Here is a 142,624-nt window from a genome sequence, read left to right on the forward strand (position 1 = left end):
TCTGAGGAGTTCATTGTACGTAACCTCAGGGTTAAATGAGAGCAGGGCTGATATAATGGGATAATTAAAAAGCCCCTAGAGGCCGTGGCAGTGAGTGTGTTGTGTGATGGTGTTTACACATTAGACGTCACACTAGACACCAACGCTTCCTCTGATTGCAGAATGTTAAATGCTCTGTAAGTAATGCCCCAGAGCGCCGTTGCTCAGTCCCTTTAGAGTTCAGTTTGGGCAAACTGAGGCATAGCAGGGGAGGGGCTTCATAGGTGCTGAACGGTAAAGTGTCAGGTGAGGAGCTCAGAGTTGAGTCGTTGATCAGATACACAGGCACGCACGCACTCACGCACACACACACACACACACACACACACACACACACACACACACACACACACACACACACACACACACACACACACACACACACACACACACACACACACACACACACACACACACACACACACACACACACACACACACACACCTTACCGATCTGGCATTGACATCAGCTCCAGCATGGAGCATCATATCCACCACCTCCTGTCGACCCTGCTTGGCCGCCCAGTGAAGAGCCGTCTGTAAACACAAATGTTAATTTTCATTCCTCCTCCTCATCATCATTTGAAGGTGCGATGAAGAGCTTCTTCAGTAGAAGATGAAAGTTTCCAGTGAAGGTATTCTGTGTCACGTGATCTCCTGAGGAGTTTGTCGTGCTGTAATGGTGAAACTGGGATCTTCTACAGGCTAATGACATCATCAGTGCTGGATAGAAATGTGTTTGCTTCTTTAGCATTAGCTTTAGCTCGGTGTTAACAGCAGTGATGATTTATCATGACCCTCCATCTCGTCAATGTGAGATGAGGAGATGATTAAGGAATTTTTGCATAAGGCGTTGCATTAAACGGTCAAGATTCTATCAGTGAATCTATTGATCCTTCCTGTATTTCTTTTTCGCATCTCAGAGGAGAAAAAAACCTTCTGCTTGTCATCGTTCAAACATCTGAGAAGTGATCTTCAGATGGAGGACAGAGCTGCCTCATCCTACATTGGATGTCATCATCAGGAGGGCATCTGTTTTACTCCTATCTGTTTAATTTTATGAATCTGGATTGTTTCACTGTGTGAACCTGGACTGAGTGTAGAGGAACACAAAACATTCATTGACATTAGATACTGTCTTCTGTCAGATTTAAATAATTGATGAAGTTAAGCTGATTGGTTGCATTACAAGAGCAAACAAACACGGATGAGGAGCAGCCTTCCTCGTTCTCTTTCTCAATCATGACTGACTGCTTCTATGCTATCACATGGAGTTGTTGATGGGACAAAGGACTGGGAGATGGAGGAGGCAGCAGTTCCACCAGGGACCACACACCTGTCCCTCAGGTAGACAGGCACTGCTAACAGGCATCGCTAACACAAGGACCAACAAAATTCTGTGGTAAAAACCACTATGAAGACGACTACAGAGTGAAACTTGAACTCACAAACTTCATGTGTCCAATGGAAGGAAGAAAGATGAAAAAACAGAAGAAAAAAACCAGACATTAATCGTTCTGTTAAACAAATGTTGAAAACAAAGTATAGCATGTTTTATATATGGCAGATTTTTTGGTATTATCTTTAAAATCACATCAATAAATATGTTTAATTGAGGAAATCTATATGATATTAAACAAGACATGCTGCAGTTGGAGGTGAAACCTCATGACACAGTAGAGACAAGTTTTATGTTTGCAATGCAATAAGCAGGAAGGGAAAAAACAGCAGTTATAGACGTTTTCTTTCTTAGCGCCATCTATATTTCTATAACTAACTTCTGATCAAGATGACATGTTTTCATTGTCTACCTAACTTGACGTATTCCATTGTGACTTATTAACTAGTAGCATTGACTATGGTCACACAGGGCACAAACTTTATGTAGTGAGAGGTAAACAGATGGCCCCTTTAACACGAACGCCGGCGTGAAATCTGTTTTCTCACATAAACTGACAGAAATTTTGTTTTAGCATGACGAGTGTTTCCAGTGAATAAGGTGAATAATAACAGTTTAAACATGAGGATAATTGCTTCGATTCTTTAACAACCGCTGAACAAACGGCTCAGAGCTTCGTTTAGAGGCAGAAACCTCGGCTTCCATCATAGACTCAAAGCTGTCGTCTCCTCACAGGAGCGTCGACGGTGACCCGGCACAAACCGGAGACCGCTGTCCAACAGTCCGCCTCAATGTGGCGGGCATCTGTTGGCCCTTCCCTGGTCGTGCGGCGACTGAATGAGCACCGCTGCTCTTCTGAAAGCAGCAGGAAAAAGCACATCAAAAAGGCATAAATTTCACTCCTTCCGTTTTGATCAAGTGAAGCATGAAAAGGAGTGTAATACTCTCAAGTGGTGCAAGGGTTACACTATTGATGTTGTTATTTCTGCATGGGGAGGTCCATGCAGCTAATGGGAGGGGGGGGGGGTGCTCACAGCAGCGAGGCAGCATGCTAGGCGAGGCCATATGGAGGGCTCCTTTTGGAAAAGCTCTTGAATAGGAAGCTTAGAGCCTCATAATGCTGTGTGAAATTCTACTTCTGACACCGGCAGGGAGTTTTCAAAGCCAGTCTGCAACAGTTCGACCATATGTGCCCGTTTGAAACGGCGTCTCTTTCACTGGGTGTAGAATCACGCTTTGATTCAGCAATGAATCTGAAGAACATATGCTGCGACTCGAGGACACGGATCCCAGAGCTCCTGTGAGAGAATAAAGAAAATCAAAGATGGATCTGCAAACACTGACAGACTCCTTACTGGGTGAGCTGCCTAAATTAGGAGAATCATACTTCATTCCCTGTTGACTAATTTGCAGTTCTTCACCACAAAGCTGTGAAATCAGGTCTTCAAGAAAGATAAGAGTAAAAGGAGGAAGAGGAGACAGCGACTGAAACGCTGAAGTGAATGAAAGATCTCCAGGCTGATAGCGTGATGATCAGTCCCTCCCATCTGGTGCCGCGCCGGGCAGCTTCCCTCCAGGTCCACTGTTTGCTCAAATATTAATTACCATGTAATTACAATATCATTACACATGCCATTGTCTGAGCTGCTGGGCTGCTGAAATCACACCAGACCCTAATGAGCATGAATTCTACATCCTTCTGCAGCGTCCAGCCACTAATCAGGAGACACCGGGCCCCCAGGCACCGACATGGAAATGCCCCCAAAAGGCCTCTGCACAGGAACGAAGCACCTAACAGACACACAACAACCACTAAGGATGTCAAACAACTGCAAAGGGGTTGCTATTGTCTGTTTGCGGTTGTGTTGTGTCAGTCTGTGGTTGTTTAATGTTTCTTTGTAGTTTTGTGTCTGGTTGTTTCAATGTCCGACATTGGTTACTGTTTCCTTGTAGAGGTTGTTTCGTGTCTGTTTGTGGTTGTTTATGTTTCCGTGTGGCTGTTTCCTGTTTTGTTTTGTTTTTTTGTAGCTTTGTGTCATTTGTGGTTGTTTACTGCTTCCCTGTTTTGTGCATGTTTTTGGTTGTTTACCATTTCTATATGATTGTTTACTGTTTGTAGTCGTGGTTAGGTTTTTGTAGTTTTTGTGTCTGGTTTATTTTTACTGTTTTTATGTGGTTGTCAATTGTTTGCTTGTTGTCATGTGGGTTTTTTTCTAGTTTTGTGTTGTTTGTGGTTGTTTACTGTTTCCTTGTGGCTGTTTACAGTCTGTTAGTAGTTTAGTGTTTGTTTCTGGTTGTTTTAGTATGATATTGTTTGTTTCCTTCAAGTGGTACTTTTGTGTTTACTTTTTTTGTGAATGTTTTTTTGTTTGTAGTTGTGTGTTTGTTTACTTGTTTATAGTTGTGAGTTTCTTTCCAGTAGTGGGTCTGTTTGTGGTTGTTTACGGCTTCTTTCTGCTTGTTTTACTCTGTGCAGTCTTTGCCTGACTGGCCAACCAGCAGAGGAACCAGAGGGCCCCCGGTGAAGGGGCCCCGTGTCTGACTGGTCCCTCCATTCAGTGATCCATCGGTGCTGCTAATATTAACCTGACAGCAGAAGCCTGCAGAGTAGGGATGATAAAAATACCCCGTAGTGAGGAGGAGCTGTTTGTGTATGTAGGACAGTGTTTAGCATCATGTCAGGTGTTTGGCTGCACAGAGCTGTCAGCCTGTTTGAAGACAGGACTACACGCCTCGCAAAGCAAAACTGCCTTTTTGTTGGGCTGGCACACAAACATGCCAGGAAATTGGACGTCCATGTGAATCCATTTACATGAAGTGCATTTTGTATTAACATCCCCACCCCACCACCACCTCGCTTCAAAGAGACTGCAGACATCCGACTCCTTCAAACTGTACGAAGACAGCGAGGCAGAGGTGAGGAAGCTGCTGTCTGTGATATCAATGCTAAGCTAATTGAGGCAGAAGTAAGTGAGCTGTTGAGTCCTGGTTGTTTGCCTGTGTTTAGATGATTAGTGTTAACGCATCGAGAGGAAAAGACAACTTACCCCCTTTGTGTTTGGCGCGTTTACATCATACCGGGTCGTCGGGAGATGGGAGAGAGTTGGAAACAGAAAAACAAAAATGAATTTTAAAACTTCATATCAGCTCCTTTCAGAGCAGCAGAAGAATCAGGTCACAATAACCTGACAGTGTGATTTTGTTATTCCTTTCAAAATGACTCACAAATACAAGGTTCTTTGGGGACTATTTTCAGTGGCGGATGAATCCACATTTGTGGCAGCAGGTTCAGAATGTGTATTTATGGTAATGAAGAAACATGTGACCCAGCAGTAGGCCTCACAGGCATGTTTTTATTAGTTTTAAACAATAAAAGAGTCTAACTGTTAAGAGTTAAGATGATGAAAGTTTTACCTTCACCGGCTCTAAAAATACACCAACTAAAGCTCAAAGTGTCCTGAATTAAACCACACAACAGCTTAGTTTTGCAACTGAACCCATTGATTGATAGGAAGTGATCTACTGAACAATTAATTCTTTTATCTGACTGTATAGAAGCCCAATAAATTATCACAATAACATGACCGAATCCTGCTCCTGCCTGTATCTGCAAGTATCAGGTGAAATCGTACTGCAGGCACAGGGGACTGCTGCAGGCAAAGGGGACTACTGCACTCAGTACCTTTACTTTAAGTACTTTTAGGTACTTCTACCTCATGCAGTGCTGAAGTAAAGGAAGGTTTGGAGGACGTCCTGATGGTTTTACCACTTATCTGATCATCATCTTCACCTGCTGTCTGATTGTTCTTATCCAAACTGATAGGATCATTACAAACCCCCCCCCCCCAATTAATTTCAATAAGCAGATTACTGCCTAGTTTACGGCTCACAGAGAGTTTTGTTTAATTAAGCCATTTTTCTACCTAATGCGTCCAAGCAGTTTCACTGATGATGCATTCACTGACCCACCGCTGTGGACAGATGTAACACAGACTTGTGCCGACTGGAGGTTTTCACCCGGACTGTGTGAGACATTAAATGCAACTATGAACAACAACATTTAAAGGTTCCATATAATGCTTTTTCTAATTTATGTCATTCATGCCAAATATTTTTTGATGCAGGGAGCGTTTGTTTTCCAGATTCTAGGAGTTGGTCTGGTTAGGGAGGACCAATAAGTGAAGACCTAAAAAAAAATTTATTATAGGACCTATTATGACTTTCATATTGGGTCCTATTATGAAAATTATAACTGTTTTGTAGAATAAATTATAACTGGTTTATAGAATAAATAGCAGAATAAACAGAATAGGAAAAAAAAAAGACTAACAAACATCAGCTCAGTGTTTACAGACTGTCCAACCCTCTGAGATGATTTTGTCATTCATGTTCCTGGGCCTCATAGGTACTAGGTTCCAGCTTCATTATAGTAAAATACAGCCAGCATAAATAAATGTTTACTCTGAAAATATTTTTAAGGTTGAAAAATAAATTCATAAATAAAAAAATAAAAATGATGAACAGACTGACTGGGATGGATGGATGGATGGATGGATGGATGGATGGATGCATCATGTTAAACTTACGGTGATGAAATCCTGTCATTTGAAAAACAAGAAAAGAACAGATATTTACAACTTTTATTTGCTGTTGTGTACCTCTCATCATGACATCATTTTAAGAGATACTAGGTGACAGCATGTAGCCTCCCTCTGATCATGTGACTGAGTCACCTATATGTATATATAGTAGTAGATAGTTCTATAGGTCTTATATATAAATTACACTACATAAATACTGTGTAAGTGTTTAACTACCTTCTTCACCACCAGGCTGGACTCCTGAGAAAGCAGCTGACGCTGAGCGCCTACGTTTCCCAGAGCCGAACTCCTCCACCAGTCCTTCTCCAGAGGGTCCAGCTGCACCCTGTGGAATAGAGACTGGGGGTAGGGATGGTAGTGGTGGTGGGGGAGGAGGGGAGTTCTGGATGTTAAAAAGCAGCTGATTGGCCAATGTCTTAGTAAATGTTATCAGCAGCTTAAACAGGTCCCCTGTCTCTGTCTCTCTCTCAGGACGTTCACAATATCATCAAACATGAATGAATGGAGCTCTACGGAGCTGAAGCCCAGAATTAAATGATGTGGGTTGAATCAATCTGTCAGTAGAGGAGTTTTTTTTCTGCTTCAGCTGTTGTGAAATACTTCACTTGGTTATTTAAGTAATAGCATTGTTTGTTCACTCTATTAAAACAGGGTTATAGTACTCATATGAACCAGGTCTACAGGAACAACTTCTGAATGAACTAGATCTACAGGAACCTGATCTGCAGGAACCAGGTCCGCATGAACCAGATCTACAGGAACCAGATCTACGTCAGGCTGTCAGAGATGATGATCCTCATGATCATTTAAAGATTGATGAGGATTCATGTGAACCATCTGTAGACTCTGATAGACCGACCAGTCAGCAGTCATTAGATAGCAGTTTAAGGACTGAATCACCATCCTTGTAAGAAAAATGAAAAAAGGATTGTTATGTTTTCTTTTTACTTCTCATGTATAATCAATATTATATTTACAGGAACTGTAAACAGGACTACATTTAGACCTTTTTGTCTTCAAGTAATTAATTTAGCCATTAAATTCCACTCATTCCACTCACAAATTTCCCCACTGTGGGACAAATAAAGCTTATCTTATCTTATCATTGAGGACTCGTTTATGAGCGTACTAGAGGAGAACTGTAGTTCTGTGAACCGGCTGCATGCAGAACTGCTGCAGGACTATAGTATTATAAATAAAGTATTCTGATTCTGATTGAATCCGACACACTGAATCTACATTTGGAGCCTTTGAGACGACATACTATGAAAATAGATTTTCCTTTCATGTATGTGCTAATATTTTTCCAACATTTACTGGTGTCCTTGTTGTCCTCCAGGAGTGACGGGGGCCTTTGTGCTGCAGGGCGGAGTCCCCAGGCCATTAGTGGTGTTTATTGGCTGGCAGGGTGCTGTGAAGCACCAGCAGGCCTTTAATCAGAGGCCTGCCAGGCCGTCCTCACTGTTTACCTGATACCTCCGTGATAATTATGGAGCCAGTAGCCCTCACAGAGGGGGGCCGTCCTTCAGACTGACAAGAGCCACAGAGCTGAGAGGACGCCAAACACGCTCCAGAGGGGCGGCGGCGTGTGGCCGCTTCACGCGGCGTCAAATTGTCATCAGAGGTTACACTGAAGACGACACTTAGAATGTTTTATATCGGCTGTTGTGTCTGTTCAACTCCTTTATTACTTCAGAGAAATACAGTAACTATAGAGGCTTAAAATTATAAGGTTAAATTTAGATGGGTAAATGTAGACAATTAAAGAGAACAGGTTAAATATAGTAGGTTCAATATCGAAGAATAAAAATATTAGGTTAACTATAGAATCCACACAGCCATGGGGAAAACATACAAACGCCACAGAGTAAGGAGCTGAACCTTATTGCTGTGACAGGGCTACCCACTATGCTAAAGTGCTAACCTATAATTTTTTAACTCTTATCAAATGTATTTTCTATTCTGTTCATATTTTTCCCCTTTGATGATCAGGAGAAGAATATTTGTAACATGACACGTATGTACGTGCATGCAAACAGAACAAGGGTGGAATAATGGCTGATTCTGAAAAATGTTACAGTCACTGGTTTCAGCTTGTTCTCTGGTTTCTGGAGCTCATAGTCTGACTATTTCCTGTAGAACTCAAATAATTAATCTATTGCGCTTCATCCGATTATTCAATAATCAATGTTAAAAGAACCATGTGACATTTCAGCTTCAGTCTGAACCCGGATTCTCCTGTTGGTTCGAGTCAGAGGCTTCACAACCAATGATACACCAGCGCTATGTCCTATCTTGACAGTGGTGATTATAGGTATGTGGGACACACACACACACACACACACACACACACACACACACACACACACACACACACACACACACACACACACACACACACACACACACACACACACACACACACACACACACACACACACACACTGGCGCTGAAAGGAACTCACCATGACAGAGGAAGCTGTGACACTGGTTCTGTCATCATCCTCACTCTGCAACAGAAAAAAACCCCAATCAACAATAAGAACAAACACAAATACATCTGTCTTATTAGTCTGGCTGCCATCATGGAAATCTGGCAACTTCAGTAAATAAATGTAAAAGTCCTGAATGGTAGCTCTTTAATTAATAATCAATTTACTGAAGTTTGGTGAGATCATATTTTAGAGGTAAAGACGACGTGAAACTAAACTCTGGTTCCTCCTCAACACACGGTTACGACCTTCCGTCACAGTTAAGCTGTTTACAACAAACAAACAAACAAGCAGACAAACAAACAAACAAACAAACAAGCAAACAAACAAACAAACAAACAAGCACAGGAGGATACATCCCAAGTTAACAAGATTAAACAAAAACATAGCGTCTTTACTGCAGTATGAGAATCTGACATTTATACCCAGTACATAGAATATTAATAATTTTTGGTTTCATTATTAGTACAATAAACATATATATTAAAAACTACATTGAGAGAACTTAAATGTACATATAAATAGAATATAAACAGAACTTAATATAAACATAAATATATAAAATATAAATATATAAAATAACAGACTATAAATAAAGAATTTAAGTGGATATGAGTAAAAAAAATAGTGAACAAACAGCAAATAAACATAAAAGAACATACAGTATTCTTAGTCTGTTCTGCTTTGTCATCAAACTTCTATTTAATAATCCAATTAATGCATTTTTGTCTTTACTGTAAATATTCATGTCATTGTATGCTGTGATACTTTTTGAGACTCCTTATCTGCTCAGCATTCTGGTTTCTGATATATAATTTTCTTTTGATATTCAGGTTTATTTTGAAATACTGAAGATTTTCCTTAAAATTTTGCAATGCTTTTCAGTAACGATTTTGACTTGCTGATATTTCCTGCTTCTCTGCCTCGGCAGCTCAGCCTCTGATCTAGGTATCTTAATAAAATCAGATCAGCTGGAATCGATGTTTCCTTCTGATCAGAAGGTTTGGGAACAGGAGATGCATTAATTATCATCTCAGGGATTATTTAGGCCAGAAATGGATTTGTTGTGTAATTGTGTGCAGAGCAAGTAATTATATAAGATCCTGCAGACTGAGAGTGAACCTCCCCAAAGGAGCAGTAAAGGAGAAAATCTAACGAATCCATTAAATCACTAAAAAGTCAGTTATGACTCTCAAAGGCTCAGTAAAACACACTTCAGAGAGGACGATTCACTTTCATCCATCCGATGTCTTTCTTTAGCAGTGGACTGGAGGTCCTTTCTCAACTTGTTAATGAGCTCCATTCAATTACCTGATTTCTTCCTTCATTTCTTGCACATGAATAAATTGTCTCATGTTTTCTTTTGAGCTATTGTCTCTGATTCCAGCATTTTGAAATCTCTGTTAGCATCTTGTTATTTGTAACAAGCTGACATGCAGAAAAGTGAACATGTGATGCGTTTAGAGAAGAAATCTAAAACAGGTGTTAATATTCATCTTCTGGAGTCCCATCACCTCCGATCCCTCAGGTTATTCTCCCCTTTCTGACATCGGAGGTCCACATTTTTTACTTTGCGGCTTAATGCTATAAAATCCCAAATTTTACTCCTGTATCAAAATTGCAATGGGTAAATGAATGTTTATTTACTTATTTGAAAGAAAAAAATTGATTCAGAATGATATGATGTATGTTAAAATGGTCACCGATTTTTATTTAGTCTTATAGTCCTGAGTCAAATGGTTGCTTCAGTTTTAATTATAGTCACATGATCCTTTTTTAGTGTAGTCTGTGCATTTAATTCTTTTTGCATTAAAGATTACTGTATTTTATTCAGCCCTCATTAACATTTCAGTAAAAATGTAGTGAAACCAAAACCAATGTTTTGTGTCATTTCAGAAGAAGTGTGGTCTCCTCATTGAAGATAATAAATTATCTTCCTTGTGTCATTAAAGCTAGCCTTCACAACAAAGAATTACTCAGATTTAGAGTTTTAGGAGTGGCACAAGGCTCCGTCTGAGGACCCGTGTTCACTGTAAATTATTTCCGATTTGTGTGAGGGTGTGGAGATCTCTGTGTATGCAGATGACACCATCTTCTACACTAATGGGAAACATGCTGATCAATTTGCTGATTAACTGTCAAAAGTACCTCAGTGCTCTGTCTCACCTAAGAAAATTGTGACCAGGTATTTTGTTCCTTCCTGCGTTAAAGAAATGAACAAAACCCCCCACAAATATTCGTATGAAGACTATCTCAGTACACAAAAAAATCCACAGAAATGTAGTGGAAACGCCGAACAGTACACGCCACACCAGCAGACTGCGATATAATTTGATCCCATACAGCCATGGTAGCCAATCAGAAGTTGGAGTATGACATCATTACTGGCCTGTTGTATGTTGAGAAAGTTTTGATACCTTTGGTTTGGAGTGGTGCCTGGAGGAAGGGGAAAACTCACAAAAATATCAATTGGGAGTCACTGCAGTCCCGATGCTCGCTGTTTTGTCGGAGCAGTACCACTCTGGACGCAACAATGGGATTTCTCAATGCAAAGACAGCATCACCAGGGACACCATCATCACATCTCAATCCCTCAGAATCAATAAAGTCCAGTACTGTCTTATCAAAGTTTAAGGTGGCACAGACCTTATTGGTTTAGTATTTTTCAGTGCGTAACAGTCGTGTGTCAGAACATAGCATTTGGTTGGTAGAGGTCACCAGTGTTGAACCAAATGTTATGATGCAGAAATTTTGGTGACACACTTAAAAGCTGCAAGAATTAAGTACAGGATGTCTTTGTTGGAGATATTATATTTATTGTTGTTTCTTGTTTTCCAGATTCAAATTTGTGCATTTTACCGCAAACCTATAACATCTTAATCTGCTATAACCAGTAACTACAGCTGTTTTTGTACAACAGTGTCGATACTTGCATTAAACACGCTTCTCACTCTTAATGTGTTTGTTCCTATTTAAGCCGGACGTTGATGTGTAAACATTTAGAGATCCCGGTAAGTAAACTTAAAAGCATTCCTATTTTACCCACGTCTGCCTTTGTGCGGAATGCCTCATAAATAGACAGTATGTAAACAAGAATCATGGGTAATCATGAGTAAAACGCCACTCGATACAGGCCTGTTTCCACTGGCGTCTGCCCGGCACAGCAGGACCGACGTCCTGGTGCTATGATGGACGTTTGCTGCAGAGAGATGAGCGCTGCTGTGTTTGTGAGGAGGGAACATGAATCCCAGGAGAGAGGAAGACGAGGAGGAGGCTCTTCATCTCGTCTCATTAGTAATCTAACACACTGGTGTTCCTCTAAATGACTACAGTTTGCTGTGGAGGTGAAATACAGGTAAGAAAACACAGAAATGATAAAGGCAGTATTCAATGTTTGAAATGATAATATTTGGACAACTTATTAAAACCGGATCTATTATTGATCACTTTCATAGGTTGTCTCTAAATGTTCCAGCAGGTTTATTTACATTGAGAAACGAGTGAAAGTCTTTAGGTTTTCAATGCAGAGGTTATATTTTCATTGTGTTTGTTTGTGAGCAAGGTGACAGAAAAATGTTCAGCATCTATACAAATGTGCCGAAGATTAGCAGTGTAAATGTTTAACATGCTTTGGATCAGGAACGATGCACTAATTCACAAAATCACCTACAAAACCATCTCTAAAAAAACAAATTTGGACCTGCCCCTCTTTGGGTCCATGTTGCTTAGCATAAAAACGTGATTAAAAGTGGCCCTCAGTGTGAAGACTTAACCGGGGAGCTGAAAAAATACAAAAACGTCTCTATATATCATGGAAGAGGTCGTCGCCCACAGCGGGACATTTAAACCAATGCAATCTGGAACCCTCCACTCAGAGCGACCTCACCGTCTCCCCCTCGCCCTCACCCTCACCCCTCCATCCTGCAGCCTTTCACAGCTCCATAAGGAGGCAACAACATAATAAAATCAACTCATTCTGCGATGAGGGGGCGTGAATGGGCTCCCGTTTACGCCGGAACAAAGCGTCTGTCCGTTAGCATAATAAAAGCCTTTCCCAGACACTTCCACTCCTCCGTCTATTCATCCTGTCAAAACATGGCCGCCCTTCTCTCTCTCACCCGGCCCTCCTCCCCCACAGATCCTCTGACAGCTACAGAGGCGGGAGTATCTCCTCCCGCCTCTCATCACCATTTAGGAGAGGCCCTTTTGTTTGCCAATTGCTCGTCCTAATTGGTGGCGTTTACAATCCGCTCCGTCAGACGGTGAAATCCTGCAGTGGGCGATCAGTTAGAAGAGATGGGTGAAAAGAGAGAGGGGTGAGGGTTGGAGGGGGAGTTTAAAAGGCCCATCGAGGAAAGAGGAGACGCAGGATTAAAAAGAGGAGAAGACGGTGAATGACGGCAACTTTGTCTGTTGACATTTTCATTCCGGTTAAATTAACCTTTTAGAGCTCAAATGTCTGCAGTTGTTGATTTTCTCTTTGTCACTTTTTCTTCATGATAAAAGACAGAATTAATAGAAATCCTTGTAATTTTTCATTCTGCCCCCCCCCCCCCCAAAAAGAAAAACATGTCATGTTAACTTTATCAGCAGCCTCCGAAGTTCCTTCATCAAATAAATGAAGCTGTTTTCATCAGGATCATTAGAAGAGTTCAGAAAAAGGATGATTAAAGTAAAAAGATGACGATCCCCGAGGGTTTGTTCATGCACAGCTAGAATCTAAACCGCTGAAGGAAAACGGTTGTGTTCATGAGCCTGATGAATGTAGTCTACATTTAGACGATGTGGTCCTGTTCACACCCGCTTCTAATCTCCAATCAATCAAGCCAAAACCTGACAAATGGCAATCCGAATGTGCCGCTCAATCAGTCACACTCAATGGATTCACAAAAGTGGCTGGACTCTAAAGGACTAAAACATTCCAAGATCAGTAGAATAGGATCATGGTGGTGCTTCAGCAAGTCTACCTCAGAGGAACGTCAAGAACCTGAAAAGAACCTGGAAAAGAAATAGAACCGGAGCCTGACATTCAGATGTCCGACTGAAAAAATGGTGCTCTGAAACACTTTTCCATACGTTTGTGTTTCCATCGTCCTGAAGCTTCAACAGGTAAACCTGAGGTTCACCTGGGGTTTCCCACCTTGATTCCCACCTTAGGACGCACTCCACCACTCCGGGTTTAGGGAATTCCTTGTTTCTCATCAGGAAAATTGAGACTGATGATGACATGCTACGTCGACCAATGGCGACGGTTTATTTTTATGATACTCATTAGTATGTTAAGTGTAGAACTCTGTGAAGAACTCATGATAAGTGTTTAAAAGTGTACATTAGAATAAATAACTCTTATAAAACCTTTAGAGGCTAAGCTACCCTTGAAGCCACTGAGGTTTCCACCGCTCTTGAGTAGTTGACGCGTTGACGCGCTTCCTCAATCACCATTCGACATGCAAACCTTTTGCATGAATGTTCTGTTTCATTTCCATTTAACTTGTCCTATAGTTTACTACATAACATCTCAATGTTTGGCATTTCACAGTCACAATGCGCTATCAATGGTCAAAAAACTATTTAAGCTTCCAGGCGGAAAGACCTCATCCGGCCAACAATTGGCCTTTATTTATACCTTGTGACCAATTATCCACAGGAGACCCAAAGCATCATTTGTTTCCTACAAAACCTGTTAGTAATGCATCTCTTTTGGTACACGGCATAAATAACGCTGAACACACATAATTACAGGATGTTGTATCAGTTAAGTGTCTTCAGTTAATTGAGAGTCATTTACATAGAAAACACCTCCAGCCATAAATGATTTATTATGATGATGAGGCAGGAACCCAGAGGGCAGGACTTCCCCTTTAATTGCACTCCTCTAATCAAACAGCCTCGCGTCTCGACTCGCCGAATCCGTCTGAAAATTTAATGTTCCTAAAGCGTCCAGTGAGACGAAGAGAAACATATTAAAGACTGATGGAGTCCGCTTCACTGACGCATGACGAAGTTTCATTACTGAACACTCCTTCGTCCCACCGCCCCTGAAGGTGGAGCTCAGCTTTAGTTATAGGATTAGGAATTTCTTAAGAGGATATTATATCACACACCTGATGGATCTGTGTGTGTGTGTGTGAGTGATTTATATTCACAGCATTGATGTTGTTTCACTGCTGAACATGGTTGTTTTCTCTTAAGTCTCCTGATGAGTTTATGAGTTTTCTTAACTTGAGCTCATCATCATCATCATCATCATCATCATCATCATCATCATCATCATCATCATCATCACCATCATCACCATCATCATCATCATCATATTTCACTGAACTCAAGGTTTTAGGTTAGCAGGTGAAAAGGAAGGAGAAATAGTTACTGCAGATTTGTACTTTGGTAAAATATGACAGATCAGTCAAGCAGACTGCTGGCTGGTGGTTGGTTTGTTGGTCAGTCATTCTGCTGGTTTTTTTGTATGCTGGCTGGATAAACTGAATATGAGGATAAACTGAATATGATGAACTGTTGCTAAGGGGTTGGTGCTGAGTTTTGTATGTGGTAAATCCATTTAATGTTGGTGCAGATCCGGACAACGATTCAGTTCCAGGAATTTAAAGAAGGCATCTCGAGAAAATCTACCAAAGGAAATAAAAATTAAAAGGGATCTTATGGTCTAATGTGTGGTTAAATAAAAATCCAGATCTAATGTGAATATTCTGAACAGGATATATTCTCAGGAATATGTTTGCTTTTTCAAATTTTCCCAAATGACACAAAAATGACTGGACTAACTTTAGTCGTGAGGAGGGATATTAAATTCATAGATAAATTCATAGATTATAGATTACAAAAACAAAAAATTTTCAAACTTCCAGAGGAAGTGAGGATGATTTAATGGCTGTCTCTATCCTCTCGTATTTTTTTCATGAAACACCAAACACCAGAAACGTATTTTTAAAACATATTTTTCAGTTTGTAGAAAAACTTGTCAAAAAGATTCTGTGTGACTGAAATGTGAGAAAATTTATATTAATTTTGAAATCATTGAGGTAAAAAAAAAAATCATTATTAAATTTTGATTTACTTGATTCAAGTATGTTTTCATTTATACTTCATGGTATATTATTTTAATATATTTAATGGTGACTTCACCGTTGCTGCATTCATCTCATTATGGTTTCCATCCATTGATTCTTTGGACCAACCTGAATGAGAGGTGAATAATGTTTGATTTTCAAACTTTTGGACATTCTTTAGATCGAAGCTTTCCATAGGTGTTTGGCCACACCTCCTCTTCATGTAATGAAATCTTGAGCACATTAACATATTAATTGACATTTTCCAATCGTCATGTTTTGCTGATGGATGCATTGAAACCACGCTTTCAGTCGGAGCAGAGATTTAATGAGGGCGGAGGACGATAACGCTTTGAGTCTTCGTCTCGGGCTTTTTGAACAGAAAGCTCTTATCTCACCCAGGGAACCCCGGTTTATGTAATCTGCCCTCTCATTCACGGCCGCCGCTGTGTGATTGTTTGAGAAATGAAAAAGTCATTTTGGAGCGAGCAGCGCTCTGAAAGGGCCGCCTGTTCGACAGCACGGCCCCCGTTGTCGAAGCTTTGTGGGGGTTGCCGGAGGTCAAGGGAATTATGATTACGCCGCAGCCTTGGTGCTCGTTCTCCGGGCTCCATGTTCCCCTCAGTGACCCCTCCATGAAGAAAGCCTATCTGGCTGATGAGGGAACTGGATAGCTGTGCAGGAACACGAATGTGTTGTTAAGAGGGGAGTATCGCTTCAGGAGGTTCATCTCGACAAGATGGAGGTCAGACCCTCGCAGATTCTTGACGGCGCGTCTCAGAATCAGCATGAATGTAGTTTCTCACCTAAGATTGTGTCACACAGTTGAGCAGCAGGCTGAATGAACGACACGGGCGAGAAACAAGAACGCCCAACATCCAAGGCTACCAACAGAACCTGCTTCACAAGCCGGTGGTTCTGTTATGTGACATCACTAACCCCAGGGTTAAACATAAATCAGACTGTTGCCACTGCTAACTTTAGCTCAGCGTGTTTCTACATCTGTTTAGTGATCACTGCCTGAGAGGTTTTATTTGGTTGGAACATGGCGAAGAGATGACATGTGATACATGTTTGTTGATTTTTTAAATAATAAAAGCCTTCCTGATTATATTAATAATGTGCTGGATCTAAAATAATTCCAGTAATCATGATGGGACAGTAACATACAGCGGTGTGTCATCAGCATAAAAGAATGACAATGATTGCTATGAAAGTGTTATTTCTTATAAAAAACCTTCTTAAATGGATGAGACAGAAAGAAGAAGGTGAAGATGAAGATGTGATCTGTCCACTCACCATCCTGTAGGTGGTCGGGTCGCTGGATATCGATAAAGAGTCGCTCCTCAGAGACAGGAGGTCGGAGCAGGTCGCATCTCCTCCTCCATCACTGATGGAGCTCAGACTGGGATCCGTGGGGCTCAGTGGGATCCCCAGAACCGCTGGTTTCTGTGGTTCTACTGGTTCTGGAAACTGGAAAACACACAAGGGAAAAGTGGAAAACCATGCCTTGATAATGTGTGAAAGCATCTCAGACATCTCCAGACTTAACCTTACATCAGGAGACTCACTGTTACCTGGAGATGAACAAACATCCCACCAGGAGCAGTGATAATCCAACAACACAAACAACACAAACCACCAGAATCGCTTCCAATCCTCACTCCTGTCCCTCAAACAGATCCGAGGTGCTGCTGGATTAGCATATGAGAGAGTGTTTACAGCTCAACAAAATGTCCGTCCGCCTCCCTGAAAGCGGCGTTCGTCTTCATGTGAGCTGTGCTGGTGGCTGCCTCGGCCTGTTGACTACAATTAGGCCCGGTTGGCAGCAAACATCAGCAGAAGCAGTTTAACATCTCAGAGCTGTGATTGTCCTTTAACTGTTTAGGACTGGAGTCCCAGGAGAGCTAATTACGTCTCTGAGCTGCTATTGTCCTATAACAACCACAATGTTACCGGCCCAGACACACACACACACACACACACACACACACACACACACACACACACATACAGACACACTGGAACAGGTCTGATGAAACATGTCACACCCATCATTTTGATTTCAGCTAATTGTTCAAAGTGCTACATCAGTTTTACTGTAAATAATAATGACACTACTTAGCATTTCAAAAAAGGTTCCTGCTCGGCTTTAGATTCAGATGTTGTCGTCACACCCAGGCCGCAGGTTCAAGCTGCTCTCATAACGACGGCAATGTTGGGGGTTTCAGTGATGTCAGAGGTTTGGGTTCGGTGAGTGATGCAGTGAAGGGCAACTAATATTGATGATTAGAAACACTTTAATATTAAAGTTTTTGTAGCTTTAAATAAATAACTTGAAATAAATATTTGAATTCTATTTGTTGTTTTCATGTGTATCTTTAATTTTAGTGTGGATTTTTTTTCAAAGTAAACAATACGTCAATGTCAATAAACAACTATTTGCGAATGTTGACTGATGATATGAACGTTTGTGTTGACTCTGTCTCCTGATTGGTCCACATTTTTTTGACAATGATGTCACCTTGTTAGAATATTTTCTGTATTTTTCTCTTCATTTCCTGTTTTTGTTTAAATGTATCGAAGAATAAAATTCATCGATGCTGAGTTAAACAATAAAAATATAATCTGTCTGTTTCTATTGTAGAACGGTGAAAAGTAGCTGAATGTAAGCAGCAGCGTCCGTCATGTTAATTACACGTAACAGCTATTAATCGGGTTAGCTTTACACGCTATACAAGTGTACATGTTTGTCTTTATGTAAGGATTCATGTAAACAAAGAGTCGGCTGTCTTACTGCTGTTTGCAATTTAATCAGCGACCTCATCACTGCCATGAGGGACCGGCAACATGAGGATGATGATAAAACATCCTCGTTTGATGCACGTTTAATGAGCAGGTTCATGATCCCTGCCGGATGCACAGCGAGGCCCTGAGCAGGAAATGATGCGTTTGGGATCCTGCTGACGTGTGTTGGGGTCTGACTGTCAGAACGAGAACAGACCCCAGCTCAGCATGACAGCAGGGCTCTAATTGGTGCAGCTGACTGTCATCGTGAGCATCATCAAAGTGTCCCATCGCCACGACGATGAGAACATACGTTAAACACGCTGAAGGAAGACAAGATGACAACAGTACTACACAACTAGGATTTAGCTAACTGTACAGCAGGCTAAGACTAAAAGCTGAAACAAATATGAAAATAATGAATTCCTCATTAAAGTTTAATGATTATATGAATTTAACAAGTGATGTTAACCGAGACAGCACTCATTAGTTCTATCTAAAAATGTGTGCTTTTATTGCAGTCAGACAGTGGATTGCATTGGACCACACATATTTGCAGCGACAGCCAATCACCTGCCAGATTCTCCTTTTTGTCGGCATGAGGGGCAGCAGATGATGGAGGGTTAACCCCGATAAGGTGCTGAAGGAACCCGCCTCACCCTCTCCTCCCCGCTTCCATGCAGCGGTGAGCGTGTCCTCCAGTGAACACTCGGCCTGTAAATTGTTTATCAGACGCTAACGCAGGAGCCTAATCCTATTTGCATTCATATTAGTTCCCCTATCAGCGTCTGAGGGAAGGACGCATTCCAATTCTTCTGAGGGGTAAATAACTTTATGCATGATATCAGTATCTCCATAACTCACATCAGTAAAGTCAATTTGGTTTAAGTGCTCCTCCGCCGCGTGCCGCAGAGGGTCTGAGGAAACCTATTTTGCGGGGGTTCGGATCATTGAGCGTGAGCACAGGAGGGCGAGAAATGGGATCTACCAGAGAAAGTCAGGTTTAAACCCTCGGAGGAGGATTTCAAGACAGGGATGGGCCTCAGCCGAGTCTCTGAAGACCCGAAGAAGAACCCGATGATGAAGACCTGCAGAAGAACCATGAGGATGATTTTACTGCTTTTACTGTTTTATTTCTGCATTTTCTTCTAACTGGCTGCCACAACATCCTGTCAAAACGCTTGTTTCTGATTGGTTCATCCAACAAGCAACGTGATTGCTCATCATCCAACCAGAAATGCTTAATTTAGGATAGAGGCCTTAGCTGACTTTTGATTGGTTGCTAAAAAATCTGACTGCTCTCTACCAGCAATAGCTTTACGGTCTAGTTAGGCATGAAAACATGTCACTAATATAAATGAATCAGAGAAAAGCAGCAATATTATTGATTATCATCAATCAATAATCAGCAGCTTTACTAATTTTTACCAATTTTTTTGATAATTTGTGTTAATCCTGTTTACTCACAAGTAATATAGAGTCACTTCTAATTCAAATAATCCATGATTGTCATTACGTGTAAAAAATAATGACATGAGCTGTAGTCATTTATTAGAAAATGTGGCATTAAAGCAAAAACTGACTGTAAAAGAAGCAAAAGCAGGATGTGTGTGATGAAAGCAGGCGAGATGATTTCTCCTCATCATTCAAAAACATAATGTATATGAATATTTAAAATAGTTCACGCCGAACAAGAGTATTATTGAAAGCACTGGACGTCTTAAATCCATGATGTGACGCATGGAAACGAGGCCTGAATGCATAATTACAGCAATAATCCACAAGCCCTGAGTAAAGTATGAAAATAAGAGAAATGGGGAGGTTTTGAACAAACAGGAAGAAGATTGATGAAGAAAAGCTGTCAGGACGGCAGCGTTTTAAACCTGATCAGAGGAATCGTTTAAACAAAGAACAAACGCAGCAAATATGGAGAAGAAAGTTCCACCTGAACACAAAAGCTTTGAGGAAGACAAGACATTTGGCACCGCCGGCGTTAAAGTGGAGCGGTTGAAGTCCATGAATATAGATGAGATGCTCATGTGCAAATTATTTCCCATCAGGCTTTTCTTTCTGTGCACTCACCTCCTCTGCCTGTGTGATTAGCAGGGCTGGGACTCTTCCAGCTGACTCCACAACCTCATCTGGGACAATACAAAACAGCTTCTGGTCCTGGTCCTGGTCCTGGTCCAGGTCGAGGCCAGGGTGTCTGTGATGCCCGGTTTGGTCCTGATGCTGAGGCCAGACTGAACAGAGAATCAGACAACAGGTGATTTAATTGAAATAAAGATAGTCTCTGAAGGTGAAGCCACTGATACAAATCCCAATAAAAATTAAGGAATCCCTTGGCCCTTTGGGCCCCCCCAGAAACAAATCCATCAGTTTTTTTATTATCAGCAAAAATGTTGAACAATGTTCAATGCATGAAGAAACAGGGAATAAGATCAGCTGCATTGCAGGTATGTAATTAAATTCCCATCTGGTGGAGGAGGAAGGAAGGAAGGAAGGAAGGAGACAAGACAAAAAATAGGGCAAATTCTGGCATCATGAAATTCACAACTAAAAATCCAAGAACATCCAAAGAAGGACATTAAAATCAGATCTGCTGTAAGACAGGAATCTGTCTCATACCCTAAACACACTGGGGATAGAGATAGATGGGACACACAAAGGTGAAACCAGTATATAGTCAACAAGGTGGGAAGGAAACAGAAACAGGAACAGGAAACAGGTTAAACTCAGTTAAAAAATAAAACAGGAAATAAACAAAACCCAAATTCAGGATGCCTCACAATGTACCTGTCCCGCCATTTTGATAATATTGTTGAGAATGAAAAAGTTTGTTATCAATGAAAAATGATTTCTGGATCCATGCTTTTATCCTGACCATTATTTTTGCAAAAATCTGTCCACTTGATTTTGAACAAACTGTATCACTCATCAATGCGAGACAAGCTTACTCAGTTAGCTAAGTGTGATAGCTCTTGTAAGCCATCTAAATAAATAAGCTTTCATACCAAAGACAATGCTGTTTATCTTTACTACCTTTCCATCAAGAGCTTTACCCTCACATCCTGTCCTATGATCCACAACATTTGATCCTCACTTCTGTTTCGGCTCCACTCACCTTCGGAAACGTCAGATCCCTCATCTGAAAGAGTCTGCTCTAGTCTTTTCCCTTCCAGTGGATCCAGGTATGCTTCTGGAGAAAATTTTTGTTTAACTTCCTCTAGAGTGCAGTCTTTATCCTGAACATGAGCTTGGTCAGGACTAAAGGAAAAACTTAGTTGCCCTTGCTTTTGGTTGAGGCCCTCTAGACCCAAATGGCCCTGGAGTTCTCTGTCCAGGTTCAGGTCTCTGGAGGAGTCCTGTACTGCTTCAGTTTCAGAGTGTTGATGGTCATCGTTAGGAGAAAACACCAGGAAGTCTTCCTCCATCATCAGGGTTCAGTTCTGGAGACAAATAAAATATTTTGATCCACATTCTCAGACAAACACAATAAAGACTTAACATGACAGCATTTTTTTAACAAACAATTCAGCTGTGAATTAGGAAGTTAGGACAGAAATATGTGAATATCTATTAAATACATTGCTGACATGTTAGTTCGATGTTAACTCCCGTCAGGATTGTTCATCTGTCTTCTTATTTGGCCTAACTTAACATGCTAGCAAATTTAAATAAATTGTTAATATGATAAACATAATATGTTAAAAGTTTATATTATTATTATGTTGAAATTAGGCTTCACAACTTTTACAGGATGTTAGTATTGCTATTGTTCATCTAAATCTTCTGATTTAATTTATTTGGCTGAACTTATGTGAGCAAACCTATTAAAACAAAATTTTACATATGACAAACAAGACACCTGTTGAAAATCACCTTGTTAGCATGATGAAGTCAGCCTTTAATTCACAGCCCATTACTGTAGTTTATCAGTCTCCTGAAATGTCTTGTGGTCATAGTTGGTTACTTGGCTTTTCTAAAAATGCTAGCAAGCTAAAATAAATGACTAAATTTAATGAAAATATTTTAGGGTCTTAGTACAGTATTTCCATTGAGTGGAGGCCAGTAAATATTCCACTGTAACACCGTAAGCAGGTGAATCCTGATGTAAAGGCGTGTCTAAATTCACAGCCAGTGCTTAGCAGAGGAGTCCCATGGGTGGTAATTATGTCTGAGCACGGATAACAAAGAGTGCATTACATACTTAGATAATGACTATTAAAAGAATGTTTTCCAATTAATTAAACACACTGTCTTTAAGTAACCTCTGGACAGTAGCCTCCGGGCTAAACTAATCTACTAGCTACTGGGGAAACAAGCGACACTCCTTTCATGTGAGAATCTTCACAGAGGAGTCAGGACCATGGAGGATAGCGGCTGCAGCTGCCTGAATATTCAACTTTGTAAATGCAAATTGTTAACACAACTTCGTGATGTGATAAATAGGCTGTTCGGCGTCGTTTCCTGGTCGGGCCTTCTGGGGTCTCGACTTGGCGATGATGAAAGCCATCTGAGCTTTTTCAAGCTGTTTCTCCTTACTTCAGGAGGCGGGAGGAGAAGCCTCTGGAGAATCATTACCAGTGGAGGAGAATAGGAGGTGCACTCACCTCGCCTGCCATGGAGCACTTTAATGAAACATGCTTTAAAAAGCGTGAAAATGCCATCACTAATCTGCTCGACCCATCTGCAGAGGAGCGACTTAGAGCCGCATCACTCGCATCATTTCACCGTCAGTGCAGCGATGCTCATGATGCGCTTAGTGGCTCCTGAGGAGAACGTTCTGACATTACTCAGGCTTCATTACTCCACTCGATCAGCACCCCGGCCACACAGTCAGGAAAATAAGAAGCATCTTAATTACATGTTTACAGAATAAACTGTTTATCTACTTTACTCAACCAGTCTTTACACTGGTTTCTCAAGTGTGCATAAAGGCTAAAAGAATTTCTGCACCAGTGCAGTGTGCAAAGAAAATATGATATTCCTGCTTTCATTTGTGTGTTTGTTAACTTCTGTCTTAAGATGGAAGGACCTCTACTGTATTCCACAATGGACAAATCATCAACGTTGGCTTTAGAGAAAGCTGTTCACATTTCAGAATCATACCAACTCTCCCAGGGAGAATATCTTCTTCTTTTCCTTTCGGCTTTTCCCTTCAGGGGTCGCCACAGCGAATCAATTGCCTCCATCTAACCCTGTCTTCTGCATCCTCCTCTCTCACACCAACTACCTTCATGTCCTCTTTCACTACATCCATAAACCTCCTCTTTGGTCTTCCTCTAGGCCTCCTGCCTGGCAGTTCAAAACTCAGTATCCTTCTACCAATATATTCACTATCTCTCCTCTGGACATGTCCAAACCATCTCAGTCTGGCCTCTCTGACTTTATCTCCAAACCCTCTAACATGTGCTGTCCCTCTAATGTACTCATTCCTGATCCTATCCTTCCTGGTCACTCCCAGAGAGAACCTCAGCATCCCCATCTCTGCTGCCTCCAGCTCTGTCTCCTGTCTTTTCTTCAGTGACACTGTCTCTAGACCAAACAACATCGCTGGTCTCACCACAGTTTTGTACACCTTTCCTTTCATTTTAGCTGGAACTCTTCTATCACACATCACAACTGACACTTATCTCCACCCGTTCTTCACCTCTTTTCCACACTCTCCATTGCTCTGGACTGTTGACCCTAAGTACTTAAAATCCTCCACCTTCTTGATCTCTTCTCCCTGTAACCTCACTCTTCCACTTGGGTCCCTCTCATTCACACACATGTACTCTGTCTTACTGCGGCTAACCTTCATTCCTCTCCTTTCCAGGACAAACCTCCACCTCTCTATCTTCTCCTCCACCTGTTCCCTGGTATCACTGCAGATCAGAATGTCATCTGCAAACATCATAGTCCATGGAGATTCCTGTCTAACCTTGTCTGTCAGCCTGTCCATCACCATAGCGAACAAGAAGGGGCTCAGAGCTGATCCCTGATGCAGTCCCACCTCCACCTTGAACTCCTCTGTCACACCTACAGCACACCTCACCACTGTCTTACATTCCTCATACATGTCCTGCACCACTCTAACATACTTCTCTGGCGCTCCAGACTTCCTCATACAATACCACAGTTCCTCTCTGGACACCCTGTCGTAAGCTTTCTCCAGATCTACAAAAAAACAATGCAGCTCCCTCTGGCCTTCTCTGTACTTCTCTATCAACATCCTCAAAGCAAATACTGCATCTGTAGTACTCTTTTTTGGCATGAAACCGTACTGCTGCTCACAAATGTTCACTTCTGCCCTTAGTCTAGCTTCCACTACTCTTTCCGAAAGATTAGTGGAAGCTCTAACATGAAGCTAGACTAAGGGCAGAAGTGAGCAGAGTGGCATCCCTCTTAGCCAATGGGATGCCAGGAAGATACGTAATAGGTAATAGCCAATGGCAGAGCAGCTGTAAGAATGTTGCGTTAAGGAACCTGTGGGAGAGTCGAAATTTCTTTGTCAAACTTCATTATAGATTTGTCACTGAATATCCTGAAAACATTTTGATGTGATTTCATGGAGAGGTGAGAACAGGATTTATGTTAAGTTTTTTCAGTCTCTTTGACATCAATTTTCAATAAACGCTAATAATATTAGCCCACATTACCAATAATGACACACAACATCCTGGTGATGTGATAGAGCAGAGGCAAAGTTTGAGCAGCATCATACTTTATACTTACTTTTCTTTGGGCTCCAAAATGCATTATGGGTACTACAGTCTGAAAACCTCGGAGCATGTTAGTTTTGTAGAGATTTATTCTCTAGTTTGCAGAAACCAAAAGTGAGACTCGCTGGTCAGGCGCGTCGGACCAATTAAGCAACGGCAGTCAGCTCCAGCCTGAGGGTCTACAGCTCCTACCTGGAAACCAGGAGGTCCCACCTGTTCATCCAGGACACAGCAACGCCATCATCCAACAATAGGAGACAGATTTATGTTTGCTTTCATTCATACAGGGTGACTACACTTCTCCTGCTAGAAGGCAAGTCCTCCTTCAACCACAATGCTCCTCTAATTATAGGAGCTGCAAATCAGATTAGACTGCGGCTGTGTGAGCAGAGCTTAAACCCTGACCTCACCTTAACTCTGACGTAATAATGTCCTGCAGGTTTGTTTAGCCTGTAGGAGGTGCTACAAGTATCTTCAGTAATTTTACATTATTAAAATGTAAAAATACCTGAGCCCATACTTTAAAGAAAGTTGTGGATCTGCATCAACCTCTATGTCTCTGCCTGATCTTCAATATCCTGCTTTTTGTTTGGTGGAATGTCAAATAGAAAAATGTGAATGTGACAAAGTCTTATTAATCAATATTCATATTGCAGCCATCTTCCTCTGATTTCAAGCCTGCTATCAGACCAAACACTGACTTTAGCATTTCAACTGCTGCTTAGTAAACACTTACTGTATGCATATGTTCAACTGGACAAGGAGAAATAAAATATTGACATACATTCATTTAGCTGTAAAACACATAGGAATTAATGAAAGTGTTTATACAAATCTTTCTGTTAAATCCTCTAGAGCCCGTCTAAAAGCTTTTTACCTGTAAAAAATTTTTTAGATTACAAACAGTCAGGCTTTTTACTGATTGACTCAGATCTGCAGGCACATAGTGACAGCGTTACCTAACCAAACCCAACCCAACCCAACCCAATCCAACCTAACCCAACTCTAACTAACCTAACCTAACCTAACCTAACCTAACCTAACCTAACCTAACCTAACCTAACATAACATAACATAACATAACGTAACCACAGTTTATCATCTTCACCGATGTTACATTATAAAGTGATGTGTTAAATAAATGAGTCAGCTGCTACTAAACCCACATTTATATTTAGTGTAGTTTAGTTTTTTTAATAACTGACTGTTGGGATATATTTTGGTTTTGAGAGTTTGGCAGGGATACATGAATGTCATCCCTCCAATGAGATCCACACCCATGGACCAAACAGACCAGCCATTTCCACTGGTGTCACCAGTAATACGGATGGATTCAGGTCAGAGGGCTTTTGGCTCCTAACCAAACCAAAACCTAACCTAAAGTCAATTATTTCCTGGAATGGACATTGAAAATAGAAGCACTCTGACCTGAATGCAGCTTTAATTAATTTATCAATTAAACCTGTGCTTACCTGCTTTCAGGACAATCTGGCTTCTGTACCAAAGCTATGATGCTTCCATGACATTTAGCATGCATGACTCACATGCATTATGTTTTCTCAATTTTCAGCGAACATTGTTTTTATGAGAGAAGTCATGACGGACAGTTTATCGTCTCCAGACCTTCATGAGGATCAGCTTCCCACCATTCATTGCCAGTTCGTTTGTATTGATTGTCAGTATCAGCAGGGTGGCTCTCGTAACTCAACCCATGACTTTTGACAACTTTGTTCTCTCCATGTTACCAGTTCCGGTCTCCTGCCTGTTGTCTGATCACCTTCCAGCCCACCTGCCTGCCTTGACTACCTACCTCCTACCGACTCACCTGCTCAGCCTGGTCATCTGATCCACCATCTCACCACATTCTCTTGTTAAATAAATGTCTTTTTCCCTTACCTGACATGCTTCGCATTTGGGTCCTAAAATAAACCTTGACATTATAAGTACATAATATCATGTTTTTTGAATGTTGAATTTGACTTATTGATCTGGTATTACTCTCATTGGATGATTGTATACCAGTGTGATTGTGAGCATTAGGTAATGATGGTGGTTCATTAAGACAGCATCTCTAATGACTAAACGAGTCATTCAAGCTAAAAGAGTGTCGAAACAATCTTAAGATCTGTTTCACTGTGTGAACCTGGACTGACAGAATATTCATTAACATTAGACCCTATTTCCTCTCAGATCTAAATCATTAATGAAGATACGCTGCTGTGCCTTGTGGGTAAATGTTCGAGGGTAGGATGCTGCAGGTGATGTCACCAATATTTTCCTCATTCATGAAGTGATTATTTAATTACACCTGCATCCCATCAGCTGTTAATATTAATGATGTTTATTCTGGAGTCTTTGTTTCCAAAACTATGACTAAATTAATCTCTCTCTCTCTCTCTCTCTCTCTCTCTCTCTCTCCCCCCTTCCCCTCACCTCCCCCTCCCTCCCCCTTTCTGTCCCACCCCTCTCTCCATTCTGTTGGAGTCCTCAGTTCTCATCAGTTCATCAGCGGAGGTGAAAACTTACAACTCAGCATCACAAACTAAACCCACCAGCCTCCGGCGATGCTCCTGGATGCTCCTCCGTCTCCAAACCTCCTCCCTCTCCACCTCCTTTTTTTCTTCTTCTCTTCTCTCTGCTGTCCTGGGGAGACGCGCACTTCTCGCTCTCCGATGTGAGTTGGTCCGTGCGTAATCCCAACTCGCCGTCATGGCTTACCAGCCTCAGGGTTTCCTCTTCCAGCCGTCCGTGTCTCTGGCCCTGGCCTCCTGTCCGTCCTTCAGCTCCGGGGTCATCCTGGGACCGAGGACGGACGAACTCGGTCGCTCCTCTTCGGGCTCAGCCTTCGCTCCGTACTCGGGATCAACGAGTTCTCACCTCCCGTACGGCGGGGAGCCCCGCACCGCCGCCACCCTCAGCTCGTTTATGGTGAGTGTCCGCCCGGGGGTTCAGGTTCAGGTTCTGGTTCTGGTTCTGGTTCTGGGGAGATCCACAAAGGGAACTCTGGTGCACAATGTAGCTGCAGTTCAGGAGGAAGCTGTGCGCAATTTCTCTTTTCTTGTTTGAAATTAAGGTCAAGTTTAAGTACAGATAGTACTTAAATTAGAATGTGAATTATTCAATGTGAAAAAACGGGATTATTAGAAGCTGGAAAAAAGTACCTTTTTTCTTTTTCAAACTAAAAACATTTCAATTTTTGTTATCCTGAAATAGATTTCTTTGTTTTATATGGGGCATATTTAAATTTGTATTTAATCGTATTTATTTGATCAAAAAGCTGAAATGAGTGAAATGAAACCTTTAAATGTCTGCAAATTTAAATAAAAAAATTTCATTATTGCATGAAAATAAAATGAATGTTTTAAGTTGTTTTTTTTTGATAATACGATTGACTTGAAGTTTTTTATTCTTTTGATTCAAACGGTCTCAATGTGGATTCCATCACCACAAATAAATTAAATTGTTCTCGTGCGTGTGAATGACATCTTTAGTTAACCTTCTTCAGATTAAGAATCTCCTGACCAGAGGTTCTGCCAACAAAATGACTTAAAGCTGCCGTCATTAACACACCGAGCGTGTGTGTGTGAGAACACACACACACACACTCAATGTGTGTGATGAACACAAAGCAGCGTCAAAGATTACTGGCGGATAATAAAGACATCATTTCCTGTTTCAGAGTTCTGGTTATGACCCTTCTTCGGGCATCTCCGGGTCCTTAGACTACCACCCATTTGGCGCCCTGGGGCCCTACCCTTACGGAGACCCCACCTTCAGGAAGAACGCCACAAGGGACGCAACGGCAACGCTGAAGGCCTGGCTGAACGAGCACCGGAAGAACCCTTACCCCACCAAGGGGGAAAAGATCATGCTGGCCATCATCACCAAGATGACCTTGACTCAGGTGTCCACCTGGTTCGCCAATGCACGGCGGCGGCTGAAGAAGGAGAACAAGATGACCTGGACCCCCAGGAACAGGAGCGAAGATGAGGAGGAGGAGGACAACATCGACCTGGAGCGGGAAGATGAAGAGCCGATGAAGCCTGACAACATGGATCCAGAGGCGAAGAGCGAAGCCGGTCAGTTTGATCTGTTCAGCCTGATGAGTAGCGATCATATAAAACATATGATGATATTTACTATCACTTCAGTCATTTTATGAACAAACAAATATTTTTGTTTTCTGACAGGTTCTTTAATTGTTTTTTTTTTTATTCTATCTGTTCTTATTGTTTAATTTTTATTGCTTTTTCAAGAAACTTTTTATTTTATTTTATTTAGCCATCAGGGTTTTGTTTTTAACTCTCAGCTTTTAAAACCATAATTATTTGTATTGTAGATTTTCTAACATTTTTTAATAACAAAATTAAGTTATTGATCAAATTTAGTAAATTGTTTGGATGTTTGAAGTAATGACATGTGACCAAAATATTTTGATCCAAAACTACTTCAGTTAATTCTATAAGGAATCGATAAAAATATAAAAATATTATCAAAAATCAAAATAGTCACTGATGTATTGATCTACAAATTGAATGTCTCATAATGATTTACATCAGATTGTATACATTTTTTGTTTGTATATAGGAGATGCCCAATTTAATAACAAAATGAACATTAAAAGTACTGCATTAAGAAAATAATCTGCTAATTATTATACAATTTCCTCCGGGATTAATAAAGTATCTATCTATCTATCTAATTGATTGGTATTGAAATTGATCATTTGACACAGCAGTGTGTTGGTTTGTGTGTGTGTGCGTGTGTGTGTGTGTATGTTGTGTGTGTGTGTTACACCTCTTCCTCCTGTTGACCTCCCTCCTCTTCCTCCTCCAGCGGCCTGTCGTCCGTCGTCGGTCGGAGACTCCTGTGCACTGATGTTCAGAGACGACAGCAGCAGCAGCAGCGACACCGATCGAGGCTCCACTGATCCGGACTTTAAAGACTCTGGGGACCCAATGCCGCCCCACTCGGGCCCCCCCTCTACGGGGTCCCAAACCCAGAATGCAGCCTTGGGAGTGGTAAGAGCGTCAGAGGTGGATCACAGGTCGGGACCCCCATCTAAAGACCACAGCACTGACTCCTGCAACACCTTACAGGGGCCGATCCCGGCCCCCAAACCCAAACTGTGGTCCCTAGCAGAGATCGCCACATCTGCGGATAAAAGTAAAGGATCTAATGACTCTTCATTGACCGGGGGGTCGGTACAGCAGCAGGCCACACCACGGTTCAACCCCACCCTGCCCCGACACCTCTATTACACCTCCCCCTTTATCCCCGGATACTCCAGCTACGGCCCCCTGGGGCCCCTCCATGGCAGCTCACAGTTAAACGGATTACACCAGACCATGCTGCAGCGAGCCGAAGCCGTTGCCAGAGACTGCAAACTACGCAGCCACGAACTGAAGAAAGGCGTGACAAATGCGTAGACGTTTAAGACCCGCTCCGCCAGCCGCTGGGATGTGGACCCCGGACCCCGCAGACGCCTCGGACTTTATTTACAAGCACAAATGTGACATTTTAGATGCCATTTTTCTATGTTGATGAGATGTAAACCTTTGTAGTGCATTTCTGCACAGACCATGAAGTATCATTAAAAGATAGTTTTATTAATATGGAACTGACCAACTCAAGTTTTTCCTTTAGTTATACTTAAAAATATAAGCAACAGCTTTACAGATTATTTTATGGAGGCTTTAAGTTTTAAAGGCTTAAGCTGTTTTTGACTCAGTCAGATTCACAGTTCAGATTTGTGGAATGTCATTTGTAGCACCAGATGAATAATCTAATAACAGAAACAAAAGATTTGTGACACAACAGAATTCAGCCCAAATTTAGTGACTTGTCTTACATCGTCTTTGGACTTTCACATGGTTGAAAATGAAGAGGTGGCAAACAGAGCACATACTGTATATAGTTATAGTTATAATTAGCTTAGCATCAGCTCACTCAGCTAAATAGATAAAGCAAACAGGACTGAACAGATGATCGTGTTCTTGGGTCGCGTCAGCAAGTTGCAAAGTCCTTCCTGTCCAGAGGCCAGACCGGGTCAGAACAGATCTCTACCTGTTAACTGTCAATAGCCAGATGCGCACACACACACACACACACACACACACACACACACACACACACACACACACACACACACACACACACACACACACACACACACACACACACACACACACACACACACACATACGATGATGGGACTCCTCATTCAGGAGTATTTTGGCTGTCATAACCTTCAGCTGGAGGAAGACAAACGACTCCTCCAGGAGGAGGTGAAGATGCTGCAGGAGGTGGATCAGCCCAAACTCCTCCTTTTGAGTCATGGGAGGGTGAAATGTCAACACAAGTCTGATTTCGTTCATTTTTACTAGCATTAGCCGCTACACATTCATCCTCCGGGTGCTTCTATACTTTCTTAGCAACATGCTGTTTAGCAGCTGAAGAGATCTCTACTGTATGTGAAACCTAGTGATAAAAGCAGAAGAATATGAGCGATGTCCTGTTTACTGGAAATACTATTCGATCACCCTCAACACAGACGGGTGGGGTTTCAGACACAGAACTTATTTGACAGTCAGACTTCAGCATCATCAGGAGTTGCTGTGAACGGGGACAAAATCACAACACCAACCAACCGGTGGTCCCAAACATCAGCTTGGAACCCAGTTCCTCAGTGAGGTCAGCATCAGTTCCCTCTGCTGAATCTCCACATCTGTCACCGCAGATGTTTGATATTTTTGGTAGACCCACCCTACAGGAGGTTTGGATTGAATGTTTATTGATGATCAATAATCAGATCAGGCCTCACAAATCTGTTTTACTGTTTGGGTCATCTGCATGACGACGTTTGAATCACAGGTTTAGATAGATTAGATTTCTTTATATATTTGGTTCTGATCACATAGCGGCCGATCAGGTCCACCATCACAGGATGAGAGTCCATGTTCCATGAAGAGAGAGGATTCTGAGGCATCTTCATCATCAGCATCATCATCATCTGGTGTCAATGATAACAGCATGGTTCATTATACTTCTGTGGAATTTATTTACTTTTTAAAGATTTTTGTCTTTACATTAAGAGTCAAAGTTTTCATTTGAGGTCAAATCCAAAAAGTAGTGGATTTTGTTTATAGTCGCCTCAAAGATAGTTTAATGATGATGAGATGTCCGTAAAACCAAAACATTTTTTTAATCAGAATTATTCCTTTTTGTAGCTGGAACTGCATGAACCTCAATGGAAGGAAAGAACATGCGAAATGTTGCCGTCGATCTGAATAATAGAATTAGTCTTTCTTATCCAATGAACAATTATGCTAATTATGGAAACTTACTGAAGGGAAATCCACCAATCTCTGTGGAGAGGTGGGGACAGGTTGAACAGATGTGTGAGGTTGTTTGGTCGTGTTGGAGTTCTCTGAGTGACGGAGCCAAAAACCACCAAAGTGACTTTCTACTCTGTTTGGTAGAAGCCCATCATGTCACTCACACACACACACACACACACACACGCACACACACACACACACACACACACACACACACAAACACACACACACACACACAAACACAGAGCCTGCTTCCCTGCTTCCAGCTGCGTGTTAACACCGAGCTAAATGCTGTCAGACGACACGGAGCGTGTCGGCGAGTCAGCGAGCGGCCCAGCCGTGAGCCTCGAACCCCCCACCACTGGCAGATGTCGCATTGTGATGCCACTCAGGCCTCCTGCCACGCCGCTCCTCTGCCCTTTCCTGCTCCTCCACCCCACCGACAGCTCCAACAGCTGGGCTCAAAATACACCAGCTTCCCCAGCGACAGCAATGCTGCAGCTACTGGGACCGAACCAGTCTGTTATATGTTTTTTAAAAAAGAAAGAAAGGAACACACTTTGTCCCTCTTGGGGAAATTATCTTTTCACTCTTACGGTTCGACCCTCTTTCTGCTGGAGAGAACACATCACAAACAAAAAGGGAAAAATGATGTCTGGAGGAGGTTTTTATTATGTTTGACTGGAAATAACCCATCACTCAATGTGACAACCAAGACTTAAAGAGTCTCTGGATTGTAAACAGCTCTAAAGGATGTGTGTTCTCCACTAAGGTGACTTGAACGTGGATACATTGTGGGAGCAGGAGGTGTGAAGGAAGGAGGTGCTGTGTCTCCTCCTGCAGGCAGGAGCAGGCTGACAGATGGTGCCATTTGCTGGCAGTTGTTCCTCCAGTGACCCTTACTGCTGAATATCACGCAGCAGGAAGCTGTTCCATGTGCTTTATTCTGGTGTGCTGTTAAATAAATAATATATCATGGATAAATAAAGTTATATATGTATATTTATATTTATATACATATAAACTTGAGGTCGTTTTAATTCCTCCATTGGTGACCTAAACTTCATGCTTTAGTACTGATCACATCCACATGGCCTCAGTCAGGTTATAGTGCCACCTGCTGGCAGCAGGAAGTAATCAGCTTTACCGTCTCTTCCTCTGTCCTCCGGGAGACTGAACCAAAAATTGGTCATTTAAAATTTCAAAGTTCCCATTTGGTACAATTTTTTTAGACTGTCTCGTTCCAGACCCGAAGATGCTGCTTCTCTATATTAATGTTTAACACCTCTTGAGAGAAAAAAAACAACTGAAAACAAACAAACAAATAAACAAGCAGTGCTAGTCATCATCGATCCCACCTGCAGAGACACTACTTATGCTTAAGTACTCATTGTTAAATTCTCTTCTCTGAGCGCTTTGCCCTTATAAGTTTTATTCCTCATAAAACATACCTGAATAAATTAATGTAAGACAAATTAGTACTAATAACTAATTTTTCCTTTGTCTCTATGTGACTCCGCGGTACACTGGCGTTGTGCCTGGAGTGTCCCCAGCCTCACGCCCTGAGACTGCCGGGTTAGGCACCAGCTCCCCCCGCGACCTGCGTTAGCGGATTAAGCGGGTTAGAAAATGACTGACTGACTAGTTTTTCCCCTAGCCCTGTCTCTGGGTTGATTGATAAGTGTGGTGATCAATCACCAGTGCCCAATGTTCCACACCTTTCTCTGCTGTCCTGACCAGCCTGGGCTTTAAGCTGCACCACGACTGTCAACCAACACCAGATCATTCCTCCTCTTCCTGGCAGTCTGGTTCATGCTCTATGCTGGATTTTCCTGCCTGGAGACCTAAGTCTGCTCTAGACTGTGATTGTGTCTGATGATTTTTGGATACCTCGGTTGTCTGCCACCCCTGTTTGTGTGTTGTCTCTGCTCACCCATGCACCAAGCTCCGTCTGCTTTGTGACTGCTGGATTTTTGCCTCAACCTTGAATGTACATCTGCTGAGCTCAAGTCTGTTTGGCCTTGTGTTTGGAACCCATTTGATTGACTTTTTGAATTTTAATTAAACAAGCTGACTATCATTATACCCCTGGGTCAATTTTTTCCAGCCTCACCAGCCCCAACACCAGGGTTGTTTGTTATACAGGTATTTTATTGTTAGTATTAATAATATGGTAAGTTGATTGGGTTTTTCTGAAATCTCTCTAATAGAGTAAAACGTTTTCTTTAAAACTTCATAAAATCATTACTATGTCGGCTATTGGGAATATATGGTTGAACTGAGTTCTCCGTGTTAACCTCGCCAGTGTTGAAGAGAATCCTTGGATTTTTCTTCAATTGTTCTCTATTTAGCTATGTGCTAAATAGGGGTGCTCACACTTTTTCAGCATGCATGTTACTTATAAAATGACAAAGTCAAAATGATCTACCTACTACAAAAATACAAAAATATTTATTTACAACTATATTGACAATTCTTTTCTGTACAAAGTATGTTGATGTACCTTAGCAGCATGAGCCTATACTGTATTGCACAATACAACACAATTAACTAGGCTTTTGTCTTTTCCTGAGTTTCCTCTGATGGAATCAGCCAGGGATGCATAGTCCAGACAGCAGCTGCTGACAGCCAACCTAAAACACACCTCCAGATGATCATCCGTGGTGGATGAACTGTCTGGCCACTGAAGATGGACGGGTCCTCAGTAGGGATCTACACAACAGTCAGCAGTCTCTCCGCGTGTGACGGATTGCGAGATTACCCGGGAAAAAACCACTGGAAGATTGAACCACAAAGTCCCTGAGGCATGGCCTCTCTATCTGAAAAGAAGAATGTCACAGTTTAGTCAGACTGAAAAATGTGTTTTGGTCAGGGCATTTCTATAATATTTAACTCCTTACAATTTGGTGCTTGAAAGCCTCAGTCCATTGAATCATCTACTAACCTTCATGCATGTCTTTGAAACACTTGTTTTTCTCCTTCTCCCAAAGCAGAGCCCTCCACGTCTCTAGATGAGCTTCGGTCAGGTAGAAGTCCATGAAATGGAGCTGGTGCTTCAAATTTTCGATCTCTTCACAAAGCCTGTCCACTTCTTTTTGTAAGACCTTCTCCCTCTGTGTCCACTCAGTGACCTAAAATGAAAATGTAGAAGATGAGATTGTTTTTACATATTATCTTCACCAAGAAAGACAAGACAAACACAAACAGACTCGCAAGTGTTATGAGGGCAGCATCGACTCATTTCATGCCAATTATCAAATATTAGGACAACATAGGACATTTCTCCAAACTCAAATAGCTATAATTGTAAAGAACTTTTTGAGTTGACATCTTGACACTCAGGAAGATTTGTTTTTCTGTCAAGATGCAAAAAATGTTTAAACAAGGCTTGTTTGAGTGAACCTTTTCATTCTTCCTCACCAGGGTCTTCACAGCATTACCTCGTCTGAGATTTCATCTGATGTGTCAGGTTGGTCGAACTCTTCCTTTATGTTCTCACTGACAAACCGCACCTTCTTACCAGGAGAACATGCAGCTCTGGAATGGTGGAGGAGATCATTTCATTATTGTTAAACATGCATTCTTTATCACATAGTTACAGCAATCTGTAGAAGTAGTTTTCACACAGTTCATTCCAACAACAGTTTTTTACTGACGCATTTCTGTTTCTGAGTTTGAAGACTAAAACATCTCTGGACAAAGAACAAGTTGTTGAGTCTGGCCAAGTGTTTTGTGGACCATTCTTTTTAAAGCTGCTTTCATCAAATCTGGTAGCCAAAAACAAATGAGGAGCTCTAGGCTTCACTGAAGCAAAAACCATGTCAACTGATCAGAAAAATATTCCGCTTTAAAGATGACTAAACAATAAACCCTAAAGTTTTAAATATCTATTTATAGTGCTGAAATAATATATTTTAAAAGACATTATTTCAAATGCAGGAATCTTAAGTATGTTACTGTGAATGACTTCCATTTATTTGTGGGATTATAATTGGGTGTTTTCTAAAAATCTAAGAACGTGTTCATGTGACGTGACGATGGCTCTCTTACCTGTTTTGATCATGTTTCAGGATGCCTTTCCTTTGGACCGCTGTGGTCAAATCACCTTGTGGGTGAGCTTCACGAAGCATCCTGTGGTTCTCCAAGTCACCACAAGGTTCATCTCCCCCACTACCACCAGCAGTTGGTTGCTTCTCGTGACTGAAGAAATTTAATACTGTATTCATTTTTTTATTAACATATCTTCTGTCCCTGAAATGGAATGGAATTGATGACAGGTTAGTGTGAGTCACGGGGGGAACAGGAGTCTATACATGACTGGGGGTGTAAGGCAGGGGACACTCCAGGCGCGATGCCAGCGCACAGCGGAGCTACATATAGACAAACAAACACGCACTTGCAGGCTCTCTTACCTATTTTGAACATGTTTGAGGATGCCTTTCCCTTTGACAACTGTCTTCAGATCATCACGTGGATCAGCTTCATGAAGCATCCTGTGGTTGTTGGGTTGGATCTCCAAGTCACCACAAGGTTCAGCCCCCCCACCAGGAGCAGCAATTGGTTGCTTCCCACAACAAAAGAAGTTTAATACTGTATTCATGGTTTTATTAATGTATTCTCTGAATGCATTAGATGGCATATTTGCAGAAAAAGTATTTATCTTTAATCTGGACAGCAACTGCGTGCATGAGAGGGCATGTGCTTTGAAATGACAGATGATCCATGAGCAGGTATATATCCAGACAAGATCAAAGCCAACCCTTTCATCTTGCTGATGCTGGTCACGTGGTGCAGCCACGTTCATCGATCGTTGGGGAAAGTTACTCATTTCAGTTAACTGAAACAATAAAATAGACCAAGAGACTCCCCCTAAATTTTTTGTTGTGTTATTTTATCGTATTTTCTTTATTTTATTATTTTTTCCTGTTTTCTCTGCCTAATTGCGTTAGATTTTGTGTGATTGCAGTGATTTTCTATCGTTATATTGATTTTAATGATTCAAATTATGTCAAATTTTCCCGTGCACAGCCTATCCTGACCACTAGGCGGCAGCCTAACATCTGCTTTGAAATGAAGTCCGTTTTCATCAGCGGCATGAAATGAGTCCCATACATTTTGTTGACAGCAGCCCTATGAACGTTATCTGGAAAATCGGCTTCAACTTGCAAAGACAGTAGATAGGTTCAATTTATCAAAAATTGAATTGTAACAGTGTGTAAAGTAAAACTATTTGCTAATCTTGACACACATGAATTCAGGCAAGGTTTTTGTTTAAAAATACAGCATGGAACTGCTCAGTGCAAACCTTGGTCAATTTTTACCAAATCCTAAAACGTAATTACTTCTCCAAATGTGTAATCCAGTCTCCCAGAAGAAGATTATGATTCAGGTCCAGATCCTTGTGTGGATACAGTTAGACTGCTATTGGTAGTGTGTAAAAAATGATTTTAAATAATAGTATAATGATACTTGAACTCATCTTCTGGACAAACGAATATTGATTAAGACTGGAACTAACATTTAACCAACTTATGTTCTTGATGATGTATTTAGAATAATGCTTGCAGCAAACAAAATGACAAAAGCAGTCTGAGTTTGTTCATGTTTTCATGTTCATCACATGTAGATGTAGTACTCATCACAGTCGATTGATTTAGCAGTTTGGTTTGGTACTTACGTATGCTGAAGCATGACATGCAAGCACTTATCCTGTGGAGGCTGACTGGGGGGGTACACCCTGGACAAGTCCTCATTTCATCACAGGGCTACACATGGAAAGACAAACAACCATTCACACTCACATTGACGCCTATGGTTAATGTAGAGCATTCCCTTCTACTGCATGTTGGTGGTGGGAAGAACCAGGAGAACCCAGACAGAACCCAAGCAGAAATGGGAATAACATGCAAACTCCACACAGAAAGGTCCTCCGTTTTTTAGTGTCATTAATCATATTTGAACAGCCAGAACTACTCCCTTGAGCTTGAATTTGACTCCAGCTGTCAGTGGGTGAAGGACTTTGGTTTTGGTGAAATTTGTTAATATAAAATAAGGGGAGGTGTGAGGCAACAAACTTTCAAAATAAAACAGGAAATGGCAACCTGAATAGAGGTGCATGAATCTAGACACCCACCATTCCACTTTCCAAACATGCAGTGAAAATATCAAACAGTTTTCTTCTACAAAATCAAAGACAACCAAGATAATAAAAATTCACTAGTTTGTCAAGAGAGATCTGGGCAGTTGGGTCTGTTATCAATCATTAACAAAAGTTCCAACAACTTCAGAAGAGATGGGGACTAATAGTCTTCTAATTTGCGGGAGAACAGCAGAAATTATGTTTTAGCACATTCCATTTAACAAGAACATTTGAGTTTGATGCAAAGAGACGAGATCGAGCCGTCCAAGCGAACAGACCTCAGTCTGAGCAGTGACCTGTGGCTGTACAGTCAGAGAACAGCAGGGAGCTGCAGACAGTTCAGTTCATTAAGGAGCCCCCTTCTGCTGTTTTGTCTTTTTGTCCTGTTTTGTGCCCCATGAACTTTGGAAAGCACAACAGTGGCGTTCAATGCCCATATAACAATTGAAGGATCAGTTGTACAATTAGATTTTTATTCTAAATGACAGGACCACTGATTTTAGGAGCTGGGAGGTCCTTTTATTTTTAGTTTGGTTGTAACCGTCATTTGGAAGCGTTGTTGTTTGCTGCTTGGCTTTTAAAAACATGTAGAAAACATGAGCACATCACTTTTAGCCTCATTCCATTCCAAGATTTTTTTTCTTGTTTTAAAGGTTTTAAATGTCTATCACCTATTTATTTTTGTGAGCTGTTACACATTCATTCAACAGTTGCAACCTGTTGTTTTCTTTCTGTGTGGTGAAGCACTTTGGCTGTTTTTAAATTCCCTAAATAAATAAATTTGACCTTGAAATGAACCTTGGAAAATGATGTATCACCCTCAAACAGTGAAAAAAAAATCTGCTGACACTTTCATTTGATGAAGATCGGTGGTTCATTGTGAAATTGGAATCTTTATTGACCTCAAAAAAGCTTTTGACACGATGACCATGAAATTCTAATGGAGAATTTGGAACGATTTGGGCTAAGGGTACAGCACTGGATTAGATGAAGAGCTTCTTACATAAGGGATCACAATATTTCACATTGGGAGGGAAGACATCAAATAGATAAGACAACGTACGTGGGGTAACGCAGGGGTCTTGGGTCATAAATTGTTTATATTGTACATTAATTACATATGTAAGGTTTCAAAGGTCCTAAAAATGATACTTTTCACTGACAACACCACTGTTTTATGCACAGGAGATAATACACATCGATTAGCCCAGACTATTAATGAGGAATTGTACAAGCTGGTTCAACATGAATAAATTATTGCTGAATATGAGTTAAAACAAAATACATGTTATTTGAGAAAAGAAGCAGCAAACAAAGCATACATATCACGGCGAGCAAAGGTAAACATACAACAGGTTAAGGAATATGAAGTGCTAGGGGTGATCATTGATGAGATGTTAACCTGTAAGACGACTATAATAGACTAGCCAGAAGTGTGTCCATAATATGGAAAGCCCAGAAACTGCTAAATCAGAAGGTTCTTTATTTAATTTATTGTTTATTAGTCCTGCCCTATCTGAACTACTGCACTGAGGTGTGGGGAAACACATATAAAAGTGGTTTACAGCTGCTATTCGCAATACAGAAAAGAGCCATAAGAATTCTTCACAATGACTATTATAGTGCACCACAAATCAATTCAATATTCAATACATTCAAATGACTTAAGATACAAGACCTCATAGGCTACAGGACTGTTCAAATCATGTATAATGCAGCCAACAACTGCTTGAGAGGAAACAACGTTTTTACAGAAAAAAGGTAAAAACAACATTAAAAACATCTTCTATTTCTTTTACTGGTGTCAAACTATGGAACAATCTGAACAAGGACCTTAGGAGTCTAGGAACCCTATCTGCCGTTTAAAATATGTATAATAAATAGACATTGCACAGTTACAAAACAATGTCACAATGGAAATGTTGGTTAACTCTTAACATGGTTATTATCTAATAATCATAACAATGTTGTCCAGAGACTGTAAGAACACTGGTTAGGTCAACTCCTTGTTTTGACCATCTATAACAAAACTTGCTGTTCCTACAAAAAATCCCAAAGACACCATGCTCTGGGTCACATGGAGCTACTAGAGGTCACGAAACAACTTATGTTCACTACAGGAACTGAAAAAGACACGTGAAAACACATACGTCTATTGGGACTGAATGGACAGTTTGAAACAACAGTGTGCCACAATGACTGTCAAATGTTCTTGTATTTATTGTATGAATTGGTTGACAGCCTTGATGGCATAAAATCTGGTGTCAGGTGAAGATATACCTTGATGAAACACGATGACAGACTTAATCAGAAGTTAAAACTCCTGCCGTGTCAGTCAAACATGAGTCTAAGATTTTGTGCTTTATTGACTAAAATCTGATTTTTTGTAAATTCAGGTTGGCTATTGTCGAACGCTGGCTATTCATTGCAAAGCGGGTATGTCGCTTTTACATTAGAACCATCAGGTAATAAATTCTCTTTAACCTTTTGTCTTCTTTGTATTCTCATCATGGTGACTAAGCTGAAACTGTTAGCCATTTATGCCACAGCTAACCATTAATCCTTCATGGACACAACATATTCATCTTGAACATCAAGAAACAATATCCTCTTCCAGTTCACAACCATATTGAACATAATGAGGTAATGGTTGATGGATACAGTATGTACCAGCTGGAGAGTGGGTTGGCCATGTGACAGAAGAAGATTTAGGAGTAAAACTGTTTTTTCTTCTTGTTTTGCGCAACACCAGATCAAGTTTTTCAGGTCGTAATTTTCAATTACATGTAAACTACTTGATAATTGCTATGAAACTGGGTGAAGGGTGGTTCTGTGCCATAAAGTAGGGTGATAATATTGATAACCAAGATCCAGGTCAAATGTTTGTATGGAACACTTTGTACCAAAGCGCTTTACAATTAATTTATTAAACGTAATAAACGTAGAATGAAAAAATGCACCAACACACATCCACATATACAGTACATACAGTATTTACACACACATTTAGAATCATGGTGAACTAACATGTTACCTTTAGGGGCAATAACAAAATGAGGAAAGGAGATGTCTTGTTGGAGGTTCGAGGCCTCTGGATGCTGCTTAGTCGGTAATGATTTTTTTGAAGTCATCAGAAGACGAATGCATCCCTTCGATGCCCTCCCAAGAATTAATCTGTAAATAAAAAGCACTCCATTCCATTGGTGAGTTTGGAATCCTTCCGGATATGTGTTATGTACATTAAGTACTTATGAAACTTATCTGATTTGAAAGCACATCTAAACAGAATCCGAATCATGCTGGAGCCAATCCCAGCTGGTTACAGACGAGAGGCGGGGTACACCCTGGACAAGTTGCCAGTTCATGGCAGGGCCGCACAGAAAAAGTCACATTTGTTCTGTGGGCAATTTGGAGTGACCAATTCACTGAAACTGCTTGTTTTTGAAGGGGACAAAACTGTTTATCTTGGTTTATATATTTAAATCTGGGGAAGTTAATTTGCTTGAACAGATGAGAGGCTTGTCTCTCAATCTCATTTCCGAAAAAACAACAAAAATTGAAATTGATCAAAAACGTTAAACATCAGGAAATCACAACAACTGCCTGTTATATAAAATGATTATGATAGATGTATTGCTTTCAATTTTTATGTCTGGAGGTAGTGAAATAGTTCTCTCCCCTTGACATTGTTGGCTAAATCATTGCAAAAAATAAACTGCTGGCTAAACATTGCATGCAGTTTATTGCTAGTTTAGCATTGCAACACGGTTCTAACTGGCTAATGATTGCAAAAAGGAAATTGCTGTTCCACAGTGTCAGCAGCGATGTTGCTATCAATAGGGTAACTCTGATGTACTTCACTTCTGGAAGCATGTTTAGCTGCTCCTGCGTGTTTCCTTCTAATCTTTTATCATTCCTTTACAACAACCAGAGAAATGAGCTCAATTATTTGCTGCTCATATCGTCTGGCCTCACAGGGGGGATTTATGGTGTAATTCAATTTTTTTTAATCTAATCTCTGTTTATCTTCATGTGTTGTCTGTCTAATTTCAAAAGGGGAGAGCTAGACCAGCCTCGGATGGCAACTTTGCATTGCTTGTTAAACCTTATAGCACTCTGTATATGTTATAAAGACTGTTACTTATGATCTTTTAGGTACATCATTCTTTAATTTTTTTATCTTATCATTAATTATGGCAGGCTAAAGCTTGTCTTCTGTGTTTAGCATGGTAAACAAGGTTGGAGACTCTATTTTTACTTGTAGGTATGAGCTTGCATCCATAAACAGTTTCAACTAAAAAATAATGTGGGTCAGACATCAGATGTCACCTAAAATTGAAAATCTCTTTTCTGTCTCTTTGAATATGATCTTTCTGTATCTATGCACTTCCCCATCACTGAGCAGTCTCAGTCTTTGGGGGATCGTCAGCCGCCACCAGGGATTTTCTTTCATCGTACTGCTGGTCAGATGGTTCAGATGCCATCGGGGTCTAAGAGCTAATGACCTTCTGACAGACTTATCACATATCATTTAATGCATGTTCCTCATTCCATTCACTGAACAGGTCTTCTAAAATTTTTTTTTTTTAAAGAAAAAAAAAAAGAAAAAAAGAAACAGCTTCACTTTTATGAGTTGATATGTCTGTCATTTGAATTATAATTTATTTTGACCAATCAAATTTGAGTCAAGAAAAGCTGAAGCTCCTCCCTCGCCATCCTGACCTCCGTAGAGACAAGATTGTGACCTTCTAACAATAGATTTGAACCTTTTTTGGACCCTGACAGGGGGAGGAAGTGGTGAATGAGACGCTAAAAGGAATCCAGTTGCAAGAAGAAAGTGAAAAAGACTTCAAGTCAATTACAATCAGTCAGGAAATAAACACCAAAGCCTTTTACTGTGAATATTATGCAAACAGCTGAATGTAACAGGTCTTTTTTAGTTAGTTGTACAAGTCCATGAATGAATATAATCATATAGGCACATTTGTTCCCCACACACAGACACACAGACAGACACAGACACAGACACACACACACACACACACACACACACACACACACACACACACACACACACACACACACACACACACACACACACACACACACACACACACACACACACATGCTTTTGGGGCAGAAAGGCCCTCGGAGAACGTGTGTCAAAAGGTTATGCAACCAGCCCACTACACTGAGAAAGCACAGACCTCTAGTGTACTGTGGAGTGTGTGTGTGTGTGTGCGTGTGTGTGTGTGTGTGTGTGTGTGTGTGTGTGCGTGTGTGTGTGTGTGTGTGCGTGTGTGTGTGTGTGTGCGCATGTGTGCTTGTGTGCGTGTGTGCGTGTGTGCGTGTGCGTGTGGGTGGTGCTGAATGGAATTGGATAAAGAGGAAGGGGTCTTCACAGAGGGGCAGTTCAGAGAGGAAAAACTCACGGCAGTCGGTGAAACCTTTTCAGTTTGTCAGATCTCCGCCTTCCATGAATGTTTTGTAGTGAAACAGGAGAAGACATCGCTTCTTGAAACTTTCAGTATGAAAGGTGGGTGCTGTCAATTATTGATCATGATATGATTTTTTTTTGACACATGATAAGTGAGGTTACTGCTCAGAGACATACTGAACATTTTTATTTAAATCCTTATTGGATTGTTTACTGGCTGTTCATTGCGGATTAATGTTAATCAAGAATTCCTGTATGGGAAAGAAAAAGAGAAAAAACCCAGTGTATATCTGCATATTTACAAAAAGGTTAAATTTAGCTGTAATCAGAAAGCACCCCTGAATGATCAGAGCTGCTTGTATGAAATGCAATTCACAGCTAAGAAATAATTTATATAACATTAGTTTAAGGTAATAATACAAAATTAGTGATTCTGTGCTTCCTCGTGAGGATTTAGTAAAGGTAAAGATGATACATTACTCATCCCATAATGACTGGATTGAAAAGAAGTGAAATGAACAATAAACTATGAACAATTTGAACAGGGGGAAAATGGAAAAAGAAAATTTCAGTATAAGATACATATTAATTAAAAGAATGAAGATGCTTAGCAGTTGAATTTATGCATTTGTGTAAAGGGAACATTAATACACATGATTGATTAGAATTAACTTTCATCTGAGTTTAGTGAGAGTTTGATTTGATTGTTGTTTGATTATGGAAACATCAGAACTAGACATTATTATTATTATTATTATTATTATTATTATTATTATTATTATTATTATTATTATTATTATTATTATTATTATTATTATTATTATTATTATTATTATTATTATTATTATTATTATTATTATTATTATTAATACCAATAATAATAATAATAATAATAATAATAATAATGATATTGTGGTTGTCCACGTATTTGTTCCTGCATAAAGTAGAGTGAAATTATGAGTGGACTGTGGACTCCATTAATCTAAATTGGGATGACAGTAGCTGAGGACTGTAAACATGTAAAACCTAAAGAATGCAGGCCGACATTCTTTAGGTTTTACATGTTTATACACTTGAACATGAAGTGTTCAAGTGTATCCCTCATCAGAGGATCCTCTGACCTCCCCAAATCCCTCAGACTCCACAGAGCATTTCGCAAAATTTTGCTTCACTGTTTTCATTTTAAACTTATTTGTTTCGGCCTCACAAACCACCAATGCAGCTCCACAGGAGGCAGCCTGTATGAAGAGCACAATAAAGTTAAAAAACAAACTGGTGAACAGAACTGACAATTCTCTTCCTAAAGAGCCAAATCCAGGGTGGGGCAGCATGACAGATTCAGGTAAATGACTTCCACTTGATGTGGTGGGTGACGTGGTTACCCCATGAAAACCTTTCAGGTATCCTGGTTGAATTACCTAAAACTACCAACAAATGTGCCTGAAGTTTTATGATAACAAGCTGACTTTACGTAGCAACAATCAGGGGTCCCAGCACTCCCGTCAGCCCACCTGGGTAGTCTGCAGACACCTGGGGGGGAGGAGCTGCTGTGGACCTACAGGTCTGAGCAGAGTGACTGGGATCTTCTTTTAAACTAGGGGGATTAGGAGCATTTTTTTAAGTGCCAAGATAAAAAAAAAGCACAGATACTCCACCTGAGAATCTGGGATATTGTTGGATGTCTTTCCATAGGGGTCCGATGAAAGTCATTGTCCACAGGCAAGAAGCTGAAACATCCCAGTTGTGTTGCCTCTGACTTTCTAAAGCAGTGAACAACACTAGGTAGGGTGGAACCTGTTTTAAACCCCCTTCTCTAAGATTAGCATCGGTTTCCTTCAAGGCCACCTTTGTGTGCCTTCGGTGCACATTAAGAGGACTGACGCATGGTGAGCATGAAAGCTCACTTTCAGTCATACGTTTCATCTCCCAAGTTAGTGCTCATTTTCCAGTTGCTGCAGTAACTTAATAGTTCTGCGCATCATGATCTTGAATGTGAAATTAGGTCATAGAGAAAAACACAACACTTTGACCTGAGTGTGCAGGTGGGATGGATGAAGTTGTTTTCGGGCCATGTGGAAGTTTTTACAGGAAGAGTATGGCCAACTCTTCGTCTGCCTCCCGCCATCCTTCTCCCAGCTGGCACAGCGTCTGGACAAGGACCCCCAGCTTGAGCACAAAAGGCTGAAACCTTAAGTATCATCATTGTCCTGGACTGCAGCCTCAGCCAGGACCTCAGTGCTCTGCTGCAGGGCAAATTCTTGCGTCCGGCTACACTGATGTATCAGATAGGCCATGACCTTTCTGCAGGGGATCATTCTCCCCTCTGCACAAATACGCAACGTCCAGCCAGATGTTCCATATTTATTATCGTTAGCACTGCACATGCAAAGCTGATGCTCGGGGGGTCAGCGGAGCACCTCAGCTGGATGTCACTGACCAAAGCTGTGGTTTGGCGATTTGGGGGGATGATGATCGCTGTAGACTTGTTCAGGGTATTGGTAAATGTGACATCATTATTGAGCCTGATTAAACTTTAATTATTCTGCACGTGTAGGACGACACAGATGGTAGTTGTCGCTTCTGTGTTTCTTGTGTGAGTCGAAATTATTAACTGTGATGATGTCATCACAGATAAGGTAGAATTTGTTTGAGGATGCACCATTTTTTGAACAGAGATGAAGAAAGTTTGGAATCTAGATTTTAAAATAGATCCAAGACCACTCAAGAAATTTGATGCTAAATAGACGGAGCGTCGTTTGAAGGACTGTGGGTGAATAAAGACAAAGCAAAGCACATGATGTCCTGAACGAGTCACTCATCCAACAGGTCAGTCTGTCAGTCGCCGGCTGCCAGTTCACGGATTGTCAGAGAGGTGACGTTGGCATTGTGTCCTGGGATAAAGCTCCTCTGTGTCTCAATCAGGTCATTCTTGGTCTTTGCATATTTAAACTCTGCTCATGCTTTCTCATCATCAATGTAAACCGTTTCAACTTGACTATACGACCATCGGTAATGACATCGTATAGCCAACAAAGCTCCACATCTTCCACAGAAGAACTGGGATCAAACTGGGATCTGACTGCATGGCCAAAGTGGATTCTTGTTTGCCAGAACTGTGAAGCTCCTCTGCTTTTGTTGCACTGAGACTTAATACCCATCAAGAACCTTCTTAAAACAAGGGGCTCTATTTTTACCTCAGGCCATAATTTAGGAATTCTGAAGAGTTTGGCACTTACACTGGGGCCAGGGTCCACCCCTCGTGCACAGCACACAGAGTCAGACTTGTGCTCCACCTCTGCCCTTTGCTAGGAGGAGCACATTCCTGAAGGTGGCTTCAAACAAGGTCTCCAGCCACATGCGATTCCCACCGTGTGTTGTTTTCAACACAGACAAAAAAAACAAACAGTTATCATCTTTGACTTTTTGACATACATGTTTTTGAAAGTCCAAGAGGGAAGTAGGTTTGACGTGAATTAATGCAACTAAATTAATCTCATCATGCCCCCTGCAGCCGGAAGGCTTGTTACCGTTGAATTCGGACTGCAGCAGCGAGGGGCCAAGTGTTTCAAAGAGAAGAAAAGGGGTAACAGAACATGACAGGAGTGAGCACAGTCCATCAGCTGGTTGTTTCCTCCACAGAGATCAATTCTTCTCCTTAGGCGGGTCATGGAACAGGAAGCTGTGGCGGGCCTTATCCTACACATAGTGACCCATGTTAACATGAGCAGACATGCATGATGCAAAGTGGCGGGTGACGCCTTTTTTAACTAGTCTTCAAATACAAAATGCAAGACAATTGTTCAATGTTTTATCAATTTCTATAATGTATAAAATAGTTTCATAAAAACATTTTTTTTACCATGCCTTAAAGAGTGTTGCAGGAACTTAATGCAGGAAGCCAGTGATTGAAGCAGATGTCTGCAAACCATGGAGCTTCTTTTTGGATTTTAGGGCAAATGCTCCAAATTCAAATCATTCGATATCTTAGAGGCTATAAAACTGAAGATGTTTTTGTTAAAACTAAAGATGTTTTTGCTCAACTTTTTCTAAAACTTTAACTGTTGAATTGTTTAAAAAAGGGTAATCAACAATTCGAGATAACTCACAGTAGAATCAAACTGGGATTATATTCTGAGATCTTAGCATACAAACTTCAAAAAGCACAAATTAGGTACAAATCAATAAAAATCAGGTGACTGATAAAAAAAAGTACAAATTGATAAGGAACAGGTGATTGATAAGGAACAGGTGTGTAGTGGATTTTTGAGGTCAGGTGATGAAGACATGAGGAATTCTGGGGACACCTACTGGACAAGAAGAGAATTAATGTGCTTCAGGTTGAGTGATCTGCTGCAGGGAGGAACAGATGGACTGATTCTGGAGAAGGATTTATCTCCAAATGACGTCATCACTGCTGATAAAGACGACACTTGTCTTGATGCGTGAAGTAGAACTTTTCTATGTTTCAATCAATGAAGCTGTCAGTGAAAGACTCAATCAGATGTTCCTGTTCCTGTTCCTGTTCAGCTTCACGTTGCTCCACAATCCCCCATGTCCTCCTTGTGATTTTGTAATTTTTTTTTTACTACCAGGGTGCAAAGATGACATGCAGAACTTGTCCAAGAGAGATCCCTTCAATGGACACAGCAGGCCGCTGGACATTGTGCCCAGTACCGAGGAGAAGATGGTAGACAGGGGGCAGTGGGGCAACAAAGTGGAATTTGTTCTGTCGGTGGCTGGAGAAATTATCGGTCTAGGGAACGTCTGGCGTTTCCCTTACCTCTGTTATAAGAATGGAGGCGGTGAGTACTCATGTCTGGTTTATTGTCTGTGGTTCCAACACCAAATAAATGTCTGGTTGTAGTTTTATTGACTTGTAATAGAAGTTTACCTGCAAAAGGTTGAACTGTCATGCACGCACAAAATATTTGAAAAAAAAAAAAACTGCACTCTGGAAGTTTCTTTGTTTGAAATTGATTTCACCTGAAAAGAATAAGAAAAGTTACAGATAAAGTGCAGGATGATTCCTGATCAATTTGACTTAAACATTGCAATAATGATTCAATAATAACTTCATTTTGAACTTCATGTTGTTAAATCAAATCACCTCATAACTGTTATATAACTAAACTCATAACTGAACTGTTTCTTTACCCCAATGTACAGGTGCCTTCTTCATCCCGTACCTCATCTTCCTGTTTGCTTGTGGCATCCCAGTCTTCTTACTGGAAACATCTCTGGGCCAGTTCACCAGTGAGGGTGGCATCACCTCCTGGAGGAAAATCTGCCCATTGTTTGAAGGTAATCCACCTATCTTTCTTCAAAAAGATTGTCTGACGGATGGTTAATAAAACAAGTCTAGAATGTTGTGAACATATCATGAAGTAATATGAGAAAACATTTTGAAACAATGAGCTTTGTGTGCAAAACATAACACATGTAGATTTTTGAGGACACACCAGTCAGAGCATCTTTGTTGGACATCAGTCAGGGAAGAAAGAGGAATTTCAGATATGTATGTACAATGTATTGATGACTCTGTGTACATCCAGTTTATCTCTGGCTGTGTGTGTCATGCAGTTTAAACATTTTTTACTTCAGTCACTCCATCTTTCTCTATTTGCCCCAAACAATCATGAACTTAATGTTTTTTCTTCCAGGACTGGGTTATGCCACTCAGGTCATTGTTGCTCTGCTTAACGTCTACTACATCATTGTGTTAGCCTGGGCCATCTTCTTCTTATCCAACTCCTTCACCTGGGATCTGCCCTGGGCTTCCTGCAACAACACCTGGAATACAGGTGAGACAGGAACACCAGACGGTTAGACACCTGGTCAGGGTCACCCAGCAGGATCATTCAACATGTTAGAGGTTGTAAAGGTTCTTCTCTAAATGTCTTCAAACCTTGGCATGCTAAAACCAAACAAAAAAGTTTAAAAAAAACAAAAAACTAATGTTCTTTGTTTGATCAAGCCATTTATTTATTAGCCTTGGGCCAAATGAAGTACATAAACTAATGCTGACTGTACCAGCTCTCAGGAAACATTACAAAATCAACACCTCAAAATAAAATGGCAAACTTGGTAAATATTAGCATTAAAAATAAGATTGATGTTTAAAAAAAACCCATTCCTTTAAGCTCTGCCTTTGCCAAAGTTAACAACTTAGCATTTATGCACTGGAATGGCTCTTTACCTTGAGTTAAAACATATTCAGATTAACTTGTTTGTGACCAAATGACTTAAACTTGATGATGTTTTTGCCTGCTAGTGTGATGCTATATTTATTCCATAATAAACTGTGATGTTAATTCATATTTTGAATGTATAGTATTGTTTCAGCTTCCGGATTATGAATTTAGAGACCTTTAGAAATTTTAAGTCTTTTTCCAAAATTTTTCCTTCATTGAAGATTCGTGCGTGGTTTTCCAGAGGGGAAACAGCTCCATGGATCTCCACATGAACGCCACCTCTCCTGTGATCGAGTTCTGGGAGTAAGAGCCCTGGTTTTTTTTTAATTAAGTGTTTTTTAAGACCTCAACTTGTCCCATGGTTTTAAACAAGTTCACCAACTACTCAACATTTCTTGTTTCTGTGCATTCCACAGGAGACGAGTACTGAGGATATCGTCAGGAATTCATGAGATGGGCTCTATGAACTGGGACCTGGTCATCTGTCTGGCCATAGCGTGGGTTATGTGCTACTTCTGCATCTGGAAGGGAGTCAAGTCCACTGGAAAGGTAGAACCTCTCCTCCATCCATGATTCATTCGGGAACATTTGAAGCTTTAGCTCCATCTGATTTTACAGAATTGCCACCAAGTAACCCAAACATTTGAACTCAAACACACTCTTGAATTTTGTCTTTGCTACGACACATGTGTGATGAGGAGGTGATGCCGTTTCTCTTCAGGTGGTTTACTTCACAGCTACCTTCCCTTATGCTATGCTAGTGATCCTTCTGATCAGAGGGGTCACCCTGCCAGGAGCCTCCAGAGGAATCTACTTCTACCTCTACCCTGACCTTCAACGCCTGTCCGACCCACAGGTAGGCTGCAACATTTGCTTGCCTTCAGATGTAAGTGTCCTGTAATAATAGCCCTGCTCATTCCCTGACCTTCACCTGTACTCTAGTTTTTAAGAGGGCGGACTTTGTAGATGATTTCAGATCAAACCTTAAGCTCAAGCAAACAAAAGAAATTCACCTCTGGTGGCAGATACCAGTGACAAACAGAAACTAAGCAGAGGAAGTTGCTAAAGGTGTTATTGGTTGTGTAAAAATGTTGGTTTCACACTGTGAAACCTTCAACAGTGACAGTTCAGATCGGATGGAAAGGACTTTTTTATGTCCTTGTGAGATCTGCTGGGTGACTGTGATATCTGGGGTTTTTAAAAAATTGTGATGTGGCATCAACCAGAACACTGAGGCAAGTAAAACCTTACTCAGGTGTTAACAGCACCAGTTTGTGAAACTAGATCCAGACTCCAATCATGATCTGTATCTGGTGGAATCACAGCACCCCACAGAGAGGTGGAGACACGGCACTGCCTCCTATATGTAGCGGAGATACTGCAGATCAAGAGTTGTTCATATTCATTTAATATCTGAGACAAGTAACGTCATCGTTGCAGTGGCTTGAGAACTGCGTTCTGATTGGTCACACCTTAGGTTTCCAGTTTCACTATTTTCCATTTAACTTTTTAATCCTGTGTTTGACAATTTTTCCTGTCATCCGTCCTAAGGTATGGATGGATGCTGGCACTCAGATCTTCTTCTCCTTTGCGATCTGTCTGGGTTGCCTCACAGCGCTGGGAAGCTACAACAAATATAACAACAACTGCTACAAGTAAAGGCTGAAAGAATTTTTATACCTTAAAAATGAACCCACTGTTAATCAAGATTATCGATTAATAATTTCCATTTTTTTCCCCCAGAGATTGCTTCTGCCTGTGTTTCCTGAACAGTGGTACAAGTTTTATTGCAGGTTTTGCCATCTTTTCCATCCTGGGTTTTATGTCCTATGAGCAGAACTTGCACATCTCAGAAGTGGCTGAATCTGGTTGGTTTTTCTTTTTTTGCATTTCACACTATTCATCAAATTGGTTTTGGTTGAATAATTTTGACTGAAAACCCAAATCAAAGCTTCACTTCATTTCCTCTCACTGGCCCTTGTGTCTTCAGAGATATTGCTGATGGACTATATGAAATAATTTAATTTGTGTGACTCAGGTCCCGGTTTGGCCTTCATAGCCTACCCTCGCGCTGTGTCCATGATGCCTTTCTCCCCTCTGTGGGCATGCTGCTTCTTCATTATGATCGTGTTTCTAGGACTGGACAGTCAAGTGAGACCAACAGAATATTAATGCATTAGGCGTTATACATGTCAAACACACACCTGACATGTATTGTGTGTGTCCTGATCAGTTTGTGTGTGTGGAGAGCCTGGTGACGTCCATGGTGGACATGTATCCCTCAGTCTTCCGGCGTAAGAACCGCAGGGAGCTGTTCATCCTGGCGGTGGCTGTGATGTCCTTCCTCATCGGGCTCATCATGCTGACAGAGGTCAGTGTCCTATGTCACAACATCATTAAAATAAAAACTAAAATTGAAATCCAAAGCGTCAACTATAGTAAATTGAATAGTGAATTGAGAGAAATAGCAAACAGGTTTGTTTCTTGTCGTATTTTTATGCTCTTCTATGTTGTTAAATAAAGCAATTGATTTGAATTTGTAATATAAAACACCATCTGCTGCTCACCTTCTTCAAAGTGGACAAACCAAACCAATTTGGCTTTTTCCTGATTATGCATTTATAAAATTATTGATTATTTAATGTACCCGTAAACTTCAGTGACTGAACGGTGACAATGCCACAGAGGAGAATGGTCCCATCCTCTGCACAGATTTCTTCCTTCCTGTTCATCACAAACTGGGAAAGTACAGAGAATTTTAGAATATGAAAAGTTCCCCTTCCCCATTATTTTTATATGTTGTCCTCACTTGTCAACCCTACAGAATCATAACCCACTGCCTGTCTCCCCAGGGGGGCATGTATGTCTTCCAGCTCTTTGACTACTATGCCGCCAGCGGGATGTGCCTGCTTTTTGTGGCTTTCTTTGAGACTGTTTGCATCGCTTGGGTTTATGGTAAGTGTGTTATTCAGGCTATTTGGTAAAGCCTGAGGTGACTTTTAAAAATGCTCATTTTTTTCTGCTTTCTACAATCAGCTGATCAATTTAAATTAAAAGTTTTTTTTACTTCAGGCCTGAGACTGATTGATGACAATATCAGTTCAGTCAGTTGGTAGATTTATTAACCAAATACTGTTAATGTAGTTTAATGAGTTGAAATGACAAATACAGTACCGAAGTCTGCCATGACATTTACTGTCTGAGGATGTGTGCCTTGACTTCTCTGTTTACAGGAGCCGACCGTTTCTATGACAACATAGAGGACATGATTGGCTATCGCCCTGGCCCTATCATCAAGTACTGCTGGCTCTTCCTCACCCCTGCAATTTGCGTTGTGGGTTTTTAACTTTACTTGACTATCCCCTTAGAAGAGCGCCCTCTGCTGGTCGTGATTGAAAATGCATTTCAAATTACAAACAATTTAATTTTGATATTGCCATCTTTGTCTATTTTAAAAAAAAAGAACATTCATGTTAAATTGTTTTGCTAATTTCATTAATTATTTGATAGTATTGTAGGTATTTGGTTTGAAACGTATCATCAGAACTTTAAAGTGTTTCTGTCTCTATTCTTACCTTATTCACAGGGAACCTTTGCTTTCGCCTTAATAAAATACTCACCGCTGAAGTACAACAATGAGTATTTATACCCATGGTGGGGTAATGCCATAGGCTGGATCCTGGCTCTGTCCTCCATGCTGTGTATCCCTGTATGGATGGCAGTGAAGCTGTACTTCACCCCAGGGACACTGAGACAGGTAGGTTTTACCTAAAACAAATATGAACAATGGTAGCTTTGTGGTTCGAGCATAGTTAACATAACTGTTCAGCCAATAAATTTCAATAGAAACTAAACAGCAGCTGAGGAGCTCATGAGTGGCTTCTGGTGTCAGATTTGACCCTCTGAATCTGAATGTACATGTAGCATCCAACAAGACTTCCTCTGCTTTGTCAATGTCTTGTTTCCAGCGCCTCGTTCTCTTGACCACTCCTTCAATCGAGCTACCAAAGACGAAGCAGGAACAAGAGAGGATGCAGGTCATTTTCGCAGCAGAAGGTGACATCCTCCATCAGAGGTCTCCTCCCACGAAGGATGGCTACTTCCCTGTGGATGAAAAGGAATCTAACTGCTAGAGACTGGACGGTTGGGCTCCTAACTCGCTTGGCAATACTTGGCCAAACAGAACAGTGGCAGACTCTGAGTCACCTGACCTGTAACTGCTGATCTGCTGCTGGAGCTTTCCTCCTTCGTACAAAGCCTGCAACACACAGCATGATGACAATCTTACTGAGAGAGTTTCTTTTTGGTCACAATCTCATTGGTTAGTGGCAGAGTCACATGTGCATTTGAAAGAAATAATATAACATAACCATTGTTGTAAAGCAGTGGCCAAGAATTAAGATTTGATCATGTCTGCTTTCTAAGGAAGCTTTATGTTCCTGTTATGGAAATCGCTAATGTTTGATCAGTCCAACATGACATTGTATTGGATTCTAGCGTCTCCTGTGACTGGAGGAAAGGACGCTTCACATGAGTGCACATATCATAAAGGTTCATTTGAATAAAAGCACTTCTGTAATGCACACAGAATACAGGCCAGCTCTGTTTTACGGCATAGTAGAGCGCTGTCATCTCAGGATCTGTTGTATTCTATTAAAAGCATACTAATAACCAATGCCTAAGAGCGTAGGAATGGATTTTGAAGCTGAAGTGACAACAATCAACACAATCAAGATTTTTTCCTTATTTAATATATTCATTTTATTAATAATTTGCTATTTTAAGCATTTCAGAGCTGCATGAATGTTTTGCATGTTTCCCCCCCAATATTCTGAGTATTACCATTAATTTAATTAGCCTTATCTGTGATACATTCACTTATATGAAATCAGAATGTAAAGTGCCTGGAGGAGACAACTGTGCCACTTAAATGATATGAACGAGGCTGGTTGAAGGATTTTATTCCAAAATCTCTCTCTGCTGTAAAATTATGATCTTCAGCCTGTGTTTCTTTAAATGTTGCAATGAATATACAGTATGATCATTGATTACTGATCGCAAACACTGTTACATATGTATGTAACTTTTATATACTACAATTATTTTGTATCGCTGAATTAAAAAACACCTTCATTTGAATCGTGTATTACTATTTATATATTTATGTTTTTTAGAATATGTCTGTTATGGAGGATTTCTGTGAAAACGATGCATCTGGAGACCCTGACATATATAGTATTTGGAACATTTGTAATTTTTTTGAGTTTGAGAGCAGAAATTAGTTATGTTTTGTTTTATTAAATTGAAATAGGATGATGATATCAACATGTTTTAAGCTTTTCCCATAATTTTACTGTTTATTTAATTTAGTATCTTTTTTTTGTAGAAAATTAACTATTGGTTACCAAAAAGAAGGAACATCTCTACATAAATGAATCCATTTGTTCAGAGATGAATGAACAATTACGCAAACACGGGTGAAGTTTCTATTTGATAAAGTGAAGAATGTTTTTCATTGGATAAGCAGTTGCCTATATTTACATGTGCTTCATGTCTCTCTGTTAACGTACAACACAGTATAATTAATTCAATACGATTAGTAATTTATCATTTTATATAAATCAACTGTAAAAATCGTTTGACAGGAGTTTTGACCGCTCGTTGACGTCAGTGATAATTGCAGTATAAAGACCTTCCACCAGGGGTAGCTGTAGTCTGTTCCTCTATCGGCCAGTGTTTACGGAAGTCTGAATGACGTGTCACTGTCCAACAAAGCATTGTGGGAAGGAAAGTGTAGCTGTCGGCCGCTGATGACAGACTTCTCAATTGGTCTAATATCTTCGATTAATGAGCAGCCTGAAGGGACAGAAAGAAACCGAAACGATGCTGCTTCGCGAACTTAACGTCTCTTGGCTGTGAAATAGACGAACGAATGACGGTGACGTCGCTGCTCTCCTGCGTACGGGGTGTCGAAGCCGAGACGTGGGATACTATGTCTACGGACCGCGGCGCTTTTATCGCATTTTCCATGTGAGCCGAACCGAGTATCCGCGGATTACACTCCCTTTGTGGATGGGTCGGGGGCGACTGCGCTTCGGCATTCCCTATCGTCTGAAGTTTCTTGAGGTTTCTGTCGAAGACACCGTCAAAGATGTCGACCAGCAGCCCCGAGGCGGTGAAGAAATTGCTGGAGAACATGCAGACGGACCTGCGGTCTCTGTCGATGGAGTGCAAGAAGAAATTCCCCCCAGTGAAAGAGGTTAGCCGGCTAGTTAGCTTCACTAAGCCTTGACGTGGGTGCTCAGCTGGTTGTGTCATATGTGGGGTTTTGTGTTGTTAAATATAAAATGTAGTTAATTAGTCGTTGGAGCCCGTTTCTACATCAACCAGTGGGCCTCTCTGGGACGTGGACATCCGTGAGGTGTCCGTGGACATTAAAAGTTCAGCCGTGGGCCTTCCTGCCAACCGGCCGTCAAGTTAGGGTTTAAACGACTTTTTAAATCTGTCCGTTTTCTCTGGGTGTGGATGACGTGATATCATAAACATAACCCGGATTACACCCAGATGAACACAGCTGACCCACCTTTTTATTTACATGTCAGCATGTTGTTAGCTAACTGTAGGCTCTGGCTGGTGACTGTTAGCATCACAGGTGGTCATTTAAAGGTCTGCTACACGCAGAAGACAACAAACCCTGCGTGGAGGATTTTTAAGTACTGTACACATGTTCAAAGTGTTTTGATTATATTAGGGAATAAAAAGCTTTGTTGGGTTGAGCTTTATTTCCCACTGTTCGGTCATTATTTGGACTAAAGTGATGCTTAAGTCATAATTTTGTTCACTTTTACAAATATAGGAATGATGTCCTCCTCCTTAGCTGAAGTTGGATGAGGCTCTGCAAGATACAACAACATGTTTGCAACAGATTTTTATGAAATGTTTTGAAGGAGTGTAGATATGGGCTGGAAGAATTGATTTGATTTTTTTCACTCTCATCTACATTGTGAGATAAAAACGATCTTAGAAAAAAAGCACAATCAAAATTTGTGAGTCCAGAATGAGTGGACAACAATCTGACTTATCTGTCATTTGTTGTTTGCGGTTGGATTTAAATTTCAAACTGCGCAGTTCGTTTTTTTATTCCCTTGAAAGATTCATTGTGAGTGACTGCTGACTGTGTTCATTGTGTGTTGTGTTGGTGACATAGTTGGAGGAGATGATAGTACAAGGAGGGTTGTTCCAGTGTGTGTTTACTGTTAGATTGTCCACCCAGCTTTTACAGCTCCAGTTAGCGCCTAACAACACTCTTTAATACAGCTTCTGTTTTCAGCGGTTGACTCCTGAGAATGTTTTCATTTCTGCTAAATCTAAATGTAATGTCTAAAAGGTACACAATATTATGAAGCTAGGGAGGATTTCAGAAGCTGTTCTATCAATTACTTGTCAGTGAAATACACACAAAGTGTAGATGACATTATTTAACTGAACTGACGTCATCTCAGTCAGTCTCTTTACCCTAATCCTCCATAGTTCTCCATTTTCTTGCATTCAGAAAAGCAGTCCCACGGGCCATTAGCTAATATACTGTACTGCTTGTGGGGCTTTTGAGGCCATGGTAATACTCATCATCCAGCTATGTGGGGTAATACATATCGGGCTCCACCAGCTTTGTCCCTCAGGTCTCACCTTTTTTGAAGACAGCATTACAAAGAGAGCAGAAATAGTTTAGCGCTGGTTTCTGTTACAGACGGGTTCTTTAGGGAGCGTGGTGCTTCATTAAGAGCTGTCCGCTTTAGACGCAGATTTCTTGGCGTGCTGGGCCTCACCATCACCTCAACTATGAAAATTTAATATGGCTGTAGAGCTCCAGAGATTACAGCACAAGCCCTTCTTTATGACACCTGCACACCTTGAAGTTGCAGCATTGTTGTGTGACATTTTACTTTTGCATCAGTTTGCTTCTAAGCACTCTTAGCTACTTGTTAAGTCTTTGCGTTGTGGGTTGGACTCATAGCCCCCCCCCCCCCCAAAACCATCACATGAACCACTCGCTCTGCCTTCATAGTGTACAGTGTACAGAGTGTGGTGGAATAAAGAAGCTACAGTCTTGTCATGAACCAGCTGTGTGGGGTGACTGCCCTGCTTCACACACCTGACCAGTTTGAATTTGGGCTGTGTTCCAGAGGTCTTCATTTCTAGTTTCTTTTGCTCATTGAACTTTTTCCTCCATGTGCTTGGAGGTGTGTTGTATTCACATTAAGCAAAAAACATTAGAAATCCCGCTGTCCAGACGGCATTGACACCTCCATCGACACTGCGTCTGACGGTGTTTGCCGGCCTTTGCGGAGGGGCCTCCTCCTGAAATGTCTCCTCCATTATTGATTCATCATCAGCTGCGTTTCCTGTGACCTCACCCTCAGGGACCTCAGACTGAGATGCTCCCACAACCTGAGCTCAGGCTCTGGATCATTATGTTGTGACTGAAACAACCTTTTCTGTTTGATTGCTGGTGATTAAATGTGTGGCGATGATATGAATGTGTATTTATTGCTGTGTTTTTGTTAGCACATTCTCTCTCTACGTCCCACTTTTAAAGGAATTAGCTGCTCACACATTTCATCTGAATTACTGTCATGCTTGTTGGTAAATCACCAAAAATAATTACCAAAACCCTATGAAAAGAACAAGGACGCCTTTTCCTGCATTTCCAGTCTCCATTCCAGTTCGTCCCACATTTCTCAGCCGTCTCCCACAGTGCATTGCTCCACAGCCAGCGGTTTCACATTCAGAGACTCTTTTTCACTGGTGAAGCCACCAGGGCTTTACTGTTTATGTGCTCTGATTGCTGTCAGAGAGGAAAGAAAACTGCCAGGTGTCCGTCTCTCCTCTCTAGACGAGCCCTGTCAGGTGTAGTTGCTGAAATCCAACCTGAAAAAGTGCAGCATTAATGAAAGCATGACAGGAATCCATTGTGTGGACCGTACAGCACGACTCATTTGCTACACAGCTCATGTACGCCGTGCAGAGATAAAGCAGCGATCAGCAGAAAGTGAGGATTTGGTGAACTGACGCTTCTTGACTGGAGGAGCCCTTTTCACAATATGCTAAGTCAGCAGTTTGACTCTGGAAGCGTGTTTCTGATGAAAGTCAGATGCTGCTGGTCAGAGGGATGAACAGACATTCAGGGTCAGTTTTGTTTTGAGGATCTCCGCTCAAAAAACACAAAGAACTGAAACCGGGGCACGTAGGGTTACCTTTTTATCTGAGCTGACAACTCCAGGGTTACACCTTACGATAATCTTTTTAAGTGTTGTTGTGTTTTAATTGTCTTGGGGTGCTCATCGGCTTGGTGGTTCTACGTTTGCCTCAGTTGTCGAGGAAAAAAAAGGTGTTTTTGTGGAGCTGTGCAGCTAACAGATGAGATCATTCAATCATTTTAATTATACATTTAAAGTTTGACAAGAAAATTAAACATATACATAATTCGGTGAGGATGATGTGATCTATTTACATTTCATTTAAAGCGACAAAATCAATAAATTATTATTTGAAGATACTGTAAAAAAGAAAGAAAAATAAGCATCAGTTGTTTGTCAATCAGAATCGTCTATTCAGAAGCTGTTCACACCACAACCGCTACTGTTGCCAGGGCAACACCAGAGAAAACATTCCTTGAGTTTTTACCATGGAGCTGAAAATATCCTTTCAGTTTCTTCTAAAACTTGAGTGCTGTCCCAGACGTGGCCGTCCTGGCACTGGTTCAGATCTCTGGGGTTGGAAAGCAGGCAGAACGGTTGTAACTATTTGGGACTGACTTTGTGCTATCCTCACTACCCTGCAAAGACTTCTGGGTAGGTCTGCAGGAACAAAGGAGAAGACGGAGACTAGCATTTTTTTGAAGATTAACCTCAGCAGCAGCTGACTAGGCGTTTCTGAGTGACTGTTGATCTGGTTCTGATTGTTGACTCACGGCGTCTCGACCTTGAGGCTGTTCAAATGACAAGTGATGCAGTCGTGTTGTTGTTCGGATAAATACGCCACTACATTATTCCCTTCTGCGGCTGGTGTCTGACCCCTTATTGCAGGGATTGAGATATGATGTTTTGTGATCCTGACTGGGAAATAAAAGTGATGAGTCATATTTTTCTGTTAGTTTCAATGGAACATTGATTTGAATTGCAACTTTTTGACTTTCCCACAGAAAGATGATTTCTGCTCTGTCCTTTCTGCCCCCCTCACTCCCCCCCCCAAGGCTGCAGAGTCTGGCATCGTGAAGATAAAGACCATTGCAGCCAGGAATGCAGACATACTGGCAGGTGAGTGAGCCTCCAGAATAATGGACTCTCATATACTCTCTTTTTATTTGCCATTGTTTTACAAATTAGGGCTGTGATACCACCAGACTTTCAAAGAAGGTTGTAGCACATCGTCATCTGATTTAATGAATGAAATGTTACCTCATTTTACTGACTTGATTCTTAACTGAACTGGTGTCGCTCTGTTTTAGTTTTGCCCTAATGTTCTCATGATTAATCAAACCTCAGACGATGAGATGCACAATCCATATTTCACTGATTCCTGCATGTACACAGTTTCTTGGTGATCCACAAAAGCAGGACTGACTAAAATCCATGTATAATATGTTTTCCACAGTCACCTCATTTACTCCAGATCCTCTCCAGAATTCAACCACCACTTCCTTTAAAGTACATCAAGTTGTTTTAATGTAATCCTGTTGACAGACAAACAAATAAACCAGCAAACAGATATTGGTGAACACACACAGCCTTTGAATCACCTCTGTCCTGGTACCAGAACCTGATATCCTCCGTCTGCCCTGTCCCTGCAGCTCTCAAGGAGAACAGCTCCGAGGTCGTCCAGCCTTTTCTGATGGGCTGTGGCACCAAAGAACCGAAGATCGCCCAGCTGTGTCTGGCCGCCATCCAGAGACTCATGTCCCACGAGGTGGTGTCCGAGGTGAGAGGACAGCTTTGGAACGCTGATTTTTGCTCACAGATCAGAAGAAATGAACACACCCTAACCCTCATTACTCAGATGTACGATAAAAGAATGCCGGAATGAATGAAATGCATCTTGAAGATGGAGAGTTAAAAAAACAAGATGGCATTTCCGCATCTCTGTTTTTAACAAGTGAAATTAGTAAAAAGCCTTAACTGTCATCTGGATTCTTCACCTCTGGCCTCACAGAGATGATGATCGGCTCCAGCAGCCACCGAGTCTGGACTCATATACTGGTCTAGTCATTAAGAAAACATTTGTAAAGAACAGGAATGTCTTTATCGTGTCTGGTTTGAATGTTTGTTCACGTGACGCAGGAAACCTTTGTCGTCATCAATCATTTATTATTTCAATTATTGGTATAAGATAAAGTGTTTTCTCTGATTGTCATCAATCACCAAGAACCAAATCAAGACCTAAATATTTGAGATGTTTACTTCCAAATATATGTCTTCCTACAACCTGATTTAATCACATTAATGTGGAGATTAATGCAGCTCATCGATCGCCAATTAGGAATTGCTAATATGTGATTGTTTGATTTAAATCTCCTCCTCCGCTCCTTCTGTCCTTCTTTTAGTCTTTGCATCCTGTGCTAAATTGAGCACCCTGGTCACAGTGATTGTGGTCTGTGTGTGAGGCCGATTGTGTGTCTGTTTTAACACATTTCTGCTGCCAACAAACACACAGAATGACTAAACACACACACACACACACACACACACACACACACACACACACACACACACACACACACACAATGTGGATATGGGCTGACTGGGAATCTCAGTGTTGATTGTATGGTGTCACTGGAGACACTTTCTCCTGCAGAGAGAAAGTGATGAGTGTTGTCATTTGGTTTCCTGAGGGAAGGAGTGAGTGTTTGAACGAACGGCAGCGGATTATCTCTGCATGTCCTGAACCTTTCAGAGGGTGATGAGCTCCAGGCCGTCCCATTTCTTCCCTAATTAAGACCTTTTGTTGCTCTCCTCCCTTTGAGTTCGCTGCTACCAGCTGCTTCTTCCGCCCTCCATCCACTCCTGCCTCCTTGTACACGGATGTGGGCATGAAGCTGGCTACTCATGAGGAGCTGGGTTGTCGCCGTCTCACACATGTCCTACATCTTGCTGTGGGCTGACAGCCTCTGCTTGACTTTTATTCATGGTCTTTCTGCAAGATGAAACACATGATTTTTTATTTTTTTTTGAAATAATGAGTCCTGTGACTCCGGCCAGCGGCTCACATAAGAGCAGCAGACAGGTTGCATGATGACCTGAGAAAGGGCGTTCTGTGTCACTTATTGTTAGCATCAGGTGATTGTAACCTCTGAGCAGCAACAGCAGCTGATGTGTGTGTGTCTGTCTGTGTGTGTGATCTGATCAAGCTCAATATAAACATCGGAACGTGTGTGTGTGTGTGTGTGCGCGCGCTTCACAGGCAGCTGCAGGGAACATCATCAACATGTTGTGGCAGCTGATGGAGAACGGCCTGGAGGAGCTGAAGCTCCTACAGACGGTTCTGGTGCTGCTCACCACCAACACGGTCGTACACGATGAAGTGCTTTCCAAGGTACGGCGGCGTCACCCTCCATTAAACTGTTTGTCCTGGTTGACCCTGTCTGTCTGAACTCCATGAAACACATACACATCACAGCGACAAGAAGGGAACAAAATCTCCAAGAAGGCCCCAACAGTTAGGAATGTGTCATAGATGGTGTAACAGAACATTAGTAGTTTTTCTGTTAGCTCCGTTAGCTCAGCTTATCAGTCAGGGTTTGCTATAAATTTAGTGTGAATAATGAAATCCATTGATCAACAGACAAACACATTTTAGAAGAATGAAATAATGACTTCACAGGAAGGCAGGAAGAACTTAGGGGGATTTCAGGCTTCTGCTGCTTACCTGGGCAGGCAAGTGAATCCGATGTCAACATTTACATCCGTTATAATCACATGGAAATCACACTCAGTGAAACATCGCGTCTGTTTTGGTGGCTGCTTCAGTGACACATCTGAGTCCTCAGGTCTCAGGTGTGTCCTCAACATGTTTTCACACCTTTAGTCAGAGCTGTGACCACATCAATCAGGACACATGTTAAGGCTGTTCAAACGCTCCTGTTTGTGCATCACATAAACAAATCAGGATTTTCACCCCCCCCCCACTAAATGTTGTTTTACACCTCCTGAAGACGGACCACAGATGCAGTAATGATTTGTTAATGTTCTGTGAACACATTGTAGTGTATTTTGCCTAATGCAGTGGTGTTTGTTTCTGGCCCAGGCCATCGTGCTCTGTTTCCGTTTGCACTTCACTAAGGACAACATCACCAACAACACTGCGGCTGCCACCGTCAGGCAGGTCGTCACCGTGGTCTTTGAGAGGATGGTGGCTGAGGACGAGCGTTTCAAAGGTCAGAGGGTCGTCAAAGGAAAATGTGACTCCTGAGGAGATCAACAAATGTTTACAAATCTGCTTACAGAATTTTCTTTCAATTGCAATTCCATCAAATGCAGATATCAGTGCAAATCTTTCAATAAGCTTAAAAGAGAATTCAGAGCGGTTCTAGTATTATATAAAACATGCTTTGTGTTGTTTCCCCCAGGCATCGTGGAGCAGCAGCCTCCTGTCCAAGGAAACACCAACAGGCGGTCTGTCAGCACGCTGAGGCCCAGCGCTAAAGACGCATACATGCTGTTCCAGGTAGATCCACCAGAGGACCTCGTAGTCCATCTCCTAGCATTAGATGTTGAGGCTTGAAACAGTTTGGCTACCTGCTTTATCTACGACCGTCGTCTCAAAGTCATCCTTCCTTGCTTATCTTACCAGCAGATCTTCAACCTCTGTGGTGCATGTTGACATAATACTCTATTGTTCAAATGCTGCTTCATTGCAGGACTTGTGCCAGTTGGTGAATGCAGATGCCCCTTACTGGCTGGTGGGCATGACAGAAATGACCCGGACGTTTGGCCTGGAGCTGCTGGAGTCTGTTCTTAATGATTTTCCTGGCGTATTCCTGCAGGTGCTTACTGATGGAGAATTCACACACTCCTATGTTTATAAAAAAAGGAAGGCATGCTCACATTGGTTCTTTACTTCTCCACCTGTATGTGTTATACCATCGGTTTCCACCCTAGCACCAGGAGTTCAGCTTCCTGCTGAAGGAACGGGTGTGTCCCCTCGTGATCAAGCTCTTCTCCCCCAACATCAAGTTCCGTCAGGGCAGTAGCAGCGCCGCTTCACCCGCGCCGGTGGAGAAGCCTTACTTTCCCATCTGCATGAGGCTGCTCCGCGTGGTCTCGGTCCTGATCAAGAACTTCTACAGCTTACTGGTGAGGGAACCGTCTGCAGGGATGGCTGACTAGTTATAACTAGTAGTGCTCCAGGCACTTTTAACAAACTTGGTACCATGTAAGCAATTAAAAATCACAGCTGTTCTTATGCAGTGACATTCACTCAATCTGTGTCTTTTTCCGCACTTCAGTCAAGATAAAAGCTTCAGGATGGCTTCTTAAGATTCTGCAGGGATTTTACCACAGTGCTTCAAGCTGAAGACACATCTGTTGCAGTCTGAAATGTGTGTTTGTCCTCCAGGTGACAGAGTGTGAGATCTTCTTGTCTCTGCTGGTGAAGTTCCTGGACGGTGAGAAGCCACAGTGGCTGAGAGCGGTGGCCGTGGAATCCATCCACCGGCTGTGTGTGCAGCCTCATTTATTACGGTGAGATGCACCAAGAGAACAGCTTGACTAAAAATGAACATTCATTCTTTTACTCACCTCAGACTGGATTTAAACGCGAAACAAAATATACTACCAGCTCCAATTCCTGAGATTGCTTCCACACCTTGTCAACAGGATACTACAGTAGTTTAAATGAATGTTGTGACAGTTACAAAACCATCATTCAAGGAAGAGTTGTGTTCATCTGTGACAAACCCATCCATTTGTCAAATGTCTTAAGTTTAAAGTCAGGTAGTCATGGTTGTTGTTGGTTAATAGTATTTGTTGTGTTGTTTTCTGTTCAGCTCCTTCTGTCAGTCATACGACATGAAACAACACTCCACAAAGGTCTTCAGAGACATTGTCAATGCCCTCGGCTCCTTCATACAGTCCCTGTTCATCGTCCCCAACGCGGGAAATGCTGCTGCCATTGGTGCTCCTGCCGGTATGTTCTCTGTCTGACTGTTCATTTTTAGCTCTACAGGAAGGATCCCCTCAGCTTTTAAAACACCGTGACTCTCTGTCCAGGTGGTTCAGGTTCAGGGGCCCAGGGGGCCGTACAGGGCGGCCCAGGGACTGGCGGGGTCAGCGGGAACCTGACCACCCAAGCTGCGTTTGAATACCGTGGCACCTGGATCCCTCTCATGACTGTTAGTGTCCAGGGCAGCGCTAAGGCCACGTAGTAAGTGCTGCCACTCCCTGGAACACGGATTATTCATCAAAGTAAAGTGAATTAACTGAAGTGTGAACACACACTTCCTGCTCCATCTCATTCCCCTCCTTCCCTGTCTTCCAACCTCTAGTCTGGAGATGCTGGACAAAGTTGAACCTCCGTCCATCCCAGAGGGCTACGCCATGTCCGTGGCCTTCAGTGCTCTGCTGGACCTGGTGCGGGGCATCACCTCCATGATCGAAAGAGAGCTGGCCACGGAGGAGGAGGCAGCTGTCGAGTTCAGGGAGGTGCATCCCGATGAGGAGTGGCAGCTGAAACCTGGTGAGGATGGAGATGTGGGATAATGATGAGGAAACTCATAAGTTGTTCGGGTTCACGGTGTTCAACTTTATGACGTCTGCTGTGGGCACTGCGTATGTACGTTTCCCTGCTCTTAAAGTAAAAGAAGTTAATTCACACATTCTCGGTACATCTGTCTCAGGAGCCCACCTGGTGTGGGAGGAGATGGTCAGCGCCTGCTGGTGTGGTCTTCTGGCCGCTCTGTCGCTGCTGCTCGACGCCAGGTGAGTGGAAACGACCTTTTCACAAGCTGCTCTTCTGTGTTCATGCTGGAAGCACAGATCTGGCTTTCGAGCGAGCTGGGGAGAATTAATTTCCCCTACAGAGGAAAAAGGTCTTCTTGACTGTTTGGTGGTTTTTAATTGCGTTTTGCATGAGGGCACATTGTTATTTTTTTCACAAGCAATTCATACAAAAGTCCTTTATATGAAAATCGAGAACTTTTCCTTCACAAGAGAAAACAGAATAGTGCCCGCAGAAGCCCCTTGTTTTCTAGTGCCCAAATGAGTTAAGGGGGTAAAGTTTTACATTCTGATCGAAGAAACAATGCGCCCCTCATCCTCAGTTATGTTATGTTAACATTTTTATCAGACATTCAGACGTTCAGAAACTGGATCACAAAATACAGGGCCAGAAACTAGGAGAGGATCCGGGCCTGAAGATGATTTTCTACAAATAAAACACATCCCAGATTTTAAGCAGCGTCCATTAGTCCGTTACCTTGACGACCTGCAGCCAGGGTCCCAGAAGGTCAGTGCTGATGAGGAATTTGGATGTGGAAGTCCTGGGGTTTCCGTGGTTACATGTGCCCAGTGTGATCTACTGTCTAATTCTCTGGAACTACATTGGCAGAAAACAAACTGAAAATATCCAAATTCATCTTGATGGATTTAGACTATGCTAAAACTTTGCACAGCTAGCAGTCCATATGGATGCTGTGGGTGTCAGATTAAACTCTATTCTGTCTCCTCAGCACTGATGAGACGGCCACAGAGAACATCCTGAAGGCGGAGCTGACCATGGCATCGCTGTGTGGTCGTCTGGGGTTGGTGACACCCCGTGACGCCTTCATCACAGCCATCTGCAAAGCCTCCCTCCCGCCGCATTACGCCCTGACTGTCCTGAACAGCAATTCTGCCAACCTGTCCAGCAAAGGTGCGCCACAAAACACACCTGGAACACCTGCATGACACAACCCATCTCAGCTGGAGTTAGGCGTTTCTGTCTTAATGTTGGCATTAGCAAAGCAAATCCATAGCTGTACCGCACACAGCTAAAAGTCTGGCCCCTGGTCATGTGTGTTCATGTAGCTAACTAGCACCTGAGCTCTCCAGCACGCCGTCCCTGCGGCCCGAAGCCTTGTTGCATTAATCCGTAAGTTTTCACTTCGGCTTCTAATTAGGAATGTCGAGGAGAGTGTGTCTGGAGAATACACACACGCACACATTGACACACACACATAGACCAACTCCAACATTCATCATTTGCATAATAGCTTGGAGAGATAAATCTAGCAAATTGAGTCTCAGCTCACAATAGATGTTTGCCTTGGAGTTAATTAACAAAGCTCTTCTTGCATGTCGTAAGCTTGTTAGAAAACCTGTTTGTGTGTATTACTGACTATGTGTCTGTGTCCATGCGTGTGTGTTCTCAGCCTACTCCATCCAGGGGCAGAATGTGCAGATTATCAGCCCCTCCAGTGAATCCCATCAGCAGGTGGTGGCGGTGGGGCAGCCGCTCACCGCCCAGCCCCAGGGCACAGTGGTGGTAAGGACAGCAAGAAGGAAGAAGCTATGGCCACACAAAATATTAACAAGTTCACTCAGGTAGCAGTTTCCCAAAAACAAAGATCCAGCCATTTATGAGGAAGATGCATTAAACAAAAAACAAAGCTCTGGAGAAAAGAATCTAAACTGAATAAATACCCAGAATCCTCTGTTCAAACCTGGTATGAACATCTGCCCCGTATTTCATCTCTGTATTTATCCACTTATTTTCTCGATTTGAACACAAAATACCAGCCACAAAGGATGATATATTTTTGTAGATGAGTTTAACGGTCCTCATGCCGTCATTCTTTCATAGAGCATCCTTGAAATAGAATTAAAATGAAATAAATGATGAAATCTAGAGTCTCATAAATCTGAACAACAACAGCATCTCTTCATAACAACATCTACATAAAGGCGTTTCCTCAGCGACAGCTGCTCTGAACACAGGCCGGTCAGTGGATTTAAGTTTGATGGATCCTTATCCTGTTATTAGAAGGAACCCATGAGCTCTTAATCTACAAAGATTGCATATTTTTTAGCTCCTGTTTGTGACTTTATTCTCTTTATTCCACGCTGATGACGTTTCCGATAATGATTTTGTCTGTCCCTCTGTCAGCTGACTGCAAAGAACATCCAGTGCATGCGGACCCTTCTGAACCTGGCTCACTGCCACGGGGCCGTCCTGGGCTCCTCCTGGCAGCTGGTTCTGGCGACGCTGCAGGTACTCCTTCCACCTGGTGACAGACGTGTTTTTACTGAACTATTCCTTTAAAGTCAAGAATTCATCAGTTGTTATTGAATAGCTCATGCCAATCCAGCTCATTTCCATGCCTTTCGCTCCTGTGTCTGGTATTTTTAATCTACTTTAAATTAAACCTGTAGTTGTTTTTTTTTTACTGCATCTGTTGTCTTCCCGGGCCAAAACATCCCAGTCTGGTTGAAGAGTAATTACAAATTACTCTGAATTATCATCACAATTATGTTACACATTTTCACTGCAACTCATTACTGCAGGTTTTTGACCTCCTCTCGCCTGCATGGAACTTTTTCACCTGTTTTTTTTTTCATTCAAATTAGCTGAAATCCTGAGCTGTATTATCACAGACTGGCATCTGTCAGGAGTCAGCCAGGATCTCAGACGCCACCAGCAGGCTTCAGGCGAAATGAATTTTATACATGCATAAATGAATATTTGAAATGCTTATGAGACGAGAGATGATCCGCCAAGAATCATCTTGTCATGCTAGACTGTCAGTGTGATGTCTACCTGTAACAGAACCAGACCAGAGCCCGTTGGATTTCAGTCTAATCAGACGGATCTCATTAGAATTTTTTTACTGCCATTAATTTTATGGAGAATGGGTTCAGCTCTTTCTGAACTCCTTTCTTTGCTCCCCCCAGCACTTGGTGTGGATCCTGGGGCTGAAGCCAGGCGTGGGCGGGGCCCTGAAGCCAGGCAGGGCCGTGGAGGGCCCCACCACGGTGAGTTTTGTGTGAACGTTGTTGAGCATGTGGAGATTTCTGGTTGAAGGTGATGAGCTAACTGCAGCGTTCTGGTTTAATTCAAACAGGTGCTGACCACAGCTGTGATGACCGACCTTCCTGTCATCTCCAACATCCTCTCCAGACTCTTCGAGAGCTCCCAGTAAGGACCAATCCGTAGATACTTTTAAGAAGCATCTGATCATATTTGCAGATGATACAAGGAAACATTCTCAATCAGTAAATAAAATACAGAAGGTTTTGTGTGAGGCACAAGTGATTAAATTTTAGTCTCAAGTTGGAATCCTTTTCCATCTTCATCACTGAAGAACATTGATTCCTGTTAAGAATCTGACCTCCTCATGGTAACAGCTATTCACGTCAGTCAAGCATATTAGGTATATGTAACAATAAGCATACCAAATACATTTAATTATAAGCTTGATCAATGTTTGGTGTGATTTAGGTACCTGGATGATGTGTCGCTGCATCACCTGATCAACGCTCTCTGTTCACTGTCCTTGGAAGCCATGGAGATGGCTTATGGAAACAATAAGGTGAAGATGATTTTATTCTGATGTGTTTGATTACTGTTTGTCTTTCATTCAACTTGAATGTATTCAGTGTTACAAGATGTTTCATTTGATCCATTTCAGGAGCCGTCTCTCTTCGCTGTGGCAAAGCTTCTGGAGACGGGTCTGGTTAACATGGACCGGATAGAGATCCTGTGGAGGCCTTTAACCGGACACTTGCTGGAGGTAACATCTCTAGAGGAGCAGACGAGGAGCTGAGCTTTAAAACATCACGATTCATTCACACTCTGAAAGACTGAACTCACTGAAGGTCAAACAGAATCATCATTTGGTTATTTTTATTTTTTAAATTATTTCTCCAAGTAGTTTTCTGCCACAGTTGATTTACATTTTTTAACTCCTGATGGTTGTCATAGCAAGCTTATTTACTCACACATTGAATCAGGATTTATGAGATGTTAGTGTTCATGACCTTTAATTTACTTCAACATTAGAAAGATCTCTGCCTCTCCTCTTCCTCTCTCTTTTTGTTCTCTCTTTCTGTCTCCTCCTCTTGTTGCACCTTCAGGTAACAGGGTTTAGTAAACTAATGTATGGATTTTTGAGTGTATCTTATGTCTGTTTTATTATTATTTATTGGGTTAAGAGCTTTTCTTTATCTCTTTTCTCTTTTGCACTCCTGTCTGTCTTGCAGAAGGTAAGCTCAGATCCCTGCTCTGTAACTTGAATGTCCCGCCTCTTCTTTCTCCCCACCAATCCAGTCTCTCTCTGCATCAACGTTGTAACGTTGTCGATGTGTCACACGATACGACTGTCCCAATCCAGAATGTGTCTGTGTGCTTTGCTAGCAGTGTTGGTGACATTCTTGTGTGCAGTGGAGAGGCCTGATTGATCATCTGAAACTAGATTAAAGCATCAATCAAACGCTGCTCGTCTTACTGTTTAGGATTTTGTGGATTCAGATTGGCCTCGTGTGTTTCTACACCAGCTTTCATGATTCCAGTCTGTCACAGGATTGCTGCTGTCACAGGGCTTCTCGCTCTCGGGTTCACTTCTCCCACTGGTTTCACATCCGCTGTGAACACTGCTGGGAAAATCAACAACTGCATCCGATTGGCTTGCTGTGTCTGCATTTGAGTGTGTATGTGATATGTCCACAGGTCTGCCAGCACCCCAACTCAAGGATGAGAGAGTGGGGGGCCGAGGCGCTGACAGCGCTCATCAAGGCTGGCCTGGCCTACAGGCACGACCCCCCTCTGGCCCTCAATCAGGTACTGAAGGACACCAAATAATTAATGAAAAACAACAAACAAACACCAGTTTATCAGACAAATGTGTGTCTTTTGTTTTTGTGGATTTCATTTCTGAATATAGCTTCTCATCCTTCTTCTCCTCCCTCTTCTTTTATCCTTCCTCATCTTCTCCTTTGCTTCTCCTTCTCATTCTTCTTGTGCGATTCATGTTCATCTTTTTCCTCCCCCTTTTCTCCTTCTCCTCCTTCCTCCTATGGGTGGTTCGTATGAAAACTACAAACTGTTGTGAAGCGTTGATCTTTTTACTGTTTTAGAGACACCGATGTTTTGTTGATCTTTTGCGGTGTTCATTTTTGACATTTTGAAAAACCTCCTCCACCTCGTCGGTGTGCGTCATGAGAGATAGGACTGTGTGCCGGTCAGGTAGAACGTGAGAAACAAATGTCACGCTCACTTTCTTTTGTCGCTCACTGCGACCTTCACCTCGGTGCTGCAGAAGAAGGACGGGAGGCGCTCGGAGCTTATCTGGAGGAGGATGGGGAAGAACTTGGCGACAAACACTTCTTCTAAGCTCGTTAAAAACCGTAACGTTTGGGTTTTACATTGCTAAAATATTCTAGTTTTGAATACAGTGATGTCATCTTGTTGTCTTAAAACGCATGAGAGTTCAGTTATCATATAAGAGAATTGATATTTCACTTGATGAAGGCTGCCATCAGATCCCTAAAGGTGTGCAACTCATAATCGGTTCCTCAGATTGCTTATATTTTCATTTGTATCCCTAGTTGGTGACTTTCATGTTGTTTTGCTCATTCCGGTTCTTCTCTCCGGTTGCAGGGGCATCTTCGTCCCGGGCCTGACATTTTCTACTCCACGATTTGTGCTATTAGCAGCTGGTGATTTTTTTTTTTTTTTTGTGGAAAATTAACAAATTCGCTTTTCAGAATTAACATACCTTCATTTAATTTGACTTCCAACCAAATTATCTGCGTTTGAATTGCACTTAAATAATCCGGGATGTTCATGGCTATAGATGCTTGTCAAAGAGACGATCACCTCAAGACATAAACAGCTGGTGGCGCTGCAGGCTACAGGAGCACTCCACTCCTATCAGAGAGAGATGATATCATTAATGAGGTCTGCCAGATGTCGATCAGGTGGAAAACGGCATCAAAGTAGCCATGAAAACATGACATCGATTTCCTATCCAGCTGCTTTTACTGATGAAAGGAAGCCATTCTGACCATTATAAAAAAATCATTTATTAATAAGTTAAATGGAACCTTTTCACCCCTCAGCGGCTGCAGCTTCTGCTGCTGAACCCCTTGAAGGAGCTGTCCAACGTGCTGCACGCAGACATCCGGCAGAAACAGCTGGAGAGCGTCCTGCAGATCCTTCAGAGCCAGGGGGACAGCCTAGGGCCCGGCTGGCCCCTCGTCCTGGGTGTCATCGGAGCCATCCGGAATGATCAAGGGTAAGAAGACCAGATTGATGAAAGAACACATTTTACTGACAGTAAACATGTCAAATGTTATGAAATCCCCAGATCATTAAGAACTGTTCATTATATGCAAATATTTTATTTTTTGACTCTTTTTCTTTCCAGCGAGTCGTTGATCCGAACTGCCTTCCAGTGCCTGCAGCTGGTGGTGACGGACTTTCTACCCACCATGCCTTGCACGTGCCTCCAGATAGTTGTGGATGTCGCTGGGAGCTTTGGCCTGCAGAACCAGGAGCTCAACATCAGCCTCACCTCCATCGGCCTGCTGGTGAGTTCACGGATTCTCAGCTGATGAATGTCAGACGTCATCACAGAGACATTCATGAACTGCTCTGTGGAGCTTCTGAGATGCCACCAGTGGAATTCCCAGGTGTGAATGTGTCACCATAGAGGCGTGCTAACAGAGAATGTAGGAATGTAAATGAAAATAATCCTGCCTGACATACAGTATTATTGTTTTGCATCATTTGATCTCATTTGGCAGCACTTAACTACTCTGCTGACATTTCATAGATACTTTATACATTATTCAGGACATGAAAACCCTGATATTGATCTGCGGTTTGCAGGATTATTTTTCTTGGAGTGTGGCGGTTCTTGCAAGATTACTTTATGGTAATAGGATAGCAGTACTGCCTGAAGCGCTTTCCCCCAACCTTCATGTCCAATTTATGCCCCTTGCATTCTCACCCCACAGTGGAACATTTCAGACTACTTCTTCCAAAGAGGCGAAGCCATCACGGAGGAGCTGGAGAGGGAGGAGGCGGCTCTGCAGAAGCAAGCCCAGGAAAAAGGAGAGCCGCTGAACAGGCCCTTCCACCCTGCCCCGCCTTTCGATTGCCTGTGGTTGTGCCTCTACGCCAAGCTGGGAGAGTTGTGTGTCGACCCACGGCCTGCCGTGCGTAAAAGTGCTGGCCAAACGTTGTTCTCTACCATCGCTGCCCACGGGACCCTGCTGCAACAGCCAACATGGCACATCGTGGTCTGGAAGGTAGTGAGAAAGTTCCCTTTTCATTCGCTTTAGTTGTGCGGGAGGAGGAATTGGAATAAAAAGTTTCATTCCTTGCTAATGTATCAAAGCTAACAAGGTGGCAACCTTCCTGTCACCTACAGGTGCTGTTCCATCTGTTAGACTGCGTGAGGACGTCTTCCACCACAGCAGACAAAGAGAAGATCGAGTCCGGCGGAGGAAACATCCTCATCCACCACTCACGCGACACAGCTGAGAAGCAGTGGGCGGAGACGTGGGTGCTGACGCTAGCTGGGGTTGCGCGCATCTTCAACACGAGGCGGTATCTCCTCCAACAGCTAAGTAAGCATCATGAAGTCTGACAGACTCCGATTTATAAAGGTCCCCCATAGAATAGAAATCTTTTTCAAATCAGAGTCTACAAATCCTACGTGGAGCTTCGCAGCTAAACGGTTTTGCAATGTGGATCTGTACGACAATAAATGTTAACATTTAGGCACCCCTGTGATTCTCAAAGTTTTTATCTGTTCCAAACTGACCCCGGCCCCACATCAGAGAAGGGAAAAGTTATGTGGCCCTTACATGAAAAAGTTTGGAGACCCCTGGCCTTGAACAATGACTCTATGCAGCTTGTGAAGCGTAATCCATGTCCACATCTCAAGAGTCTTTCTTTAGCTAAGGTGGTTTCAGCTGTTTTTTTAGAATGCTGCAGGACTCCAGCATTATAATCTCGAGTAGACGATGACGTTCCTGAAAATCTCTGTCCTGAAATCCGTACTTCGGTGCTGCTCATATCAAAAGTCTAGACATGGCACAGCTGTTCTGGTGGTATTAGTGTGCGTTCTGTCGTGTTCAGCTCCGTGTAGACAAGATTAATATTCCAGGGAGATATGAATGATAAAACACGAGCTCCTCATTAGCTACTCTCATCGCTCTCTGCAGTGCTAGATTACAAGAGGTGACTCATAACAAGCAGCACATTCCAAGATTTAATGTCACTTAGAAGAAAGCTGCTCCTCCGACACACACAACCGAGATCAAATAAATATTGTGCGGCAGCAGCGTCTGTGATGTAGACCTGCTTCCTTTTCTCACTGCGTGGCTTCCTGTCTGTCTGTTGATGTACTGTTAGCGACCAGAGCTAACCGATGTTAATCCATTCCTTTCAGGTGATTTTTTTGAGGCCTGGGAGGTTCTGCTGAACCACATCCAATCAGCCGCTCTCAGCAAAAACAACGAGGTCTCATTGGCCGCCCTCAAGAGCTTTCAAGAGATCCTTCAGATCGTCATGCCCGTGAAAGACTCGGACAAGGCAGCTGACGCGTTCGCTGCCATGGGCGTTCCCCCGGTCCTCATTGACCCCCTCTCAGCGTCTGGTCCAGGCAGACCCCTGGTGCGTTCAGACTCACTGGTGGAGAGGCTGACGCGCTACAACGGTGCCGAGCTGCAGGCCCCTCCCCCGGGGGAGGAGTCAGCGTTAGAAGACTCAGCGCTGTGGTGGTCAGCGTGGAACACGTGGTATCGGACTGGTACGGACAGCACCAGCCCCCCCAGCGGCCCGACAGAGAAGCTGTTTTTCATCCCCAGCCAGCCCTTCCTCACGGCGCTGATCCAGATCTTCCCAGCGCTCTACCAGCACATTAAAGCCAACTTCAGCATGGAGGACCTGAAGAAGCTGGGGGTCATCCTCCACGGGGCGGTGTCAGTGCCCATCAGCAGCGACGCCTCGCCCTTCATCCTCCCATCCTACACCGAGGCGGTGCTCACCAGCCTCCAGGAAGCCGTGCTCACCTCTCTGGACGTTTTACAGAAGGTAGGTCAAAAGTTAGCATCACAGTTTAAAGGCTTTGTATGATTTAATCCACCCCCCCCCCACATCACAGGCCAGTAAACACAAGTGGGTTGAATATGATTTAACAGAAAGAAAGAAAGAACACAAGGTTCAAGCTGTTAACATCAGAGAAATGAGGAATCGAATACACCAAACATTTATGCCACATACAGTGTCACTGAGGAAAAGACAGGAGACAGAGCTGGAGGTAGCAGAGATGAAGATGCTGAGGTTCTCTCTGGGAGTGACCAGGAAGGATAGGATCAGGATTGAGTACATCAGAGGGACAGCACATGTTAGAGGTTTTGGAGATAAAGTCAGAGAGGCCAGACTGAGATGGTTTGGACATGTCCAGAGGAGAGATAGTGAATATATTGGTAGAAGGATGCTGAGTTTTGAACTGCCAGGCAGGAGGCCTAGAGGAAGACCAAAGAAGAAGTTTATGGATTGAGAGAAGAGGATGCAAAGGACAGGGTTAGATGGAAGCAAATGATTCGCTGTGGCGACCCCTGAAGGGAAAAGCCGAAAGGAAAAAAAGAAGAAGAAGAACAGACTGATGATGTCATTGGAGTAGGTGGTCCTTCGACCCGGGACCCATGAGGTCACATGCTAACAGATACTGGTCCAAATCGGTTGTAATTATTGATCACATATGAATTTAAATTATTATATTACATAAGTGGAGTGTAAACATTCACATTTTATGCTGTGGTTTTTTTTATGTGAATAAATTAAGTGTGATTTATTACAGCAGACAAAGTGATTCATTAGAAGTGCATTTCTGTTATGTGTAATATTTCATAATAAACAGCTGAATAAGCATGTTGTTTATGAACGATTGCACCTACATGTGACTTTAAATTTATGAGCTCAGATTAGATGAAAGATCAGACTAAAAGGCTCTAAGTCGTTATTTTGTGTGTCTATTGTTTGTCTCCTGGTGGCTGTTATCCTTTAAGACACTATCTGATTCCTGCCAGTTTCACAAATGACAAAGAGAAGTGTCAGATGTTTGAACTGAAGCTGAAGCCAGCCTGTTAAGTCATGTGATGTGCGGTCCTGTGACATCATCGGTGTTTGTTCCTCCGTTCCCTGCTGTAGGCCATCTGTGTGGGTCCGGAGAACCTGCAGGTCATGTACCCGGCCATCTTCCAACAGCTGCTCCTCTTCGTGGAGTTCTCCTGCAAACCTCCTCAGTACGGCAGGATGGAAACCAAACACGTGGCCAATGCCAAATACAACCAGGTAAAGGGGGGGGGGTCGCATCCACGACACAAACCTTTATTTGTTACATTTTGATTTTTATCGCCTGAATCTTCAGTCGTCCTGAGAAGCCATCCTTTCTTGTTGTTGCCCCTGCCCTCCCCCCATGAGCTTGGCAGGCTCCCCTCAGCCCCCGCCACCCCCTAGGATGTATTTTCCATCATGTTCCCTCTGTTTTGCTTCATTTTGCTTGTTCACCAGAGTTTCCACCAGGAGAGGTTGTCATGACGATCTGTCCCACCGTCATGACGGTTAATAGAACATGTCAGAACCAGTTCTCGGTTCTGTACCGATACCTTTATGAGATGCTGTGTTAAACTGTTCACTGGTGCTGTTCTTTCAGACTTGACAGGCCCAAAAGATGCAGTATCAGCAGCGTTATTTTCAAAAGCGTATTAATGAATGATTCATTGTTGAAAAGCAGGACTTTGCTGCTCTATTTCCTCCAGAAAAACACTGTAAGCTTCTCAAACAGAGCACCGACTTATTAATGTGTGACGCTTTTCATCAGTCTCCGGTTATCTCCTCAAAACTTCACAGCGTACTTAACGTTTTTCTTCAAACTGAGACCTCCTCTCCGCTGCTTCTTTCTTCAAGATTAATATCAGGATAAATCTGATATTTGTGAGCGTAGAGCTGACAAACTCATGTTAGCTAACATTGAAAATCAATTTTCTTCTTCTGCCCGGAGGGGTGGGGGTCAGCCTTCAGTTCCCTGGTGGAAACCCTGGACTTCATTTACAAAAGAACTTTGTCAACACAACAAATAATTCATTCTCATTTATAGGTTTTGATGACGGTGTCTGTTTGTGTTCTTGTAACCTATAAATCCAATCCTTGCTTTGCCTCCTGGGGGGTAGTGAAAGTCATCTTGCTCCATCCATCGTCGGCAGGTTGCAATCATTACGCTAAACGTTATCCGTTTGTCGAGCATGTGGGGCCCAGACTCTTTCGATCCTGGACTCTGTGATTGATTGGAATCCCTTTAAATAGTTTCAGTCAGAGGATCAAACCGAACCCCCCACCCAGCAGACGGAAGCTCTGGGTGGTCTCTATTACATATTATTGTTAGCCTCAGAGGTCCTGGATGCTAAGGCTGTTTACTTTTGTTTATCCAGCGTCATCACTGCACATTCACTGCACCCTGATCACCAGTTTAATTGCGATCTTCTCTCATTTTGTTTCTTGGTTCTGGATTACCGTAGATCCAGCTGTTTGCTCCGGTGAGTTCTGTCCCTTCCTTCAGCCCCTTCCTTTAATTTCACTAAGATGTGCCTGAATGGTGGTGACCTGCCCTCTGCGCTAGATGAGACGCCACATCATAAAACCGTCTCTCATCTGCGTCTCTCACCCACTCCACCCCCCACTCCCTCTCTGCCTCCCACTAACTGGTGGTCATGCCTCTGTGTGCACTGCCCCTGTGCCACTCCACCTTCTCTGACTTTTGTGATTTTGGTGATGCTCGTACGCACAATCGTGATTCTGTTTCCTTAAAGACACACTTTGTTGCATCAAATTGTTTTGGGGCTTTTTTGGTTATTCATCTGAACAGTGTGACCTGTGTGCTGATCCAAAGTGTGTCTTTAAAACTTGCTTTCAGTGTGGCCTCAGCAGCAGGGTTCTGGTCGCTGTGTTTGGTCTCTTGTTAAATCCTTTTGTCTCCACAGGCGGAGTGGGTTGCCTTAAACTACGTGCCCTTTGCTGAGCGTTCCTTGGAGGTGGTGGTGGATCTGTACCACAAGACGGCGTGCCATAAAGCCGTCATCAATGAGAAGGTCCTGCAGAGCATCATTAAGGTATTACAAAAAAAAATGACCCTCGCTGTCAATCCCAGTTCTTCACCTTGTGATGTTTTTTTTGTCTGGAAGTTGTGGAGGTGCTGTTTTCCTTTGGTCTCAGCTTGAGTTTTTATTGGCCGCTCACGGAGCTGCAGCTGTTATCGAGCCTTGCAGCGGCTGTAAAGTGTGGAGCGATGCTATGAAAAGATTTTGTCATTTGAAGTGCATTAACACAATTTCACATTTGGGGGAGGTAAATAATTGTGTCTCGGCCGACTTTATCTTATTTCTTTGGCTTTTGATGCATGTTGACATTCAGGTGTTAGCCAAGCCGATTGTTGGTCTGATGCATCGGAGCCCTGCGCACTGTCAGGTTAACCCTAAATGTTCTGGCTCACTGACAGTAAAAAAGATTCCCATCACTCTTCAAAAACTCCGGACTCATGTCTGTGGTTGTGTCTCGCCTCGGCGTCCAATAACAGGCAGTTTCCAGACATCTTCAGCAGTCTGTCACCAAAGCTGAAGACGTCTAGCACAGGTTATCCGGTTTCTCACACCTGCGTCTCGCTGCTGCTTTCCCACAGTGAAACCTTAAACTGAGAGTTAATTTGGCAAGAAGCTGTGGAGAAATGTTGGTCCCCACCCTTTTTTGTCTCCACAACAAAAAGGGGATATTTTTAAAATCACAACCTTGGGGACGCCAGCTGTTCTCTGACAGATAACTGAAAGATGACTTCATACTTCTGGTCTATCGGGTGAAACTCGAACAGGACCGCTGGTGGTTCACCTTGTTCGTTAAAGTCTTTCCACATTTTAGAATTGAGGTGAAAGGATTTTAGCTTTAGGGTTTTTTCAGTCAGTCTCATTTCTGTTGCCGTCTCTTTTTTGTCTTCTCTTTGCCCCCCAGACTTTACGGATGCCCCTGGGTTTGAAGTACGCCTGTCCGTCAGAGACTACCTGGAAGCTCGCCGTGTCATCTCTGCTCAAGGTGCTATCTATAGGGCTGCCGGTTGCACGGCAGCACGCCTCATCTGGGAAGTTCGACACCATGTGGCCAGAGCTCGCCAATGCCTTCGAAGACTTCCTCTTTACCAAGAGGTACAGACAGTCTGAAAGGAGCAGCCCAACCAAAAATAAAAGTCAGACATTGTTTACGAACGCAGAGTCGTTCAAAACGTTCTCAACAACTCATCTGGACGGGGACTTGAATTGTCATCTTTGGGTGGACTGATCCTTTAATGAGACATCGTGCCAGAGTTGGACGCCCCGAGCACCAAACTAATTTTCCTGGTTTTCTTTTGTAGCACACCTCCAGACAACGTCTCCATCCAGGAGTTCCAGAAGAATGAAGCCGTTGATGTCGAGGTATAAATTCCTGCTCCGTGTTCTCATCGTGTCAGCAGGACTCTGTGAGGAAGGCAGCATCTTCATCGTTGTGTCTTCTTTTCAGGTGGTGCAGCTGATCAGCACAGAGATTTTACCGTTTGCCAATTTTATTCCCAAAGACTTCGTTGGTCAGATTATGGCGATGCTCAACAGAGGCTCCATTCATTCACAGTCTCCCTCGTTCACAGGTAAGGTTTTGTTGTTTACTTGCATTTGTAACCATTTTGGTAAGACATAGTCTAATGAGTGTCTTTCTCTCACAGAGGCGGAGATCGACGTCCGCATGAGGGAGGAGTTCTCAAAGGTGTGTTTTGAGACGTTGCTGCAGTTTTCCTTCAGCAACAAGGTGTCCACCCCTCAGGAGGGCTACATCTCCCGCATGGCACTCTCTGTGCTCCTCAAGAGATCCCAGGACGTCCTCCGACGGTACGTGGAGGACGAGAGGCTGAGCGGACGCTGCCCCCTGCCCAGGTACCGACACCGACTCTCCTTCCACCGTAACACCTTCAGGTTTAACGTCCTGGGTGTCTCTTTTCCTGACAAGGGTTTTTCTTTACTTCAGGCAACAGGTGACTGAGATCATCTTCGTCCTGAAAGCAATCAGCACTTTGATGGACTCACTGAAGAAGACTCAGCCAGAGAATGGTGAGTGTCAAACAGTGTCAGAGACCACTTAGATGCTGGGATGAAAAGAGGCAATAAAATAATGTGGGAAAAATGTACGTAGAGTAAAACAAACCTTGACGACCCCACAGGTTTCATCTTTTCTTCTGGTGACGTTCTTCTGTTGATCTGTAGACCAAATTGGGACGTTCTGACGTTCTTCAAGATATTTGCATTACCAAACTCATTTACGTACCCCTGTGGGAACTGCATCAAGCAAATGAATTCTTTGATTGCCTCCCATCACAATTTATAATCTTCTCCTCCCATCCCTCCCATCCTCACCCCGTCCTCTCTGTTTCCTCCCTGATTGCTTTCTTTTGTTTTCCACCTGCAGTGGACGGCAACACGTGGGCTCAAGTTATTGCCCTGTACCCCACGCTGGTGGAGTGCATCACCTGCTCTTCCTCCGAGGTGAGCTCCGCCCTGAAGGAGGCCCTGGGGCCCTTCAAAGACTTTATGCAGCCGCCCATCTCCAGAGTCCAGAACGGAGAGTCCTGACCGGACTCGCTTTGAGCTCCTTGTTTTCTATCATGAAGAATTCTTGAATGTGTCTTTTTTTGACCCTCGTGCTTAATGAGCGCAAGGACTTGAACGCTGACATGAAGCGACCCCCACACACACACAGTGACCAGAGACCCGAGGTCACCCGGAACCATGTCGACGACTTTCATACGCATCCTCGTATGCTTCTCATGTGAGCTGATCGCACCTCCGCCCCATTCATTCAGACTGGCTGCACTCGTGTGTTGATGACAGATTAAAGTATTGCAGTGTTGCCTCTGGGTTGATGTGAGTTTCTTCTCCTGGGGGATGCAGAGTCAGTGTACACTGTGTGGTGATTGTGTTGATGATGTAAAACATTTTAAAAAAAAACATGGGGACTTGTTGATCTTAGAAATTAACTTTTGCAGCATTTTCAACAGTGAGGATTTTATGCAAGAAAACAAATCTTACTGTAACATTCCATGTCATCGTTAGCCAGCCATCGTTACAGGGATGTACTCGCCTGTGTCAAATAAATGGGACGATTTTACGATCAGCTCTGTGCTCAATGTGTTTTAACACGACCTGCAACCTCCGTTATACACCTGGTGGCAGGTAGGACAGCATAGCTATACCAAAGTGTTGCTCTACCGTTCACCTACAGATGGCGCTGCAGCAGCTAAATTATTACTGATGCTGGGAGGACCGGTTAGAATTACTGGTCACTTGTCAGTGACCAGTAATAAGTGATATCACTTATTAGTAAAGAGAGGATTATAAATCCAGGTATGTAAACAGGAGGTGACTTCATAACTTGGTTCAGCACAATAAAAGTGGATTTCTTTTAACATACATACATGAGTTGCTGAAGATGTCTGTGTAGGTTCTCAGTCATCCAGGTCATGGTGATCCAAAAGCTGTTTAAGTCAATCCACTGGACGTTCTTAACGTCCAGTGGATTTGGATGAGTTGCTGGAATAAAAAACAAGAAGGAACACTAATTTAGGAAAAACAGATTTCTGTTGCGTACAATAGACAAAAAGAGGGTCGAATTGATGTTGAGAAAAGTCCTGGAAATCCTTCAGTGACTCCTTTAAACACCCCCTTCTCACCCGTCTACACACCCAACTACACCTGTTTGCGCACCTGTACAGCGCTTCTCCCTCTTTAAACGTTGCGTAAAGGCTCCAAACACAATCTGCTCAAGATTTTACGCAATGAGAGAAAATAATCGAATGCATTTTCACCGGCCGTCTGTATAATCCTGTATAAATACACACAAGCTAATCAATGGTTTCCATCGGTGCTTCATTATTAACACTACACACACTGATTCACTATAGTAATAGAAGTGGTTTCGACTCAAACGACACGACGTTCTCATCGCCAGCCGGACCCGCTGGCCCGCCTTGTCCCGTCCTCTGGCGGTCCGCGGGCCACAGCTTCCTCAAGTGGGTCATCTGAGGACCGTTGTGCGAGTAGCAGCGCGGAAGAGGAGGAGCGGAGGGAGCAGGTCCGCTTTGGGCGGGGTTTCCCGTTTATTTCTAGCCCGCACAGACGCGGAGCGACGCGGGGAGAGGACGGAGCATCTCCCGCCGGATGCAGGGGATCGTCGCCCCTGCGCGTTTTCTCCATTTTCCCGTGTTTTTCCCCGTGCCGTGGGCTGCGTGTTGGCCACGCACTGGCTGAGGTAGTAGTTTGTGCTGTTGGTTGGGTTGAGACACTGCCCGCTATGGAGATGACTGCGCAAGCTACTGCCTTGCTAGTGCTGGTGCGTTCGCGTCCTCCGAGGGACCGGATCCGGCTCGTCTCTGCGGTCTGAACAGGTAACGCGGCTGCCGGGTCGTATCTTCCGGGACGCAGGAACGCTTGGATGGAACCGCGACAGACTGCGGGGTGAAATGCACTTTTGTTGTCAACACTTTTAATTAGAATTGTATATGCTTGCTTTCTCTGCAGGATGGAGGCAGAATTCACGCAGGTTCATTTTATCATTCAACACGGCTTTTGTTCACCGTGAGGCTCGAATCTCCCGCAGCACTCAAACGCCTCATCGACACCGGACGTCACCGTTAACCTAATCTGAAATCCTAAATCTGGATGCGCTGCCGCACGCAGGCAGACGTACCACGTGACCCCACCACCCTCGGGGGGGTCGAGTGCAGTAGGGGGTGGTGTTCCAGTAGTAGTGTCCTCACTGAGGTCCTGGAGCCCAGATGTGGATCATGTGTTGCCAGGTAACCCCCCCAGCTGCTGGCTGCTCCTTCTCATCAGTATGGGCAGATGGGGGTCTTGTCCTGTGGGGTGGGGGGGCCACAGTGGTTGATGAGCTTTGATTGGCTGCAGGAGATGTGGTCGATTCACCATGCTGGGGCTGCTGTCGCTCCCCTCCAGCCGCCGGATGATGGCATGCCTCTCGCTCCATCCTGCGTTTGACCTTCTGAGACGCCTCATGAAACATTGATGAGCTCACACTCGGGTGTGTGTCAGAGTCGTGTTTGTCTGGGCCGGCGCTGCCCACCAGCATCTGTTCCGACATTAAATTAGAAGTTCACACACTTGTGGTGAAGCGGCTGAAAGGAGACGACTGTGGAGGAGAGAGACGCTCGCTCCAGTTCTGATCTGCCCTGATGATGAGGAGGAGTCCTCCAGCCTCCAGGGAAACCGGACCTCATCCGTCTGGTGTTCATTTGAGCCAGCCTGGAGATAAATCACACTCCAGCCACAGCAGTAAATAAGAAAGGAAAACCTACTCCTTTAGATGACAATCACAGCTGCACCTCTTGAAGCAGCCGCACCCTGATCCAGAACGGAGGAGACCTCCACGTGGGGCCCTGGGGCCCGCTGACAACGAATCCACTGGTGGAGGTGTCGATGGTCAGTAAACAACCCGCTGCTGGATTTAAACCGAACATCTGCTTCATTTTATGATTTCATCATCGCTCATTCAGCCGGTTGTTTTCTGAGTTACTGAATCGATCAGCGGTGTGTGGAGATGTAGCCGCCGCCACATCAAAGATAAAAACGATCAATAATAGAAGATGATTCTCAAAACTATAGATGGTTTAAACTGTAATTTACCTTAAAACAGTTGTTGCTGTTCTGATCTTTGGGTTTTGGTATGAAAAATACACCTTTTCCAAATTTAACTGATCAATTAGCTGATAAATATTTACCAGCAGCATAGTCCAGGTCAGGCAATTTATTGATTATTGGGGAATTAATTGGTTATTGTTGAGTAGAAAAAAATCCAGTTTGAATTAAATGTGTGAATGTTTTGAATTTTTTTCTTTTCTTGTAGTAACCTGAATATCTTTTTGGTGTTGCTTTGGAAATTAGGAGAATAAAAGCTGGTGTGTTTCCCTCTTTCCTCCTGTGGGGGTGTGAAGGCCTCGCATCACCTTTCCTCCAGAGATGATGATCTGCTCAGCATCACCCTCAGATCCGTCCACCAGTGGGGTGGGAGCGCTGCAACCTTTGAAAAACAAGCCACCCACAGGAATGACTGTCATCACTGCCGTCATCCAATCTGGACCACACTCACACACACACACATACACACACACACACACACACACACACACACACACACACTTGTGTGGGGAGTCGGAGGTGTGCCAGCTCGGTTCTGGCCCAGCTGGAGGAAGACGCGGAGCTGGCCTGGAGGGACCAGATGGTCCTCAGGCTCCTGAGGAGGACCCGGGATTGTGGGACCTCCATCATCCCATCATAATGTAATGTCTGAGTGTGTGACCGGTTCACATCGTCGTCTTATGGGCAGGATGTGTATGGGATGTAAGAATAAAATATTGGCTCAGGTTTATTGATTCCAGTTTCGATCAATAAATGAGCGTGTAGGAACAATTAACTGTCATGTTGCCATAACAATAAATCAAGAATTTTACAATATCACTAACAAGTAACACTCTCTCTCTCTCTCTCTCTCTCTCTCTCTCTCTCTCTCTATATATATATATATATATATATATATATATATATATATATATACTGTGTAATTAGATTTTATCCAATCACTTATTTTATCTCTAAATTATTAGCAGATAATTTAATTCACCTGCTTTTTTAATTGAATTTAAGTTAATTTTAGAAAAAAAGACTACATATAAATTGTAATTTTCTTTCTTTTTTAGTCCATTTATTAAAGAGTTTGTAAATGTAATTAAATAAAGTAATATGATTTCACTGTTATGTCTTCCTGGTGTCATGAGCATCACCTGTGTTTCTGTGGTTATGACATCATAAGGTGCTGTTGGTCCCGTCCTCTTGGCTCTCAAAGGCCAACCAAACAAAGGTCCAGGAAGCTAATGATGATGATGATTAGTAATTGGTCAGGAGAAAGTTCAGACTGTAGAACTTGACGTGAGGAGGATATTTGAACTTACCTGATGAAGAGACCCTGTTTCACTCAAACTGTTAACAGCTTGGATTTCTCTTTCGAACCCCAAGAGGTAAAATCGATTTTGTATTTGTAAAATATTCAGAAATAAAATGTTGAATATTGATTAAATTCTGCTGTGAATATTCTCTCATCAAATTGCCACAGAATCACCCTCTATTCACTGTGAATCATATAATTTTTCACATGTTTCGTTGCCATGTCATGAAAGCTGTAACCTGTGATTTGGTTTCCTGTCGCTGAGCTCTTATATTTCAAGTATTTGGTTTTGACAGCAGTCGCACCTAAAAATCCCTTTTTTGTTCCACACCCACTCCCTCAGTGCGTCGTGCTTCAGGCCAGTTGAAATGGGGATGAACGTGTCATGCTCAGCTTTCTTTCACAAGTTGTCTTTCATCACTCCGGGGTGTGTGTGTGTGTGTGTGTGTGTGTGTGTGTGTGTGTGCTTCAGTGCTGAATTACGCCTCCACCATAAAGTCTCCTGTCAGGCTGTTCTGTGAACTGATACCCTTCATCCATATTGCTTCAGGGACTCGCTGACACAGTTTGGTGAAGCTCTTATTTAGCACAGCTGACAGTGAAGGCGTCCATCGCCACTCAGACCCACACTGCAGACTTCAGGTTCTGCAGCTGACAGCCCGACAGATGTCTTTTACATGTAAGAAGCACTTGAACGCACCACAAAGGGACAGAGGTCAAACTGTGAAGAGTTCACCATTAAATAAAACGATGGCATTAATTATTCTTGCCTATGCACAGCTGAAGAAGACGGGACTCATTTTAAAATATAAATTATAACCTTAAATAAACAGGAAATGACATCACGTGTACACAATAAAGTACAAGTCCCTCTAAGATAAAATGTTTTTAGGTATATACCAGCCTCAGAAAGATCTTAAGTTTAAGGATATTTTTGTTTGAAACATCTGGTTCTCCTTTTGTTTCCTCCAACAAACTTTATTCTCATGTCAGAACCATAATAATAAAAAATCTTTACTTCAGTCACTTTATATTTTCATTACTTTAATCTTTTTATTGAAAGCAACCGAACAAAATACTAAAAAGTCAGAAATTGTCTTTATTTTTAATACGGCAGAAAGATAAGTGTGTAAACTATTATTATTATTATTATTATTATCATTATTATTATTATTCCCACATTGTCATCTAGGTTTCCCAAACAGTAAAAATTACGTTTCAGCAAAACGTAAAACATTATTTACATTTTGTACATTTTAGATCAAGTTCCTCTTTTTGTTTCAGTTGCAGCAGTGAACCAAAGAGATGCTGGATCAGGGGAAATATTAGAGACGTAAATGACGTCTGTTTAAATGAGGAAGCTACAAATCACACAAAAATCATGCGGCTCGTATTTCCTGATCTTCATGATTTAATAGCGCAGCAGCAGCGTCCTTTAATGGACACATGTAATTAAATTAAAATATAATCCAGACAAAACTCATGAAGGTACCAGAACCTGCAGCTGGAACCTCAGACAAGCAGTCCTGAAGGTCGAATCTGAAGCAGCTGGATTCTATTAAGAGTTTGCAGACGTTCACTTGAGTCCTCGCTGATGGAACATCCCATAACGGCACATTTTGAGCGAGCTGTATCCTGTGACCTTGACGGCAACGTAGAAGAGAGTCTGGAACAAAATCCAGCTGCATCACCGCATGGATGGGATTCTGCACCTCCTTCAGCAGAAGGATGTGAAATAAAAGAACCCGTTTGGGTCGTTTTGTGTGATCCTGTTCAAATCAGTTTCATATCTCAGAGCCTTTGGAGACGTCTGACGTCGTGTTTCTGCAGGTTTTTCTTTCTTTTAACTGGTCCCCATCTGCTCCAACTGTTTAGTAAAATGCTGTGACACATTTGTTATTTAAAGCTCTGGAACCATCTTACAGACTAAGAAACTTCACCAAACTATCCATCATTTGAGGGACGAGTGTAGGATGAGAGAGACTTCATTTCAACAAGGGAGAACACATCCGCAGAAAATCTTCAAATGACACTACTGACTAAAACTGTCTACCTTTTTCATGATTCCAACTTTAACACTGGGACTGAGTGATGGCACAGGTATCAGCAAACAGGTGAGGTGCAAAAACAGGAAGTAAATCATGAGGTAGATAGCTGACAGTCAGACGCTTCTCCTCGTAGCTTCATGAACATCTCCTGGTGGCATGGCCTTCATGAACGTCTCCTGCATCCTCCTTCATTGAGGGACTAGAAACAGCAGCAGCGATCAGAAGCCCAGTGTTTCTGCTAACGAATCATTTCTGCAGGATTCGGCTGTCCATTTTTTTTTTTTTTTACTCTGTACAACAAAAGCAGACCAGACTCGCTTCACATGTTCACGTTCTAAACGTTGTGCACGAGCTGACAGCAGCCCTGAGACGTCGCCGTCTCATCGTGAGAGATGATGCTCTCAGGCGTGGGTCGCGCCCGACGACCTGATCCAGCTTCAGCTCTTCTGACGATTCCTAGAAATAAAAGAGATCTTCCTCATGGAGATGCAGTGTTTTGAATCCTTCAGCATAGGAGGAAAGAGCTTCAAAAAGAACACAGAAGTGCAGACGTGGCGTCTTCTTCTGTGGTGGTTCGGCTACTTCTGCTCGCCGCCGTCCATGAGGGGGATGATGTAGACGGAGATGTCATCTCCTGAACCCAATCTGTCATCCGAGATCCTCCAGCCTCGCTCCTTCAGCACCCCGCGGGCTCTCATCACCAGGTCCTGAGCCGCCATCGTGTACCTGATGAAGATGATGTCATGATGATGTCATCAGAATAAACTTACAATGAACTTCTGAACCGTGAAGCGTTAAAGAGCTCTGGTGATAGTCTGAAGGCCTTTCCCCTCCCATCATCAGCATCATTACAAGATAGCGCCGGACAGGAAGTTCAGCAGTGTAACGTGCCTGTGGGGGTCGTCAGGGTCGCAGTTCGACAGGAAACAGGTGACGGCTTCAGCCACTTCCTGGTTGGAGAGGACGTCCCACAGACCGTCGGTTCCCAGCACCAGAACATCGTCGGCTCCGTGTTCCGACTGCGACAGAGGGTAGACCCTGACCTGGAGGTGAAGGGAGGATTTATGGATGCTCAGCGAAACAGGAAGAAGAGGGAAAACACCCTCCTGTTTTATTCCAAAGCGGTAAGTGTTAGTGCTAACTATGGAATCACGTAGCATTAGATTTTTAAACCATCAATCGGTGCATTTGGAAACTAAAACTCAAATTATTTTCTTATTTATTTGGTACTTCTGCACAATTGTTTGTTTTTTATGCTTTAAACTAAAATTCTGGCCTATTCGCTCATCTGAGGATGATGATAGGACGTCTTCATCATGAGGGGAACATTCTGTCACCCCTCCACAGACGCCCCCATCGCTGCTTATTTATCTTTTTTATTCTTTAAACATTGACGTGTGAAAATCTGATCCTTTTCCCTGAAATCACCCTTTAAATTCCTATTTTTGCGGAGCGTCCTCCTGCATTTCCATTTCTGCACGCCACCAAAGGGAAGAGATACGTTGCTGTGGCAACTGAATTACTATGCCTGAAGAAAAAGCACATTATGAAGGAGTAGGTGAAGAATAGCCGGTGGCTCTGGACCCCGACAGCAGCAGGCGGCTAATTCACTGCAGAGGCTGAAGCCAAAGGAGCACAGCGACCACGGAAGCCTCTAAAGGACGTAATTGGACAAGGGGCCGCGATCTTTCACATGTGGCAGAATGAGGCTTTGAAAAGCAGCTCCCTTAATTGATTTGAAAACCGCGATTTCAACAATAAGGCTCTTGGAGAGGGTGATGACGAGCATCATCTGATGAAGGCTTTTATTCTACCAGCCAGTCAGTTTCTTCTGACTGCAGGGAGCGTTTTTCACCCTCCTGACGGCGTCCTCCTGCCTCCGCCACACGTTTCATTCCTTTATACGGTAATTCCTTTCCTTTCACTGCATTTCAACAGCCGACGCTCCAGTTTGACACGTCTCTAAGCTGATAATGCGTTTCCACTAGAAACACATCAGAGGAAAGAAACGCCACTGATCTCAGAGGCGCTTCATCAAAGATCAAGAGTTAACTTTTCCAGAACGGATCGGTCAGCGAAAAAACGCCTCGCATGATGATGTGACAGGAGGCGTGGCCTACCTCCGGGCAGCAGGACAGGAAGGGCTTGATGTAAATGTTGGAGTCGTGCACTTTGAGGTTGTGATCCCCGAGACCTCTGGTGACCCCGATGGTCGCCAGCACACGAGCCTGAAAAAGATCCGAAGCGTGAGAGTCAGACGAACATCGTGTAATAGATTACTATCGTTACTAAAAGGGACTGATGTGAGTTCATTAAACCTCTGGTTTCTGATCTTTATCTGAGGATGAGGAGAGTTCAGGCAAACAAATCATCATCTTACAGGTTTGTGAGTCTCTATCAAGCGAGGAGAATCAAACTCAATGAGGCAGAACTCGCTTTGACTCCTATCATTCGCACAGATCACCACCAGCGCTTGTAAAAATGGCTGCCGGGAACCAGGCTAATTAAATTTGCTGTCGCCTGTGAGGCGGACGGACGGGCAGGAATGAGGCTGCATGAGAAGGAAAAACATCCTCGGATTAGCCGTGGATGCTGGTATCCTTCTGTAAAAAAGTGGCTGCATGTAGACAGGAGTCAGTAAAACATCTACTTCCTGTTTGACCTTTTCAACGCCACCAGGACAAGACGCTGCCGTTGACCTCCGCCGAGCCCCGCTGAAGCAAAAAGGCAAACGTCCCCATCTGTGGATCGAACTTTCTATCTTTCCTCCATCAGCGTTTCATTACAATTAAAATGCATCACTTATGTCACCTCTTTTCTCACACTTCCTGTCTCACCTCCGACCCCTTCCTGTCTGAACGTTCAGAACTGAGTCCATTAAAGATGCGGTCCTTTCTGTCCACGGGTCGAAGCAGAATGTGAGTCACTGTGGGAAGAGGTCAGGGATGCTTTCCACAAAACAGCGACAGAAGAGGAGTGTGTGTGTGTGTGTGTGTGTGTGTGTGTGTGTGTGTGTGTGTGTGTGTGTGTGTGTCGGGGGGGGACTAATGGCGCCCCGGTGAACTTTGATTACAGGTGATTACAAACCGTGGGAGTCAGCATGTGGCCGGCGAGAACTTCTTACCTTCTTCCCTTCGCCGTAGATCAGAGGGAACTTCAGGTCGTCGTCCTCCACGGTTTTGTAAGCCCTGTGCAGCGGAGAGAGAACGCTTTAATGGGTTTTTGTTTTATAGCAGGCAGCCAACACTCGCCCTGCAGACGCGCTGCCTCCACGTCCCTCGTGGGCCCCGCTGTCGAGGTTACAGAGAGGAAGAAGTTGGGAAAAGAATCCACTCAGACATCACAGGGAACGACACAAAGCCTCTGTGTGTTTCTCTTTCTGTCAGCCCGGCGATGAAGACAAGCGTGGATGTTTCTTGTGTGTCGGCGGGGTTGTGCGTCTTGTGCACGCTAGGCTGCATGTATGTACGACACAGCCTGGATGTAAAGCAGTTGACTGATGCAACAGCATTCATGTTTACACTCCCCAGCTCCCAGAGCGGCGCTTAAACCCCCCCCCCCCAGCTAATGAATAATTTACCATCGTCAGACTGCAGCGCCAGAAAGAGACCAGAATCCAGTAGATATTCATGAGTCTTAAGGAGGATGAAATCCAATCGCTGTCCTCACCTCAGCTGCAGAGGGAAGCTTCTTAGTCCATAAATCATTTCTGCAGCTTCACAGTGAAACACCATTCTGCTAAACAAGTGAGAAAGAGGAGGAGGTGTTCTAAAATACACCTCCAGCAGCAGAACGATCAGAAGATCTGGATCTAAATATTTTTGTTTGCATTGGTCTATTATCGTTAAAAGGTGGAACAGATATAAGTCTGAACCATCTGAAGGTTGCATCACATGAGAGTTCTGCTCAGGTCGCAACAACAGGTGGATGTGATGTTACGTGTCTCTTATGCACGAGTACAGAGGTGTGCAGAGATTGTGCATCTTCCTCATATAAGATGCAGGTTAATGCTTTTAGCTTTTAGTAAAGGTTTCAGTTTGAGATGTATGTAAACGACACCTCAGTTTAACACGGGCTCCACTCTCCAGTCGCGTCTCCATGCTGCAACACTCAGAAATCGCTCCATGGCTTCAGACAGAGCTGTTGAATTCTGGGTGAACTGTTCCTTTAAGATACACTTTTCACCTCTTCAGCTCCAAAAAGCTGCAGTGATGAAACTCTACTTTTTTTCTTTTTCTTTTCTTTTTTACCCACAAACATTTCTTCCTCAGCTGCCAGGGGAAACTTTTCCACTCACATCATCAGACCAGCTGCCACCAGCAGAACCCGTCCTTCCTGGGTCAAACTAAACTAAATTCATCCACTCCTGGAAATTTTGATCTGAATTTTAAAATGATTATGATGGGAAATATGAAAGGATGCATAAGTCATGTGACCCCGGCCACTTTCAGCTGCTGTGAAGCCGATTAGCAGGGATGGATGGTTTCTACATTCCTGCTGGTTCCTCTCAGAGCAGCCATATGTTTCCACCTTAGGCGAGCGCTAACTGCTGTGCTCAGCATTTTCTGATGAGGAGGACCAGCACAAAAAAACACACACGTTCAATCCGCAGCACGGAGAAACGGTCCGAGGAGGCCTCTCCTGGCTGGTGTTTGTGATATTCACAGAGTGGAAAATCCTCTAAAGCAGCAGTTTGACCATGTTGATGTTAAACGAGCGCTTAAAGAGGCATTAATTAAACTTATCTTTTTTATTTTAGCGTTTCACTTTGAAGACATGTCTCTGTCGCAGATACACACACACAAACACACACACACTTCAGGCCATTATTTCAAAAGCAGCCCGTCATCAGGACGCACCGCCTCCAGAGACTCCTGTTTACAGCCGGTCCATCCTGTCAGACTCCAGATAAGGAGTGTGTGACAGAAAGGAGGCGATGCCCATTAATCCTGTTATGATACCTGCTCCAGGACACGGAGGTGTGTGTGTGTGAGTGTGTGTGTGTGTGTGTGTGTGAGGGGAGGGGGGGGGGGCTGCTTCCTGACCACAACACTGATTGCTTTCACTTCCAAAGGATGTTTGGTACCCAAGAGAGGGAGGAGGAGGGGATTTCACAGCATCCTCTGTGATGGAGAGCAGTGATGTCATCTATTGAGCATCCCTCCAGCTGCAGATGTAAAATCAGTTTAGAGACACCTGCTTTTACAGGTGATGCCACGCCTTCTGATTGGCTGAAAAGCCAACATCAACATGACGAGGATTCACGTTGATGACATCATGGCGAAACAAGAATGTTCGCTGTGATGTCATCTAGCCTTCAATCGCTAACCAATCTGACTTAAAAGAATATTGTCCCTTAGGGTGACCCTTAAGGATCTGGATCTTGGATCTGTGTCTGGATCTGGATGCGTGAAAAACTTGGACACACTTTCTCAAAAGTGTCAAAAAGTGAAAATAAAAGTATTTTAGAGCAGGATGAGGAGGAGGAGGAGGAGACGGGGGAATGAAAATATATGACAGTGATGAAGGTGCGTGCTCGTCTCTCTCCTCTATCGTTCATTTTGAGTAGGATGGGGGAGGACAGCCGCCTCCCAAGGAGGGGGGGGGGAGCTAAAGGGAGTCGTTCATCACCCTCCTCACAACCTGAGCGTTTCTGTTTTTCCCTCTATTTTGTGAAGGTATAGAACGTGGGGGGAAGAACGGAGGGAGGTGGGCTGAGGACCTGCAGCCTTCATTTGAGCACAGCCTTGATCAGCGAGCCTTTGAGGGGAAGCGATGGCAGCTCCCACCCACTCACACCCAGCCGGGGCTCCGCGGTGAATGCATGTAGAAAGCTGCACCTATGGCACGTATGTAAAATGACACGCTAAGTCACACCTACACGCCTCGGAGCGATGGGTAATTTAAGACCCAGACTCAGTCTGGGTGGAAGCAGCAGAAGTGGGTTAGTGTAGAACCTGATTAAAAATACATCACAGGACGTCTGAGCTGCTGCGGCAGGAAGCAGGCTGGCGGGAGGCGGAGCTCCGGGCGCGCTGAGGATGACTGACCTACATCTGCTGAACCGGGGTACGTCAACATGATCAGGAAGGCTCTCACTGATGCTAATGGTCGCAGTTTGCAAAGATACTTTAGTGCCAACATCACAGGGAGACGCTCGGGCGTCTGGAAACTGTGTACTCTTCACCGGGGGAGGCAGACGTCTCAGATCTGCTCCTGATGAATGCGTTGGAGTTTCGTGTTAGTTCTCCCAGAGAGAAGCTTGGAGTTGACTTGTGGTTTTCATGGCTGCACGCGTCCCTTCGCCTCCAGGAGGCGCTCTTCTCCTCGAAATCTGATAGCCTCAAAAGGAAGTCTGCCGACTCCTCATCCAACCAGACGAATGTTCTGTGATTTTACTTTAGAGAGTCTGGGTGTTTTATTGTCTGTCTGTTTATTCAAAAAGCTCTGAAAGGGTTTGGATGAAATGTCCCATCGAGGTAGGAATACGATCAAAGGATCCATCCACCAGATTCTGGTCATTGTATTGATCAGAACGTTTGTAGAGAATCCAACCGTTGTGTGACGAGAACTAGACTTCACCTTCTAGATTTATGGATAACTAACTGTGACCCACCATGATCTAATCACACCAGATCTGATCTGGATCTGGTGATCCAGAATATATTGTGTCATGAGGAAGGTTTACACTGTGTGGTGCGTTTAGGTGCAATGACATAATGGGAAAACTGAGATGGAGTTTTGTATTCTATAGCTTAAAATATTTTTTTTAATCTCTTTGTTTTCTTTAAATTGAACTTCATATTATGATTTTTTTTGCAGGATGAATATCCTGAATTTAAATACTAAAATGAAAAGAAGACAAAAGGGAACACATGGAGCGATTAGCTGATCTCCAACGAAGAGGATTAAACAAAAAATACCGGCTGGTTTTCCACACGGGCTGAACTTTTATTACCGCCTGTAATTATGTGTTTTTATCAGGGGTAAAATAAAGGAAATCACTGAAACGTAGTGAACTGCGCCTATTAATGTTTAAACAATGTGTAATTGTAAAAGTCCAGGCACCAGATTGATTTTCACACTAATTATGTCTCGCAGGGCTCGTGAATGAATTCTACTGCAAGCACGTAAGAAAAATTGTACATTTAAATAATTTAATACAAACCTTCTGTCACGCCTAAGGAAAACGCAAAACATGGGAAAACAGAGGAATCGCTCCCGATAAATCAATCCACAGATCGATGGATCAAGCCGACTCACCATCCCGCCATGGTGAAGTCACGGTACATCATCCTCTTCCCCACCTCCTTCCTCTGGACTCTCCTGGGGAATTCCAGATGTGTGAACTCGTTCCCCAACAACTGGGGCTGCATGTAGGCCTTCGATATGAAAGAGAAGAAGGAGAAGAAGACTGGTGAGCCCAGGGGATAGGAAAAACAATCCCAACGTCTATTAAGCCACAACAGAGAGCAGGCGGCGCACGAGAGCCGGCGCTCGCATAGCTGGAGTCCCAGCAGTGGGGGGGGTCAACCATAATATCTGACAGCTGCGTTCCTCCGGGAGGAGCCGGGGAGCCGAGTGAAGTTCCTCCTCACCAGGAACTGCAGTCGCTGCCTCTCCGACTCCGGAGTGAACTCTGCTGACATGGGGATGACTTCACCAGCACGGATGATGATGGCTCTGAGGAGGAGCAGACGAAACAAGAAAGTGTTTACTCAGCCTCTGTCGGTGCACATAAAACACAAAACGCTGTGTTCGCATGCAGTCTGAAAAAAAAAATATATGAAAGAACAGGAACAGCACCTCGCCGTTCCTACGTTATTCAGAGGTTGTTAGCGCTCGTGCTAACCTTGGAGTCACGCCAGATGAAGGGCAAGAATAACGATTCTGCTGCATTATTTATTTATAGCAGCTCAGCGCCGAGGTGAACTAGAGGTACCGTTATAAAGCTCTGACAAGGTTAGAATGAAAAGACTGTTTTAAAGGTCAAAGTTCATCCGAAACCAACAAAAAAGTTCTAAAAAATTTGCTCCAAAGGGTTCGAGGTCAAATGACTGAACCTGTTTGGTGCAGCTAACTACCTGTTGTTTTGTGTGCATCATTGGGTGTGTGTGTCATCAGGTGTGTGTGTGTGTGTGTGTGTGTCATCAGGTGTGTGTCGGTCTCACCTGCTGTCCCCGGCATTCCCAACGTAGAGATTCCCGAGCAAATAGACAACGACCAGAGCCGTGCAGCCTCCTGAGATGTTGTAGACCGCCTTCTCCTTTTCTATCTGTGCATCCTGAACACACACACACACACAAACACACACACACACATTAATAATCCATATTCATCCGGTTTGCCTTCATTGGAACTTTCCTTCCACGCAGCAGCAAACAGCATGACAGAGAGAAGTTAATATGTTGCTGTTATTAATTAGAGTAGCCTAATGAAGTTATTTATCAAAAGCGACACCAGTCAAGGAGCAGCAAAATGAAAACGGACACCAAAAGGGTTTCGGAGGGACCGCTGGTTATTACCTCACTTAATTATCCTGGACTAATTCACTGCTAATTAAACAGAAAATTTAAAAAAAAAAAAAAAACATCCTGGAGAAACTGACGACCCCCTCCCCTCCAACACACAGAAAAACCTCGTCCCTCCATCTCCATCGACAGATTGAGAGGAATGAAAAATATCTGCAGCCAACATGTTTTCCCACGATAGATGCAACCCCGCTAAGCTAAGTCATCGCCTTCTGCTCCGCCACCGCCACCCTCCGTCTCCCAACACGTGTGTGAGAAAGCGTGTACTCCGTGAGGGCACGAGGGAGACGTGTGTGTGTGTGTGTGTGTGTGTGTGTGTGTGTGTGTGTGTGTGTGTGTGTGTGTGTGTGTGTGTACAAACACGTCCTGCACCCTGAATGAATAATGAATCCACATATTCACACCTCCTGCTGCAGGCGGAGTCTTTAATGAGGAGCACGTCTGCACGAACATCCACAAAGTAGAATTCGGTTAAAAAGTTTTGAAGATGAAGAGAAAGAAGGAGCTGTCAGTTTTCACATCGGCCATCATGACAGAAATGACTGAAGTAATTATCAAGCAAGTGGAAAAGGATTTAAATCTGCCATCCTGGGAACGATCTTTATCTGTTGGCGAGTTTGCAGAATCGACGACAGCCTGAATCTCCTGAAGATGAGGAGGAAACAGAAGAAGAAGAAGAAGAAGAAGAAAAAGAAGAAGAAGAAGAAGAAGAGGCGGAACGTCACGAAAACAGTGAGACGGGTGATTAAATGAATCAATCATCTGGGCTAATTAACTGTTGATGAGGACAGGAGGGACCTCTGGGCAGATTCTCTCCAAAATAAACTATCATTTAATAGGGAGCATCAATAACACGCCACGACTCACACGATCAGTCACAAACAACACGTGACGATCACATGGGCCGTGGCAAGGTGGGATCTCATCCAGGACCACGTGTAAAAGGAACTCAAATCTGATTTGTGTGTTCACACACGCCTGAGAGTCACCCGATTTCATTGTGGTGATGCGTCAGCAGTGACTACCAGTGAAGAGGGACACCTGAACCTGACAACCTGGGGGAGGGCGGGATGGAGAAGCTGATGTCATCCCTTCTTCAGCCTTTGTCTCTGAGCTCCACGTCGTTCCCGACATTTCCTGTGTGATAACCGGGCGACAGCAGACGTCCCTCACGCCGGTCCCCGCCGTGGGAACGCAGCGAGGCGTGTCAGGAGAAATTAAAGGCAGATAAAACACAGAAGCTCCAGTGAATTCTGAGGTTCAGGGCGATAAAACCGTCCTGTCTCCTTCAACAATGAGCTCCAGTGTGAACCGGGGGGGAAGGGCATCCAAAGTCACCAAAATGATGAATTAAATAATTGCATTATATTTAGGTAAAATATCAATGTGGTGGATTAGGCAGTACTTGCCCTTTAAGGGGCAGGGGTGGGGTAGAAAGTGCAGATTCAGAGCTGGATAAAAAGCTTGAGAGGCACATGAGGGGAGAGAGGGCAAACAGGGTGAGGCATGGGGGGGGGTGCTGATGCTGGGAGGCACTTATAAGAGACCAGCAAAAGAGGAAGAGCGTATGAAGTCGACTTAACAGAGAAAAGACGATGGAAACAATCAGATCAAAATCAAAAAGTTGATTTTAACAAATATATTGCTGTGATTTTTTAAACTGTCAAACTGCAGTTTCATTACTGAAAAACCTAAACCATCAAACCTAAACCATCAAATCTAAACCATCAAACCTAAAACCTAAACCACCAAAGATCAAAAATGTTTTTTTCACATCATAGAATAATAATTATGCAATAATCACACACACATTTATTCTCCGGTGAGAATAGACGCACACTGACATCTAGTGGTGAAGACGTGGAACTACCAGGTTGGATGAGAAAATGTATATTGCAATGAGATCGATTCACGATGAAACTTCATCCCTCTTGTGATCAAATATTTTATCCTCTTAAGATAATGTGTAACATCTATAATGACTGGACAAAAATAACACAATGTCGTCACCTTTGGATCTAGAACACAAGTGATTCTGATCCAGATACAAGTCATGTTCTGGATCTGATGATCCAGGATGTTTGAATTTACAGGATTAAATCCACATCAGTGAGATAAAAGATAATAAAGGTCCCGACCGACCTGAGATTGGACCTGAAACTGACTCACTTAGGAATCTATCTGCTGATGTTCCTGATCTAGATCCTAGAATAAATCACCGTCAGTCAAGTGTAGTTTTTCTAGAATAACTAATAATGAGACCAACATGAACCAGACTCTCCTGGTCCAGAAACTGCTTCACTAGAGTGACTTAAACCTCTCCAGTAACAAACTTGACAGGATCATTAGTCTTCCACAGGCCGAACATAACACACTGCTGAAGCTGAGTCCAGCGACCTTTGACCTCTTCCTCCTACAGCTCGTCAGGCCAGCTTGAACTGGTTTGATTGGCTCTGGTCTTGAACTGCTGCCCCTGCGTGAGTCAAGTCAACATCAGCTGACAGCTCGGACAGATGGCTGGTGTGTGTGCGGGCCTGTGCATGTGTGTGTGTGTGTGTGTGTGTGTGAGACACAGTCCAGATTGATTATGTCTAAACAGTGAAGGCACACAAAGACTACAGATTGACATTTAAAGCACATTTAAAGCTGCTAACGTTGAGAATACATGCATGAAAGGATGGGACGGAGGCGGCGGCTGGATGGAGGAACACAAGAATAACTGGAGGACGATCAATACAGCCCACCAAATGATGACATCATTCACTGACAACATGCTGTATGCCCATTTAAGGAGATACAGTTGTCTAAATATCCTCCTATCTCACTTTAAATAAGTCTGAAAATATTTCACAGCTGATCCCGAATCGGAATCAGAGACTCTCTTCCTCCTTTATGGAGGATGAGGAGCACCTGATATTCATTTGTACAGAAGAAGAAAAAAATAATTACTTCTTGGGTCAACGTCTCTCAGACGGGCCTCTTACCATGTCTTTGAAAGCGTTTTCGATGGCGCCGATCACCAGGCTCTCATGTGAGACCTTCTTCTCCGTAAAGAACCGCATGGGCGGAGCACCAGGCGACCCCGGGGCCCCCGCGGCGCCGCGGAGTGAGATGGCCCTGGAGAGGGCGCGATGGGACGTCGGGGTGAGGTGGTGGTTCAGAGGCTCCTCCCCCAGGCAGGTGGGAGGCGGCAAGTTGGGGGTGCAGAGGATCTCCATCACCTCCTGAAGGTGCCGGGCGATGCGGTGATGCAGGAGGCGGGAAGCCATGACGGCTGCCCCGGAGCCAGCGTGGCCATCGAACAGCGCCCAGTAGTGGAAGGGGAGGTCGTCAGAATCGTCCTGGACAGGAAGAAGACAGGAAGTCGTTTTTAACTCAAAGGAAGAACATTTTGTTTTACATTTTATTTCATGTTAATTCTTTTTTTTAAATATAAAACTGTTTAAATCATTCCACTGGACTTTTTTGAAGACGTTTCGCCTCTCATCCAAGAGACGTCTTCAGTTCTGATGGTGGTTGGTCTTTTTTTTTAATTGAAGTCATTTCATGGAAACTTTGAGTCATAGATCCGATAACCTCACTTCAGTCTGTTCCTTATGTTTGCAGCTAAATTTCAAACACATCCAGTAAATAAAATAAATGGAATTCATCCCTTTAGATGTTCAGAAGAATCTTTGTTGGTGTCTGACCTGCTTTAATCTGCAGGTTATCAGACATGATGCCGAGTCTTTGCTGCGTTCGCCTACGAACGGCCGACGCCCACATCATAGATTAAAAGATTAGAGTCTGTTGTGATCTACTTCAATCATCAGACACCTCCGAGTTTTTCCGCCTTCAAAAGGAGCAGCAGCCTCTGATCTTCCTGGAAGCGATGGTCATGTTCAAAGTCTGTGAGACGCTAATTTAATTTAGCAACCAGACATCACAGAGAGCGAACCTCCACCGGAGGCTTCAGCTTCCTCTCTAACCATCAGTCCCACATCTCAGCCTCATCATGTGACTCCTGGACTGGGAAAACCTGCCCCCAGAATCTAGATCATGTTGGTGTCATTAGAAGTTTACTTAAGAGAAACTATTTCAATAATGGTGCTTTTTTTCAGGAGTTAAAGAACCTTGGGAGATAAATTTTGCTCCTGTCATTGTTAGCATGTCATAAAGTAAAGAGGAGGAGGAGGAGGAGGAAGAGGAAGAGGTCCTGCAGCAACCAGGGCATGAGGTCCTGGCCTGAATTTAGCTTCAGCTCTGACGGGAAACGTCATCAGCAGGATTAGAAACACAATACCAAGAAACATTAAAGGCCATGTGATGCGGTGCCTTCAGGGCGCTTTGCTGTCAAAGGGCGATGTGGTGCGTTCAGGGCACTCTGATGTACGGCCTGATAAAATGCTGATGGACAGAACGAGGCGACATCTAACGGTCGGCCTCAGGGACATTCCAGGAGGACAAGCCTGATCATTTCCTGGCGCCAACCACTGGCTGGATTTATGTACTGCAGATGCTAGCAGTTCATCATAAGTAGATTCTCTAAGGTTTCTGTTTAGCACTGAAGTTTATACTCATTGGCTGTAAAAGTTGGACATGGTATAAATGGAGATGATTTCTTGACTCATGGAACCATGAGTTTGACTGACCAAACTATCCCTGAGGCCCAACCCCTCTCCATTAGGCAGGGAGGACCTCCTGCGGGCCCCGGAGGTTCTGCCTGGCGTGGAGCTTCCTGCAGGTCTTCTCTTGACCACCAGCACCTCACAGCAGGCCTGGTCCTCGTTCAAGGTGCTCTTTCCTGCATTGATCACCCTGGACAGAGAGAAAAGAGACACAACAAGGTTGAAAGATTTTATCTGGGCTGCCAAACAGACGTTAAAGCAAAGTGGAAATGGAGCATCTGTTCCAGAGGAGCGAGTCGTTGTGCAGGTTTATTGCTGTCGACAGGAAAGCTGTCCTGCAACGAGCTGGAGGAGGAGTCCGTTAGCGGAGGAGCTCTGCTGTCTTCCCAGAATCAGAATTATCCTCCTGTCCATCCAAGTCCAGGTGCTTCTTTCCCGCCCACATATTCATGACTCCTGGAGCTCCATGAAAAATAAAAATAAAAAAACACTGTGTTCCACAACACCTGGCTGATGATGCTGAGAGCTGCAGACACGCTGCTGAACGACTTCTTCTTCGACCTGCAGCAGCTCCATGAAATCTGCTCCTGAGATGAGCTTTGTTGTTCTGTTTCTACTGTCAGCTGATGAGCATCATCTCTGCAGCTTTAGCTTCCAGCGGAAATCAAATCAAACCAATGAGACATCCTCAGGTTTCATGTTTCATAAATGCAGCTGGAAGCGACAGGCAGAGCCTCACTGGGTAATGGGGTGTCTGGAGACGCAGCTATTCACCACTGTCCCAACTTGGTTAGACAGGTACAGAAGAAACACTGCTATCATTATCAGAACCAGAACTGGACTTCTAGATTCTATTTATTATCCAAACCCATGGCACATCTCATTAACTCTTCTCGCTGGTTTCAAAAGACAAATAGAGGCCACAAATTTCACGCAATATTACGTTTCCATGAGACCGAACCGTTGCAGGAAGTGGATTCGCTCCAGCCTGGAAGCTTTGGAGCTTCAGATACGAGAGCCGTCCTCACCCCGAGGCTCCAGCGCGGAGTCCGAGAGGCGGCCTGTCATATTTAGTTAGCTCCTCTTCTTCAGTGTTGCGACCTTAATTAAAAGAAGTTGTTCTGGTGTCTGACTTCAAGGCAAACTGGTTTCTCACATCAGCACCAACCTATGATGAAATGCTGCAGCAGCCTGCACTTCAATGGACACAGTTCCTCCATCATCTTTGTTTTTAACTGAATCTTGTTTAGAGTTCTATAAAGTAAAGGTTTCCGTCCACGCAGCATCCGACTGGAGGATGCTAACATGACCTAAATACATGCTTTAAACTCATCGTAAATGTTTTCTTCTTGCTGCATTCATTCGTCCTCCTCTGATAATCCGTCTTATCTTTGTCGATGCTTCCTCTCTCAGTTTCACTTCAGAGAATCACACGGGAGATCACATCACGTCATCATGTGCATCATCCAGTGGAAGGTCATAGTTCGGGAAGGCCGGTTCTAAAGGTTGTTCCTGCCTTGGAGAAATGTGCCACTTTGATAGAAAATAAACAACAGAAACATGTGCTGCATCAGCCGATCATGTGATGGAGATCTGGGAGCCTTTGGATATAAAAGTGCTCCCCGCCTGTTTCCTCTCCAGATCTTAGCTCCTATTCTCTTATTCAAACATCAGTTTCTTCCACTTATTCAGGGTTGGATCACAGTGTTGTCAGACCAGAGCAGAGTTTTTGAGGTTCCTGAACTGAACCCTGAAAAACCAGATGCTCTCTTCTGTCAAACATAATTCCTGTGTTTACACCAACCCACAGCCTACAACCTACAACATTTATCAGTTCAGCTTCCTGGTATTGAGTCAGTGTTGTGTTTCTGCTCAGCATGTCCGTGTGATCCGTCCTGAGGGGGAGGTTTGTGAGGTTTATCCATGATGACACTGCTGCTGTGAGAGCGCTGAGGTCAAGTGTGTGTTGGTGACGAATCCATCATCTACAAACGTCTGAACAGTCAGAAAGAGAAAGAGGACGAAGCTCCAAACGGGATTAGAGAAGAAAAAACACGCAAAAAGAAGGTTGTTAGAAAGAAAAAGGGTTGAATGTCACCTAATAACAACAATATACTGTATAATGAACTATGAAATTAGAACGACAAATAATAATATACATGGAATGTAGTCTACAATAGATAGAATATAGGTTATATAATATAGAATATAATTTATAGGGTAGAATACTGCATATAGAATATATTATATAGTATGTAGAAGTTAGTGCACAGAATATAGCATGTAGATTATACTGTATAAGTATGTAGTACAGTGTATACAGTACATATAGTATTATGTGTAAGACAGTATTGGTATATACCATATACATATAGAGTATATCATATATTATATATTAAATAAAAATATATAGTTCATAGAATATAATATATAGTATAGAACTATAAAAACAAGTCTTAAACTGAGAAATAACTGTTGTAATAAAATCATAAGCTATATTTAATTTGAAAAAATAATGAGATGCAGAAATGAAGGAAAAAAATTGAAAAATGGGTTAACTATATTTATACAACCTACTTTAAATGAGTGGTGTTGGAGTCAGAGAAGCAAACGATCAGTCTTTCCCTATTTGTCTTGAGATTAAAAATTCTTCATGCCTGATCAGCATTAGAAAGCAGTGGGGTATGTGTGTGTGTGTGTGTGTGTGTGTGTGTGTGTGTGTGTGTGTGTGTGTGTGTGTGTGTGTGTGTGTGTGTGTGTGTGTGTGTGTGTGTGTGTGTGTGTGTGTGTGTGGGTGTGTGTGTGTGTGTGTGTGTGTGTGTGTGTGTGTGCGTATGGGGGGGGGGTGACCCATTAAAGGATACATACATCTCTTTTGGTACTAGAATAGCCTCAGTATGTGGGGCACATTCTCCACTGTGCTACCTGTGTCCCACTTATTGATTCTACAGTGTTTGTTAGTTCTTTGTTAGTTAAGTTTCATCCAGTTTTCTCAACGTTGGCCCGAACAGGTTGGTTAGGTCAAAGATCAGATGCAGGCAGAACGTCCGTCATCGATTAGACAGTTACCGGCTGGGGAGACGAGCACTCAGCCTCCAGAGAGGAGGCTCTGAGAGCCGGGGAGAAACCACGTCTGCTTTGTGATTTCATAAAACAAGAACTGAACTGCTGCGTCACCGCCATGAAGGTCACACTTTCATTCTCAAAGACCCCCCGGCACAGATTTGGATGTGGTTTGGAGAGGCGGCCCCTGGAATGGGGGAGGAAGTTGATAGATTAGGAGCGGGATCCAGATCTGCTTGTGGTTTCAGAACATTTTTGCAGGCGTGTCAGAGGCGTGTGCTCGCCGATAGCTTTTCAAGTTCGTGTGGCGCCGCTTTCGCCTGAGGACAGGTGCAGCACGCAGCTTTTTCAAACATGCAAATCAAGGTTATCTTTGCACGTATTCATATATTATCTGTCTTTGTTTTTCCAGATGAGCTCCTGATTTTAACAGCTGCTGCACTGAACGCCGCTGACGTCGCCTTTCAACAAGACGTTCCTGCAGGACGACACCTACGGATCGCGTTCACCCAAACACATCAATAAAACCAATGAGCTCAGGTCTTCCTGCTGCCACTGCTCCCAGGCATGTCAAAGTCCAATCCAACAAAGTCAACACCAACTGAGCAAATACTCCAAGCCAAGAGCATGCTGGGTGTTGTGTGTGAATGACAGAGTCAGGTTCTACCAGCTTCACTGACACATGACTTAGATGACAGCATGAAAGCAGCTGATGAGGAATTTACAGCCACACCTCATGTGATACTAAACAGGCTAACGTGAGAGACGCTAACATCACGTCCGGAGGACGTGTAGGACATGTTGGATGCATCACTGCATCCGATGACATCATCGTGATGATGTCACTTTATTCAGATCTGATCTCATTTATATTGTTAATCAAAACTGATCTGAATCGTCTCACTTTACCATCCAGGTCTGGATTATATTATCATTTCTAAATGTAGATTAACACAGAACTGTTATTTCTTGAGTCTGGTTCAGGTTTGTTTGTTTTGTTTGTTTGTTTGTTTGTTTTGTTTGTTTGTTTGTTTGTTTTGTTGGCTAGCTGTCAGGAGGATTGTGTAGAAACCACTTCACAGTTTTCCAGGGCCTGGGTGGGAGGACTTCATTTGGTTTTGATGGATCCACTGGTTTCGTTTTGGAGGAACATGAACTAAAACCAAGGATCCAGGTGTCCAGGTTTCAATGGGACCCACCCCAACTCCTCCTGAGCTGTGGATCCACCCACCCACAAGATTTAATCACGACCCGTGGACAACTTTTCCGGTTAACAAAGGAACAAAAGCATCACATGACCACCTCTCTGTGAAAGCCCAAATTGATGTTATTATGGGATGCTTTCTGATATATTTCTTCTACCGGGACGTCTGTATTTTTATTCCACACCCACGTGAACCCTGGCATCTGGTGTTTACATCTGATTTTACAGATCCGGGATTCCCAGAGGATGCTTTGCAGGAAAAGATGGACGCGCACAGGTTTTACTCACTCTGCGTATCCGGTGGACCAGGGCAGCTGCCTGGTCTCCTTCGGGATGAGGATCGGTCTCGCTGCGTGATCCGCCGAGCACTCGATCTCGTCCGTGGACAGTCCCAGGAACTCGGGTCTGCTGTAGGGGTACCGGAGAGGCAGGTCGGAGCCGCCGGGGTGGTCGGTGCCGGAGCCGCCGGCCATCACGCCTCCCATAAAACTGGCCACTGCGGATTTGACGCGCGTCAGCATGGTCCCGCAGCAGCGTGGGTCCGGGCGAGGCGACTGCGTGAGTGTGTCCCCCCCGCACGGAGACGCAGAGACACAGATCCACGGCGGCCGTGAAGACTCATCCAGATCCAGCTCTCTCTCTCTCTCTCTCTCTCTCTCTCTCTCTCTTCTCTCTCTCTCTCTCTCTCTCTCTCTCTCTCTCTCTCTCTCTCTCTCTCTCTCTCTCTCTCTCTCTCTCTCTCTCTCTCTCTCTCTCTCTCCCTCTCTCTCTCTCTCTCTCTCTCTCTCTCTGGTGAACCTGTTTTTTTACAGACATAGACTTTCATAGATTGAAGAGATAATTGTGGAGAACGGATAATTGTTTTTAATTTTCTTAATTTTGTCTGGGGGTTTTTTTTTTCAGTTTGATAAATGTTTAAAGGTTAGATGTTTCATGGTTCAGGAAACGCACAGTAGTATTGAAAATCCTCTATACGTGAATCCCTTTTGAATTTGGTGTCAACGTGATTATTTTGTAATTTGCCTTTTATAAATAAACGTGATGTTAAAAATCAAATCTCTCTCCCTGTCGGTGAAAAACGGAAATGCGGGGGTCACGTGACAAACCGGTTGCGTTTGGTCCCGCTGGCGTCGCAGTGGAGCGGCTTAGCGCGGGAGGTCAAAGGTGTAATCCCGGAGAGGCGATCTCCTACCGAGGTGCGGTGCCGTGTGACGTCAACAGAAGGCTGACGCATGCGCTGGAACACAAACACGGTCCTGAGCTGGGTTTGGGTGTGCGGTGGTCATGTGATCCTCATTGTTTGTTTGTTTTGTTTACAAAACATCCAGACCTACGGATTTGACGGTGGCAAAGGGGATGAAAATGAGATGATGACTTTGACATTGAGAATAACTAGGTCAAGGTCAAATTTGAACTTTGGCACACTCAGGAACTGAGTGAAATGTGTTAAGAGATTTGCTTAAACACACAGAACAACACAAACTCGCTTTGGTGATCCATTAACCTTTATTAAGCACCTTCCTGTCATAGATTGTGATGATCGAGCGTTGTTATGATGCAGGTGTCTCTGAATTAGAGTCCAGTCTAAATTATGCTCCAATCACACAACACAATATCAGAGATGTGGAAAGTTTTAAGGGAGAGTGCGACTGGACCAGTGGAGGCATGAATGTGGAATAGAGATGTGGAACCAGGTTTGGTTTGGCAGGAGGATCTTCTGGATGTCTGGTGTGATTTATGTCTTTGTGAACAACAACATTGCATTCAGCAAAGCTCGGATAAATTGTGTTCTTCTTCCAAGTTTACGCCTCCATCAAAGCCAAGAGCTGGCAGAACGTCTCCAACGAGAGTCGAGTCGCCAAACCTGGCAGACTACACCTAATCAATAATTCAACACTATGCCAGGAAAAAGCTCACCGACCTAATTACCCCACCAGTGGGTCTGTGTTGGATGATGTAGTCCACCTCCTGCAGGCTGGCATTAGAAAAGAAACCAGAGCACTTAGAGGAGCAGTGATTTCATCCTGCAGGAGGCCAGTGATCTGTTAGAGGTGGATGAAACCAGTCTGTTTGTTGTTGCCCCACATTTTTACCCCCGGCATGGAGGAGGTGCATCTAAAGTGGGTTAAAGACCTCAAACCAGGCATGAGATCCACATCCAGGAGGTCATCGGTTCAGCCTGCCATCATTGTTAAAACGAGAGTCTCGTGATGGGAGGAGGATTGACCAATGAGGAGCAGCAGACACATGCAGACGTAATTGATAGGAGTTTGGATGTCAGGATTTGAGGAGCGTCTTGCTTCTCTCTGACCAGCAGGGGGCAGCAGCCAACTGGAAACCTCTGCTCACGGTTTGCGCGCTGCACACACGTGAACGCGCAACCAGAGACAACTCTAGGATGTCTCCCCAGGAAGGATGGGGCAAGGGGGGCGCTGCTGAATCAAGAAGCATTTCATTTTGATTGTAGAAGAGTATTAGAAATTAAAACTCTCCACATCTCAGCTGGCTCATTAAAGACAGGAAATGTAGCATAACTATGTTTTTTTTTTCTCTGCATCATTTTGTCTGTCAATCAAAGATAAGCAATCATCAAGAGGAAGGAAATGTGAAGTCAGTGGAGTGATTTATGGAAATGACTGATGATTGAGTCTTCAGACCTTGAGAGCAGAAACAGCAATGTTCTGCTTTCATTCACATCGGTTTAGTGGGGAGAAAAAATGATGTTGAGTAAAGTCCCTTACCCGAAGCTTAACCCTAACCTTAACCTTAACCTAAACCTAAACCTTAACCTTAACCTTAACCTTAACCTTAACCTTAACCTTAACCTTAACCTTAACCTTAACCTTAACCTTAACCTTAACCTTAACTTTAACCCTAATCCTAATCCTAATCCTAACCCTAACCTTTTCTTTATTCAGAGCAATAGTGTCATGATTTGAACCTGACGAAACCATATGGGTTTCACAATGTGCACCACATGTTTGTAATTGTTACCGTGACTACAACCTGATTTACGTGATGAATGATGGTCGCCTGATTGTATTCTTTGCTGCCAAACAGAGTTCAAAATTCTTAAAATATGACCATTGATATTTTAATACTTTCATGTGAAAACATGCCTGAGTCAGAACTAAACCTCTCCTGTAGTACCACATCAGTCCAACGGGCTTGGACTATACGTGTTGGGGTCTGTGATACTGCCTGTATTTCCAAGGCGTGATCTACATTCTCTGCCCAGTCCAGACTCCTCATTGCTTCCTCATCCTGATCACCTCCTGATCCTGATCCACCTGGTAGACTTTTAGTGCTGATGGAGGAGACGCTACAGACTGATGGTGTGATGAATGAATTATTGTTTTAGGTGTTGCTTTCTTTATTGGATGTAAAGTCACATCGTGTTCATCTCTATCTAACATACGCTCCAGATGAGAACTGATAGAACCCCAGGGATGTTTCTGATGGGTATTATCTCTCACTTCCAGACCAGGCAGCGTTCACCAGGACGGAGGCATTTAGAGCAACACCTCATCTCTTCCTGCCGGAGACGGCGCCATGCACAAATAAGGATTTCATAATGAAGGGTCAGTTTTTCCGTGACCTGCAGACATGGGCTGTGACAACAATCTCGGTGACGCTTCATTAATCATTTTCAGGAGAGGAAGTCTGACCTGTTGTTGGTTTCCAGGCAACCACTGGGCTGTGAGGACCATACATATTTTAGTGGTCGTGCTGTACGAGTCTGATAATGATGCGTGAGTGATTAAATAAAGCAAATGTTGAGAGGATACTGAAGGATCAGTGGTGGGTTTAAAAAAGTTTTAAATGTCTCTCAGAGAATTCATGCTGGTTTCTGAGATCAATTTATTTTATAATCAGCATTTAACTTAGTCGATGTGGATACAGTATGTTACGGTTTCATCTTGACTGTTGTGTGTGAAACATACTATATGTGAAATTCCAAAGTTTAACTAATAAAGCAGAGCTGAAAGCTGCAGCAGCTCCTGGTGAAGGTAAAATTACAATAATCATCTGAAAATGTTGATTTTCTTCTGCAATAAGAATTAATGAAAGTTCCTTAGTGATGAGTTATAATAATGCTAGCATTAGCCAATGTTCTGTAGATCATTAAAATAAAAACATTATTTGTGTTGTGTTCTCTCTGCAGCCTCTGGAGTCCATGTCCACCTGGTCTGGATTTCTACAGACAATTTGTGATCAATGAGAGGTCTTCAGGTGACACCCTGCTGTGATCCAGAGCCCACCAAAGGGTGTTTGATTAATAAGATCAAGGCGCGACCTTTCCACCTCTGTGAGAGCCCAGACTCAAAGGCGGCAGATGAAATGCTAATGGATGCACACCGAAGATGAAGAATAAATTTGTTAAGGTGGCTTCTCTTCTGCTTCATTAGTAGTCAAGCTATCTGTTATATGATCTGACACGCTTTGTCCAACACATGTTCATCGTGTGTGTTCTCAGTGCTTGTTTTACAAGTTTGAAGGATTCTTTCAGTGTGTCATTATTTCATGATTCAAATCCCTCTGGTCTCCTTTCGCTAAAAATACCAACGACAAAACCCTTTGCTAATAGGAAACAATAATTTACGGATACCGAGCTGACCCTGGAAATATGCTAACATTAGGAATTAAAAGTAGACAATGGAGAAACATCGGTATGCACATTTGGCGCAAAATATTTCCTTTTATTCAGGGTGTGACACAGAAAATACAGTACAGAAGCGATAGAAATTAGTTCTTCTCAAGGAGGATAGAAGGACAACGAGGAGGAGCAAAGACGATTCAGTTCCTACTTTCACTGAACAACATGCTTGTTTAATCCTCCAAAGACCAGAAACCAGTTCTCTCAGTCAACCCTGGCCAACAGTAGTTATATTCAGCCAAATAAAGCAAACCTCAACTCGTTGTTGTCCTATCTGATTTTTTTTTTTTCTTTGCTGGGTTGTGCAGAGGTCATGGCGTCAGGGTGAAGGACGCCAGATGTGGATTGTGCAGACAGACAGAAAGCAGGACGGCTGCTTTCCGGTAAGGACAACATGGTGGAAGCTATGTACTTACTGAGAAAGGAAGCACAGATCCACTTAGCACTGAGGCCACACAATGAATGTTGTGTCTAAAGAACTTGCCGTCAATCGACAATCGTGCATCCTGCTGGTAAACATGTTTTCTCAGGAGACGTTTGGTAGGAAACACACACTTGAGGTTCTGCTTCCAAGCAAAGAAGTGTGAAGCAATTTATCAGAATTCAAATTCACCAGATCACAGCTTTTTTTAGATTTGTTTTTTAACCAGAACGTCTTTCATTTATGCTGTTTCTGTTCCTTAACATACAAAGGAACCGAGTTGGACATCTGCCAGTGAGGTTTTCCACCATACTTACACGAATGATGCACTTCCTGTTCATCAAAAGTTTGACACGCCCCTTTATGTTTGATTACTCAGTTTTATTTCCATGAAGTTTCTCAGTTAACTCGACCAATGGTTTACATCAAATAGCAAAACATTCGGTTAATGCAGAAATCTAATCTGGCCAACATTGGTTCCTACATCATTTTGTTCCTACAACCAATAATTTCAAATAAAATATGAAATGACAGACAGGTTGAGTTTTCTTCTAGGAAGCCTATAGTCTATATTTTTGGCTGTAACTTTCAACCTGACATGAATTGTACTCAGTCCTGATGTTGAACGTCTCCATTAATATAAATGCATTGAGGGTTTGTTTCCTGTTCACAGAGATGTGGAGAAAAGAAGGTTGAAACGCTGCAGATGACTCGTCGAGAGGTAAACCACATGAAGTCTGACATCAGAGCAAACTACTCATTTAGTCTGAGATTTGCTGAGTTATTTTGACATGACTTGAAGTATGACTTAATCTATGGCGTGTTAATGTTACGCTGCTCAGTGGCGGCTCGCGGTAGAACAGGGAACTGCAGCAGTCGGACTTGGCGGTAAGCTGTTCTTTGTATCAACAAATGTTCGTAAGTCGGATGTTCTCATCTTGAAGACTACCTGTATTACAATTAGAAACAAGCTCCAAAAGTGCGAGATGGAGGTCATGTAAGTTAAAAATACATAAATATATCAACGGGTTTTCATGACAACTTGTGGATTTGGGGCTCAAGAAGAGTCGATGAAAAGATGATGTTGATCTGGATGCAGATTATTAATCAGTTTCTTCACCTTATCCGTCACAGAGTATAAAATCTGTGTGAAGGGGGTCAGAATAAAGAATCCCAGCTCACTTCTTTATCTGTTACTGGACTGTTTCTGGCTTGTGTCTCATCCACCTGCAACATTTCGAAGAAAACCATCTTGTAATATTTACTTAATCGTGGTGACAGACAAACTCAGCCTCCTTGACAATGATTAAAAACATCCAAGGGCAAAAAAAATTTTTTTGGCCATTTCAGATAGTGATGGATAGATCGGCGTTATACTGAAACAAAGAGCCTCTGTGACTCTCCTTCTTTTTTGTGGATCCGTCTGCTTTCTGGTTGCTGAACACCAGTCAAAGTTTGTGAAACTCACTGAGGGCCTCCTGAAGAATTCTGTTTGTCTGGACTCTGACGACGTAAGACCGGCTCTCTAACCCCACCGGCCTTTCTGAGACATGCCACTTAATGATTGACGTCTCTAATGAACTGCAGAGCTGGTGCCAGAACAGGAATCTGAGGTATGGCCATCAGCGCTGCAGCGATACGCCATCCATTCCTCTATAAGTAGAGACCTGAGCTCATAATCCTGGCTGGTACCAGCCGGGATCGCTAGGCGCTTATGATATTCTCCTTTTTATATCCAACACAGTCCGCCTCCATCCTTCACCACAGGTCTTAACTGTAACTCACATACTGTAGTTTAAGGACTCACTAAATTCCTGCTATTACCCCCTCCCCTCCCGGCCTTTCCCGTATATCTCCATATGAGTAATTATCTAATCAGACGATCTGAGATAAACTGAACCATGGGAGATCAAAGGAGGCGTTTAGGCCAATAGAGGAACACTCCTCATAGCTTGTTGGTCTGTTAGATAATACCGTTCACAAATTAAGATTCCATTTTGAGGTGAGGGAACGTGGGAGAAGTTTCAAGTCCAGAAAATGCTACGAAAACAAAAGTGTTGAAGCGTTCTGGTAAACAAACCATTTTAAAATGAATTGAGCATACACGAAGCATCTTTTAGGAAAGATACCAACGCTTTGCACCATAATTTACTGCTGTAAAGATTTTTCAGTGAAGCTATGCTGACCAGCTGCTGGCTGAGGCATCATATTTAGCACAGATCTGATAGTGTTATATTGATCTTATCGTGTAATGCATTCCCACTGAAAATGATGTTTCTAAATTTAGCTAAATAAACGTGTTTTGCCTGCATCTTTTCAAGTTGAAGAATTCCACTTGGGTGGGAAATTTTCCTGACAGTGTTTGACGATAAGTCAGCAGTGTGATTCCCAAAACATCACGATAATGATGCTTTGGCAGCAGCTGTTTTCATTTTGGTCATGGCGACGAGTAACTTTTATGATATTGTTCTTCTTCTTTGGTTTGTTGCTTTTATTGCCAAAAGAAAAGTCAAATATAATAATGCTCATATGAGCAAAATGATTCAACTTGGACCCGTTGTGTTATTCATGTAAGTCAAGCAAGATATGACTTGCTTAATGTCATTTTTCAACACACAATAACTGAAGTGAATATGGATGTTTCCTAAAAATTTCTATAAATGCTTACGGGTAGATGAAGGAATGTCAGAAAAATATTAAATATATCTCACAATCTAAGGAGCAGTAAGTGAGTTTGGAATATCCTGTAATGCAGTGACGTCATCCAGACATTGTGTGTTTATTTGTCTTGCAGACGTCCAGCGTGACACTAGAGGCTTTTGTGATTGTGTAGCTGAAACAGGAGAAAAATTCAGTGCATACATTTTTGTATTTCAACATATATTTACAGAATATTTAGATTATTTTCATCATCCACATGCCAGAGCAGACCAATAAATTCACATTGAACATATTTACATATATTAACTCCATTTACATATAATGAAGAATTTTTATGGACAAATATACACACCCAGACAGAAACGTTCTGTCACATTAAACAACTTTAGTGTCATGGTGATCTCAATTCAGAAGTAGTCGACATCATTCCTTCTCTTCATTGGTTGAGACATTCTTTTCTGAAGAAACCCATTAATCTGCTTGAGAAAAATAAAAGCTGAGCACAACTCCTGTTACTTAGAGACATGTAGTCCGGATAAGCTGTTTTCGCCATTGCACAGCATCCTCTTAGCTGTTTTTTCTTCTTCTTTGTAAACACTTAAAGGAAAAAGGCTGTTTGGCAGCTCTGCGACAAAATATAACCACTAGTAAGAGTGTTCTCGGGAAAGTTAGAAAGACTGAAGCATTAACATCGATTGGTTTCACAACGAACACTGGAGATATATAAAAACAGTAAAGTAAATCTCAGTAAATATTTACAACTTCACTCTCTTTTGCAGAGGTTATGAGGTTTTCTCACAGTGTCCTGCATGTGTACACATTTTATGTCCTTGCAGGAAATTATTTTCCTTCAGTTTTTTCCCTGTTTTCCCCACAAAAACTTTATTTTTGGAGGCTGGGAGGACATTTAAATCAACGTCAGCTGTGCCCAAAGTTAAAATGAGCTGAAACTGTATACCTTGATGCCACTCCCAGACATTTTTCAAATTCCCACAGAGTTGCCTGTCTGTCTGCATATTTATTCCCCCTGAATGGAAGTCTTGGGAGAATATTCCAGCTCTTTCCAATTGCTAGAACTACCGTTAGGGCTCCGATTAGTTATCTTGGTCATCACGGTTGTTCTGCGGATGCTGGTGTCAGAGTCCTCCTTCTTGTAGTCAGCATTTGCTTTGGCGCAGCAGGCGAAGCAGCGCATGAAATCCTGCAGGAGGTGACCACTGAAGATCATGTATATCCATGGGTTGCAGCAGCTGTTGAGGCTGGCAAGGAGGGCTGACAAAGTCACAGCTGTGTTCTCGGAATCTAGATAGGAAGAAAGGGAAAGATGGTAAATATACTGAACATCTGGTGAAAGCTTGGCCACAGAAATGTCTGATTCATAAAAGAGAGATCATCTGAATATGTTCAAATAGTCAGTTGTTGATGCAAAACAGATGCTTTCAAGATTTTTGATTTTGTTTTTTCTTCTGGATTTTAGGGAATTCAACTGTTCTGATTCTGTCCATACAATTAAAAAAAAGAATTTTAAAAGCCACATAAAATTAAATAATCTGAGGAAGGGTAAGCTTCACTGACCACTTTTCAAGATGAAAATTGAATTTAATTGAAGGAAATTTACTGTAGCTAAAGGAGAAGGGTGGTGGTGTATCACAGAGCCACAGCTGATGAGACCATATAGGAGAAAGGATTTCTTACTTCTAAATTTCCTACAGTACCTGTAACATTTCATGCTTCTTCCCCTTTAATAAAGTGACTCGTAAATAAAAGTTAAACTGAATTTGTATTTTTTTTGTCTAATTATTGTTTTTTCTACAAAGATTCCTTGTAAATTTGTTGTTCTATGTCAAGTTATTCCGTGCGTAAAAGCTGTGCGCACTTTACGCACGAGTCTTTTTCTTTTCCTTTCCTTTCTTTTTCTTTTTTTTTTTTGTGTTTGTTTGTTTTCTTGGTGACCAAGAAAAGTGAAGGTCTGTGCATTCACTCACCAGCGTACTGGAAGTTCTCATCCCACACAGACCACATCTGGACCGTGAAAAACGGCGCCCAACACACGATGTACGCCAGAACGATGACGAGCGTCATTTTCACCGTCCTCAGTTTGGCTCTGGATATTGTTGTAACGCTGCTCACTGAATTCTTCCCGATAAGTCCGTTCTTGCTCGCAGCACCAGTCACCGATTTCTTTTTCTTGAATTTGATATTTTTCCATATGCTATGGCAGATAAACCCGTAGCACATCACGAGGATAACCACGGGCACGAGGAAGATGCCCACGGTGATCCAGGTGATGTACGCCTTGGTGCCCCATGGCTCGATGAAATGCGCCCAGCAGTCGTAAACGTCCGAACCGTTCTTGATCTCGCTGAGGGAGAAGATGAAGTACTGCGGGGTGCTGAGCACCAGGCTGCACATCCACGTGGAGATGATCATGATGTAGGAGCGTTTGGTGGGCTGCTGGAGCGTTTTCAGGGGGTGACAGATTGCAATGTACCGGTCCAGAGTCATCATCACCATCATGTACGTGGATGCAAACATCCCCATCACCTGGAGGTGCTTGACGATCCTGCAGAGAAAGTCTGGACCGCTGAAACGGAAGGTGATCTCCCAGCAGAGCTGCGGCAGCACCTGGAAGAAGGCGACCACCAGGTCCGCCAAGCTCAGGTGTTTGATGAAGAGGTGCATCCGCGACATCTTCTTCTTCGTGTTGTACATCGCCAGCAGGACGCTCACGTTCCCAATCACAGCAACCACGAAGGTGATGCTAAGCACCATGATCTCCATCTGGGCAACCTGTTCATTACGCGCGAACGGATCGGAACCGTTCGGGTAGACGCTTTCGTTTCCAGACGTTCCCATCACTAAGCCATCAGTAGAACCAAACACCAGAGAGCGGTTCCCTCCGCTGAGGAGCAGCGCATAGTCACGAGTGTGCATGGCACTGCCCCTGCGTGCGCCTGAGCATGTACAGTATGTGGCGGCGGCGCAGAGGGGTGACTGTCCGACCCGTATATGGAGCGACCTGGTGCTGCAGGCAGCAACACTTTCTCCAGAACTCCTGGCTGCTGTCGCGGCTTTTTAAACTCCAGTCAAATTCCAGACCGCATGGATGTAAAGCCGCCACACTGTAAAAAAATAAAGACTTGAATTAAAATAAACCTCATTATGACTCCGATTGTTTTGGGAGTATTTATCATGATTCTATACAATTCTATTTTATATAGCAAGTCATTTTTTGAGGTACTTTTAAAACACAAAATTACTGTATTTATTTTTCCAACTTCCTTATTTTCAAGGCATTATTTTGAGAAAGCCTCTCAAAATGTACTTATTTTCATTTCCAGACTGTCATTATAATGACTTACAAGACCTTTTCGGTCACATCATTAGAGATGAGCTTTCATATTTATATTCAAGTGAGATCCGAAATCACATTTATTTTCACTCCAGATACCAACCATATTTCAGTTCCTCCATTTTAATTTTATTTTTCTATATGCTGTGGATTTGTGAATTGCTAGAGTTGCCCATTTTTTGCAGTGTTCAGCCAAACCCTTCCCCATGGAGCCAATAACCTCCCAACACAACAGTCCTCCTGCAGAGGCGGGCCTTGCGGTGACTTTAAACTGTTTTTGGTGGTTTGCTCAGAAATCACAGCTGATTTGTTCAATGTTCAGGTTTTTGGAATCATATGAGACCTGTACCTTCCCTCTGACCCCTTGTGGTTCAGAGTACAACAGATTTTTACACTCTTTAAATGCTGCACACCAGCTGCCTCCATGAGTGTCCTGTTTATTGCATTTCTTTAATTGTTATAACTTCATCTTCCTCTCTGCTGTTGGAAACTCTGCTGCAAAATAAATGATTTAACGCAGTTTCCATTTGGAAAGCAGACGCAGCAACTCCTCATCTCATCAGATTCAGGTGCTGATAGCGAGGACAGTTATCGTTATCTTTATTGTGTTCATCTTGCACTCGCTGTCCTGATCTCCTCTTTTTCATTTCCGATGTTCTTTTAGCGAGAGCATAACCTGAAGGCCGCTTCCCAAAAGTTCCTGCTGGCTGCTGACCCGGCTCTAATGAATATTCCTCAATTATCAGCGAGCTAATCTGTGCTAATCTTCTCATCAAACCTCCTGGGCTTTGTTTGACCACCCTTCTCCCACAGCGCAGCACCCTCTCCATGTTGGGACAGTCTTGTCCTGCGGGGTTGAACAACAGGAGAACAGACCTGTCTACTGTCTCTGGTCCTTGGAGATGTTGGTTTTAGATGCTCAGCTGTTATTACAGCTTAAGTCTCAGTCTGACAGCTTCGGATGAAGACCCCGCTCTCCATCCTCCACTGCTGATTGTTATGTCTCCGGTAGCCAGAGCAGTCCGTCTGAATCATTTCCATGATGTTTCCCTTTCATTCACGGTTAGCGGCTCTGTGAGAGCGCCTCAGACCCAGTAGGAGTCACCTTTATCCGTAGGGTTGAAGAATTCTGTTGAGGAGTTCCTTCATGCGTGTCTTTATTACCAGAGAGCTTTGTGGTATTAAAACACCTTCATGAAACATTTTCTCTGACTAACCATCACAATAATTCAGAGCAGAAAACACTTACTCATTTTGGAATTTTTCTTGTGCTCCTCTGTAAACCTTCTATAGGCGTAGATGTTTGTTCAGAGGAATTAATATACTGTTTATGTCAGTTTCAGGAGGAATCTCACAAGAAGAATGTCAGCAATCTGCACAGTTTGCACATTTCCCTTCTGTTTGAGCTGTCTGGCGACGACCTCATTCCTCGACACTGCTCTTCACGCAAAACACTGTTTCGCATCTACATCCCCATCCAGGAGGAAGGAGCTCCAAAGGTTTTCTGTTCGTCTCCTGGACGACCGTGTCCCTGCCAAAAGATTTAATTACACGTTTACTTTGTGGATGAAGTTATGACAGCGGGCAGAAGGCCGCCTGGAGCACACGCTATGCAAGCATGTCAAGTTCAAATTTTCTCCTCGCCATAAATCTGCCCTTGGTAAACATGGCGACCAGGTTTATAAGAGTAACAATGTACAACAAGTGCACGTTACATAAGCCGGACCTTTGGGCGCTGTTCAGAAGTCTGTGTCCTCAGTAAGGAACTATACAGCTCCAGGTCCATGAATGGGAAATCCAACAGAAAGTTTGAAGGTGAAAACTTTGAGGTAATTCTATTGTGTTCAGAATTTAAACTGAATTGTTTGAGTTTCAAAATTGGTCGCCAGACTTTGGCTTTTATATTATCAGTGGGAAAAAACAAAGGAGAAGAAACTGCAGGAACATTTTTTTAAAAAGATGTCAAGGTTGAAGAGTGTTAATAACCCCCTACTACCACTGAAAATCTGAAATCCAGGTGTCTAGTATAAAGTTGTCATTTCGGGATCTTTGTCTCTATACAGCTGACCAGAAGCAGCTAAATGATAACTATCACACCCAGAATACTCTCGAATCAGAAATAACAGCCAAGTATTATTATGTATGTGATCCTGTGAGTCAAACCTACACAACAACATCAAATCTTTTAGATTGTCTAAGTTCCACAGTCCCAACGGGCATTCAGAGGAGGTTCCCGAGAGACTGTCGGATGTCTTTAAGATAAATGGAGCTTAATGATCACCGTTTTGATGGTTACCACTGCTTCAAAGCACTTCGTCTTAGAGAAAAAGAAGAGATCTATATGCTCCACATTCATTAGACTAAATGTATAAACAGTATGTAGTAAAGGAAGGGTTAACATAAACCTAATCTTGGTTAGCTGGTTTAATGGTGAAAAAGATGAGCCACACAAATTGGTTCACACAGTGACCTTTCTTCAGGCCTGCACACGTTATTCTGATGTCACTGTTTTTATAATTCTCCCATGAAAAAAAAGAAAAGGTGATCAAGCCAACAAAATCAAAAGCAGCCGCGTTCAGATGAACGAGTCATTACAGAGTTCTAGACCATTTCCTCTGGATGTGGACCTCAGATCCGCATCCTGTGTAATAACTAACGGTACAACATCAGAGCAAGTCTTCATTCAAGATGCTTTATATCACATCACAATGTTTCTTTTTCATTAAAACTACAAACGATTAACTCAGTAGTTTATTTGACGAAGAGCAGATAACCAAATTCTTGTCGCTGGGTGTTTCTGGGTTCATGCATGTGTGTTGTGTTGCAACTTGAATGCAATTCTCCTGTGTTATTAGTTCATTTTCCTATTTTAACGTAATGTTTTCAGAATGATGGCCCTCCACCTTCAATTTGAAAATAATTTGGGATTCTTATTATAACATTCTGTCAAAATATCTCAAAATATCTGTTTGCTTCCTCACTTTTCTGTGTTTATCTCTTTCTCGTAAGGATATTCAATTTTCAGGTATCTTCATTTTCTAATTCAATCTCCTTCAGTTCTTCAAAATATTTTCGAATGAGTGAATAAATATAACGTCCTTTCATCAGTGTTTGAAGGTGGGATATTTTTCCTGATATATAAAAATTTCTTCCCTTAGTCTCTGAATTTTTCTCTATTCTTTTTTTAATCTTTCTATCTTACTGGATTGGTGGGCAGCGTTCCTGACATCCATCCTTTGTATTCGTCTTTTTGGTATGTTCGAGATTAAATAGCAGTTGTTTTTATGCTGCAGGAAAAACCCTTCCATGAAACCTGTCTCACATCTCCTACAGCGCCTAAGAATTAAAAATTCCATCCTGGTGATGAAGAAAGATCAGCATTTCAACTCAACTGTTTTTATTTATACAGAGCTGAGGGTGAGATGAACGATCTCCTTTGTGAAGCCATGTGTTCAAGTTCTTTTGACTCTGCAAACATCTGTTGTAAAGTATGACAATAAGTTTTATTTCTAGTGTACCATAAATGTAAACATTACAAAGAGCTTCTTACAAAGAGAAATATGCAATAAAAACAGCACAGTCAATAAATTCAAAAGTGGAAACACTCTTGTTCTGGTAGTATCAGATGTGAAGAATTAAAAGTCGGTAAACACTTCAGTCATCTGTCAAACATCCAACTGGGCTGCAGGATCTGTCACGAACAAGGCAAGTAGTCTATCTGCCACGAATGAAGAAGCTAGTCTATCTTGCATGAACGAGGCAACAAGTCTAGCAACTAGTAAATTTTGACCTAAAAGCGGAATTACAAAATCAATTTCAGAGCATGAAACTTACGTACTGTTTCTGTATCCTCTCCCTTCTGATGTTTTATTAAAGGCTTAGGATTGGGGATGAGCCCAAGCCTCCAGTGCTTCAGTCTAAACAATGAAATCTGTTTTTAAATAAATAATGGTGATAAAATTAAGTCATATTAGCAAAATGCTTTTCTCAAAAGTGTTTATTCTAGAGTTGATGGAATAAATGAGATTCAGATTATTCCAAACTAGCAGGAGTGTCCAGTTTACCCAAGTCCCCCCTGGTAAATGTCTCTATGGGGACTCCGAGCTCAGGGACGACTCACTTAGTCTTTCTGAACGTCTGTTGTCAGTTAGATTTTGTTTTTTTTCTGAGTGAAAACACCTGGAAATGCTTTGAAACTACATCAGAGAAGTAATCGAGGCCATATGAAGCCTGAGCGTGTTTTCACCAAACAAAAGGATGCTGACATCACCTAAATAGGAAGAAGGAAGACCTTGATGTTCCTCCCACCTGATCTGTCAGGTCCTTCCTGACAGGAGAATTCTTCTGTATATCTCATAAAACGTTGCACCAAACTCAATGTGTTGTGAGAAACGGATTCACACGCGCGGTGATGAGAAAGTATAAACAAAAAAATGAGTTATTTATGTAAAGACGGATTATCAGAATGGAAAAGTGAAGGCGTGTGAGTTATTTTTCTGTGCTGACATGTGCGTGTACTGAAATCGTCATGTATGGGAAACTCACAGAGTTTAACATGACGGATAATCTGTCAAGAGCTAATAGCATTCTGGGAATTCAGGCCTTAGTCTGATCCCAGCTGTTAATTTAGCAACAAGGCAATTAGATCATGGCACGGATTTATATTAAACACAAGTGATTATTTTAAATATTCCTCTTTCTTTTATTTAGCCACATGTGTACCCTGTTATTTGTTTTTCTGCGATGTTTGTGTGTTTTTCATTGTTGGACAATCCTTTATAATAATGAAGGAGACTAATCCACAAATAAAAACATTCATTAAAATGCAGTAAAGCAACACAGGAGCTTGTTTGGAAATTATTTTTTTAAATAAATTTTATAATCTTTATTTAATCATAAATCTTCCTCATCTCATCCCATTAAGAAACAGATGGTTCATTGCACCTCACACAAGTACGGCATTCATGAATTTAAAAAAAACTTATTTCTCATTTCTTCAGCGTAAATATTCTGAATATGTTTTGTGTTATAACCAATCAAATGATCAAGATACACACATGGGTGTTGTTTGGATATGAATTAACAACAAGTTACATTTACATTTATTATTTACCATAAAAGTGATTTACAGCACAGTTTCATAATAAGCTTCTGCTGTAATTAATATTTTAAGAGCAGCATTGAGAAGGGCAAAATGAAAGCATAGACTATAGTTAATATCAATTTAATTTCTCTTTATGCCTAGTTTTATTATTGTCCTCTTTCAATCAGGCCCTGAGGTCTGAGCTGGATCCACTCACAACAGAACATAACGGACCAAAGACGACCTAGACCAGAGCAGCAGATTGATGTGAATTTTCCTTCTGACGCCTCAGAATGTCTCCACTAGATGCTCTAATGGTCTTATAAATCTATGCAGTAGGGAAAAAATGCAGTGGAAAGATTTATAGTGTCATCATAGTCTCTACGACCATAAGAGGACTTCACTCGTGACTCCACGCCAAAGCAGTTAACAGTGGATTTAACAAATAAACCAACCTCCAAACCTTTACAATTAATCATGTTTGTGAGTTAAACAGTGTAAAGGTGCTGTAGATTTGTCCCTCCCTACCGAGAGGCTTGTAGTTAACAAAAATAGACATGTTTCAGTCTGCTGATAGAGTCGTTATACCCAAATAGAATCCTCCTCCTCCTCTTCTTCCTCCTCTTCATTCTGCCTGATTGGGTCATTCCGCAGCCACTGCAAACCTTCCATGCAGGTCGAGGTGAATGTCGGATTTGTGTGCCAACAGGAGTGTTTACTCTGACCGTATATCGGGTAAATCAGGCTTGGATGCTGTTCAGGATCTCACTGGCGACCCGCAGGAAGCAGCAGGAGGGTGTTGGGGGTGGTGATCCTGAGAGGTAGTCCCGTACAGAAGCACTAAAATGTTGTCAAACAGGAATTTGGATGCATCTGCAAAACTTTGGATTGATTTCAGTCACAATATGTGTGTGGCTCCCATGTCCCATATTCTAGGATTCCATGAGGCCGGAATGATGTGGAATATGGACTGAAGTCGTCTCCATTTGTCTCACACTAAAACAGACATTAAGAAAGGAATAAAATACTTTATTTTTCTAACAGGATACCTAATTGTCTCCAGCCTGGAGGGACAAATGGTAGTTGAAAGTATTTAGTTCTCGAGGGAACGCCCCCTGATGGGCGGTTCCTATTTGGTTTGAAAACATCTGAAGGGCTCTGACTGTTAGCTGTGAATATAAACTGTGAGCTGCACCTTATACCTGGATATAATTACTAGGATTCAGTCTAACTCAAAAGAAAAGGGCTGAACTTCTCCGAAGCTGGAAGCTCTCCAACGCGACGGCTGAAAATATCTCCGGAGTTCCTTATGATTCCAGAAAACAGAAAACAGGAAGTCAGATACAGGAAACTCTCCTGACACCGTTCTGGATGACATCTCAGCGTGGGGCTAATTTCTCGTCCGCTGTTGTGCGAAATGGTTGTTTAGCTAAAAATAAATAAAGGAAAGCACGGGTACGAAGCTGGGTTCTTCTCCAAACACTGAAGTATCTTTTTAAGACTGAGGCCCGCGATGAACACCGAACACGGTCTTTATTGAGCCACCTCTGGTCCGTCCAGGTGCTGTTGTTCATACCCAAATTTGGACTGTTATGGGGGGGGCTAAGATTTTCTGTCCTGACATCTTTCCTCACAGGGAACATAGTGCAGGAGAGGAAACATGTGGTGACCACGTGAGTCGTATTTCACTGGTGGCGCCCGGTGGGCCTGCGATCATCCTGGTAGAGCTCATGATTAACTGTTTTAATTCACAGCTCAGGTCTTAACCTCATTATGAATTTAGAAGATGGGGTTTTAAATATGGCTGTGCTGAATCCTTCTGTGTGTTCATGTCCTTCAGCCTCCACAGATCAATGGCGGAGCTCAGCATCACCTTCGTCTGGTGGAACCAGTTTACCATCGGTGCTGGTCTGACTGTTAATTCCTGGTGCTTTTCCTCAGGGTTGACCTGGTGATTCAGTTCTCAGAGGAAGCTGCTCTGAATCCACACACCCCCACATTGTCCTCTGAGACATCCATCCATGACATCCACACACAGTTACTAAAATCAAACTAATCTCTTGTGACTTTTGCGGTGAGACGTAGACCGTGTGTTTGACCTTTCCGCACAAAGACTTTAGATAAAACTCACAAAAAGCATTTCTTATTTGCAGTATTTTTTCCAATGTGGGTACGATTCTACATCTTTTTCTCCATTTTTCTTCTTCTCACCTTTCTTCATTGTCTCTTTGATATTGTTGAATAGATTAGGAGTGGGCAGGACTCAGGAAGCAGAACCAACTAAAGAGATTAAAGTATATAAAGCAAGATACCAATTTACAGGGTAACCGTACAAGAAGGCACAGAGCGGGGCTCAGCTGGTGAGGAAGATCGCCAAATGGGTTGATCCTTTGTAATTCCTGCCAGAGAGGCTTGAATCACCGGAGGATTGTTTCAGCATGGGAATTTAAACTTTCTCTTTGCTCTGCCTCACCACAGTCTTATCTTTGCCAAATGCTGCCAATAATGGCATCTGGCTCTCTGACATTGTGTGGCTGGCCGTGATTCCCAAAGCATCATGATGACATGCAGCAGCATTCCATTCTCTTCTGTGGGAGAGTCATGAGGGCAGTAGAAAAATAACCTACAATTGCATGTGCTCTGATCTCACTTTGTCTTTTATTTCAAATTAAATCGGAACCAGTTTCAAACTCCAGACTCTTATCCTGATTTTCTTCAAAATTTTATTACCTGTGGATTCAGCCAACTATTCACGCCTGTGAGCGGTTAGGAGTGGATAAATATCAGGTGTCTTCACGTCGGAATCTATAAACGACATCTAAACAGTGTGGTGAGGAATCATTTCTAGATCTTCACAGAACATCAGGACTGAGGCCTCTTCCTATAATATATTCCAGATACGATGGAGAAGTGTTTTAAATGTAAAGAAAATAAAGGGAAACAAATGTAGAATGGGTCGGTGAAGCTCAAACAGTCGAGAGACGAGACGAGAGAGCTTGTTTTTGAATAGATGCTACTAACACATTTGAGACTGGGTTTTGTTTCCTTCACCCTGCTGGTGAGCAGATGACAAATGTCCACACAATGTGTTTGTTTTTTTTAAATTTAGCAAATTAAATTAAATCCATTTGAAAATTTCTAAATCAAACAAGAAGCTTGAGAAGATATCATCAGCTTCACTCTGGTTTGTGTTATGTTTTGTGTCTTCAGACGTTTGTGCGTCTGCCCAGCGCTGTGCTGTGATTGGTGGAACACATGTGTCGGGTGTTGACTGAAACGTCTGGACTCAAACGTCCCCACCTCTTTGCACGCTTGTGTTTTGTCTTGCTGGCGATGTCACATGGTCATCACATGGTCGTCACGTCTACTGATAAGACAAAAATATTTTTTTGGGGGGGAGTGTTATGCTTGGTCAGCGTCGGCGGGGTCAAACTTCTGGTTTGTGTCAGGAGTTTGATACATGGTGGTGGTTTAACCTTGGCTTGTTGACTGAAGAGCAATGGGGCACCTTGTGTATTTTATCTAACGCTGATAGGAATGATATAAATAAACCTATGCAAATAAACCTATATAGCGCACACACACACACACACACACACACACACACACACACGCAAACACATGCACACAACTAGAGTCTGAACCAAGTTGTTGTTATGGTCACTCAGTAAATTTATGATCCAGTCCAAGCACCAGAAAACTTTTCATGTTACGCCCAACATCTGCTGACATCATCTGTGTGGGCGGCTCCACAATTTTGAATCTGATTGGATAGAACTCTTTCCTGGTCATCATTAAAAAAAAATCCTCATCATTTGCAAAGGGAAGATTTTTATGGCTTAATGTGCTGCAGTTTCTTCGTCTTCATCGTTGCTCTGGATCAGTTTTAAATCGTTGAATTTGTTTCTTCTTCTGTTTCTTTATTAATGACGCCAGCCTGCGTGACTCGCTGCATTTGGGTCAAAGAATTGCTTCCACACATCCCTGTGGTTTTGGATCGGGACCATGATAATCTCTTTCTTTCAGACCAGAGAAGGGATATTGGATCCGAAGAAGTTTCCCACCTGCAAGTCTGTCCAAGTCCACTCCAAACACCCTGATGTGAAAACACAAAACCATTTCAAAAGTTCCTTGTGGAGTTCAGCGGTTCACTAGAAGGGTGCTGAATTAAAACATACTAAAAACAGCTCTCCTTTACTGCCGTCTCCACGTAGGCAGCTCAGTTCCAACTGAGAGGCTCCTGTTCTGGACTCCCTCGACAGGACGTCCATCCTCAGGAGACGGCTTATCATGTTTGTCCCGACATTCCAGGCCCAAATAATAAAGCAAGGGGGCTGAGGATTTAAAGTACGGCACTGAACCTATATAACCATAGGTGTCTGTATTGGTTCAACTATAAATATGTGTTTACTTAACTGCTAGAAGGAGAACTGGACTCCGATAAGGCACACAGGCCCTTCCACTCAGGGAGGGCAAAATAAAGATCAGCCCCTACAGGAACTTATTATGATTCAAAATATCTGCATTAGTGTCTGGACACACACACACACACACACACGCACACACACGCACGCACACACACACACACACACACACACACACACACACACACACACACACACACACACACACACACACACACACACATACATTGGAGTCTATCGGTCGTCCTGATTGAGCCTGATCCCTCGCCAGTCGGAGAAGTGGATATGACTAAGTGAATATAATGCCTGATGATGTCAGAGCCCACCTGATGATGTCAGAGGCGACTCGTGCATTACTAACATGCGTGCATTACGACTTAGCTTATGGGTGCTCATCCTTCAAACAGCTGCATCACAAACAAGTCCAGGCTCTTTTTGGTTGATGTTTCTGCAGTACACTATGAAGCACATATTGATCAGCGTTAGAAATATTTATGATGTTTATTTGTCAATATTTGTGGATGATTTCCTGAGAAATTAGGAACAATGTCTTAGGAATCACAGGAAAGATGATAAAAAACACCTCATAGACGTCATACTAAGCAATAGACACATCAGGTTTGCTACTAATAAGAAAATAAACTATGAGACCCGTTCCAGTTGATCATTTCACTCTTTCTGTAGTCGTTTTCCATCTGTTTACCCTTCATCTCTGCATACACAGCCTGTGGCTGAAGAATGTTGTAATTAACTCCACTGAAATTCAAATTCAATTTGTGCCAGAGAAACTGAGCAAGTGTGACGCACATTTCAGAGTTGATTCATTGCATTGCAGCGTTTCCAGCTCTAAGGCTGGTAGAGAAAAGACACATCGATTTGAATGCTGGAGAACCGAACGGCTATTCGGGTATTCACACGTATGAATGCTACCATGTGGGGAGGAGAGCTCCAAGAACCGGAGAACCAGTGGTCGTCATGAAGCCGTTACTGAAGATTAGGTTTCACCATGGCGCTGCCTCTACGGCTTATTAGGGTCTGTAATACCTCCTGTAGAGAGGCGCTTATGGATATGTCAGACAGGAAGCACCTTTTAATCTCCTAATTCAGTTGTAATTGAAGTTTAGCCATACGGGAACATTTCCACCCCCACCCGGGCTTCAATTGAAGTGAATCCTTGACGTCACCCCAGTGTCATGTAATTTATATTTCCAGCAGTGTCTTTTAAGTGTTTCTTTAGGACCCCTCAGGCCACAGTGTGCAGCCTGCTTCATATCCTGAGTCCTGTCACTGTGTGTCGTAAAGGACAGCAAATATTGATACCTGTTCTTTGGAATATGGATTTACGCCCATCTCAGGCGGGTCTTTGTTTCTGACAGGGCAGCATTAGGGGGGAAAGGTCAACAAAAATTTGTTGAAGAGCAGAAGATAAGAGAATTTTTCCCTTACATTCATGATGTAAGACTCTATATAACATGTTACGTCACTATTGCACACAGAAAAAGAGTTTAATGAGAAATGAGCAATCAATACTGCTTTCAGGGAGTGAAGCCGGAGGCAGCTCTATACATCACACTCTTCCTTTCGGCTTTTCGCGTCAGGGGTCGCCACAGCGAATCAATTGCCTCCATCTGACCCTGTCCTTTACATCCTCTTCTCTCACACCAACTACCTTCATGTCTTCCCTCATTACATCCATAAACCTCCTCTTTGGTCTTCCTCCAGGCCTCCTGCCTGGCAATTCAAAACTCAGCATCCTTCTACCAATATATTCACTATCTCTCCTCTGGACATGTCCAAACCATCTCAGTCTGGCCTCTCTGACTTTATCTCCAAGACCTCTAACATGTGCTGTCCCTCTGATGTACTCATTCCTGATCCTATCCTTCCTGGTCACTCCCAGAGAGAACCTCAGCATCTTCATCTCTGCTACCTCCAGCTCTGTCTCCTGTCTTTTCTTCAGGGACACTGTCTCTAGACCAAACAACATCGCTGGTCTCACCACAGTTTTGTACACCTTTCCTTTCATTTTAGCTGAAACTCTTCTATCACACATCACACCTGACACTTTTCTCCACCCGTTCCTTCCTGCCTGTACACGCTTCTTCACCTCTTTTCCACACTCTCCATTGCTCCGGACTGTTGACCCTAAGTACTTAAAATCCTCCACCTTCTTGATCTCTTCTCCCTGTAACCTCACTCTTCCACTTGGGTCCCTCTCATTCACCCACATGTACTCTGTCTTACTGCGGCTAACCTTCATTCCCCTCCTTTCCAGGACAAACCTCCACCTCTCTAGCTTCTCCTCCACCTGTTCCCTGCTCTCACTACAGATCACAATGTCATCTGCAAACATCATAGTCCATGGAGATTCCTGTCTAACCTCGTCTGTCAGCCTGTCCATCACCATAGCGAACAAGAAGGGGCTCAGAGCTGATCCCTGATGCAGTCCCACCTCCACCTTGAACTCCTCTGTCACACCTACAGCACACTCTTCCTTTTTCAGCCTCTGCTCTGTCTTTGTCCTCTTCATCTTCCTCACCACCACAGCTCTGTATGTCACACTTAAAGTGAAAAATAATGAGTGGCATCAAAAGTGCCTCCAGTTTCTGCTCCTCCTGACTCTGGTGAGGAATCTTGTGTTGTCTTAATGTACATGATGACTCAACATTTGCAGATGCGTTTTAACCAGGCACTGCCGGGTCTGCTGTCCGGCCTTCTCCTCTGCATCTCCAATCGTGTGTCTTGTGAGTGTGTTTCACTTTAAATTAAATCTTGATTACATCCTTTAAACCTCTCCACACTAAAAATTTAAAATCAGTTTTCAGACATTTGAAGGTTTCCTCTGTATCTCCCTTGTAGAAAATGCTTTTTCTCTCAGGGAAAAGAAATCAGGGCCCGTTCCTGAATGACATTTTGGCATCCTCATCAACTCCGCTCAATCCTCCTGTTCTCATCTTTGACTCCCCTTTCCAAAACTGTCCTGTGATGATCTTACCCCTCTTCTCCTGCTACAAAGGCTTTACACTTCTCACATGTACTCATCCATTATATTACTGAATGCTATAAATAAGACAAACTGCTTGGACATGAGAACCGGGGACTGAACCCAATGAGAAATGGTGAAGCAGTGTGAACTAATAGACCACATCTTGTGTTCATCAGGGGATTACTTAATCCCCTGACATAGATTGCATTCACCAAAATGAATTCTGAATCCTGTCAACAGATGTGACGGGTGCCGCGCCTCCCCTGTGATCTCATATGTTTGATTGAAAATCTGTTGGTATTCTGATGTTCTAGACATTAAACTCTGACCTTTCTCCTTGTTATCTTTAATGTCCTCTTAAATCCATCCTCATCAACTTCCAAACAAGCAGACACCTTCACAGCTCTGCTAACCCGCCTCCTTCTCTAACTGGCTAACAGATGCGACGTTCGCTTTCTATTTAAAGGCCATGAGGAGCATCATCTATTGTTTCACATGTTTTTTTTAAATTTCTATTTACGTTTACACTTATTGTTTCACATCAACCCATTTTTCATGTGTTATTCTTGGAGCTTTTGCCCGGGGGAGGGTTGTCAAGATTTGATGTGAATGACCTGTAATTATTTCAAACATATCTGTAAAACTAGAAAAAGAAAAAAAGGTGTAAATCCCAAGAACACAAATGCCACTGAAAGCATCCAAAACCCATTACAGATGGACAAACAGTCAAGGCCACTGTTGCTATGCAACAGGAATAGGACCGAAATGCATATGACAGTAGAGGCAGTAGGTGTCTATTAGTCTTGAAATGGGTCCAATTTCTCAAAATTCATTTTTTATTCATGAAGAAATTAACAATGGACAGGTCTAATTCTTTTTAGATAAATAGTAGGCTCTACGAGCCTAAAATCAGAACAGTTGCACATTCATATTTAACACAAGCTTAAAAAGACATGAAACAGTTAATAGATGTCTTAATCAGGGTCAATCACACGGAAATGGGAAGAGGATTTCGTCTAATGTCTGTAAGCCATGACATTATCACTCCATAGATTCAGATTTTACATGTTGTATGGAAATAACTCAGAAAATCTCAGACAAAGTGAACAGCTTGCTCTGATATCAGGCTTTTTGTCTTTTCTGCAGCAGTTCTTTTGTACACCTCTCAGAACATAAATCACAGAAAATCGACCAACAGGCAGGAAAGGCAAACAGACAAAGAAACTGGTTCACATGTAGAGGCTGATGAAGAAGAAGAGGAAATCAAGTCAGGGGCTTAAATTTCATACCAGTACACAACATGAACCATTTCTCCACACCACACTGGAGGTGGATATTATACACACAATGTGATCCTGTACTCTGGATCGGCTCCTGAACCTCCCTCCGGACGGAACAGGGCTCCTCTGGTTTGGGTGGGAGGAGTCCTTCATGGTCCTGCTTCCTGTTAACTTTCAGATTATACTCGTGACTTTTTAGATAAGCTCTGTGCTCAGAGTGTATTCTGTTGTACTTTCACTTACCGATCATGGGCCCCATTGCCTACGCTGGATGGTGTGAACCAGCTCCTTAAATTGGTTCATTAACACAAATAGCTGCAGAGGCCAGACTTATAAAGGAAAGCTTCAGGATTCACACTCTGATCCCAGCTGGACTTATCCATGTTGAACTCAGGGCCCGATTAGGTTCTGATAAATCAAAAACTGAGGGCCATTTCTTTGTAAAAGCTCCTCCCTCTCTCAACCAACAGTAAAAAACCATTTAGAAGAGAGGAAATCAGGATGTACCATTGTTCCTCTAGCTGTTGTTCAGAAATTAGGTTCTCTGAGTCATTACGCCCAGATAAAAACATAATATATTGGAGTTGCGGGCCTGCAGGCTGTCTTACACACATTTTTGCTTCCTGTTCGACTTCAGACAGGCGGCCGCCGCTGATCTTCTGATCAGAGACTGAACAAACGCCTGAGGGAGCAGAGCAGCTCTAACAACGTAATGTGGTTGTAATAGGGGTTCCCGTCTGGATGCAGCCAGGCTGGAGGAACTGCTGAACGCCTCGACACCCCCGATGCACCCCAGCAAGGAAATAAATGTCACAGAGGAAAAGTCAGAACATCTACAGAGTGTGTGATGTTTGTGCATTCTGACATATAAGATGGAGGCTCCTGCTGAGGCGTGGTGTTGTTGACACCGTTGGACTCACAGGGTTGACATTTTCACAATCTGCACGCAACTTGTTGATCATCCGTGATCATCCGCATGTTTCTTTGTTAACAAGACATTGTAAAAAGTTCCCAATGGATTTTGGTTAAACTGTCAGGATGGATTTAGGGCCATGACAGTGTTGGTTGGGATGGAGATGGATTTGGTTTGCAGATTCGGTTCTACAGTCTTGTGTGATCCTGGGTATTTAATCAGAAGTATTATTTCCATACTTACTCAAACCACAGGATTAAAAAAAAAGCATAGTTCCATTACATTCTGAAAGTTTTTTTTATTTTTTGCCGAGGTTGTCGTGGTGATCGGCCAGGAAGGAAGGAACAGCAAGAAAAGTAAAGGAGTATGGACGAAGAACTGGTTGAGAAGCCGTAGGTGAGAACTTCAATAAGGACTTTATCAATAATAGCATGCTGGTTACTAAAAGGCTCAAATATTTACCACTGCTTGTTGGCATCGTCTGCTTCTTCTGGACTCCTCTCTGATTGGTTCTTGTGGGGGTTTTTTGTGATGTAATCAATCAGATTTTTACTCCTAAATACCAATACCAATGAAAATTATCAGATGCTCAAGAACTGAATTTTAACGGCTCCACTACCAGATTATCTGAACCCAAAATCAAGCTCCATATTAAAGATGTATGGCAGTCTTCTGAAGATTGAACCCATGTTAATGAGAAGAAGGCATGAATTGAATGAGATCACAAGGGGAACAGATTTTTTTAGTGTGTGTTGTGTCAAACTTCTTTCTGCTTTAAGACCCGGGTCTCTTTCATGAAGTGCTCTAATCAAATAAACCAGGTTTACCTTATTGAGTCTCACTCATTTTCCCTTGATTCAATCCCCTAAATTGAATTCACCGTTGTTCATATTTAGTCACCGTGGCAACACTGACCTGACTCAGAAGAGAACACCGGCTCTCTTTTGCATCGCTTTATAATTTGACTTTATTAAACTCTATCAGTCAAAACGGGTTTAAAGAAAACTACCTCTCATCCTGAATGAGAAGTTCTTTAGGATGGAAATCATCTTTTTTTTGTGATCTTTTTTCACTGACGTCTACAGGTGACGGATGCAGACGTTAAGCAAACCAGCCAGTCCGTTTCATATGAACTTGATGCTGCTCACATCAGCTCATCGTCTTTTTGACATTTTCTGGCTCCTTCATGTTTGAATTCTTTGCAGGCTTCACATTTCCATTGATTGATTGTTGCTCTGCTTGGAGGCTGTTGGGTTAAATCAGATCGAGTGCTGGACCACAGCTAGAAGCAGATTCCATCTTCAGGATTTTTCTCTTGGATCCTGAGGTCCGCCACTCCAGATGGACAACCGAGGTCACACGGGCTCCGGTACACTCCTGTTTATTCTGCCATGTCCAGAACATAATCTACTTACTGCTATCAGTCTGATAACTAAACAAAAGCCTGTTTGATCTCGGTAGCTAAATGCTATGAAAGCTAATGTGTGCATATGTTTGTGTCCACTCTGCGCTTTTGTTCACTGGTGAATAAGTTCTGTCAACACATTTTGGAGATCAGTGTTGACACTGGGACTACAGCCAGACTTAAAATAGGTCCAGTGACGATGACCCAGACAGAAAAGACAGCTCTGACTGATTCAGTGTCTGGTGAAAACAGCTGGATCTTTGTTTACATAAAAATAAATACTTTATTGTTCTTTATTTTGTCCTACTTCAGTAGTTAAATTAACCTACTAAGCCAACAGGGCCTCTGCTGTATTCTTTGCTTTTTATAACATCACCTGAAAAGTTCTATAACCATTCATTTTAAAGATAAGTGCTCAAATGGAGACAATGTCCATAAATGAATAGCATGAGGTCACTTTCTAGCCGTCATCTTGGACTGTAATGAATCTGGCAGAGTTTAAGTAAATTAAACAACTGAATTATCTGATCATCATCTCTCAGCCTGGGTTACATGATGGACGATTATGCTCCAGATGTCCGTCGTTTCTGGCTGTGCAGCTTCGATTCTTTCAGCTTTCAGCGGAATCATCAGGTGTCACATTTCCTCAAATTTAAAGTTTCTCCTCACCTCTAATGAAATTCGACCTCCATGCTAGAACTATGAGCTGTGCTTTCTGTCAGGTCTGTGTTGACTAAGCTTTGTTCTGAGGACTCTTGTATGATTTTTTTGTTCTCATATCTCAAAACAAATGCTCAGTAAAGAAACATGAATGTCCCACATATATACTGTACTTCCCTCTTAGTTCACAGCTCATATGTTAAAAAACAACCAAGCTACAAGTCGACTGAAGTAGTTAAAAATAGGTTCAGAAAAAGAGCTAAAGAGAGATATAAAGATCCCTCCTCGTGTTTGGATGCATACAAGCACACATCTGTAAGTTTTAATTATGGGCACATCACAACAAGGTCTGAGTACTGGCCCTAGATCAGCTTCAACAGGATGTGTGATGCCACAAGTCACATCATTCAATCAGATTTACAACGAGCAAAGAGAAAAGTCACACTTTAATAATGCTTTGTTAGGCACGGCACATAAGTCATTCAAGTTTACAAAGCACAAATATTCAGCTGTTGGAACAAGAGCTGGAGGATGGAGGGGGGGGGTCGAAGGCTAAAAATTTGAAGTTATGTTTTCAGTGTGTCATCCCATGCACCGCTTCAGTTTCAACAACACACACTCAACAACAAACATGAACCTGTGTGACCTTTCAAGAGTACTACAGGTCCAGGTCCGCTCCGAGGATTATCCGTCCAACAAAACAGAACCCGGGACAGCTCTCTCTCTCTCTCTGGCACTGCGTTCTGACTGATCTGGATCTGGGGTCAACCAAGAGTTGCACCATAATGGAAAATAGTTCTGCTGTTAACACAAACTCCTCATGTTGAACACATGATTCTAGATGTGGCGCAGGCTTCCAGGGAATTATGTGGTATTGTTTACACTGTCTGGCATGTCATGTGGGCAGTAAAGGGACGTTATCATCATGCTATGCTTTGAGATCAATCCCACATTTCAATCACTGACAGTCCTGCTGCAGGCTGAAAACTATTTTCTGCTAATTCAGGTTGGATTGTGAACGCTGTCGGTGGAGGTTTGTGCCATTGGGATTCAAACATTTCTCCTAATCATGTCATGAAACCTTAAACAGTTGAGGTCACTCTGTCCATGCCTACGCTGCTCTACTGCACATGCATACTGGAGGAGACGTGAAAGTGAAATAAAATTAGTCACGTTTATAAGATCCCATCCATCCATCCTATAGATGGATGGATGGAAGCCAGTTATATAATGTTGTGTTTCTGGGGCTCTGACGGAGTTTGAGCTCTATGAAATAGCTCACATCTGCTCACAGTGTTTACGGGTATAATCCAAAGGTCTGTTTCTGAATCGCTGGCTTGTTTCTTCTTTCTGGCTCTTCGTCTTGTGCCCCGTAAAATAAGCAGAAGGATTACTGGACTTCAAAACATACGTTCAGTCAGGTTTGAAAATAATACTCACTCGTCTGAGTTCCATGTAGAAATGGTGGAGAAAGAGTAATGAGATTACAGGGTGCACATGAGTAACACGCGACCTCCTCAGGGAGGAGGAGGATATAGTGACAGTACTGTAAATATAGAAAAAAATCAAACTGCACAAAAATCTCATAAAGACCTTATACAGTATGCTCTCTATATATTACCAGAAACCAGACCAGCACTCAATATAACACAGACATCCACTCAGGTTCTTCATTAACACATGACATCACCAAACTGGCAAATATTCAATATACATTATTGGCATGTTTATTTCACTTATTAATTTATGAATGCTTTTAAGTTGAACCCACAGCACAACAGAAAATATGATACATATATTTTTCTATCTATTTGTGATCTATACAAATTATCCATTAATTGCAGATCTTGTTTTTTTTGTTGAAAAATATTATTTACTCTGTTTAAGGCAGATAGTCATATCTGCTGTTCTTTTTGTTGCTAATAGTGGAACAAGTTTCAGAATAATCTGTCAGGTAGTTTTAGTGCGATCTGGTTCTCAGACGAACAAACCAAGACAACATCAAAGGAGAAAATTCAAATCACATTCTGAGATCAAGAGCACTTCAATAAACTGCAGTACAGGAGCACACTACAGAGAAACCAATGAGCACACACACACACACACACACACACACACATCTTCATAAATGTAATTCCTTTGAAAAAAAAAAGATCAGGAGAGATCCTAAGGTGGTACAGCTGTACATTTAACGATGACTCATTCCTTATCGTTGAGTGATATAACCATTACATCACAAAAGACCTCCCTGAAGTGTCTCTAATAATGAGTACATCCATGACCTGGTGCAGGCAGATATGTTAGCAGCATGTTTGACATGAAGTTTAGGGAACATCACAACCCTATCTGCTTCTCATCTCAGAGAAATGGACTTGTTGTTGTTCTCCAAGTCCTTCTGATGATAAGCCAACAATATAATGCATCAGTGAAATGCAAATATGTCTCAGAAAAAGTTCGAGCAGCTGTATAGATTTAGACGGCTGTAGACGTCCCTCTGGTGCTTTTAAAAACCTGGAGGTTTTCACAAGAAATTGTTGTTGTCTGACCTCAGATTTGTTGATTGTTCATCACTGGAGCAGAACCAGTTCAGTGTGAACCAGTCGTCAGGATCCAATGAGTTTAAAGCATCTGTTTTCATTCAGTCTTTGTTTCTGGCTGCATTAATGATGAGCTTTGAGCTGAGTCAGGTGTTTAATGGCTTCTCATTTACAGGCACTCATGGGATCATTAGAGTGTTCATTTGTTCCTGCTAGGTGTCTAACTTTATTAATAATAAATGCTGTGTGATAAAACAGCAGAAAGCAAAGCAGACCCAGAGAGTCCATCGTCTCCCCGACCATCGGTGGATGCTCTGATTCATCCAATCTGTTTTCATTATGTTTCCATTATGAGGGTGAAGCTTGCACGTTTTAAAAATTGTGACTCATTTCTTTTTTCATTCGTCTTCACAGAGATATTTAACCATCATCATATTTCAATGGATCTGTAAGAAAAGCCTGGTTTTCCATAGAAAGCGGTGAAGATGAGTCACGATTAAGCAGTTAAATCTCAAACACAAGAAAACGGATTCTCATAATGCTCATTGCATAACTAATCTGTTTTGTTCTTTTTGTCTTACATCTGCTCAGGAAGGAATAATGTAGACACGGAGAAAAAATACAGGCTCAATTCAAGCAGCCAAAATCCATTTCAGACATAGAAATAACCTCTGGTGTAAGCCCCGCCCCTTCCTGTACAGTTATAGTTACAGATACTGAATTCAAATGGTCAAACAGATATGACTAGAGTGACATAATTCAGCCTAAAAATATGCAAAAAAACAGCACCATGATTGAAATAAACTGTGTGAAATCATGCAGATACATGAGCATATATAGTCTGGGGGGGTTTCTGTAGATTAATGCCTCAATCTGGTTCCTGTTAAAGTCATGTTACTTTATGCTAAATTCCTGTGAGTTTTTCTGAAGTCTTCCAGTGGAGGACAGTGATGACCTCGGGTCTCTGTGAGTGCTGCCATTTGTTGCACCTGAAATAAACCGTGTGGAGAGGCATCGAGCGATCAGACGCTCCGGTCGACCAGCAAACTGCAGGTGTCTGGCACGATTGGATTCTCCCCCACATCTAGCAAAGCACTGATCCTCCAGGGAATCAGTGATGACCTCAGATTTGAACATATTTCTGTTTAAAATGAAGGTTTTTCTTTTGCACGTTTGGATTGCAAACACATGCATGAGAGAGAGATGAGTTGCAGAGTGAGTTCACAAAGACAAAAAAAGTCAGTTGGCAGAAATAGGCTTTGCATAGCTGTTTATTGATCAGTGATTATCAATCCTACTGGGAAAAGTAATTATTGTGGTTTACAATTTTTATGGTTATAAGACTGTTACAATGAAACCCATGTCAGATTTCATGCGTTTCTCAAAACAATCATCAGAAAATGTATTCAGCTTTGTTGGAAAACCTCTGAAATAAAATATCTTCATGAGTCATTTAGCAGTAAAAGGTTTGAGCGACCAAACCGCTGAGAGACGAGAGCCTTCATCACATCCAGATTGTTTGTTCTTAGTCAAATTTCACTTCTGCCATCAGTCTTTGTTCTGTTCCCAGATATGTTACTAATCAGGAATGATTTGCAGTGTTTGTTTTTGTTGTTTTCTAAATTTAATACCTAATTCTAATATAAGCAATTATAATAATCGTGAAGCTTTATCTGGGCAGCGTTCCCTGGAAATGGATGTTGTTGTACGGTTACACAACTGAGCAGTCTTTTAAGCCTTCGCAAGAACAGCGGATATCCAGCCCTGGCAGCAGCAGCAGCGCAGCCCTTCAGGCTTTAAATCACACCACATGTTAAAAAGTTGTTCATCAGGCCCATGAACTGTTCTTTAAACAGTGTGTGTCATTTTCATTCAAACCATATCAAAACCACAACACAAAAACAAGAGTGTGAGGATGCATGCATGCTGCCTGTGCTAAGGGCTTTAAGGCATCAAGCTAGTAGAAATGTTACGTTCTTCTTCCATCTTAATTTTAAATTGTAAAATACAATTTATTAACAATAATAATAAAGGCAGACAATAAATAACCACAAATTCCTAAAGTGATGCTCCCAGCATGGTGTTAGCACCTTGGCTAGCAGTCTAAACGAGTTCAACTAAATCCTTGAAATTCCTGCCCATAAAAACCCAGCGCCCCGCTGGTTACCATCCTCTGGTGTGCTACACTTTTCACACCAGAGGATCGCACACTTTTTATTTGTCTTCACACCTCTGTCCTGCAGATGCACAGCTAAAAAACCTTCAGGAACTCTTTCTTTCCAATGTGCAAAACATTAGAACCTGCTGGATCCTGAGGCGCTGGCTTAGCTTCTATGTCACAATACATTTCTTTTCACTTTAACAAGCTCAGACAGTAAAATGGGGATGTTTTTGTTGCTTCGGTTGTAAAAAATTGGCATATGTGAAATAATACCTGTAGACTGCCAGGAGGTGATTTTTACATGTGCATTTTACCCACAAGATATACTCTCCCTTCTTCTGCAGTCACATCAAAGGTTGAACAAGTGGAAACGAGCCTCAGGAGATGAAATGAAAACCATCTTTTCAACCTTAGTCCCTCTTAATCCCAGTCAACATCATTACACATGAGCTGCCTCCTCCTCTATTGCTCTTCACCGCCCCACCTTCTTCATTCCACCATATTTTAAACTCATTGAGGTGATATTTGAACTCTAATGAGCCTGTACTGAAGGTTAATGTAGTTTAATTGGTTTTGAACTCCTTCTGCCTCTCAATGGCTGAGTTCATACATCATGTTGATTTGTTAATATATTGAAAGCGCGTTGACTGAATCCTGGATCCTGTCTTTGTGTTGCTCAACTCACAGCAGCACAGCAGCGATCTTGCATTGTCCTGAGGAGGTCGAAACAAAAGGTCAACGAAAGGGTCACCGTTGATCATAAATCTGTTCATCTGGAGGTAATGGTAGATGCTGCTGCTTCAGTCACGCTGAAGAGACTCGCTGAGATCTACATTCTATTTCTGACCAGATGGTGGTGATTTTTACTTTTTTCTCGCTGTGAAATGTTGAACCGGTACCAGAAATAGGAGATTTATTCATTCACATCTGCAGTGAAAACATCCTCGCCAAGTCTCTCGTAAGTTTATCGTCTCAACAGCATTTAGTGATGTTTCCTAAGACGGTTTGTACTTTAGCTTTTTTTTTTTATTATTCTCCCTGCCAGGTTTTTCTGTTATTATGTTTAGTTTTGATCAGTGGGGACAGACATTAAAATTACATCCATCTGAAGATCCCCCCTCAGCTGTCAAATAATCACATATTTCAGAAATTATGTTGGCTGAACTCACATCTCTGTGAACCATCAAGCTGATAGCATTGATAAGAAGTAACAGAGTCAGTTTACTCAATTACTGAACGAGGACCCAGTTTTAAGATACTGTAATATAAAATCTAAACAGATAAATCTGTTCCTTATACCCCAATAATTGGTTTTTATACAAAGCATTTATGCATTGCTATATACTATATTGTCTGACTTAACAGTACAGAAAATTGGGATTAGCCTTAATTAAATAATGCAGCCGCGATGTGAAACCACTCCAAACATAATATCTAATATTTCGTTAAATTTAATCTGGTAAAAGTTAAAATAACAATATGTAATTCAATAGTCATGGACCTTCGTAAATGCGTGTTGTCTGGGGAAACATCAGCAAGGAGGAGTACTCCTGTTTGCTCTTTTTGACATCAGAATTTTATGTCTTGCATCCGAACCGATATCCTCCCGGTACACAAAATGGTATGTTCTGTTCCAAACAGACAGTCCACCTTCATCACACATCATTTTAAAGGTTTTATTAAACAAAGGAAAATCAAATCATAGAAATAAAACAAATAAATGATTCAGTTAACTGCTAGCAACAAGCTGATAAAATCACAATCAAAAAATGTGGTGAAGAAATGCATAATATTATATTATTGTATTTTATAATAATAATAATTGTTCATTCAATACAATAGAATCAATGCCTGTGTTGTCATTTTAAAACAACCCAATCCACTGGCGCTGTGGCTTAGTTGGTTAAAGCGCCTGTCTAGTAAACAGGAGATCCTGGGTTCGAATCCCAGCAGTGCCTTTTGCGAATTTCCCCACTGTGGGGCAAATAAAGGATTACCTTGTCATAAATGTTAGTTTGCTAGTTACCAAACTTGTGTTGTTTTAACAGCAAAAGTTGTAAATCATATCAGCGATTATTTCTCTGTCCATTTATTGATGATCATGAGGAAACACCCACCAGTGGGGTGGAAATGGATCATGACACAATCAGTCCTGAAACAATATCTGAACTCTGCGAGGTTGTCTCCTAAACCGAGGTGATCCAGGAGGCTGAAGCTTGAACATGGGGTGTGACCTCACCTCCACAGTCAATCAGTGTGTGTCTGTGGATTACATTCACACTGTGGGATTTAGACTTGACCAGCTGTTGGAGCATCTGGAGCACCAGTGGACCCTCAGGATCCAGGAGACACCTGGGAGGAGGAGTAGGAGCCTGGAGACGCCTCGCCAGCGCCATCCACCAAACTCCTGCTGCCTCACTGCTCAGCACTGACAGGATTATTGATCGCTGTGGATTCATTCATGGTGAGCTTCTGTTTCCTGTGTAACTGCAAAGATTTGATCCTCAGGGCCCCTCGGAGAAGCTCAGCCAATCGATGCTGCCGATGCTTTCAGTGTCTGACCTTTGAGAGAAGCTAGTTCACTAGAGTCATTTCAGTTTAACAAAGTGTGAATAACTTCAGATCAGGTTGGGGCACTTTTGATGCTGGACTTCTGCTTCTGTATTTTTACAGTGTAGTATTACTATTTACTGAAGGGGAAAACATCATCCCGCAGTAGTAGGACAATGTTGGGGCTACACCTGATTATCTGCATGTGATGACTACACTGACATTGAAAGTCAACACACAACTACCCACAAACCCACCACCATCCTGCTGTTCCCACCTGCTGGTACGGTATTGACTTAGCTGTCAGTGTGATTAGACCTAAAACGGGTCTCAGCTGAGTGTGTATGTCTCAAGAAATGTCCCAGCAGACAAGCCTTATACAGATTAAAACCTCTACTTCCTGCTGTTATGTGCATTAGAAACCAGACCAGTGAGCAAACATTGGAGCATTCATGCGTTAACAAACACTGTCTCATTATAGCTATTAAATTGTGACAATTATCAAACATCTTACATCTATATGTGTCAGGCCTCAGGCCAAAGCCATTACCTCTGTGGTCCTACAGGACCTGGAATGGTGCCATTTGGGTGAATTTAGTCCAAAATAAACATGTTGAATTGAGAAATCTGTTTAAAGGTCCCATGTTATACTCTTTTTAATCAGTCTCACACAGCTGTCTAACGTCCAACTATATTCAAAATATTTTGCCCCAAACTGATCTGAGATCCTGTATTTCAGCGCTCTATCAACTGCGCTCTCGACTGTGATCAGGCTTTTTCTGAGCCTCCACCATTAAACTCCAATGAGCTCCATCTGTCATTGACTACCTTATCTGTTACACATCCCTCTCATGGAGAGGATGTGGCTAACGGTAGCATGGGCTAATGTTTAAGGTGGATGTTTTCACTGAAATTGAAATTTACACAGACCAGACCAGAGGTCTCGATCGCCACAGCAGCTGGACAGTCTGGTAAAATGATTGTGCTCTTTTTTCCACAAGAATTACAGTCTAAAGGATGGTTTGTGCTATTACTGACAATTATCATGGAATAGAATCCAGGTCTAACATGATTCATCTCCGTTAAAAAGGAAAAAGAAAATAGAACATTTGCTTTTCAAAGTCAGGAAACACTATGAAAATATCTCTAATGGAGTTTTAAGGAGGCTGGAAATATGCGACGGCCTCCTACGCCGCCTACGTTAGCACATAGGCAGCGTGCTAAATGCGAGGTAAATGTGGAATCTATTTTTATAAGAGGTATCAGACTTCAGTGGCATTTTGTGTGGATGCTGCAGCTCTCTGGGGAACCAGCTGTGTGATCCTCGACCAGAGGAAAAATGCTGCTGGCGAACGTGGACATGACCTCTCAGCGAGTGTCTTCATTATCGATTGGTGGGGATGAGTCACCTTCCTGTCCTGCAGAGCGTGGCTTTCTCCCTTAATGAAAAAGAAGAGGGGGCCTTGTAAAGCCAGTATTAAATCCTGTTCGTCTTCCTTTGGCTTCATGTTGACCACAGTAACAGCCAGCAGGAATGATTGGAATTATAATTTAAATGTTGAAATCCTCAGTGAACATTTAGGCGTCCGTCTTTAGGTTTTATATCCTTATTCTAGATAGAAGTGTGTATTCATATTTTACACATAGACTTGAGATTTTGTTTGGAGACACTTCCATCTTCCCTCAAGACAAGACATTAAATATATGTGATTTAAAATTGTGTCACACATCGATAATTTCCTTTCATCTCCAACTGGTGTCAAAACCAAAATTAAGACATCAGACCTTCCTTCTGTGTCCCACTGTTCCATCACATTCCATCATGATTTTAATTGACACCACCTTGTTATTTCTAAAAGTGAGTGGCAAACAAGTTCTAGATAAGATAAGATAAATATTATAAGACATTCATTTATTAGGCCAAAAGTGGGGACATTTCCATTATTGCAGCAGCATAAGCCTTATTAGGTAAGTTACAGAGATACAGAAGAATAAATACTGAACAAATATAGATAAATAATACAGAGTAAAGAGGTAGCACTATTTACATTAGTAGAAATTAGAAATTTGACAATTTACAAATTCACCCTGGATTTACAGATTTACACTGGGTATGCCCCTTTATCAATTTTTTTTTTCTCTTCTACAATTTACCAACATCTGTCCAGACGTGTACGCATAACACAAGAATCCACCCACTTCATCGGGACTTCTTGAATCTTGAACATAAAAAAACAACGTAACCTTTTGCTGAGATTATCTACCATGATTTCTTACCATAAATGTCTGCTTCTGTTACTGCTGTCTAGTTGAGTTTGATTTAAAATCAGATTAACTGGAAGTACAGAAATCCTACCATTAATCTTGTTGAATTAAACTCTATCTATTTTCTGACTGAAAGAATAAGAACCTTAAAGGGACGTCCAACATTTTTTTTCTAACCTCAATTCCCTTTTGCTTCAAAATGCCAAAAGAAACATTTTCCTCCTTGTTTTGTATATGCAGCAATGGCGATTTATGTGATACATAAATTTTCTAGATTCTTCTACGTATGGTGGAAAATCCACATATCACTTTTTAAGCAAGCTTTTTTGTTGAAAACCAAGCTGCCAATGGAAATTGATAAAAACATAACCTCTTTTGCAAACTTAAATGTTGTAGGAGAACTGTGATGGAGTCCCACCGAGTTCCATTCTTGGACCCCTGTTATTTTCAGAGTTTCTTTATGAATAAAAACACAAAATTATCAACTATTTATATGATGATGACACACACTAATTCCTCCTTTGACAGTGATAAAACCAATGAGTCAGAACAGGAT

General features: G+C 42.6%; 7 protein-coding genes, 2 long non-coding RNA genes and 1 other non-coding gene across 17 annotated transcripts; 6 read left to right on the top strand and 4 right to left on the bottom strand.

Annotated features, from left to right (window-relative positions):
* Nucleotides 1-5,967: 5,967 nt before the first annotated feature.
* On the bottom strand, nt 5,968-25,430 carry LOC137594573 (uncharacterized). Its single transcript, XM_068314156.1, has 7 exons — nt 25,106-25,430; nt 21,510-21,834; nt 20,468-20,628; nt 16,898-17,071; nt 8,505-8,549; nt 6,256-6,378; nt 5,968-6,036 (listed from the first exon to the last, which is right to left on the bottom strand). The coding sequence occupies exons 2-7, from the start codon at nt 21,820-21,822 to the stop codon at nt 6,010-6,012; spliced, it is 843 nt and encodes a 280-aa protein (XP_068170257.1). The 5' UTR covers nt 21,823-21,834; nt 25,106-25,430; the 3' UTR covers nt 5,968-6,009.
* A 2,261-nt stretch (nt 25,431-27,691) lies between these two features.
* Nucleotides 27,692-30,590, top strand: LOC137594407 (Iroquois homeobox protein 5a-like). The gene is made up of 3 exons (XM_068313845.1): nt 27,692-28,020; nt 28,772-29,171; nt 29,929-30,590. The coding sequence occupies exons 1-3, from the start codon at nt 27,802-27,804 to the stop codon at nt 30,519-30,521; spliced, it is 1,212 nt and encodes a 403-aa protein (XP_068169946.1). The 5' UTR covers nt 27,692-27,801; the 3' UTR covers nt 30,522-30,590.
* Nucleotides 30,591-33,224: 2,634 nt separating this feature from the next.
* Nucleotides 33,225-45,769, bottom strand: LOC137593825 (uncharacterized). Of its 6 annotated transcripts, XM_068312861.1 has the most exons (8): nt 45,664-45,769; nt 41,606-41,745; nt 38,110-38,197; nt 36,845-36,996; nt 36,483-36,683; nt 35,873-35,969; nt 35,377-35,563; nt 34,904-35,247 (listed from the first exon to the last, which is right to left on the bottom strand). In XM_068312861.1, the coding sequence occupies exons 4-8, from the start codon at nt 36,922-36,924 to the stop codon at nt 35,156-35,158; spliced, it is 657 nt and encodes a 218-aa protein (XP_068168962.1). In that variant the 5' UTR covers nt 36,925-36,996; nt 38,110-38,197; nt 41,606-41,745; nt 45,664-45,769; the 3' UTR covers nt 34,904-35,155. The 6 variants fall into 6 exon arrangements, 5 of the variants coding, with proteins under 5 accessions (XP_068168962.1, XP_068168963.1, XP_068168960.1 ...); XM_068312862.1 differs by lacking the exon at nt 41,606-41,745 and having other exon boundaries at nt 45,664-45,755; XR_011035164.1 differs by lacking the exons at nt 41,606-41,745; nt 45,664-45,769 and adding an exon at nt 33,225-33,386 and having other exon boundaries at nt 34,936-35,247; nt 36,845-39,170.
* slc6a13 (solute carrier family 6 member 13) lies at nt 43,989-54,789 on the top strand. Its single transcript, XM_068312856.1, has 15 exons — nt 43,989-44,107; nt 48,601-48,810; nt 49,175-49,309; nt 49,669-49,809; nt 50,421-50,502; nt 50,616-50,748; nt 50,921-51,055; nt 51,751-51,854; nt 51,943-52,067; nt 52,238-52,350; nt 52,433-52,570; nt 53,052-53,154; nt 53,433-53,533; nt 53,786-53,956; nt 54,168-54,789. The coding sequence occupies exons 1-15, from the start codon at nt 44,101-44,103 to the stop codon at nt 54,330-54,332; spliced, it is 1,863 nt and encodes a 620-aa protein (XP_068168957.1). The 5' UTR covers nt 43,989-44,100; the 3' UTR covers nt 54,333-54,789.
* A 1,192-nt stretch (nt 54,790-55,981) lies between these two features.
* On the top strand, nt 55,982-81,420 carry mon2 (MON2 homolog, regulator of endosome-to-Golgi trafficking). 2 transcript variants are annotated; one of them, XM_068312854.1, is made up of 35 exons: nt 55,982-56,458; nt 60,452-60,515; nt 61,049-61,176; nt 62,656-62,787; nt 63,499-63,628; nt 63,821-63,918; nt 64,112-64,237; nt 64,353-64,547; nt 64,810-64,934; nt 65,240-65,379; nt 65,463-65,616; nt 65,738-65,928; nt 66,089-66,170; nt 66,920-67,101; nt 67,601-67,713; nt 68,335-68,439; nt 69,120-69,200; nt 69,290-69,363; nt 69,667-69,757; nt 69,857-69,958; nt 70,894-71,004; nt 72,285-72,460; nt 72,593-72,755; nt 73,185-73,478; nt 73,601-73,799; nt 74,627-75,270; nt 76,390-76,533; nt 77,757-77,774; nt 78,219-78,347; nt 79,237-79,427; nt 79,634-79,694; nt 79,780-79,903; nt 79,979-80,186; nt 80,278-80,360; nt 80,716-81,420. In XM_068312854.1, exons 1-35 carry the CDS (start codon nt 56,351-56,353, stop codon nt 80,877-80,879), a joined length of 5,130 nt encoding a protein of 1,709 aa, XP_068168955.1. In that variant the 5' UTR covers nt 55,982-56,350; the 3' UTR covers nt 80,880-81,420. The 2 variants fall into 2 exon arrangements, with proteins under 2 accessions (XP_068168955.1, XP_068168956.1); XM_068312855.1 differs by lacking the exon at nt 77,757-77,774.
* Nucleotides 81,421-82,355: 935 nt separating this feature from the next.
* LOC137593826 (uncharacterized) lies at nt 82,356-85,368 on the top strand. 2 transcript variants are annotated; one of them, XR_011035165.1, is made up of 3 exons: nt 82,356-83,101; nt 83,211-83,741; nt 84,204-85,368. It is a non-coding gene; the product is annotated as an uncharacterized lncRNA (long non-coding RNA). The 2 variants fall into 2 exon arrangements; XR_011035166.1 differs by having other exon boundaries at nt 82,619-82,690; nt 82,824-83,741.
* Nucleotides 85,369-86,304: 936 nt separating this feature from the next.
* ppm1h (protein phosphatase, Mg2+/Mn2+ dependent, 1H) lies at nt 86,305-105,375 on the bottom strand. Its single transcript, XM_068313126.1, has 10 exons — nt 105,002-105,375; nt 100,471-100,636; nt 98,824-99,180; nt 95,480-95,592; nt 94,907-94,991; nt 94,572-94,690; nt 90,433-90,496; nt 89,429-89,536; nt 88,200-88,351; nt 86,305-88,034 (listed from the first exon to the last, which is right to left on the bottom strand). Exons 1-10 carry the CDS (start codon nt 105,232-105,234, stop codon nt 87,887-87,889), a joined length of 1,545 nt encoding a protein of 514 aa, XP_068169227.1. The 5' UTR covers nt 105,235-105,375; the 3' UTR covers nt 86,305-87,886.
* Nucleotides 105,376-107,924: 2,549 nt separating this feature from the next.
* Nucleotides 107,925-109,075, top strand: LOC137593440 (uncharacterized). Its single transcript, XR_011035119.1, has 3 exons — nt 107,925-108,048; nt 108,196-108,294; nt 108,879-109,075. It is a non-coding gene; the product is annotated as an uncharacterized lncRNA (long non-coding RNA).
* Nucleotides 109,076-112,625: 3,550 nt separating this feature from the next.
* Nucleotides 112,626-115,613, bottom strand: avpr1aa (arginine vasopressin receptor 1Aa). The gene is made up of 2 exons (XM_068312580.1): nt 114,438-115,613; nt 112,626-113,754 (listed from the first exon to the last, which is right to left on the bottom strand). Exons 1-2 carry the CDS (start codon nt 115,384-115,386, stop codon nt 113,471-113,473), a joined length of 1,233 nt encoding a protein of 410 aa, XP_068168681.1. The 5' UTR covers nt 115,387-115,613; the 3' UTR covers nt 112,626-113,470.
* A 23,524-nt stretch (nt 115,614-139,137) lies between these two features.
* trnat-agu (transfer RNA threonine (anticodon AGU)) lies at nt 139,138-139,211 on the top strand. Its single transcript has one exon. It is a non-coding gene; the product is annotated as a tRNA-Thr (tRNA).
* The last annotated feature ends 3,413 nt before the right edge of the window (nt 139,212-142,624 follow it).

Source organism: Antennarius striatus, chromosome 4 (genome assembly GCF_040054535.1).
Source record: "Antennarius striatus isolate MH-2024 chromosome 4, ASM4005453v1, whole genome shotgun sequence".
Classification (NCBI taxonomy): Eukaryota; Metazoa; Chordata; class Actinopteri; order Lophiiformes; family Antennariidae; genus Antennarius; species Antennarius striatus.

Bases quoted from the DNA above. Each gene is read 5' to 3' on its own strand.
- LOC137594573 (XM_068314156.1), bottom strand. From the start codon at position 21,822: ATGATGGAGGAAGACTTCCTGGTGTTTTCTCCTAACGATGACCATCAA. The intron at 20,629-21,509 runs GTGAGTGGAGCC...TTCTCTGTTCAG, and splicing joins GGGATCTGACGTTTCCGAAG to TCTGGCCTCAGCATCAGGAC. The intron at 6,379-8,504 runs GTGAGTTCCTTT...CCCTACCCCCAG, and splicing joins TCACAGCTTCCTCTGTCATG to TCTCTATTCCACAGGGTGCA.
- LOC137594407 (XM_068313845.1), top strand. From the start codon at position 27,802: ATGGCTTACCAGCCTCAGGGTTTCCTCTTCCAGCCGTCCGTGTCTCTG. The intron at 28,021-28,771 runs GTGAGTGTCCGC...TTCCTGTTTCAG, and splicing joins CCACCCTCAGCTCGTTTATG to AGTTCTGGTTATGACCCTTC. The intron at 29,172-29,928 runs GTCAGTTTGATC...TTCCTCCTCCAG, and splicing joins AGAGGCGAAGAGCGAAGCCG to CGGCCTGTCGTCCGTCGTCG.
- LOC137593825 (XM_068312859.1), bottom strand. From the start codon at position 37,260: ATGAGTAACTTTCCCCAACGATCGATGAACGTGGCTGCACCACGTGAC. The intron at 35,564-35,872 runs GTAATGCTGTGA...TTTTCATTTTAG, and splicing joins CAGATGAAATCTCAGACGAG to GTCACTGAGTGGACACAGAG. The intron at 35,248-35,376 runs GTTAGTAGATGA...CTTTTCAGATAG, and splicing joins TTTCAAAGACATGCATGAAG to AGAGGCCATGCCTCAGGGAC.
- slc6a13 (XM_068312856.1), top strand. The intron at 51,056-51,750 runs GTAGGCTGCAAC...ATCCGTCCTAAG, and splicing joins AACGCCTGTCCGACCCACAG to GTATGGATGGATGCTGGCAC. The intron at 52,351-52,432 runs GTGAGACCAACA...TGTCCTGATCAG, and splicing joins TTCTAGGACTGGACAGTCAA to TTTGTGTGTGTGGAGAGCCT.
- mon2 (XM_068312854.1), top strand. From the start codon at position 56,351: ATGTCGACCAGCAGCCCCGAGGCGGTGAAGAAATTGCTGGAGAACATG. The intron at 73,800-74,626 runs GTAAGCATCATG...CATTCCTTTCAG, and splicing joins GTATCTCCTCCAACAGCTAA to GTGATTTTTTTGAGGCCTGG. The intron at 80,361-80,715 runs GTGAGTGTCAAA...TTCCACCTGCAG, and splicing joins GAAGACTCAGCCAGAGAATG to TGGACGGCAACACGTGGGCT.
- ppm1h (XM_068313126.1), bottom strand. From the start codon at position 105,234: ATGCTGACGCGCGTCAAATCCGCAGTGGCCAGTTTTATGGGAGGCGTG. The intron at 94,691-94,906 runs GTGAGGAGGAAC...TTCATATCGAAG, and splicing joins GGCAGCGACTGCAGTTCCTG to GCCTACATGCAGCCCCAGTT. The intron at 90,497-94,571 runs GTGAGTCGGCTT...TCCGCTGCACAG, and splicing joins GACTTCACCATGGCGGGATG to GGCTTACAAAACCGTGGAGG.
- avpr1aa (XM_068312580.1), bottom strand. From the start codon at position 115,386: ATGCACACTCGTGACTATGCGCTGCTCCTCAGCGGAGGGAACCGCTCT. The intron at 113,755-114,437 runs GTGAGTGAATGC...CTTCCTATCTAG, and splicing joins TGAGAACTTCCAGTACGCTG to ATTCCGAGAACACAGCTGTG.